Source organism: Callospermophilus lateralis, chromosome X, assembly GCF_048772815.1.
Source record: "Callospermophilus lateralis isolate mCalLat2 chromosome X, mCalLat2.hap1, whole genome shotgun sequence".
In the NCBI taxonomy this organism is placed as follows: Eukaryota; Metazoa; Chordata; class Mammalia; order Rodentia; family Sciuridae; genus Callospermophilus; species Callospermophilus lateralis.
In genome coordinates, this window is record NC_135325.1 from 125,473,344 (window position 1) to 125,612,135 (window position 138,792).

At 50.5% G+C, this 138,792-nt stretch overlaps 6 protein-coding genes and 2 pseudogenes across 15 annotated transcripts; 3 read left to right on the forward strand and 5 right to left on the reverse strand.

The window, feature by feature from the left end:
* Positions 1-204: 204 nt before the first annotated feature.
* L1cam (L1 cell adhesion molecule) lies at positions 205-25,822 on the reverse strand. 2 transcript variants are annotated; one of them, XM_077107683.1, is made up of 27 exons: positions 25,730-25,822; positions 15,104-15,273; positions 11,682-11,787; positions 11,260-11,459; positions 10,113-10,235; positions 9,842-10,012; positions 9,457-9,568; positions 9,136-9,320; positions 8,844-8,975; positions 8,567-8,710; positions 7,943-8,054; positions 7,663-7,829; positions 7,406-7,562; positions 7,065-7,189; positions 6,801-6,911; positions 6,357-6,554; positions 6,015-6,085; positions 5,609-5,831; positions 4,334-4,449; positions 3,926-4,127; positions 3,719-3,841; positions 3,457-3,630; positions 3,189-3,308; positions 2,927-3,082; positions 2,448-2,582; positions 2,135-2,207; positions 205-1,561 (listed from the first exon to the last, which is right to left on the reverse strand). In XM_077107683.1, exons 2-27 carry the CDS (start codon positions 15,177-15,179, stop codon positions 1,330-1,332), a joined length of 3,744 nt encoding a protein of 1,247 aa, XP_076963798.1. In that variant the 5' UTR covers positions 15,180-15,273; positions 25,730-25,822; the 3' UTR covers positions 205-1,329. The 2 variants fall into 2 exon arrangements, with proteins under 2 accessions (XP_076963798.1, XP_076963799.1); XM_077107684.1 differs by lacking the exon at positions 205-1,561 and adding an exon at positions 1,568-2,040.
* LOC143638735 (26S proteasome non-ATPase regulatory subunit 7-like) lies at positions 25,816-34,666 on the forward strand (annotated as a pseudogene).
* Positions 34,667-52,031: 17,365 nt separating this feature from the next.
* Positions 52,032-54,749, forward strand: Avpr2 (arginine vasopressin receptor 2). The gene is made up of 4 exons (XM_077107021.1): positions 52,032-52,111; positions 52,572-52,772; positions 53,168-54,052; positions 54,228-54,749. The coding sequence occupies exons 2-4, from the start codon at positions 52,748-52,750 to the stop codon at positions 54,431-54,433; spliced, it is 1,116 nt and encodes a 371-aa protein (XP_076963136.1). The 5' UTR covers positions 52,032-52,111; positions 52,572-52,747; the 3' UTR covers positions 54,434-54,749.
* Positions 54,750-55,040: 291 nt separating this feature from the next.
* Positions 55,041-71,033, reverse strand: Arhgap4 (Rho GTPase activating protein 4). Its single transcript, XM_077106544.1, has 21 exons — positions 70,928-71,033; positions 67,107-67,314; positions 66,865-67,027; positions 66,576-66,638; positions 66,075-66,263; positions 64,937-65,065; positions 64,615-64,836; positions 60,887-60,988; positions 60,504-60,695; positions 60,328-60,412; positions 60,044-60,071; positions 59,737-59,839; positions 58,771-58,831; positions 58,577-58,654; positions 58,355-58,489; positions 58,151-58,256; positions 57,828-58,061; positions 57,678-57,751; positions 57,388-57,571; positions 56,530-56,629; positions 55,041-55,507 (listed from the first exon to the last, which is right to left on the reverse strand). The coding sequence occupies exons 1-21, from the start codon at positions 70,992-70,994 to the stop codon at positions 55,274-55,276; spliced, it is 2,757 nt and encodes a 918-aa protein (XP_076962659.1). The 5' UTR covers positions 70,995-71,033; the 3' UTR covers positions 55,041-55,273.
* A 4,953-nt stretch (positions 71,034-75,986) lies between these two features.
* Positions 75,987-76,080, forward strand: LOC143639560 (U6 spliceosomal RNA; annotated as a pseudogene).
* Positions 76,081-76,091: 11 nt separating this feature from the next.
* On the reverse strand, positions 76,092-80,807 carry Naa10 (N-alpha-acetyltransferase 10, NatA catalytic subunit). The gene is made up of 8 exons (XM_077106543.1): positions 80,595-80,807; positions 80,057-80,155; positions 79,592-79,650; positions 78,764-78,809; positions 78,551-78,666; positions 78,318-78,362; positions 77,083-77,167; positions 76,092-76,392 (listed from the first exon to the last, which is right to left on the reverse strand). Exons 1-8 carry the CDS (start codon positions 80,613-80,615, stop codon positions 76,156-76,158), a joined length of 708 nt encoding a protein of 235 aa, XP_076962658.1. The 5' UTR covers positions 80,616-80,807; the 3' UTR covers positions 76,092-76,155.
* A 281-nt stretch (positions 80,808-81,088) lies between these two features.
* On the reverse strand, positions 81,089-86,769 carry Renbp (renin binding protein). 2 transcript variants are annotated; one of them, XM_077107391.1, is made up of 12 exons: positions 86,666-86,769; positions 86,315-86,424; positions 86,080-86,155; positions 85,847-85,922; positions 85,524-85,696; positions 84,834-85,058; positions 84,170-84,251; positions 83,658-83,833; positions 83,138-83,269; positions 81,463-81,556; positions 81,289-81,376; positions 81,124-81,207 (listed from the first exon to the last, which is right to left on the reverse strand). In XM_077107391.1, the coding sequence occupies exons 1-11, from the start codon at positions 86,690-86,692 to the stop codon at positions 81,306-81,308; spliced, it is 1,242 nt and encodes a 413-aa protein (XP_076963506.1). In that variant the 5' UTR covers positions 86,693-86,769; the 3' UTR covers positions 81,124-81,207; positions 81,289-81,305. The 2 variants fall into 2 exon arrangements, with proteins under 2 accessions (XP_076963505.1, XP_076963506.1); XM_077107390.1 differs by lacking the exon at positions 81,463-81,556 and having other exon boundaries at positions 81,089-81,207.
* Positions 86,770-89,469: 2,700 nt separating this feature from the next.
* Hcfc1 (host cell factor C1) lies at positions 89,470-116,221 on the reverse strand. 8 transcript variants are annotated; one of them, XM_077107386.1, is made up of 27 exons: positions 115,064-116,221; positions 108,021-108,169; positions 107,631-107,791; positions 106,731-106,939; positions 105,544-105,628; positions 104,914-105,020; positions 103,370-103,549; positions 103,252-103,283; positions 102,924-103,179; positions 102,446-102,606; positions 101,648-101,845; positions 101,061-101,285; positions 100,795-100,899; positions 100,317-100,536; positions 99,843-99,985; positions 99,555-99,693; positions 99,120-99,340; positions 97,005-98,508; positions 96,573-96,736; positions 95,464-96,040; positions 94,767-95,093; positions 94,424-94,542; positions 94,187-94,324; positions 93,472-93,657; positions 92,231-92,531; positions 91,570-91,633; positions 89,470-91,383 (listed from the first exon to the last, which is right to left on the reverse strand). In XM_077107386.1, exons 1-27 carry the CDS (start codon positions 115,254-115,256, stop codon positions 91,344-91,346), a joined length of 6,204 nt encoding a protein of 2,067 aa, XP_076963501.1. In that variant the 5' UTR covers positions 115,257-116,221; the 3' UTR covers positions 89,470-91,343. The 8 variants fall into 8 exon arrangements, with proteins under 8 accessions (XP_076963501.1, XP_076963503.1, XP_076963502.1 ...); XM_077107388.1 differs by having other exon boundaries at positions 94,767-95,090; positions 95,464-95,908; positions 102,924-103,283; XM_077107387.1 differs by having other exon boundaries at positions 95,464-95,908; positions 102,924-103,283.
* Positions 116,222-138,792: the final 22,571 nt, after the last annotated feature.

Genomic DNA, 138,792 nt, shown 5'->3' on the forward strand with positions numbered 1-138,792 from the left:
TAGCAAGGCCTGTCATCCTAGGTGCACTTCCATCTCTGGAAGGTGCAGGGTCACATGCCTGAGCCACATGGGCCAGCTGGCCGGAGATCTGAACTGATTGCTGGGGCCTCCAAAGTGTGGGACGCAGACAGACAAAGTAAAGGAAGTGCTCAGTAAAATGACAAAAGGTTCTCTGCATTTCCAGGTTTTATTTGCCTGTTATAATTCTGATGTTTATGTACATATATATATATACTTTGTTTTTTTGAAGAGGGCTCATCAACAGACCAAGCGAGGCATACAGGGAGGCTGTAGCTGCTGGGCAAGGGCACAGCAGTGGTAGGAGAACCAATCTTTCCTTTTTTTTTCTTTTTTGTCTGTTTTTATTTTTTCTGGGGTGGGATCATCAAAGCTAATTGCTATAAAACCTAGAAACCACCTAGAGACTCAGACATCTGCCTACACACTAGTGGCATATGGGGAGAGGGCAAGGGTTACAAACTTTCAAAGTCACGGTGTATGTACATTCCCAAGGTGGAGGGTGGGAGGAGGCTGAGGAAGAGAACTGGGGGTGGGCAGGGCTGCTAGGGGTAGAAGCTGGGCCGGTGGGCAGTGGGAGGAGGTGTGCCCGCCCCGGCAGTGACAGAGGCCACTTGGATGTTGTCTGGTGGGTACCGAAGGCAGCATGTGTATGGAGCTCCTGAAAGCCGGCCACGGAGGAGGAGGGCATGTGGACCCAGTGTGCTATTGGGGGGCGGGGACTCCGGGCTCTCCAGATGGCCTCCCCTGCACCCATGGCCAGCTTGCCCAGTTCCTGTCCCAGTTGGAGCAAAGATGGCAAAGAAAAGGGAACAGATGGTGGGGACACCGAGTTCTGTCCCCAGTCAAGTGGCCAGGGAATGGCTGGAGGAGGGGGAGGTGCCAACCCTGCTCTTGAGAAGTCCCCACCACACCTGCCCCCAATCAGGGAGCAACAAGGATGGCTTCTCAGAAACCTTTCCAAGGCCACCCCTTCTTCCTCTCCCCAAAACCATGGCCTCTCTGCCCAAACAGGCTGGCAGGGGAGCACCCAAAGGTCCCTGACATGTGGGTGATCTGCCCCCAAGCTGGAGCAAAGCAGCGTGTGTCCAGGAAGGGGTGCAGCTGAATTTTGGCAATAAAGTGGGGACCAGGTGGTAAGAAGGGGATTAGAGGCAGCGAGTTCCTCAACCCCAACTCAAGATTCCCACAGGCCTACAGAAAGGAAGGGGCCTCGATCCCAACGACAGTGGCACAGCACAGGTATTGGGCTGGGTGTCTTGGCCACTGGCTTTCCTGCACCTCTGGCCCACCTTGCCTGGCTGGACCTCACTATTCTAGGGCCACAGCAGGGTTGATGGGGGAGGTGGCCCCTGAGCTGTCATTGCCTCCTGCTGCTTCCTTCTCTTTCTTGCCACTGTACTGGCCAATGAAGGAGCCATCCTCATTGAACTGGACGTCCACACTGCCCCCATAATCAGCCAGGCTGTCGTCACTGCCCAGGGGCTTGATGTCTCCGTTGAGAGAGGGCTGGCTGCTGCCAAAAGCCTTCTCCTCATTGTCACTGCAAGGTAGCGGGGAGGGTGCAAGTGAGAGTGCTGGGGAGGCCTTGACCCGGCAGGCAGCTCCAGGAGCTCATGCTGGACACACTCCTAGGAGGGCACGTTGCATACATGATACCAGGGGCCAGGCTTGGGCACTCCTAGGATCCTGGAGGCTGAAGGAGCACCAGACACAGTCTGGTGGGGAATTCCCAGGGCCTGGTTCCTCGCTTGTATGTGCCCACTGCCAGGGACTCCCTTGCAGAGAGGGGCAGGTGGGAAGGTGACAGCCAGGCCTAGCAGCTGGGATGTTAGCTTGAGGTGGAACACCTGGGCATTCTGGCCTCACCTTGAAATGGGAACTGCTAGGCCAGAGGGCTGGGAAATCAGAAGCTACCAGGGGACAATGGCACTCCTAGGCATGCACTGTCCATGGAAGGGGTTCCCTGTTGTTCCAGTGTGATAGTCCACCCCCACCATCCCACCTTACCTCTCCAGGGACCTGAAGTCACCCAGCAGCACAAAGAGAGAGAGAGAAGATCAGATACGAAAGGAAGATGGAGTTGGTGCCAGCCCCAGTCCTGCCCCTGGCTCACCTGTATTCGCCAAAGGTCTCATCTTTCATCGGCCGGGCCTCAGAGTCCACCTGGGTGTCCTCCTTGTCCTTTACTGAAGACACACAGAGAGGGGCCAGCTTTCTCTCCCACTCCAGACTGACCCTGGACTCTATGCCCCTCTGTGCCAAGTGCCTTCAGGATGATCCTCTCAGCCCCAACCTGTGAGGAAGGTCACCCTGACCTGCTCCCACCATGCCCACGATGACCTGACAGAAGCTGAGGGACACAGGGGCGAGGTGGGCCAAGACTCCTCTCACCGCCCCCACCCTCAGCCTGTGTGGTTCAGGATTACCTGAGTATTTGCCGCCCTTGCTGCGCTTGATGAAACAGAGGATGAGCAAAATGAGGAGCAGGAGGATGATGGCACAGACGAAGCCAATGAACCAGCCCTCCATGGCAAAGTTATTGGAGGAGAATCTCACAGGGCCTGAGACAACAGAGCCCAGGCCTGGGGTGAGTTGGAGGTTCCAGGAAGCCAGTACTGCCCCTGGGCCCAAGACAAGCCTTCAAGCCAGGGCCTTGTGCTCAGGCGCACTGGAGTTTCAGGAGGCCATCTAGGGCCAGGAGATGGGACAGGAAGCAGGCAGGAAGGCAGGAGGGCCCTCACTGAAGAGAGTACTAACAAGGGCATGGACCCAAGGGTACCCGAATTCTGGGAAGAGGGAAGAGGAACCATGGAGTGGGGCCCAGCTGGTGGAGGCTAAATGTAGCCAACTGGGCAGCAGCACCAGTGACTCCCTGGCAGGCAGTGATGGGTCCCCGGTGCCTTACTGGTGCCATTGGTCTTCACAGCCATCTGGCGCAGGAGCACCTCCTCCTTCAGCAGGTGGATCTCATACTTGGTGTCAGGCTGCAAGTCCCACTGAGTGTAGGAGCTCTGGTTGTAGCTGACATATTGCCGTGGGGGGTCAGTGATAGCCTTTCCTTCTGTACAGACAGAGACCGTTCCATCAGGGGAAGCAGCAGAGCTGGGTGGCCCCTCTGGGCCCTGAGCCCTGCCCCCTGCCCCTGCCCCAGGGGTCCCTGTGTTTACCTCTCAATGCTTTGAACTGGATGTGGAATCTGAAGTTGCACTGGCCTTCTTTGGGAACCCAGGAAATGACACTGTAGTTTTCACCTGCTGTGGCCGAGATGTTGCCAAAATCTGGTATCCCTGTGGGATGCAAAAGTGAGAAGAGGGTGGGGAGCCTGCCAGGTAGCCTAAAGATCCACCCTTCTGGGCTCAGCTTCCAGCCAGGGCCTCATCAGACCCCTCTGCTGCCATGAAAACCAGCACCCAGCAGGCCCTGCCTCTGGCTCACCAGACAAGGTCATGGTGCCTCCTTCCCGCTCGATGGCCTCGCCAGGGCCCTCCTTCGTGGTTGCCTGAAGCTGGAAGTGGTACCGCAGGCCGGGGCTGAGGTTGGTCAGGTTGTGTGTCCGAAGCTCAGGGTCCGGAAGGTCAAAGGACAGCTGCTCCTTGCCTCCTGCATTCACTGCAGGGAAAATTAGGGTTGGATCTGGCTGCCAGGTATGCCCCCTCCCATGTCCCCTCAGCCTCCCTGCTGGATACAATGCACATACGGGGGTGGTACGAGAGCACATAGCCAGTGAGCACGCCATTGTGGCTGAGCGGGGGTTGCCAATGCAGCAGCAGGCTGGTATCTGACTGGCACTCCAGGTTCAATGCCTCAGGGTGGCCAGGTACTATAGGGAAGAGAAGAGTGGCAGATCCTCACCCATATCCAGGGAGAAGAGGCAGAGGATGGAAGTCTGAGGAGCCGGACTCACCTCCCTCCGGGGTACTGAAGGTCATCTCACTGGCAGGCCCCAATCCCCTCCCGTTAAAGGCCTGCACCTCTAGATGGTAGGAGCTGTAGGGCCGCAGGCCACTGAGGATGGCACTGGTGGTGTTAGCGGGTACTACCACATGGCCTTTGTGGACATGCCTCTTGCTGTGCTTCCTCTGGCTGCCCTCCCACCAGTATGTCACCTGCACAGGTGGACAGGAGACGTCATAGAGCAGAAGGCACCTGGCAGGCAGGGACTGCCAGTGCATGCCCCCTATCACCTGCATCAGGACCCTCTCCTCCCAACCCAAGGACTTTCAGGAGAGCTGCTGGCAGATGGCAGAACCCCACCCTCAATCCCATCACTTCATCCTGGGGATCTCCCTGTGTCCGTGCCTTGAACCCTTACATTGTATCCCCGGAGGTGACCCTTGACCTGCGCCAAGTCCACAGGCCACCATCTGACCAGCACAGTGCTTGAGTTGAGGATCTTGATGCCTTCCAGCTCAGGGCTTACCTGGGGGTCTGAAAACAGAGACTTGGAGAAGGCCACAGGCCCTCACCCAGGCTCTGAGGCCAGCCTAGAGCCCTTCCCCCACTGGGCAGATGGATTTGGATGCTATGTGAGGGGCAGTTCAATGAGGAGTAGTGTTTGCATGGTCTCAAGGTCGCTCCAAGGAGAAAATAGTTTAGTTACACAGAGAAACTCAAAAAAGCCTTGACCAGGTGATCAAAGTTCAGTTCTGCTCAAGTTCCAGATTCAAGGGAACATAAGAGGCAAGACAACTTGTACAGGTTGAGTATTCCTTATCTGAAATGCTGGGACCAGAAGTGTTGTGCATTTCGTATCCTTTCAGAGTCTGGAGTATCTGTATATAGCTCATGGGATAACTTCGGGATGAGCTCTTGTGGTGCTGGGAAAGGAATCCAAGGTCTTAGTGCATGTTAGATGAGCACTCCACCACTGAGCTGCACCCCAGCCCTTACTTACGTTTCATAAATGCCTTATACACATAGAATGAAGGCAATTTTATACTATGATACTTTTAGTGAGTCTGTGTTTTGAGTAATCCATCACATGAGGTCATTTTTCCTCTTATGCCACTCAAAAAAAATTTTTTTTCCTTGCTTAGGATCAGGCATTGAACCCACGGGTGCTTAGCACTGAGTCATATCCCCAGCCCTTTTTACCTTGAGACACAGTCTCTTTAAGTTGCTTAGGGCCTTGCTAAATTGTTGAGGCTGGCTTTGAACTTGAGATTCTCCTGCCTCAGCCTCCTACATCACTGGAATTATAGGCTTGTGCCACCAAATCCAGTTAAAAACTTTTGAGTGATTTTGAAGCATTTCAGGTTTGGGGCTTTTGAATTTTTGGATTAGGAATGCTCGGCCTAAATTAGATCCCCGTACCAGAGGAAGGAATGCTATAAAATGCTATGACGGTTGATACAATTAGAATACTGACTGCCAACTACAGAAATGTATTGTATCAACATGAAATGTCTGGAATTTTATAACATCACTCTGCTTATGTAAAAGAATGTCCTTATTTGTAGGAATTCTGGACTTGAGAATTGACAGGTAGGGGCTGGCACTGTGGGTGGGGAGTGAGCAGTGTATGTCCACACACTGAGATGCACAGAGGCTTGACCCTGGGTGTTGGTGGGGCCCCACCAATACTCACAGTCCTCCCCGGAATAGCCAATGGTGACCTGGGGTTCAGGGCCCTTGCCCTGGCTGTTGACGGCCTGGACTTTGATCTCATAGGGCACAAAGGTGGATGTGTTGGACACCACCAAGAAGGGGTCGCTCACGGTCTGCTCCTGCCAGATCCCCCGTGTGTCCTGCGGACGCCATTGCACACGGTACTGGACCTGGGGGGCGTTCCAGTCCATCCATCGGAGTGGCTGGAGGGGGCCATCAGAAAAGGAGCTGGTTGGTCAAGAGCTCCTGCCTTCTGGGCCCTGTCCCTTACCCATATAAACCTAGATGTCTCCAATCATGGGCTTCCTCCTTAATACAGTCCAGGGGCAGCAAATGCCTGGGTCCAAGCCTCATGTCCAGGGGTGAGTCAGTCCAGGGACCCTCACCTTCCATGTGATAACCATGTTGTTGGTCTCGTTTCCTTCCCCTTTCACATCCACAGGGTTCTTCTCTGGGGCTGGAAAATATTGTGATACCCTATTAATGCTTCAGCTTCCTGCCGCACATTATGAAGGCCAAGGCTGGGGACCAAGGACAAATGACCCATTCTTGTCCCCGAAGCAATGAACCAGTGGCCTCAAGGTAGCTCTCCCTCACTTCCCCTGGAAATTTGGAACCAGAGGAGCATGGGCATAACACTTGCCCAGGCCCTCCCTTCATAATCTGGGACTGTAGCTCTTGATATCCCTTTTAGGGGGCCCAGAAGAGAGGCTGCTACCTGAGCTCACCTGCCTCAGGTGTGACCACAGTCTCAGAAGTTGGGCTGGGTTCTCCAGGGCCATATTTGTTGATAGCAGTTACCCTAAAGGTGTAGTGGATGTAGGGCGATAGCTTGAGGGTAGTAGAGGTCTGGTTTCCTGGCACCTTACCCAGACTGTACCATTTCTCAGGTGCCATTTCCTTGTCCTCAAATTCAATGTCATACTCTGCAAAGAAGCGAACCAGCAATGATGTGATCAGCATGTCACTTAGCAGAGAGTGTAGCGGAGGGGGTGCTTGGCTCTCTCTGAGCACCTAAGCCAACTGGAACTTCCAGGAAAAAACATGAGCCCTCAGAACACAGTGTGTGTCCCAATAAGGTGAGTAGCCCTGGATGGAGCCACAGCCCTGGGAAGAGGGGGGACCCGAGCAATAGGGAGGGATGGCAGGGGTGAAGGTGGGGGGTCTCTTACTCTCAATGGGGGCATTGTGGTCTTCGGCGGGGCTCCAAGATAGGTGCACCTGACTCTGCTTCAGCAAGTGACGATCAGACAGCTCCAGATGAGGCACAGGCCCAGGGCTCCCTAAAGGCAATAGAGGGTGAATTCTTTGGCCCCCTCAAGAGCCACATACCGCACTTTGAAAGGCCCAGCAACATGAGCCTGAGCCTCCTGGGCCTGGAGGCTGCACCCTCCAGTTCCCCCAGGCAACACACCTAGTACCATCCTAGGACTTACCAACCACCAAGAGCTGTGCCCTGCTCTCCACCTCATCCAGCTCTGTGCTTGCCACACAGCTATAGTTGCCCTGGTCACTGTAGTCCAGGCTGTGGATGATCAGGCGCCTATCATCTATGAAGTACCTGGGGAGGCAGCTGTGTTTGTCCTTGGTGCCCAGCAGTCACATCACTTCCCTGCCATCTGGGCCCCTCTCTTCACCCCTGCCTCCCTTTCCTTCTCCTGCCAGAACCTCTCCTAAGCAGGAGGCTCACTGCACAGAGAAGGCCAGGAGTTCTGGAGTTGCTACTTTTCTCACTCTGCCCCCTTCCACCCAGTCCAGGTTGGGGTTGGACTCTCACTTGTCACTGTCCCCAAGTTCCTGAAGGTCTCGCCCATCCCCTCGCCAGGTGATGCTGGGCTGTAAGGAGGGGTCAAAGGTAGCCTGGCACGTGAATGTCACCCTTGAGCCTTTCTTCTCAATTGCACTCCGGGGCCCTTGCGTGATCTGGGTTGCTTCTGAGGGTGATAAAGTGGAGAGAGGGTCACTCTGATGTCCTTCAGAAACCGTGACCCTCCCTTCCTCTCAGGGTGCTGCCTTATGGGAGCAGCAGCAGACCTTTAACCTGCAGGTTAGCCACAATGGTCACATTGTTTTGGTCATTGGCAGCCTGGCAGAAGTAGCGTCCAGTGTCATTGGCCTGGAGGTCTCGGATGCCCAGGGTCCCATTGGCATAAGGGAAGAAGCGTTCATCCTGAAGCACAGTCGTGCCTTCCTCATCCAGCCTAGAGCAAGCAGGTGGGCCTGGTTTGTACCAACTGGCAGGGGCTCCCTGCCTGCCTCGGCTCCCAGGACAAGATAATGGCTTTAAAGGCTCCCCCTGGGATGAGGCACTTACCACTGGATACTGGGCACAGGAGCTCCAAAGGCCTTGCACAGCAGGTAGGCAGTGCTGCCCTCCACCGCCATGTATGTCTGATTGTCTCCTGTCAGGATCTTGACTGGCAGCTCTGGGGGAGGAATAGCGTCAGGAGGTGGAGTAGGACATGGCCACAGGCGTGATAGAAGCCAATATCTCTCCACCCAGCATCCTCAGGCCCCCAGGAGCCCTGCACATTGGGCTTCCCTGCTCAGGGTTATCTCTCTGTACCTTCAGAAGCATGGTCCCCTCTGCCTCCATGGGCTCCATTCCAGCCATGCAAGTTTTACCAATTATTCGAGGCCCAGCTAGCAGTCTGCCTTTTCCTGAAACCCTTCCCAACCCATCCTTGAGTCTTTCCTCTTCAGACTGGTTGGAGTCACATTTTGCCCTGGGTGAATCTCTGCTTGGTTGCGGGAAGAAACCCTGCCTTGCTATACTTTCCCCACAGCTGTTGCGAGGATGGGGGAGGATGGAGAAGATAAGCCAGGGACACATCAGCTTCGCACCAAGTCATTTTGGTGGGCTGCAGGGACAGACTGGGGGTTACAAGGCAAGGAAGTGAAGGTGGGTGGGTAGACCACATAGTTGGCTGGCACTCACGGACAACATAGATGTAGGCATTGGTTTGAAGGAGCCCATGCCGGTTGCGGGCCTCACACTGGGTCACCATTGTGTCACTGGGCTGCACGTTGCTCAGGATCAGGGCACCCTGCTCGATTCGGTACTTCTGGTCCATGGCCAACTCTGTGTGCAACCGATGGGGCCCCATGGAGCCAGGGTAAAGCACTGAGCTGCGCGGAGGTCCCCTTCCCCTTCCTTTTCCTCCCATCAGTCCCCAGGACTCACCCACCTCTCCCCCTCCCAAGGTCCTGCTCACCTTCTATAGGGATTCCATTGATTCTCCAAGTGACCTCTGGTTGAGGCCTGCCCTGGACTTGGCAGTCTAGGCGGGCGGTCTCTCCTGGCCCGTATAGACGGCTCTGGGGCTTATGCAGCCAGTATGGAGCAGCTTAAGAAGAAGGAGAGAAGTACCCTGAGCCCACAGCCTGCTGTTGTCCCTGGTGCACATCCTGCCTTCCCTAGTGACAGTGCATTGCCTGCCATCCTTGGAGGCCATTCTGGGGAGCCTATGGCAACTTGGGGATAGTATGCCTGGCAGAAGCCCGTACCCTCCACGGTGACATAGTAGGCGTGCCGGGCACTTCCTAGCGAATTCTCAGCCAAGCAGCGATACTCGCCGTCATCTTCCTCGCCCACATTCAGCAGTTGCAGGGTCTTATTGTGGTTCTGGTAGCTGACACGGTCTGCTGGCATGGGGCTACTAGGGCGTAGCCACTTGATGGAGGGTGTGGGGCTGCCCAGGGCCATAGTGCAGGGAGGCCACGGGAGAAGAGAGGGGAGAGAGCACAAGGCCACTCAGCCTAGAGGTCCAAGCCCCTGCTGGGGCTGCCCAATCCCATCCCTCCTCTACCCCAGGTGCCCAGACTCACAAGCCCTCAGCGATGCACTCCAGGACCAAGGGCTGCCCCTGCAAGGCCACCAGGTGGCTGCTGGAGTTGGTGGGAAAAAGGAGGCGTGGCTTCCTATCGATCATGCTGTTGGCTGTCAGGAGAAAGGAAGTAAATGACTTGGAGTCACAAAGCTGGGGGACTCTGGATACCCCAGTGAGCCCCTGGACCTTGATTTCCTCTTCTGTTAAAAAGAGTGTCCCATCTCTGCTCCTGCCACCTGGGAAGGGATCTGGGAAAGGTGGAGGCAGGAGCCAAATTGTCCTTGGGCAAGAATAGGGTTGTCAGATCCATCTATGGTGGAAAATGTCAGGCCTGAAGGAGAGAGAGGAGTGTGTAGGGGGGGGTCAGAGACTTTGAGACTCACTGGCCTTGACCCGGAGGTCAATGGGCTCCTTTTGAATGATGGTTCGGGTACCCGGGAAGTGGGCATTGCAGATGTAGTCTGAGTGGTTGTCTGAGGTTAGCACATTGGCAAAGTAGAGGTTGCCATTCTGGCCCATGGTCACTCGTTCATCCTGTTTGATGTGCAAGATTTCTATGGAGATGGCAAGGAAGTGGAGGTCAGGATTCTTGTCCAGGGGAAGATCCCTGACCAACACTCCAGCCCCAGGTCACAGCCCCTTGCTGGCACCCACTGCTGTTCATCCAGTAGATCCGCAGTGGCGCTGCACTCGGTGGGGGGTTGCAGGGCAGAACAACTGACTCCCCTTCCTCCACCTCCACGGGCTTCACTGTCTCCTTTGGCCACTTGGGGGCACCTAGAAGGGATAGAGAGGCTGGCACTCTCCTCTTGGTCAAGATAATACAGGACAGGAGAAAGGAGGGAGGGTTATCCTGGGGGCAGACATGGGGATGAGAGAGCCAGGCTGGGAGGAAGTTCACATAAAGGGAAGCAGAGACTCTGCGTCCTTTTTGGACTCATGGTGGAGACTGGCACCCCATGGGGAGAAGAAATGAGCAGGAGGCTGGGTGACCATGAAGGGTTAACCCTCCATAATTCCTGGTTCTCCCTGCCCACCCAGAGGAAAGGATGAGGATGAGTGGGGGGAGGCTGAGTGCAATAATGGGGGAGGGGAGCCGTGGATGGATGCAGGAGTCACAGACCCTTCCATCATCCTGACATGGAAACCATGGCAACGGTTCCCAAGGTAACTGAAGGGGAGGAAAGGAGAGTGCTCAGGAGGCAGAAAACTCAGGGAGGATGGAATGTGAAGGAGAAACCTGAAGGAAGGGTGGTGCAGATAAAGGCAGAGCATAGGTCCAGGAAGGAGAGAGAGAGAGAAGCCAAGTCAGGGGTACAACGATGGACTCTAAGAGACCGAAGTGGGAAAGCTGAGAGTAGGCACCAGATAAGTGGCAGAGATGGACAGGGATGACCTGAGAATGGTGGAGGAGGAAATGAGGACAAGTCCCTAAGCTTAAGTCAGGGAGTGACTTGGACAAGGCTGGCCACAGTGGGAAAAGGCAGGCACCAGGGCAATCACACTTCCCAGCCCCCAGCCCACTAGCAGCCCATGCTAGGTTGCACTGAGAAAGACTGAGAGAAGGAAGGGGACACAAGAGGAGCAGAAGATCAGCAGATAAAGAAGGACAGGGTGAGGATGGCAGAGACTGCTAGAGAAAAAAGGAAGAGGCAATGGGACTTTCTGGGGCCACTCCTGCGCTAACCAACCAGCTGAGGGACAGTGACTGGAAGCCCAGAACCCCATACCAGCTTGAAACCTGTCTGAAGATGCCTCTTAGGTACCCTAGCCCCTCCCTGGTCCCCGAAGTGCCTCGCACCCTCAGCCATGAGCTGGATCTCATGGGACATAGCAGTGCCCAGCTTATTGCTGGCAAAGCAGCGATAGACGCCCTGGAATCTCTGGGCAAAGCTGTTGTTGCCCGCGATGGTGAAGGAGCCAGAGTAGGGTGCCTCATGTACAGTCACACCCAGTTCCTCCTTGGGCTTGAAGTGGACTCCATCCTTTGTCCAGCGGAACCTGTGGGCAGAAAAGGGCTCAGAGGCCACAGGTCCTGGCACCAAGGACAGGGTTGGGACAGGCCAGAGGCAAGGGTGTGAATAGCCAAAGGACCCCAAGGGATGGGCATGGGAACAAGGACTCAGGACTGTGGGGGAGGTCTTGGTGGCCCAGGGAGGTGTGAGGGCTGGAGGCGGAGACTGGTAGTCAATAACAGAGGCTCAGAGGGCAGGGACCACTCACTCCACTTCAGGTTTGCCTCTGGCCTCACACTTGAGGCTGATGTCATCTGTGGGGAAGACAACAAGACGCCGTGGAGACTGTTCGGTGATGACAGGAGGCTCCATTACTGGGCACAGAATGATAAAAAAGCTGGTCAACATGATGTCGGGCTGGCATCACAGCCTCTGTACCTGCCATATGGTAAGGGAAGCAGGGTCTGGGACCCTTAGGGAGCCCATGGCCATGGAGGGAGAGAGGGGAAGAACCAAAGAGAAGCTTATGGTAAACAAAAAGAGGGAGACAAGAGACACAAAAATAAATGTAGAAAGAGGAACAGAAAGAAGGTAGCAACAAAAGTTATAAAGAAATACGAGAGAGAGAGAGAGAGAGAGAGAGAGATATGAAAGACAGAGGAAACAAAAAACAAAGGCACAGAAACCAAGAAGGACAACCCCTGTCAGGGAGGAACAGAAACAGCAAGAGGGACAGAAATGTCAGCAGAGGCAGAGACAGCAAACAGCAAGATACCAGTGAGAGGGTGAGGAGGCTGAGAGGAGCCTCTGGATTGAAATAGCAGGAGTGAGGACTGACAAGCCAGAAGAAACCAAGACACCCAGCACAGCACAGGGCACACAGGGAGAGCTGAGCCCGAGGCCCCTCCTCTCTCTGTCCTTGGACACACTCCCAACCCTCCAACTTACCATGGTGTCCTTCATCTAAGAAATCCAAGCAGCAAGGGAGAGAAAGGAGGAGAATGCTGAGAGATAGCTCCAATAGGACCTAAGGCTAAGGAGGTAAGATCCAGCAAACCCCAGGGATGAGGAAGGAGCAGGGAGGAAGCTATGGTGCTGGGATCCAGCAGTGGAAGGGGACAGTCTGAGGCAGAGCAATGCCCAGGGAGAGGCTCCTCTGACAGAGACACAGGTATATCAGTACAGGGGGACAGATATTCTTGCCTTTAAAAAGAATAGTTCTTGAAGCCCCCTGGCAAGGCCTTCTACGGCCTGCAGAGTGGATCCCTACCACACCCAGGATGCCTGGAAAGGCTGAGAGACACACAGCCCATAGCTAGGGCACCCTCCCCTTCTCCAGCCCACTTCCCTCCTAATCCAATTAGCACAGCGCAGTGTTTTCAATTACCCAGACCCAGCCTCCGGAGCCCAGCAGCCACTCCCCCTCCAAACCCTCCCAAAGGCCCTAATGCATCTGAATCTCCATAGCCTGCAGGGCTGGAGCCAACCTCCTTCTCTCTCCTACCATACTCCCAGCTGGCCACTAAATTCCCTGGGGCAGAGGCCAGAGCAAGTGCCCTAGTCCCAGGACTCAGCAAAGCAGAGGCAGGGAGGGAGGGAGGGAATGGGGAGGGCAGTCAGGACAGGGGAGTAGTGGATCAGCTCTGAAAGCTTTGTCTTTGCAGAAGACCTCAGTGTAAGGGGCCCCAAAAGAGAGGAGGGGGCTCCCCAGGGACACTGCAGAGGGCCCTGAGCTAAGGAGAGGCCAGTGTAGGCAACCTGAGAACAAGACAACGATGAGAACCACAAGATGGGGGAAATCAGCTCTTTGGAAAAAGAAGGAAAAGAGACAAAGGGGCTGGCATGGCTGGAAAGACAGGTTCTAATAGGGAGGCACCACAGCTGCCCTCTATATAATATCAGGATCAGTAACAAGCTCTGGTCAGTGCCCAGGGCAGCCTTGGACTTGCTGTGATCTTTGGCCTACTTCTCTCTCCCCACTGCCATCTTTCTGTTAAATTCTCCCGCCCCTGCCACATACAGACACACTCAAGTAAGATGCTCAACCCATCAGGTGGAAGGGCAGGCTAATACCCAGGATAAGGCCCTGGCATTTCAGACCTGGAGGCAGGTCTGAAAAGCAACTGAGAAAAGGCAGGGAAGGAAGGAAAACCAGACATGTGTATGAATGCAAAAGTGGGGTCTGGGCATGTATGTGGATGTCCTGGAATGTGTGTATTGCAGTAGGTTTTTTCCAGCATCCATTTGTGTGTCTGTATACGGCTGGGCCTTGCCTGAATATGTCTTCAGATCTGCCTATGTATGGCTGAATTTCAGGATACAGTGTTGTGTCAATATCCACTGCCATGTCTGTGTGGATGATGTTCCTTTGTGTATAACAAACCTCACTTGTTTGTGGTTTTGTTGATGTGGCCTCTCAGAGTCCTGCCCCTTTTACATGTCTGCCTGATGGGAACAGGTGTCTGGCTCATCTGACTCATGTGTCCCATGAGCCCCTCTTTATCTCCTCCAAACTCTCCCTGGTCCCTGATGCCAGGTGCCTCCCAAGCCCATCTCTCTCAGCCCCTGTCCCATTCCTGGCAGACTTTCTTACCCCTGCTCCCCAGCTGGTCTCTCCATGTCCAGGCTCAGAGACAAAGGTAGCAAAGTGAGGTAGAGAAGGGATTGGAGCCTGGGAACTCAAGATCCACAAGTGCCCTCACACATGACACTGTGAAATACCCTCCAAATGTTTTTTTATTATTATATTTGCTTACACTCAGAAAAAAAAATCACAGTGGTAACACCCTACATAAAAGTATGTACACACATTCAGCTTCACACATTCACACAATCCACTACAATCAAATGTAACAGTCAAATACCTCCAGACCCTCACAAACCTGACCAATAAAATAACAATTATAGTAACTTCCAAACTTACCCACATAGGAAACCAAAATCACATTCACAAATATTCAATTTAGTCACAACTGCACACACAGATATTTGGTATGTCCAACTCATAAGCATGCACAAGTACTCACAACCCTACAACCAACCACACTGCAGTACCCACACTCCTACCTGTGACCTCTCCAAACAAACAGTACAATCATACACACTTGCTCCAGCAGCCCCACCCCATGCCCTCCAAATAACTATAAATAAAAAAGGATCCATAAGGTTGTTGGGCAGGGACCTGTTGTATTCAACGTGTCTTTTCCTGTCTCAGTTCAGAGACAGAGCTATCAATGTCCAAGGAAAGAGCCGGTTGGGAATACCTAGTTTAGAAATAGTAGCAAGACTTGAATGCAGGCCTTGAACAAGCTAGCTGAAAACTCGGGAGTGTCCCATTTTTCTGGCCCCCACACCCTTGGGGTGTGAGGTGGGTTGAAGTAGAAGAGTCAGAGTTGGGTGGGAAGGGGTGGGATAGGCTGAGGGAGAGCGCCAAGGAGGCTGACAGCAGCCCCGTGTCCAGACCGCTGTCCGTGGTGCTGAAACCGCAGAAGGCCACCGTGCCTATCCGCGGTGCTCACACCCTCTGTGCTTTCTGCCCTTCTTTGCAGAGGTACTCAGTGTCTTGGGCACCTCCTGCCTACACGGCGCCCAGGAAAGGAGGGGTGAGGGTCCAGAAGGAAGAGAAGGTAGAGGATAAAGAGGAACCCACCACAGTGGAAAGGAGGGCTGAGGCTCCCTCCAGCTACTCACATTCGTCGGGGATCTGGATGAGCAGGCAGGGGCTACAGAAGAGGAGAGGCCACACGTACCACAGCGCCACGACCATCTTCCCGGCGGCGCTGGCGGCTTGATCAGGCACAGGCTCAGCTCACGCTCCGGCCAGAGGGAAGGGGGGGCTGGTGGGCGGCTTGAGGCGGGAGCTGCGGGTGGAGAAGGAAGGAGGAAAGGGCACGGTGGGAAAGGAGAGATGGACGGATGACTAACATCTGGGCGAGCCCAGGCTCCTGGCCCCGCCCCATCCGTCGGCTTCCCAGTTCTTCTCCCGCACCTTGGAAGGAGAAAGTTGAGACAGCCTTGGCTTGGCCTGCAGGTTGCTTTTCATGCCCTTCTTACTCTGCAGCTTCCCTGCCAGCTGCTTCCCCAGAATCAACTTGTTGCCCCAATCAGCTTCCCTGTGCATACCACCCAGCCATTCTGTGCACACCATCCGTATGTGTCTCTCAATGTGCCTGTGCACAGGTGTCCATGTGAATATGTGTGGATGCAGATCTGCATGTGGGGGAGTAAGACAAATATGCACATCCGTATTTATGTGGCTGCATGTGCACATGCATGAGAACCTGTGTCTTCTCTGGGAGGGGAGTGCACTCATGAATGGCATGTGTTGGCATGTCTGTCTGGGGGAATCAACACACAGGTCTGGTGTGTGTGTTGTGTGCCTTCTTGTGTGTCTTTATGTATCTGTGGGTGATGAATCACCATGTCTGCTACCTCTGTGTGCACATATAAGCACGTGTGCACATGTGTAGAAAAGAGCTCTTCTGTAGTCCCATTCCTGTGGCTTTCAGAGTCAACTGATCCCTGGGTGCTATTTGTACCTAAAATCTGACAGGGGGTTTGGGAATTGGGATAGAGAAGAGAGCAAATGGACCCAAGATGGCTACATTTCACAGAACAGGCTCAGGAAAAGGAAGAAAAAAAATGGAGAAGGAAGTCTACCCCCTGGGGAATCAGTGGGAGAGTGGGGGGAAGAGGAAAGTACTTCCCTGCTGCTTCAGTTCCCTGGGGGGAAACAGGGGTGTCTATAGCCTCTGCACTTCCAGATGTTCCAGGCCAGGGTCAGGGCAGGGGTCAGGGAAAGCTCTGGGACATTTTTACAAGACAGTGTTTCTGACACCTCGCAAGTGTCTGGCAGTTCTAGCTTCTGGGCCTTTTGCTGAGTCTTCAGACCTCAATTGCTAGATGTATCTACCCCAAGTCCAAGAAACACCAGACACAGCCACATTTCACCTGCATGAAATGGGCCCAAAACACTGGGGTCCAGGAGTGGGGGACTCTCTGAAAATGAACAGAAGAGGAAACAGATTCCCAAGAGGACAGGCTATTTTAATTCTACAATAAGAGGAAGGGATATGAAAAGAGACCAGTGTGATTAAAGTGTGGGAGAGGCTGGAGCAAAGAGCTGAGAAGCCAGAGCACTGGTCTGGATGCTGTCACCAAAGCCATATTGTAATCTCCCATGTGCCCAGTCAGGACCTTAACCAAACGAAGAACTGAGCCTCATCTAAAACACCAAGAATAGAATGCCACGCCAAGGTATCTGGACGCTAGCAAGAGGCAACAAGGAGCCACAAATCATTTTTGTGTAACAGGGGGATGACCCAAGAAGAGTGGTGACTGTAGTATATTGCTTGCAGACTGGGCAGGGAAGACGGATGGTAGAGTGGCAGTCAGCTTGAAGCTCTCAGACTTCCCCAGCCAGAGCTGGTAAGTGTGGTGGAAAAGCACCAGGATGGTGTAGAGACCAAGAGAATGACGTGGAGTAGGAAGTGGTGCAGGGGTGGCCAATTCTCCACCTGCAAGAGCTGAGCTGGGGCCGGAAGAGAGGAAAACAGTGGATCTGTTCTAACACCTCCCCCTACAGAGCCCATGCAATCAGGGCCAGCCCCAGGTGGCCTTGGCCTTGACTTCAAGGCCTGTAGGAAGCAGTAGGAGATACAGATCAGAGAGTAGGCGATCAAACAGCAGCCTTGGGAGCTCTGAGCACTGGTCTTACAAGGGGGAGGGGAGGAAAACTGGAGCAAGGGGAAGCTCAAAGAAGGACCCTTTTGCCTGTGAGGAGGCTTTGATGCTGTGTGTGGAACTGACGGTGTTTGCCATTATAGTTCCTCCATTTGTCCTCCAAATCGAGGTTCCCAGAATGATGTTTGGCATGTATACTGGGGTATATGCAGGGCAAGCACAATATCCCCAACCCCATGACCCCTACTCTGCCTCCTCCTGGCCACATCTCAACTCCAGCCTCTTTTCCAGTGTCCTGGTATTTATCACCCCACTTGCTACTGCCCTAGGTACTCCGAGACAGGCAGGAAGGAGCCAGAAGGTTGAGAGGCCCCTGACAGCTGGGAGGGGGCTCCCCCTCCTCCCCTCACACTGCTGCTGGTTCTCTGATCTCTCACCACTGCTCAGGCAATTACAGAGCAAGCTAAGGTTGTTAGCTCAGCAGGGCCCGACTCCCCATCAGCACCACCACCAAGGGCAAAGGAGCAGAGGAGGGGAGTGGCGTATTCCACAGATGGAGCCAAGGCCCCATTTGCCAAGGGTGACAGACAGAGTGAGAAACAGGCAGGAGGGAGCAGGAGAGGCTGGGAAGTGGGGCCAGGAACAGGAGACAAAGACAGCCATTGGAAGACCCTAATTAGCAAGAGATGACCAAGATAGAGATATCCAGCTAGAGGCCCAATTTGTGGGGAAATGGAAAGAAAAGGAAAAAGGAGTACAAAGGTGAGAGACAGCTGCAGAAAGCACTGAGAAAATGAGAAATGGCAGAATGAGAAACCACTGAGAAATGGCAGAATGAGCAAGAAGAGTGAGGGGTGGGCGTGTGCACGCAAGCGCACATAAGCCCACGTCTGCTCTGCTTGAACAGGCGAATGGTGCCTCGGCAGCTTCCTTGTTCCCAGGGGGTGTGCCTGGCAAGGGGCAGGGAATAAGGGAAGATGAGCCTGGATGGGTGGAGAGGGACTTCTCTGGCTTGGAGGTCAGGCTGGAGGGGCAAGCAGGGCGGGATAGACAGAGAGTGGACCAAGCTGTGCGCTGGAGCCAGACAGACAAACAAAGCCCCTCAGCGAAAGAGCAGCAAGTCCCTGCCCACTTGTGGCACTGGGCAAGAGGATAGTTGTTAAGACAAGATGAATGACCCACTGCTTGGACCCGCAAGCACCAGAGAACAGGTGGAGGTTCCTGCAGGGAGGAGGGGTGGAGGAGGGAAAAGCACCCAGAGGATCTCAGTAGATCCTTCCAAGATTGCTGTCTGTGTGTGAAGTAAGCAGCCGCCTGGCTGGGGGAGGTGCACATGCATTCACAAGCACAACAGTGAGTGTGTGAGTCTGTGCGTGCATGCACATGCGCTGACTGTGCACCAACCACTGTGCTGGGGGAGTGCAAAACAAAGGTGCAGCTGCTCCTGAGTGGGTCCAGCCTAAAACCCATCCACCCTGCCTCATGTGGGGTTCCTGTTCAGAGGCAGAACTGGGCAGGCAGGGAGAAAGGGCGTGGCAGGCCAGGAGATGAGGTTCTGGCCCACAAAGCCTAAAGGAAGGAGGTCTGTGGGAAGCCTCACAGGAACCCCACCCCAGCCCCACCCTGGTCTCACTGTACCCTAGGTCCCTAGGGGGTCCTCTCTGCATTGCCAGCCTCAGCCTGAGTTGAAGCCAATTGCCAGGGAGGGACCTGGGAAGTCCTAGAGCCTGGCTGAGACCTGACACAGCTGCTTCCTTCCCTGAATGAGCCAGTGGGTGCTTGTGCACGTGAGCACACACGTGCGCACACACACACCAGGAACCTCCAGGGTGTCTTGTGTGTGCACACAGCACACATGCCTGCTAGCATCCTATTCTTGCTGGGGATCCTTCTCAAAGAAGCAGCAAGAAGGCCATCAAGAGCAGAGCAAAGAATTTCCAGGCTCTCCTGCCTGATGTCTATCAGGAATGGCAGAGCCTGATGACCTACTGGGTCAGAGTAGGGGCAGGAATAGTGGCTCAGAGCCTTGTGTATGTGGGAGGGTCAGAGTGTGGGTGGCAGGTCTCTATGCTCAGGCCAGCCAGCACACAAGGGGAGGGACGTGTGGCAGACTTTGTGCCTGTCAGTGTGGACATAAAGATGTAGGTGTCACCTACACCCCAAGTACTGTGTCCCTTTAAGACTCCCCCTCACTCTCCTCCCCAGGCTGTGACTGGTGGGTTTCTATGGTGATGGAGCTGCTAGCAGAGGTGGGAGCCTTGCTGCAAGTAACCTATTGAGTTGTTTAGATAATAAATGGAGGAGGGTGCTCAAGGGAGCCCCCATAGGTACCTGGGGGCCCAGAAATCTTACACTGCTGCTTGGTCCTCTGTGCTCTGCCTTACCCCTCCCTAAGGAAAGAGAGTGTGTCTCAGCCCAACTCAGCTCATCCCACCCCCCACCTTATCCCCGCCTGAGGCTTCCGTCTCCAAGGCAACTACAGCTCACCTGTAAAGGACCATTCTCCTTAAAGGATGAGGAGGGGGCAGAGGGAGGTTAACTCTTTGTGTCTTTGTGGAGAAGGAAGGAAGGATTCTCAACACAAGCTGACTCCACCCTATACCTCTCCCACCTTGATCTCAGTCAGCTCTATTTTCTTAAATAAACTGAGGGATAGCACTGACCACATATGAGGGGTCCTGAGCCAGTATTTTTATACACATCAACTCATTTCATCCTCATTATCTCCGATTTCCACCCATGGAAACTAGGACCCAGAACTGAACTGTGTCCTAGGTTGCAGAGCCATGACTGGTGCTCACCAGGGGTGGTTGCTCAGAGAGGTTGGAGGCTCCTGAATCTACCCAATCTACTCTGGGGTCAGGTGACCTCCCAGGACTGTGGCATTCTGATATGTGCCTGCTTGGGTCCCAGGGGACCAGGGACCTGGATAAGGAAGGGCTCTAAGCCATCCTGGCCCCTGGGGATGGGCCCATTTGCTAGGCAGATGACAGGCAAATGCCAGGGAAGGGAGTGAAATCTTGGAAGAGAGGCCATGCAGAAGTAGGATGTGACCAACATCACGTCTCAGCACAGAACAGAAACCTGACGCTCAAACAACCTATCCATACCTTGGCTGGGGTCCTCCTCAGCTTGAGGCTCTGTGCGGCTTCACAGGATACCACCCCATTCAAGTATTCAGTCCAAAATAAGGCAAACTCCTTTTCTTATTGGGTTTTTTACAGGCTGGGTTTCTTTCTTTTTTTGTTTTGTTTTATTTTATTTTATTGCAGTAATGGGATTAGATCCAGGGGTGCTCTACCACCAAGCCACATCCCCAGCCATTTTTATTGATTTATTTGTTTATTTATTTTGGTACTAGGAATCAAACTCAGGGATGCTTAACCACTGAGCTACATCCCCAGCCCTTTTAATTTTTATTTTGAGACAGGGTCTCACAAAGTTACTGAGGGCCTTGCTAAGTTGCTGGGGCTGTCTTCAAGCTTATGATCCTCCTGCCTCAGCCTTGCATTGCTGAAATTACAGGCATGCATCACACTTTTGGCCATTTTTATTTCTTATTATGAGACAGGGCCTTGCTAAGTTGCTGAGGCTAACCTTGAACTTGTGATCCTCCTGTGTCAGCTTCCCAAAATGCTGGGATTAAAAGCAATGCACTACTATTCCCAGCCAGGCTGGGTTTCTTGATACCCTCTCCTGCTATCCAGCATCTTGGCCTGCTGTGACCTCTTTCTTGTAACCAAAGGCTCCAGAGCCTCCTCACAAAGAGGTCTCCACTACCTGGAAGACCTCTTTCCAGTCAGAGTTTAGGGACAGCAATGGCTCCATTACTGTGCTGAAGGGGAGACTAAGACCCAGCAGGGGCTAGGGCTTACCCAGCCTCCCAATGAACCAAGGAACAAGGCTACAGCCTTCCAGAGCACTAGAAGGCAGAACCACAAGGCAACAATTGGTATCAGGGTTCCACTCACTCTGGGCCTCTTAACCTACATTAGAGGAGCCTTCCAGGGCCACGCCAGAGGAGACCATGTGTATCCAGCTCCTGGGGCTGTAGGCCTACAGAACAGGTAGGTAGTACAGAGAAGACATCAAGCAAAGGTGGCAAGCAGAGCAGCAGCCAAGCCTGTGTCACCTGGTTTAAGTATGTTGGGGGAAGGGTGCATGGAAATGGCTTAGATTCCGCCAGGCCCCACTGGGCCTCTGGGGGCTCCCTACTCCCAAAGGGTTAAAGGGCAGAAGGAACACAGGAAGCCTGGGGGTGGACAATGGAGCCTCTGTCCTCCCCAAGGCCTTGACATTCCTAAGGCATGAACGCAGATAGCTGAGGAGGGGGCCTAAGAGAACATCTCTCTCCACTGAAGCCATAAGCCCAGGCTGGCCACAGGCTCTGTCCCCATATGATACAGTGCTGCATGTCAGCCATTGCGGCCACCACCCTTGGCCCCACCCCTTCCCAGCACAGGCCTAAGAGGGACTCTGAGGGGAATCCATGTGGGCATATGTGGATGTGTGTGCTCTTTCAACAACAGACACACACACAAATGTGCACATGCAACCCAACATGTGACCCCAACACAGGCAAACAGGAATGATGCAGTCACACTCAGAAACACAGGTGACCAGATACAGGAGCCCCACACATGCAAATAAGAATACTGGAGGGCCTTACACACACACACACATGTACACACACACACACACACACACACACACGGAAGCCCAAAGCCTCCCATGCAAACCTCTGGACTGGGGCTGCCCTCCCCCACCTCTGCCTGGCACTGGAGTCTTTAGACTGGAGTGCTGGGGAGGGGGGGGGGGGCTTCTGGATGCAGTCCCCATGCTTCAAGCTCCATCCTCAGACTGATATTGAGATGGACAGGTCCAGAAGTCTCCCTCGGACAAATGCATAAAGCCCAGGATGATGCCACCCTCCTGCCCCACCCAATCTCTGGCTTATATGTTGCCCCTGCTAGGTTTAGGGGCCAGAAACTGGCTGGCGTAAGCTGCCGAGCAGAGAAACAGTGGCTCTGCAGCTCTCTGACCTAGAAGAGCAAGCTCCTGAGGCCTTGGGTGGGGGGCAGTGGACAAAGAAAAGCTTCCAGAAAGCCCAGCAGACCAGATCCTCCCCCTTGCAAAGGAGCTCCCCGCCCTCCCCGGCTCCTCCCTCTCCCTCCAACCACAGCCTTTAGGAAGCCACAAAGACCCTGTTGATATTTGGGGAGCAGGCAGGCTGGGCTGGCTATTCCCCTCAATCCTTATCTGATTGGTAACTACCAGGTGCCCACATCCACCCTCCAGGTCAGATGAGGCCCCATGGGGGGTTTGGGCCCAACCCAGGGATATGGAGCTGTTGGACATTTGACAGGGCAGCAGAGCAATCAACCCCAGTGCTGGAACTCACAGCTCAATGCCAACCGCAGGGCCATCAAGGGCCCTGAGAGAGGGAGGGGCTTTAGGGGAGGCAGGTAGCAGAACAGAGAGTAGAAGAAAAACAAAAAAGGAATCAGAGAGACAGCAATGGGCTGGGAGGGGAAGGGGTGGGGCAGGTGATGCAGAGGGAGGGGTACAGAGCAAGAAGGGGAAAGGTGAGAGTGTGAGGTGGAACCAAGGGTTCAGGAAAAGCAGAGGAGGGTTCCAAGATGGCCATTAGAACAAGTGGAGATGAAAGTCTGCAGGGCCTGGGGGCTGCTAAGGGCCTGGTCCACATGGCCCCACCCAGACTTCCCAATCACAGGAATAGGGGACAGGGCAGAGACTGCAGCCAGCTTGGGACACTATAGCAGGCAATTAGACCCTCAGCCTTCCCTAATGTCTAAAGCATAGGGTGGGGTCCCCACTCATATCCACAGAGGAAGGCAGACTTCTCCATGGGACCCCACCTCTACTCTACATTCTCCCCAGGAAGATGCTGTCCTAGAGCTAGCCCAGTGCTGCTGGCCATGACTGGCTGGACTTAGCCACTACAAGGCCACATCACCCTCAGTTCTCAGAAGAGCACCCAGCTGCAGCCATTTCAAAGGGTCTAAGAGCTGGGTGTGGTGATGTATACCCATAATCCGGGTAACTAGGGAGGTTGAGGGAGGAAGATGACAAGTTTGAGGCTAGCCGCAGCAACTTAGGGAGACCCTAAGCAACTTAGGGAGACCCCATCTCAAAATTAAAAAACAAAAAGGGCTGGGGACATAGCTCGGTGGTAAAATTCCCCTGGGTTCAATTCCCGGTTGTAAAAATAAATAAATAAAATAAAAATCAAGTGGTAACAGGGACCATTTCCCTTGAAAGAGACCTTGGAGATGAATGAGTCTGCCTCTCATTTGATAGCCAAAAAGCTGAAGCTCAAAGTGGGTAAGGGATGGGTAAGGGGTGGGAAAGGGGTGGGGAATGGCCAATATGGCACATACTGGGCTGTCATTTTAACACTCCCCAGCCAGTGGTGGCCAGGTGCCTGCCATGCAAAGTGCCTGGCCCTTGAGGGAAAGAGTGTGGACTTGGTGGAGCCCAACTGGGGAGCACATCTGGCCACCCCTGTTCCCCAGAATAGCCTTCAGACAAGGCCCTCCCTCACTGTGTCTTTTTCCCTTCAAACAATCATAAAGAAAAAAAGTGAATCAGCATCCCATGTGGACAGGACAGTGTTGGTCCAGCCCATTATTGGCTCTTCTGTGGGCAGCCAGGAACCTGGCCCAAGCAGGCTACTTGGCAGTGAGATACTTCCCAGCAAATGACTGCCCACCCATGATTACTCAGTTCTCAGAAAGGAGGTGTCTGTCACCCTGACAGCAGCCCCACCAGTGGCAACAGGGCATGAGATTCCACCACCTCTGGGTGTTGTATGCCTTCATGATGCTCTGCAGCGGGTTGGGCGCTGGGCATTGGAGGAGGGAGCCCCTTGGGAGTGGATGAGAGCAAACCAGGGAGGCTGGGGAGTGCCAAACGTGTTTCCCTCTTGATGATCAGATCACCAGCAATTCTTAATTTCTTTTGTTCTTTTCTGTATATTTCAAGTGTACTACAATAAGATGAATTACTTTGGGGGTCACCCCACACACATAAACAAACATAAATAAATATGGAGAGAAAGAAACATTGGGATGCAGCAAAGAAAAATGGCCAGGAGCCAGGGAGGTGGGGAGGTTCCAGTCCTAATTCAAGCCCTGGCACCAACTTGCCATGCAGTCATAGACAGGCAAGGGTCCCCAAAGGCTCAGACCCCGTGAGTGAGCACACATAGGCACCCTATGGGTGCTGTGCCAGGAGAGAGGCTGGGCTGGGCCAAGTTCCCCCACCTGCAGCACGGAGCCCATCAGAGGTGAGTAGCCCTGGCTAGGCCCCCTGCCTTAGCCACCCCACAGGGGACCAGAAAAATGGGGCTTGGCAGCAGTTCCCATGGGAAGAAGGGTTGGTAGGGCTTATTCACCATCAGGGCCATGTGAGTCAGCAGAGATAGCACTAGGATGCCAGAAGCCCCTACCCTTAGGGCAATGTTAACCAGGAGCAGGGCATCTACCTGGAGGGAGTGCCAGGCCCCCACTCTTTGGGGCTGACAGATGGTGGGCTTGCCTCCCAAGACAGGCAGTGATGGGTGGGAGCTCCAGATACCCTGCAAAGGGCAGCAGATTGCACTTGGTGTTCTTTGCAATCTCTGTCAACCAAGACACCCTAAAATTCTGATCTAGGAAGGAGGAAATAGGAATTACAGACCCCTCCCATAATGGAAGAGAGGGAAGACTTGGAAAGGAGCAAAAGACCTGCAATAGGCAGGGACGGGGCCCAAGCATCTTGTTTTCCAGAAGTCCCTGGCCCTAAACAGTGAGGCCCTCCCTCCCTCACCCCTACCTGATGGGCCATAATTCTACACCCTGCACATGGAAGGTACATCAGGGAGCGCCCAAACACACCTCACCCAGTGCACCCATTATTGGCCACGGAGACTGTGGAAAAGGCTCCCTACGCGCGCGCGCTGCGCCTCCAGGGAGGAGGCGCCTCCAGGGAGGAGACCCTGGTTGTGCGCAGATTTTGAGGGGAATCCCAGCTAGAATTTAGAGAGAACAAAGCCCCCTCCCCACTTTGGGGCGGGGGAGGGGAACGCTGGCACTGCCTAGCCCTGTTCCCTCTCCTCCTTTGCAAGAGCAGCTTAATCCAATCTCCCCGACCCTATCGTACTGGAGGCTGGATTTTTGGTCAAACAGGTCCCTAGAAAAGGGATGAGGGATAGCCACGCCCAGAACCACACCCCAAGGCGATCGATGGCTGGGCAGTCGACCCTTTTCTCGCTTCCCTTCCCACACACGCACACACCCAAAGGGACATGCCAACTTCAGCCCCACCATCCCATACAGACCTTGCCTGACCACCGCTTCCCCGCGCCCCTCCTCAGGTATACATTTTGGGCGCCGCCCAGGTACCCCTCACCTGTCGGGCTCAAGCACCCGGTGTCCTTCCCCCGCCCCGCTCTCGTCCTCAGTGCCGGGAGCCAGGTGCCCAACATGGGTGGGGCTCCGGCTGCACAGCCGGTTACAGCGGCCAGGGTGGCACTCCCTCCTCTCTCTCCCCGGCAGGGCCGGGGCTAGACGCAGGGGAGCTCAGGGGGTCGCAGTCGTGGCCGAAGCGCTAGGACAGGCCCTTCCGTCTTACCTGCGCCGCTGCCACCCCTCCGGGTGCCGGTCCAGCCTCCGAACACGCCGGCTTCGGACCCGCCGCCCGAGCGGTCTGCGAAGTCGATGCCGACGCTGCAGCGGCGGCGGCGGCGGCGGCGGCGGCGGGCGGGGGTGGGGCGGGGCGGGCGTGCGCGGAGGGGAGGGGGAGGGGAGCGCGGGCGGAGGGGGAGGGGGAGTGAGATCACCTCCCTGGCCGACGGCCCCGCCCCGCCGCGCCCTCGCGCATCTTCCCAGCAGAGTCTGGCCGCAGAGCTAGACGTGGACTGGGGACCCCCTTGGTGGCCCCTTCCGGGAAATCCGTGGCACCTGCGCCCGCAACCCTGAGGTCCCCGATTCAAGAGTGTTTCCAGCCCCACCACCAGGGAGCCCCCGCCGCCGTGGCGTCTCCAAGCGGGAGTCTCCAGGCAGGGATGCGCCCAGGGGCCCGGGCTTGGGTGGTGGAGAGAGGACCCCGACGAGGACCACATTGCCCCCACCCGCATCCTGTCCTCGAGGGCGATGGCCAGAGACCGGCACCCTTACGCAAGGCGGTCTCAGCCGGCCCTGATAGGCATTTGGACGTCCCCCAACACCCAGGGCAGGATTCCAGTGTCCCTCTACCCGCTCTCCTCTGAGTCCCCCGCTATCCTGAGCACCCAGTCCGGGTCCTTCCGGGAGGGGTGCGTGGGCCTCCGTCCCCAGCCTTCCGAGGAGGCATCTGCTCAAGCGCGCCCCTAAGCCCGAGCGGGACCAGAGCCCAGGGGCGAAAGGTCACGCAGAGGGCGCCCCTAGGCCTGACACTCCCAGTCCCAGATCTTCCTCGACTCCCCACCAGGCCCGGTGTCTTATTTCTTTGTCTTCGGAATTGGCCTCATCCCGACCTTTTCGCACGGCCCCATACTCCCTGCAGCCCTGCGCTGCAGCCCAGTGCAGGGTAGGGGGGGAGGGGGGAGAAAGGAGCTCCTCCCCAGCGCCCCCTTCTAGGCTAGTTGCCGTGACCTCCCAAGCGAGGAGAGGTGGAGGGGGCTGGAATTCCGGAGCAAGCTGAGCTGGCCAAAGCCGCAGGGCAAGGAAGGCCTAGGGCCCAGATGGCAGATTGCAGCCCTGGTGGCCAAGGTATTTTTATGGGCATACCTGTTGCCCAGTGAAGCATTGGTGGGGGGGGGGCTCAGCTTAGCCTCCCGACACACCCCAAGTGGTGCAGGGTCTTCCCAAGGGCCCACAGGAAAATGGCTCTGGTATCCTGGACTGGATTCCCCACCCACATTGGACCACTTCCCACCAGCTGCTTTTACCCTGAAAGTGAAGGCTTGGGGTGGTCCCACCGGCCCTCTGAGATGGCCCGGATGCCATGTTTCTAGGGGTCTTTAGGAGGAGAATGGACAAAAACTAGTGAAGGTGCTGGGCTTCCAGGGAGAGGGAGAGCCAAGGGGGCTGCCTGCCCCCCCCCAGAGCTGCCAGTGGCCCACCACTTGGTTCTAGTGGCCCCAGAGTGGAGCTGTGGGCAAAGCTCTTGAAGTGCCACTGGCCCAACATCTTTAGGAAGAGGGAAGGGAGACTGAGCCGGCCTAGGTCACAAGGCCAGGGGGCCAAGAGCTGGGCAGAGAGGGGGTATTTTCCACGAGGCACTGAGCTATGGTCAGCTTCCTGCCTGCACTGATGTGACCTCTGATAGGCCAGGCAGAAGCTGACTGTGGGCCTCTGCTCTCCAGCTGCTCACTCCACTCATCCCAACTCGCCAGGCTTTCCCCAAGCCCCAACTTCTGCAAATCCTTGACCTAATCTGGGGTTTTATGATGATCACTATGATGACATTGACAAGGGTAAAGTAAGAAGGGAAAGGAATAGGACCCATTTAGCATGTACCTGCTAATGCGTAATGATGGGTGCAGCATTCATTTATTTTATAAATATGAATTACGCTTATTACACTGTATTGCATTGGTAAGCAGTACCACAGACCTGCCTTGTTCTAAGCACATTCCATGTATTAGCACATTTATTTTCCACACCAACCTAGTGAGGTCTGACCAAGCATTAGTCCCACATCACAGGTGAAGAGACTGGAACCCAAAGAACTCAAGGGATGCACCCAGGGAGTGCTGCTTAGAAGAGTCTCTTTCTCTCTCTTAGTTCATTGCATTCACACATAGCCCGGTGATGAAGGTCCTATTATTATCCTCATTCTCCAAGTAAGGAACCCAGATCCAGAAAGAGGCAGTTATGCAGTCAAGAGGGGCTGCGTAGAGTGTTCATTCCACCTGCATTCTGCACACCCCTCCTCCTCAGCCCTGCACTGTGAAGTAGATGCAATCAGTGCCCCCATTTCACAGAGGAGGTTTAGAGGATTCAAGGGACTTAATCAAGATTATCCAGAACATAAAAGGCATAACTGGCATTTGAACTCATGTCTATTTTACTGTAAGGTCCATTTTCTTGCTTCCTATGCCAAGGTGGAGAGGCCAATGGGAGTGAGAGCAGGAGAGAGAGAAGATCACAGGCAGAGCAAGTCACAGAAGCAGCCAGAAGGATTGGCCTTGAATATAAGGTGAGCATTCCCTCCACTGCCTCGTACTCACTGTGGAGGTTCATGGGATCACTGGGCAGATGGCTGTGTCTTGCCCACCCATGCACCTTTCAAAGTCAAGTGCACTTCACAGCCTCTGCAGTTTGGTGGTCATGATCTGCCCTCCATGATCCACTCCTCTTAGGCACAGGGGACTGGACTTAGGCAGCCCCCCAGAGTCTGGCCAGATCCCCCAGATGATGGGTCATGTAATAAGGGATGGACATCACAGACAGCAGCCAACAGTGGGGCAGGAAGAGTGGCAGCAGGCAGGCAGAGTGGGCTTGTGAGCTTGCCATAGCTTTCCTTGATCTCCTGGAAGTAGCATTATAGTTGGTTTGGGTTTGATCCAGTCTGACAATTCTTATCTTTTAAAAATCAGCTGTATTAGGGCTGGGGATATAGCTCAGTTGGTAGAATGCCTGTCTCACATGCACAAGACCCTGGGTTCAATCCCCAGCACCACAAAAAAAAAAAAAAAATCAGCTGTATCAAAGTATAATATACATACAGTAAAATTTACCCCTTTGAAATACAGTTTGGTGGATTTTGATAAATGTCATACAGTCACCACCAAAATCAAGCTATAAATCATTTGTGCCACTTCCCCAAATACTCTCCTACTACTTTGCAGTCAACGACTGTCTCCATGCCCTGGCCTCTGTCCCCCACTGATCTGCTTCATTTAGGCAATCTAATTTTTGAGATTCATCCTGTTTTGCGCATGTGTACCAGTAGTCTGTTCCTTTTATTTTTATTTCTTTTTGTGGTTTTGGGGATTAAATCCAGGGCCTTGTGCATGTGAAGCAGGCACTCCATCAACTGAGCTGTATCCCCAGCCCAATGTGTTCATTTTCATTGACAAGTAGTATTCCTCTCTTTGGATGTATCAGATTGTGGTTAGGCATTCACTCATTGAAGGACATCTGGGTTGTTTCCAGTTTTGGAGTATATGAATAGAACTCCTGTAAATATTCATGTGCAGGCTTTTGTGTGAACATGCTTTTTCACTTGTCTAAGGTTAACTAGGTTAGTAGCCAAGAACTGGGTTTCTGGGTCATATGGCCAATTTATGTTTATCCATATTTGCTTTTTTTTTCCAGCACTGGGAATTAAACCCAGGGCCTAGTACATGCTAGGCAAGTGTATCATTGAGCTACATCCCCAGCCCTAAATTGCTGAGGCTGTCCTTGAACTTGGAATTCTCCTGCCTCAGCCTCCTGAGTAGCTGGGATTATAGGCATGTGCCACAATGCCCAGTCCCATCTTTGTCTTTTTAGCAGTAGAGTTTGATTACATTTATGACGATTGCTGTTCTATTTGGATTTATTGGTGTTTATTCTGTGCTTTCTATTTGCCCTGTTTTCCCAGTTCCTCTCCCAGATGCAGAATCCATCGCTGCCACAAGTGCCTCCTAACACCCAAGCCATGGAGGCTGGACACAGGAACCTCCTTGATGCCCAGCAGGAACACAACTGCCTTCCCATAGCATCTCAAATCTCCCTGAGGGCACCAAATTTGTCTCTCAAAGCCCAGCTGTATGGAAGTTGGAGGTGAGAATGAAGACTGAGAGCAGGTGACAGGCCCAGGAACACCCTCTGTTGTAGGTCATCTCTCAGATTGAGTTTGCTTTCTCATTTCATTTCCCGTCTGTTTATTTAAAAGCACTGTATGAATTTTTTAATAGTTACTTTAGCTATTTTAACATGCATTCTTAACAAAGTCTAAAGTTAATCAATATATCCACTCCAGTGGTTATAATGTAGATCCACATATTCTTTGATATCCCTCTCCTCAAGAGGTGATGCCCAATGCCCCTCCCTGTGAGTACTGACTGGACTTGGTGCCTGGCTTCTAATGAATCAGAAAAAGCAGAAGTGACAACTTTGGGGAGCAGGTCATAAAGGCACCACTGCTTCACTTCCTCTCTTGGATTACTTTTTGGGAAAAGCCAGCTACCACACTGTGAGGACACTCACCAGCCCTGCAGAGGCACTCACATGGGATGGAAAGAAAGTGTCCCACCTATAACCATGTTACCATTTTGGAAATGGTTTCCTGGGACTGGGATGTGGCTCAGTGTTAGAACATGTGCTTAGCACATGTGAGGCTCTGGGTTCCATCCCCAGCACCAAAAACAAAAACATCCATGCCTTCCTGTGACTTCAGTGCTGACCAACATCCTGAGTGCAACTGCATCAGACACTTTCAGTTGGAACAATCCAGCTAAGCCATTCCTGAATCCTCACCCACAGAAATTGTGTGATGATAAATAGTTATTGTTTTTTTTAAAAAACCATTACATATTAGAGCCTAGGAGCTCAAGGCCAGCCTGGGCAACATAGTGAGACTCTCAAAAAAAAAATATATATATATATATGGCTTTTCTCCCAGGGATTTGCTTTGCTTATGTATGTAAGGAAGGCAGTACAAGTTTCTTTTTTAATTTTTTTTTCTTTTTTCATTTTATTTCTTATTTTTTGGTACTGGGGATTGAACCCAGAGGCCTATACCACTGATCCACATCTCCAGCCCTTTTTTTGGGGGGGCCGGGGGTACCAGGATTGAACTCAGGGGCACTTGACCCCTGAACCACATCCCCAGCCCTATTTTGTGTTAAATTAGAGACAGGGTCTCACTGAGTTGCTTAGCATCTCGCTCTTGCTGAGGCTGGCTTTGAACTTGCAATCCTTCTGCCTCTGCCTCCTGAGCTGTTGGGATTACAGGCGTGGGACACTGCACCTGGCCCTTTTTGTTCTTTATTTTGAGACAGGGTCTAAGTTGCCTAGGTTGGGTTTGAATTTGCATCCTCCTGCCTCAGCCTCCCCAGTCACTAGGATCACAGATATGCACCACAATGACCAACTAATAAGGAAGTCCAAGTTTCTAATTTGTTATTTGACTACACAACTAGGAGAACATGAAGCCCTGGTTACCACCTCACGTACCCTAGAATTGCCATTTGTACCTCAGAGGTGACAGACTTCTGACCAGTCACTCCTTGGGGTTATCCTTGGTCTTGTCCTCTCCACAGTCTTCTGGGCTTCCTTTCTTTAGGCCTGTCTTCCTGCTGATGCCTTCCACTGGAAGCTCTTCACAAAGTTCTCTGTGCACCTTTGTTCCACAGCTAACAAATTCAACTGCCTCTCTGTCAAGTGAAGTCTGCACCCACTGTCTTCACAGACCCCCCCAGGACCAGGGCTCCTACCCTCTGGGTCAGGAGGTAGAATCAGCATCTTCTATGTGTCACTCAGCCATTTTGTGTCCATCACCAACTCATTTGCCAATGGCCAATGGCTCACTGTCTTCTCTTCCTGGACAACATCCCAACCTTTCAATTTCTTGGCATTTTTATCTCTCAAGACCTTGTTGATCTCACCTCAACATCCTCCTTCATGTTAAATCCCAAATGTTAATCCTCTGGGCACAGCCTCCACTCTGTTCCTTCCAGTTCTCCATCTTCCTCCCTGTTATCACTCCTGTGTTTGGACTAGGTACCAAATATATGAGTTCCCCCTTGGTTTTTCTCTTCTACATCCTACCTTGGCCCCACCATGTATCTCTTCAATTTGCTTCAGTTTATCCATTTAAAGGAGGGCTCTGGTAGGAAAGAAGAAGGCAGTAATCTCAGCTAATCTGCCTGAGCTCCAGGGAACCTAGAATCAGAGGATTTTAAGCAGGTCAAGTGCCTAAATTGTCTAATCCACAATGTGACCTCCACCTCTGAGCTACTGTTATGGGAACTCCTGTTACCTTCAACCAGTTCCTATTCTGTCTCTTCTGAGGCCATCTTTTCCTCATCTCTTTGCTTCTGCTTAATCCTAGCTTTGCTTCTCCTGGCTTTTACTGCTTTATGACAAGCACACATGGCTTTTCTCCATGTGCTCATTAGTTTTTAATCTCACTGCAGTTCAAGTTCCAAGAGAAGAAAGTTGATTGGCTCAAATACTTGGTATCCTTGTTTTGGCAAACCCTTTATGCCAAGTAACTGCATTGGCAACTGGCCAGTCTATAGAGGTGGCAATTTTTGGCCAGGCACTGGCTCCTGATCCAAACAGGTAAATCCAAGGTTAGTCCAGGCCAATGGGATACACACCATATATTCTATATATAGTGCTATGGACTGAATGTTTTGCCCCCCACCTAATTCACATCTTGAGGCTCTAACCCCAAGTGTGGCAGTATTTGAAGATGGAGCCTCAAAAGAACTAAGAAATGAGCTCATAAGTGAAAGGCTCGGATTCCCATAGGGTTGAAAGTGTTCGATCCCCTGACCCACCATAGGAGTACAATGAGCAGGTGGCCATCTGCAAATCAAGAAGAGAGCCCTCACCAGGAACTGACCCTGCTGCACCTTGATCTTTCTTTTTGTTTTCTATTGTGCTGGGGATTGAACCCAGGACTTTGTGCATTCGAAGCAAGCACTTTACCAATTGAGCTATATCCCCAGCCCCTGATCTGGGATTTCTGACCTCCAGAACAATGCGAAAATAAATGTCCATTGTTTGAGTCACCTAATCTGTCTAAGTCATGGGCAGCTGCTGCAGGGAACTATCTATGTCTTGGCTAGCCTGTCTAGGCATGTCAACATCATCCATTCTTTTGGTTTTCCTTTATACTCAGGTGATAAAGCCCCAGGGCTTGAACAGGATTGCTCATGACTCTGTCTGGTTGTTAGATCATGATTATTTGGAAAACATGTATGCAGTGTTTAAGAAGGTTAATGTCAGAGAAAGAATAATTGGCTGGCTAGGGGCTGGGGCTGTAGGTCAGTGGCAGTGTGCTTGCCTATCATGCTAAGGCATTGGGTTCAATCCTCAGCACCACATAAAAATAAACAAATAAAATAAAGGTATTATATCTGACTACAACTACCAAAAAAAAATTTTTTTAAAGAATCATTGTCTGGTAACACCCAGGCCCTAAACAACTATGTAAGAATGACATTGCCATCAATGAACTCATGAAAACATACTGCCCTAACTCAGTATTGGTCATTATCATGCAAAGCAAAAGAACCTGGGGCTGCCCACAGAAACATATTTCAGGCGAAGAAGTTCATGATGATAGAACTCCAACCTTGAAAACATTTGAGCATGTGACTGGGAAAATTGGAGCAGAAGAAGCTAAGAAAGTTGGGGTTGAACATTTATTGTGAAACATCAAAGACGGTACAGTGGGCAGTCTTTCCAAGTGGATCACAAATCAGGGCCATGGTTTGAAGGGACTGGACTCCAAGTTTCTAGATATCAGGAGCTACCTGGAAAAAGTAGCCACAGGCAAGCTGCCCATCAACCACCAGATCATCTACCAGCTGCAGGACATCTTCAACCTGCTGCCTGATGTCAGCCTGCAGGAGTTTGTCAAGGCCTTTTACCTGAAGACTAATGACCAGATGATGATGGTGTACTTGGCCTTGCTGACCCGCTCCGTAGTTGCCCTGAACAACCTCATTAACAACAAGATTGCCAACAGGGATGTAGAGAAGAAAGAAGGGCAGGAAAAAGAAGAGAGCAAAAGGATAGGAAAGATGACAAAGAGAAGAGTGATGTGAAGAAAGAAGAGAAAAGGAGAAAAAATAAAATGTGTAGCTTTTTTAAATTTGTAAATTAAAATCTTATAAACTAAATCAATGTGCCACTAGAGGGTTCTTTTTCACTTTCAGTGCTTATTAAAAGGCTGTCCTGATGAGAGCTCTCTGCCTCCAATCATTCTTGCTGTGGCATTATGTGATGTAAATGAAGTCTCATGACCTGGGGTCCAGCTTCATGTGTTGTTTACCTTCAAAGACACAATTAAATGCTTTTTTATAAAGTGGTGTCTTAATGAGGGAATGCCATGGACAGCTTAGGAGATGCCATACAGAAAGCAGGGAGATTAAATGGAGATTTTTTTTTTACATTTAATCTCATTTTTATTTCTTTTAGGTTTCTGTTTTTCTGGAACTAGACAAAACAGTTCTAAAGTATTCATGGAAAAATAAACAAGCAAGAATTGCCAGGAATATGCAAAGCAACAAGGGGAAACTTAAATGGAGATTTATCTACTAAATGTGGGACACTCTGGGTTTTCTTAGCCCACACTTTTCCTCAAGTGCTGACAGTCAGCCCCAACTATCAGCCTGAAGAGCTTTCTCTGGAGTTGGTTATGGTTTGGATCTGGAATATCTCCCCAAAGAACCATATATTCTTAGTCCTAAAACCAGAGCTTTTGGGAAGTGGTGGAACCTTTAAGACAAGAGCCTAGTAGGAGATCTTCTAGTCATTGAAGGCATGTCTTCAAAATAAATAGTGAGGCTCAACCCCTTCAACTTCCTCCTTTTTTCATCACAGTTATGAGGTGAGAATGGGCCAGGTGATCATGGGCTGAAACTTCGGAAGCCATGAGCCAAAATAAACTTTTCTCTCTGCAAATTGTTCATCTCAGATATTTGTTACAATGACAGAAAGGTGACTAACAGACTTCCCCAATAAAACATCTCAACTAGATCCCCATACAGCTAAGCTCACATCAGTAAGTCATCCTTTCCAAGGAACTCTTTAGTGCCCAATTTGTAATATGAGAAGACAACCATGATCACCAGACATCTGAGAAAAGCCTCTAATGTGACAGCAAGAAAGAGAAAAACAATCGATGAAAAACAACTATGTAGATAAGAAAAAAAAATGTTTTCCTGGATGGGCACAGTGACATACGCTTGTAATCCCAGTGACTTGGGAGGCTGAGATAGAAGTTCTCAAGTTTGAGAGCAGACTCAGCAACTTAGGTAGACCCTATCTCAAAATAAAATAAAATATGGGCATGGTGCACATGCTTGTAATCCCAGAGGCTCAGGAGGCTAAGGCAGGGGGATCATGAGTTCAAAGCAAACCAGCCTCAGCAATTTAGCAAGGCCCTAAGCAACTCAGCAAGACCCTATCTCTAAATAAAATAGAAAAAGGGCTGGGGATGTGACTGAGTGGGAAAGTATCCCTGAGTTCAATCCCCAGTACCAAAAAAATAAAATAAAAAAAAAGGGGGCTGAGGGTATAGCTCAGTAGTAGGGCACCTCTAGGTTCAAGTCCCTCATACCAAAAATAATAATAATTAAAAAAGAAATAAAATGAATACATTTTCAGGGCTGGGGGTGTTGTTCAGAGCTAGAACACTTGCTTATCACATATAGGGCCCTGGGTTCCATCCCCAGCATTACAAATACACATGCATATGTACAGAGATATTTTTTTCTAAAAATCCCTTCAGGAAGATAATAGAATGTAAATATATCTATGAAACAAGAAAAGGATGCTACAAAAAAGTAACATGTAGAGAACAAACAAGTGCTTTCTGTGGGAACACAAATTAAAATTTCAGTAGATGGACATTTTGCTTCTGAAAGGAACTAGAAAGTTAAGGCAACATCACTCCCACCATAGCTACAAGAAGGAGATGGATAACCTACAAAATCCTATAGGGTACCCATCTATTCTGTGGCTCAGGCTAACCTTGAATTACTGGGCTGTAGCCATCTTCCTCCCTCAGCCTTCCAATTAGCTGGAACTACAGATGCCTGGAAACATCTTATTTTAAGCCCACCAGGAAGCTGAAGTTAGGAAGAAAAAAGAATACAAGTCAGAAAAATTCCTTTCTAGGAGAAAAGATGGCTGCTTTTATCCTTGGCAGGACAGCAGCAGCAGAAAGAGACTGCCATAGAATGTGTAAAATTTTTTTAATAAATGTTAAAAGGTTGGGTGTGGGATGACATGATGGGTAGCCAAATCTCCAGGTCCCTACAACTCGACAGTTTTTATTCTCCCACTTACTCCTTTCTATGGGTCTTCATCAAGAAATTCTGGAGGCAGGTGAGCAGAGAGATCTCTCTGAGGTACAGATGTGCTGAGACTGCCAAAGTGTGAATGCAGGTCAGGGTAATGGAGAGAAGCCCCACTGGTACATCAGGCCTTGCAGTTACATGAAGCAGCAGCAACTAGAACTGCAGAAGGGTAGAAGAGCTGAGAAAGACCATTCCCTAGCTGAAGAGTTTGCCAAAGGCTTAAGGCAGGATGGAGAACTAAGAGAAAGCTTAACCCTCTAAATCTCACTCTAAGTACAAAGCAGAAGCCAGTGAAATTGAGACAAAACATGCCTGGAGCCACGATTGTGGGTCTACTAAAGTCTAAGCATGGGGCAGGACAATGAACAAAAATCCTCCAGGCACTTTCATCACAAGTTCTGCTACACAGAGGTTCTGATCCTGCCCTGAAGTAATTTGACATCTGTAGGAAACTGAATCCATCTGAAGCAACAAGAAACCCAGACACAGCTTAACTATAGACAAGACTGACTCAGTACAATTCTATAAGACACAAGGACAGACAAACACACACACACACACACACACACACACACACACACACACACACACCCTAGTCATCTGGAAGAAGAGTCATTCCCCCCTCTTCTTTTTGACAGTGCTGAGATCAAACCCAAGGGCCTCACAAATACTAGGCAAGTACTCTTGCAGTCCTTTTTATAAGATTTGGAGACAGGGCTTCATTAAATTGCTAAGGCTGGCCTCAAACTTGCCATTCTTCTGCCTCATTCTTTTGAGTAGCTAGGATTACACGTATATACCACCATGCCTAGCCAAATCATGTCCTTCTTTGGATGAAAATGTTATTTATTTTTCTCTCTACTCTTCTATTACATATGATATCTGACACTCATTTAAAATTAAGAGGGCTTAGCTGGGTATGGTGGCACACACCTGTAATCCCAATGGTTTAAGAGGCTGAGGCAAGAGGATCACAAGTTCAAGGCCAACCCTGGCAACTTAGTGAGACCCTGTCTCAAAATAAAAAGTAAAAAGGGCTGGGAGTAGTAGTTCAGTGATAGTATACCCTGGGCTCAATCTCCAGGTTCAAAAAAAAAGTACAAATGGGAATGCTAGACATGAAAATTTTGATATCACAGATGAAATATCTAATGAACTTAGTAAAAAACTAGACATGAGGAATGAATCAGTGGACTTGAAGACAGGAAGATGGAAATTATCCAAACTAAAGCACAAAGAGAAACAACAGTGGGAAACCCAATATATCAGAGCATTTGAGATGAATGGAACAAAATCAGAATATTTAATGTAGGCAGAGAACAGGGCAAGGGAAATACATTTGAAGAGATATGACCAAAAACTTTCCAACTTAGATGAAAAACATTCTCAATCCACAGATCCAAAAGTTTTAGTGAACCCTATGCCAGATAAATGTAAATAAATTCTCTTCTAAATACTTTATATTCAACCTGCTGAAAAATGAAAACAAAAATCTTTTTTTTTAATTTTTTTTCTTTGAGAGAGAGAGAGAGAGAGAGAGAGAATTCTTTAATATTTATTTATTTTTTTTTTTTAGTTTTCGGCAGACACAACATCTTTGTCTGTATGTGGTGCTGAGGATCGAACCCGGGCCGCACACATGCCAGGCGAGCGCGCTACTGCTTGAGCCACATCCCCAGCCCCAAAAAACAAAAATCTTAAAAGCAATCAGAGAAAGAAAGAACATGCTACTTTGACAAAAAAAAAAAAAAAGCAAGAATGACAGTCGTCTAACCCTCACCTGAAACAACAGGGGCAGAAGGTAGTGGAACATTCTTAAATACTTAAACAAAAAAAATGTCAGCCTAGATTTCTAGACCAGGTAAAAAAGTCTTACAAAAATTAAGGCAAAATAGTTTTATCCCCATATGAGAATAAAGGACATGCAATGAAATAAAGTGGAAGAGAAATGATCTCCAGATGAAGGCAGGAATGAAAAATACACTCACTCTTTTGTTTTGGGGGGTTACCAGGGATTGAACTCAGGGGCACTTGACTACAAGGCCACATCTCCAGCCCTGTTTTGTATTTTATTTAGAGACAGCGTCTCACTGCTTAGGGCCTCACTAAGTTGCTGAGGCTGGCTTTTGAACTCCTGCCTCAGCCTCCCGAACCTCTGGGATTACAGACATGAGCCACTGCACCTGGCAATACACTGATTCTTTACTGCTTGAAGTTAAAATAATAACAATATAATTTGGAATTGTCCTTTTGTAGCCTAGCATAGTGATGCACAACTGTAATCCCAGTGGCTTGGGAGACTGAGGCAGGAGGATTGCTAGTTCAAAGTCAGCCTCAGCAATAGTGAGCCTCTTAGCAACTCAGGGAGACCCTGTCTCTGAAAATATAAAAAAGGCTGGGGAGGGCTGGGGCTATGGCTCAGTGGTAGAGCACTTGCCTAGCACATGTGAGGTACTGGGTTCAATCCTCAGCACCACATAAAAATAAATAAATAAAATATTGGGGCTGGGGATGTGGCTCAAGCGGTAGTGCGCTCGCCTGGCATGTGTGCGGCCCGGGTTCGATCCTCAGCACCACATACAGACAAAGATGTTGTGTCCACTGAAAACTGAAAAAATAAATAAATATTAAAAATTCTCTCTCTCTCTCTCTCTCTCTCTCTCAAAAAAAAAAAAAAAAAAGGGCTGGGGATGTGGCTCAGTGTTTAAGTGCCCCTAGGCTGAATCCCTGGTGTGTGTGTGTGTGTGTGTGTGTGTGTGTGTGTGTGTGACTATATGAATGAACATTTAGAAATTAAAAGTTTCTGGGCATGGTGACACATGCCTGTAACCCCAGCAATTCAGGACGTTGAGACTGGAAGATCTCAAGTTTCAGGCCAGCCTCAGAAACTTAGAGAGGACCTGTCTAAAAATAAAATATAGAATGGGCTGGGGACGTGGCTCAGAGGTAGAGCACCACTGAGTTCAATCCCAGATACCAAAACAAGGTCAATAAACAAGACAAAATACTTTAAAATTCATTTCCTCCCAATCAAAACAAATAAAAAAGAAAAACAAGAGTAACAAAAATCCAACATCAATATGGTATATGTGGGCTGGGTTGTATCTTTAAAGCACACGCCTAGTATGCATGATACCCTGGGTTCAATCCCTAGCACCACACACACAAAACAGATACTATACATAAACACAAAGATAACAATAAGTATATTAAATATAAATAAACTAAATGGAGTAAAACTCAGTTCCAGCCAGGCATGGTGGCACACGCCTGTAATCCCAGTGGCTGGGAGGCTGAGACAGGAGGATCGTGAGTTAAGCAAATCAGTGAGACCCTGTCTCTAAATAAAATATAAAATAGGGCTGGGGATACGGCTCAGTAGGCAAGGACCCTCAGTTGTTCAGTACCCAGTACCAAAAAAACAAACAAAACACCAAAACAAAAAAAACTCTGTTTCAGCCATTATTATTTTTAAAAATGTTTTTAGTTGTTGATGGACCTTTATTATTTTTTTATTTATATGTGGTGCTGAGAATCGAACCCAGTGCCTCACACATGCTAGGCAGGTGCTCTACCACAGAGCCACAACCCCAGCTCTGTTCCAGCCATTATTGCATAACAAATTGCCCCAAATTTAATGTTGTAAAATAACAACTGCCGGGCTGTGGTTGTGGCTCAGTGGTAGAGCACATGCCAAGCATGTGTAAGGCACTGGGTTCTATTCTCAGCACCGCATATAAAGAAATAAAATAAAGGTCCATTGACAACAAAAAAAAAATATTAAAAAAATAAAAATAAAATAACAACTACCATTTTTTATATTGCTCATAGTTTCTGTGAGCCAAGAATATAGGAAACAAGTTCCCCAAATACTTAAATATGAAATTTTAATATGATCCAGAAGTACCAATCCTATGTATATCCTGAAAACAAACCAAGGAACAAGAATTCAAACTGATGATTTGCCCATGTTTATTACAGCATTATTCATAATCATCAAAATGTGGATTCAGGGGCTGGGGCTGTAGCTCAGTGGTAGAGTGCTTACCCAGCACGTATGAGGCACTGGGTTCGATTCTCAGTACTACATAAAAATAAATAAATAAATAAATGTATTGGTGTCCATTAAAAAAAAAAAAAGTGGAAGCAGTCAGAATGTCCACCAGCAGATGAGTGGCTTAAACAAAACATGTCTATCCAAATAGTAGAATATCACCCACCTCAAAAGGAGGGAAAATGGATACATGTGCCAATAACATGGATGAACCTTGAAAGTACTGTGGTAAGTAAAAGCCAGAGGACAGATATTGTATAACCCCACTTATATGAAAGACCTAGAATAGGCAAATTCATGGAGACAGAACTATTAGAGGCTGCCATGCCAGGGAGGGGCAAATGTAGAGCTTCTGCTTAATGGGTATGGAACTTCTGATTGGGTCGTAAAAATGTTTTGGAAACAGACAGTGATGATAGTCGTTCAATACTTGGAATATAATGAATGACACTCAATTGCACATTTTATATATATAAAATTTCTCTACCTATATCTACATCAGACACTTAAAGTGATAGATTAAATGACTGAGTCATAGATCGATAGATCACAATTGTCTCAAAGGCATTTGGGAAGGGCTCAGTTAGACAGTTCTGGTTCAGGGTCCTTCACATGGTCACTGTTAGACAGACAGGGGCTGAGGCTGAAACAGTGTAACACTAGAGCAATTTATTGCTGATTGGGCCTCTCTCCTTCATGTTGCCTCTGAGCCCTTCTGTGTTTTCTCTCCATGGTGGCTGGTTTGGGCTTTCTCATAGATGATGGGGAAGCTGGACTTCTCTGTGGCCTTGACAGGCCAGTATCTCTGCTAACAAAGCAGAAGCTGCATTCCTTCTTCTGACCCAGCCTCAGAAATCAAGCAGCACTTTTACCATATTCTCTTAATTATAAGCCAAGTCACAAGCCTGCCCAGATTATAGAGGGTTGGGTTAAATTCCACCTCTTGATGGGGAGGTGGCAAGGTTCCAGAAGAGCATGTGGGATGGGAGATAGTGTTGGGGCTACCTTTGAAAAACACAATCTGCCACACACCAGTTAAAAGGCAGAGACTGTCAGGCTAGACAAAATAGCTATATGTTATTTACAAGAAGCACATTTTGAGCATAAAGATACAGACATGTTGAAAGTAAAAGTATGAAAAAGACATACCAAGCAAACAGTAGCATAAGACACAGTAGAATTCAAGACAGAGTATTACCAGAGATGAGCAGCCTTTCATAATGAGAGAGACAAAAAAAATCAAGAAAACATAATCATTTCAAGCATATAAGCACCTCATAACAAATCTCCCAATGAAACAAAAATTGATAACACTAAAGGTTCTAGAAATATATTCAAAGATTTTAACATCACTTTCTCATGTGCATGTACGCATGTGTAACAAACAATCTGAGTTTTTCACTTAAATAATGGAATTTTAAATAGTGACATATATAATGGTCATTGCAGGACTGAATGAATATATATATATATATATATATATTTAATATATATATTCATATATATATAAATATATATATATTTAATTAGAGCATTATAGTTATTCACAGTAACTGGATAGATTTTGACAAAATCATACATGCCTGGAATTTTATTTATTTTTTTAAATTTATTTTTTAGTTTTTAGATGGACACAATATCTTTATTTTATTTATTTTTTTAAATGTTTATTTTTTAGTTGTAGATGGACACAATATCTTCATTTTATTTTTTTATCTTTATGTGCTGCAGAGGATCGAACCCAGGGCCTCACACTTGCTAGGCGAGCGCTCTACCGCTGAGCCACAATTTCAGCCCCTCTTTATTTTATTCTTATATGGTGCTGAGAATTGAACCCAGGGCCTCATGCATGCTAGGCAAGCGCGCTACCAGTTGAGCCACATCCCCAGCCCCCTGGAATTTTATTTCAATGCCCATTCCCTCTTTTCCCCCTCCCCTCCTTCATCCTTCTTTTTTTCTTCCCCTACTCTACCGATCTTTCTTTGTCTCCTTATTTATTTATTTATTTTAAAATAATTTTAGTTGGGGCTGGGGATGTGGCTAAAGTGGTAGCACGCTCGCCTGGCATGCTTGCGGCCCGGGTTCAACCCTCAGCACCACATACAAAGATGTTGTGTCCGCCAAAAACTAAAAAATAAACATTAAAATTCTCTCTCTCTCTCACTCTCTCTCTTTAAAAAAATAATTTTAATTGTCAATGGACGTTTATTTTATTTATTTTTTTATGTGGTGCTGAGATTCAAACCCAGTGCCTCACACATGCTAGGCAAGTGCTCTACCACTGAGCCACAACCCCAGACCCTTATTTATTTATTTATTTATCTATTAATCTATTTATTTATTTATTTATTTTGGTACTGGAGATTGAACTCAGGGGCACTTGACCACTGAACCACATTCCAGCCCTATTTTGTATTTTATTTAGAGATAGAGTCTCAGTTGCTTAGGGCCTTACTTTTGCTGAGGCTGCCTTTGAACTTGCAATTTTTCTGCCTTAGCCTCCTGAGCCACTGGGATAATAGGCATGTGTCACCAGCTATTTATTTGTTTTTGATTGGTATTTTCTACATATACATAAAGATGAAATTCCCTCTATGTATTTATATATGCATATAACATGATTTTGTAAAATTTATTCTAATTCCACCATTAAGTATGATTGTAATGCATCAGGAAAAAAAAATCCTTTTCCCAGTAAGTGATAAAACAAATAGGAAAAAAATCAATCATGTAAGGCCCTAGTTTCCCAGCACTAGGAAAAAAAAAATACAATCATTAGGAATATAAGTTTGTTTTTCAGCACTCCAGATTGAACCCAGGGATGCTCTCCCATTGAATCACATCCCCAGCCCTTTTTTTTAATATTTATATTTTTAGTTGTAGATGAACACAATACCTTTATTTTATTTATTTATTTTTATGTGGTGCTGAGGATGGAACCCAGGTCCTGGCATATGCTAGACAAGTGCTCTACCACTGGGCCACAATCCTAGCCCCATCCCCAGCCCTTTTTTTTGTTTTGTTTTGCTTTGAGAGAGGGCCTCACTGAGTTGCCGAGGCTGGCCTTGAACTTGAAATCCTCTTGCCTCAGCCTCCCAAGTCACTGGGATCACAGGCATGCACTACTGAGCTCAGCCAGGATATAAATTTGAATAACACTACCAAGCAAATTGACTCCACTCCAAAACAGCAGAGTACACATTCTTCTCAAGTACAGATGGAACATTCTCCAATATAGACAACATTCTGGACAACTGAACAAACCTCAATAAATTACAATGAGGCTGGATTAAAAATCAACAATAAAAAGATATCCAGGAAATTTCCAAATATTTGGAAATGAAAAAAAATATGCTTCAAAATAATTCAAATAATTTCTTCACCCCAATAAAATAATAAGTGAAATTAGAAAATATCTTTTACTGGGGCTGGGGATGTGGCTCAAGCGGTAGCGCACTCGCCTGGCATGCGTGCGGCCCGGGTTCGATCCTCAGCACCACATACAAACAGAGATGTTGTGTCCACCGAAAACTAAGAAAAATAATATCAAAATTCTCTCTCTCCCTCTCTCTGTCTCTCTCTCTCTTAAAAAAAAAAAAAAAGAAAATATCTTTTACTGAATAGAAACAAAAATAAAATATCAAGTTTTGGAAATCCAACTAAACAAAATAATAAAGTTAAAGAGCAGAAATCAATAAAATATAAAGCAAAACAACAAGAGTAAAATAAATATATGAAAACAAAAGCTGGTTCTTTTGAAAGATCAATGAAATCAATAAACCTCCAGGCAGACTGATGAGAAGTGAAGATACAAATTACAAATACTGAGAATGAAAGGGGCCATAACTGCAGAGCCAACAATCATTAGAAAGATAAGGTGAGGCTGCCAGGTGTGGTGGCACAGGGCCTCTAATCCCAGAGTCTCAGGAAGCTTAGGCAGGAAGATTGCAAGTTTGAGGCCAGCCTCAGCAACCTAGAAAGGCCCTAAGCAACTTAGTGAGGCCCTGTCTCAAAATAAAAAAAGGGTTGGGGATGTGGTCCAGTGGTTAAGTACCCCTAAGTTTAATCCTTTATATCAAAAAAGGGGGGACTATCAAAGGCCATTCAGGAAGAAATAGATAACCTGAACAGAACAGCCCTATATCTGTGAAAAGACTTTAATTTGTAGCTAAACATTTTCATGAAGAAAACTCCAGACTCATGTGGCTTTACTGATGAATAATATCAATTCTACACAAACTCTTCCAGAAAATAGAAAAGGAGAGAAAACTTTCTAACTCATTTTACAAGGGGTAGCATTCCACTCACTCCAACATCAAAGACATTAAAGAGAAAATTACAGACCAGTTTCCCTCATGAGTTTATACCAAAACCAGATAAGGACACATCAAGGAAAGAAACTACAGACTAATATCCCTGATGAACTTAGATGCAGAAATACTTAATAAAATATTAGCAAATTAGTATTGAACAACATACTAAGAAGATAGTACAACAAGACCAAGTTGGTTAAAGGATGCTTTAACATATGCAAATCAATAAATTTAATTCATTACATAAATAGAATTAAGGACAAAAATCACTTAGTCATCTCAGTAGATGCAGAGAAAGTCTTTGACAAAATTCAGCACCCATTCATGATAAAAAAAAAAAAACACTAAAGAAACTAAAGATAGAAGGAACCTACCTCAACATCATAAAGTTCATATATGAAAAACCCAAAGCCAACCTCATAATAAATGGGGAAAAACTGAAAATATTTCCTTTAAAATCTGAGACAAGACAAAGATGTCCACTCTCACCACTCCTATTTAATATGGTGCTAGAAATTCTATTCAGAGCAATTAGGCAAGAGAAGGAAATAAAAGGGATAAATAGGAAAGGAATAATTCAAATTATCACTGTTTACAAATGATATGAGCCTATACTTAGAAGATCAAAAAAATTCCACAAAAACACTGCTAGAGCTAGTAAACAAATCTGGCAAAGGAGCATCTAACAAAATCAACATACAAAAATCAATATTTTCCTATATACCAACAATGAATCTGCTGAGGAAAAAATCAGGAAAACAATTCCATTCACAATAGCCTCAAAAACAAACCCTAGGACTAAATCTAACCAAGGAGGTGAAAGACCTCTACAATGAAAACAGAACACTGAAGAAAGAAATTGAAGAAGACCTCAGAAGATGAAAAGACCTCCCATGTTCATGGACAGGCAGAATTAATATTGTTAAAATGGCCGTACTACCAAAAGCAATACACAAATTCAACACAAAGCCTATCCAAAGAACAATGACATTCTTCAGATAACTAGCAAAAAGGTCTCCTGAAATTCATTTGGAAGAATAAAAGACCCAGAATAGCCAAAGCAATACTGAGCTAAGACAGCCATGCTGGAGGTATCACAATAACTGACTTTAAGTGATACTACAGAGCTATAGTAAGAACACTGCATGGTACTGCCATAAAAACAGATACATAGACCAGTGGTACAGAACAGAAGACACAGAGACAAACCCACACAGAAACCGTCATCTGATCCTTGACAAAGGTGCCAAAAACATACACTGGAGAAAAGATAGCCTTTTAACAAATGGTGCCGGGAAAACTGGTTAGCCATATGTTGAAGAATGAGACTAGACACTTACCTCTCACCCTGCATAAAAAAATCAACTCAAAGTTGTGGATCACAGACCTAGGAATTAGACCACAAACTATGCAACTCCTTAAAGAAAATGTAGTGTCCACAGTCCAGCACAGGCAATGGCTTTCTCAACAGAACCCCCTATATCTCAGGAAATTATGCCAACAGTTAATAAATGGGCGGCATCAAATTAAAAAGCTTCCGCACAGCAAAGGAAACAATTAGGGAAAAAAGAGAACCTACACAATGGGAGTAAGTGTTTGCTAGCTACTCATCTGACAGCAGATTAATATCCAGAATATATAAAGAACTCAAAAAACTTTATACCAAAAATCAAATAACCTAATTAATAAATGGAACAATGAATTAAACAGACACTTCTTAAAAGACAGAATACAAATGGTCAATAAATATATGAAAAAATGTTCAACATCATTAGAAATTACGGAAATGCAAATTGAAACTACACTGAGATTTCATCTCACACCAGTCAGAATGGCAGCCATCGAGGATACAAACAATAATCAATGCTGGATAGGGGGTGCTGGGGTTGTGGCTCAAGTGGTAGAGCACTCACCTAGCACATGTGAGGCAGTGGGTTCTATCCTCAGCACCACATAAAAACAAAATAAAGATATTTTTAAAATGCTGGAGAGGATGTGGAGAAAAAGGAACACTTTCCACACTATTGGTGCGACTGAAAATTAGTACAACCACTATGGAAATTATGGCATGGAACCCCCATATGACCCAGCTATACTACTTCTCAGTATTTATCCTGAAGAATTTGTCATAATACTATAGTGATACATGCATACCCATGTTTTTATAGGCACAATTCACAATAGTCAAATTATGGTACCAGCTTAGGTGCCCATCACCAGTTAGATGAATAAACAAAATGTGGGGTATATATACACAATGGAGTTTTATTCAGCCATAAAGAAAAATGAAATTATGTCATTTGTAGTAAAATGGATGGAACTAGACACCATTATGTTAAGTGAAATAATTCCAACTCAGAAGGTCAAGGATCTTATTATGTTTTCTCTTATATGCAGAAACTAGAGAGGAAAAAGGAAAAGAAAGGTGGGGATGGATCTCGTGAAAATCAAAGGGAGATCAGTAGAGAAAAGGGACCAAGGGATAGGTAGTAGGGAGGGAGGGGGGAAGTGCTGTGGAGTGATATTGGCCAAATTATATTGTCATATTGTGTGCATGTACAAATATGTACAACAAATCCCGTCATTATGTACAACTATAATGCACCAATAAAATGTGGGAAAAAATAGAAATATGAGAACTAATCAGACAAAAAACTACTCTGAGATTCATCTCACTCCAGTTAGAATGGCAATAATCAAGAATACAAATAACTAGGTTGGGGATGTAGCTCAGTTGGTAGAGTGCTTGCCTTGCATGCACAAGGCCATGGGTTCAATCCCCAGAACCACCAAAAAAAAAAAAAAAAAAAAAAAAGAAGAAGAAGAATACAAATAACAGTCCCATGCAGTGGTGCATGCCTGTAATCCCTTCAACTAATGAGGGTGAGACAGGAGTATTGCAATTTGAGGTTAACCTCAGCAACTTAATGAGGCCTAAGCAACTTACAGAGAACCTGTCTCAAAAAATAAAAAGGGCTGGGAATGTGACTCAGTAGTTAACCACCCCGGCATTCCATCCTTAGTACCCACCCCCACAAAAATAAAATAAAATTGCTGGCGAGTGTGTAGGGGGAAATATTCACTTATATATTGTTGGTAGGGTTGTAAATTAGTACAACCATCTGGAAAGCAGTATGGAGATTCCCCAAAAGACGGGAATGGAGTCACCATATGACCCAGCTATCCCACTCCTCGATATTTATCCAAAAGAACTAAAATCAGCATATATAGCAATACAGCCCACATCAATGTTTATAGCAGCACAATTCACAACAGGCAAGTTATGGAACTAGCTCAGATGCCCATCAACAAATTAAGAGAAAATGTGGTGTATATATATATATACAATGGACCCAGTGGCAAGAAGAACAAAATTATGGCATTTGCTGGTAAATGGATGGAACTGGAGGATATCATATTAAGTAAAATAAGCCAGACTCAGAAAATCAAGGGTTGAATGTTTTCTCTCATATACAGAAGTTAGAGAAAGAGAGAGAAACAGGAATTTTAAAAAAGGATCTCACAAATATAGAAAGGAGACCAATAGATTAGAGGAAGAGGATGGAGAGGGAGGGAGGAAGAAAGGACATGGGGAAGTACAGGGGAATTAAAACTATCAAATTATGCTATGTTCATATAAAAATAGCACATGAATATATATATTCATATATAAATGATAATGCATTAATTAAAATAATAATAATAATAGAAAGGAGATCAATAGAGTATAGCAAGTGGACGGAAGAGAGAGGAGAGGAGGGAGAGAGAAGGTACTGGGAAATTAGATGGATCAAATTGTTATGTGCATATATGAATATGGCATAACAAATCCCATCATAATGTATAATTATAATGCTTCAATGAAAATTTTTTAAAAATAAGGCTCTGGGTGCAGCTCAGTGGTAGAGCACCTGCCTAGCATGTATGAGACTCTGGTTTCACTCCACAGAAAATAGTAAACAAAAACAAAGAAGAGGGGCTGGGGCTGTAGCTCAGTGGTAGAGCCCTTGGCCAGCACATGTGAAGCACTGGGTTCGATCCTCAGCATCACATAGAAATAAATAAATAAAATAAAGATATTGTGTCCACCTACAACTAAATATATATAATATATATTATATATATATATAAAAGAAAAAATTGAAAAAGTAAGAGTTGTCCACAGATTTTTTTGTACTCTATTCTATTTTTTTTAACTGTTTCTAATTTTTTTCTTTTTCTTTCTTTCTTTTTTCTTTTTTTTCTTTTTTTTTTTTTTTTTTTTGGTATACTGGGGATTGAATCCAGGAGTTCTCTCCCACTGAGCTACATCCCCAGCCCTTTTGTTTATTTTTGAGACAGAGTCTCACTAAATTGCTTAGGGTCTCACTAAGTTGCCCAGGTTGGCGTTGAACTTTCAATCTTCCTTCCACAACCTCCCGAGTAGCTGGAATTAGATATATACCCCACCCACCAAGCTATCTTTATTTTTTTAATTTACCATTTTAAATTTAAATTTAAATTGATTGATTGATTGATAGCAGTGCTGGGGATTAAACCCAGGGCCTTGTGCATGCTAGGCAAGTAAAGCTGATTTCAAAACTCATTTCAGAGAAGAAGCTATTGCTGATGTACTTGTAATGAAGAAAAAGGAACATGTGTTGGGAGAAGGCCAAGTGTCCTGACTGAGAAACCCAAAGGGAAGTACTAAAAGAGCTCATTGACAGGAACTGAAATTGGTTGCCTCTGGGTAGGAAAATAGTGAGGGACAGATGGCACTTTTTATTTTTATTTTTTTTACTTGTAAATGGACACAGTGCATTTATTTGTTTTTTATGTGGTGCTGAGAATGAAACCCAGTACCTCCCACATACTAGGCAAGTGCTCTACAACTGAGCCACAACCACAGCCCTGGTGGCACTTTTTAAAAGGAGCCTCACTGAACAATCTGCCTGTTTAAACGACATGTATGTATGAGCAACCAAAAAGGAGACTCCTGCCAGGCTGCCTGAGCCTTAGGTGACCTCAAGACTAGCTAAAGGTGCAGGCCTCTATCTGCTTTCCTTTGCCCCAGTACTATATTCATGCCAGCCCAGGGAGAGGGTGCCCTGCTGGGAACCCTGCCCTCTCCCATGCAGGTGAGATAGAACAGGACAATCATCCTCAGACTGTCATAATTGACTGCAGCCATTCAGCATATGCGCACACCCACTTATTTTTTTAATATATTTTTTAATTGTAGTTGGACACAATACCTTTATTTATTTATTTATTTCTATGTGGTGCTGAGGATGAAACCCCAATGTCTCACGCATGCTAGGCAAGTGTTGTACCACTGAGCCACAACCTAGCCCCACTTGTTTTTATTTGTTTGTGCCCACTTAATCCCATCCTCTGATCCATTGCTCCTTCCCCCATAGGCACCTCTCCCAAGTATTTGAATGACAGTTCTCATCCTGCTCCTCACCAGTCCCTGTAACATCCATTCATCATGGCTATATGCACAACTGGTTCATCCCTTCCACTGCCACATGGGATTGGCTACCTGCAATTGCATAGCCCCTGGGCCCAGTTGGGGTGCTTCTTCCTACTTCAGGATGTAGCCTCTCAGCAGCTTTGTGTTCCTCCTTCCTTTGGGCACCTGGGTCTTGGCCCCAGGCTCTCCTGGCTTCCCTGCCTCCACTCCTCTCTACACGGGCCTCTGTTCCCTGAGCAGGTCTGGGTCTTTCCACCTCCATGTCCACAGTGGGGCCACTTGCAGTTTGGTGAGTGAAGGAAGGGCTCTGATCTTGGGGAAGCAGTGGATAGTGAAGGACAGGCCACACTTCAGTCATTGAATTCGTACTTTGGAGAAGGGGAACTGGGAAGCAGGAAGCTGAGTGGTCACATTGACACAGCTGGGCAGTGGCCTAGCAAGGACTTGCTTTCTGTTATTAGGGGACCAAGGTTCTCAATTTCTCTGCCAGTTAAGAGGTGTCTGTATGATGAGGAGATTGTCTCCTTGATACTTAATCTCCAGAGGCCACCCAAGGCCAGTACATGAGGGTGGGGGTGCTGATGGAGAGGTGCACATGAGGAAAGGAAGGAAGGACTTAGAGGTGGGGTGTCCGCATTCTGCAACTGATTTGCCAAGGGTTCCAAAAAACATAAATATGCATGTGGGATATGTGAGTGTGACTGTCATGTGTGTGATGTGTTCAGTGTATACTGTGTGCCTTGTGTGGTATGTGTGTATGTGGGTGTGTGCACATGTGAGCTGCGTGGCATGTGTACACGTTTTGTGAATGTGTGGTGATTTACGGGTGGGGGTGAGTGCGTGTGCATCTTTGCCTATTTGCAAAGTGCACACCCCCACATGTCCTCTATCCGTTGGGGCTTGGGGGGGGGGAGCTGGAACACCACAACAGTCACCAGGCAGGAAGAGGAGGCCTTGGCTGTTGGCAAGGTCCCTGGACCAGGGCCTGGTCCATGTCCATGAGAGGCCAGTTTTGGTCTCCAGCTTTGCAGGTCATTGGAGAGGACAAACAGGAAAAAAGGAGCCTGCCCTAGGCGGGTGGACAGGCTGTGGCCAGGGCTGGGCTGGGTAGGCTGACATCTGGAAAGAGTGGGAGCCATGAGCAGAGGGGAAGCTGATGAGCTGCAGCGGCCTGTCTACAGAGGAGGGGGGAAGGAGGGAGGATCCAAAGACCTTGGCATGGAAAGTCCCCTCTCAGACCTCTCCACATCAAAACCTGCACTCCAGTGGCTGTGGTGTATGCATGAATGTGCATATGAATTCATGTGTGTATCTGTCAAACACTGTCTGGTAGGTTGTGGATGTCATATATATGATTGTGTGTGTGTGAGTGTACGTGTGGGAGAGAGAAGAGAGAGAGGAAGCAAGAGGAACACAGGTAACAGCATGGAGGTCCCATTGGAAGACCCCTCCTTCTACAGCAGGTAGCTGCAGGAAGTGGGTGGGGTGTCCCTGGCTCCCACAGGCCCCTGGGGAGGAAGCTGGATATTGCAGGGGCACATTAAGCCTGGACTTGGCCCCTACCCCACCCCCTCCCTTCCTGTCCTTCCTCTTGAGCCAGCCCTAATTGACAAGGAGGGGACTGTGTATGCATGGGGGGGGGGGCACCCTGAGTGTAGTGGGAATTCCCTTGGCTTTTACCCCTTCCTCACTGGGGCCAAATAGGAACAGGAGCTGGCTTAGGAAAAAGGAGTAAGGATCTGCCATCTGCGATCTCAGTTTACCCATTCAGGAGATGAGGTGCTACATGGGTGGTCCCTCACAGCACTACCAGACCAGAAGTTCCAGGAAGGGGGGCAGGTGGGATGAATGGAGGTTGCCACTAGGCCAAGTGGGGGACTGGATGAGGCAGCCTCAGGGCCTTGAGGAGTGGGGGAAGGAGCCCTGGGGATGCATCTGGGAAGCCTGAGGGCAGGAAGGGAAACTGGAGGCCAGGAACCTACTTCCTGGTGAATGGGAGGAGGGAAGCGGGAGGCCAGGGGAGGCATGTGGGGGAGGAAAAGGGGGAGGAAGTCCTCTCCTGGGCAGGTCACTCCCAGAGGCTGGGTCTGGGCGGGGCAGGCGATGGAGAACAGATCTGAGCGCTTGGGCCACCTTCACGCTGCTGCCCAGCTGCCCAGGAGCCCGGGAGCCTGGCCAGGTAAGGGGTTGTGAAGGGGCCTGTGGCAGCATACCTAGTCCCTCCTGCCTAGTCTCTAGCCCTCGGATGGTAAACTCTCTAGGCCTCTGCCAGGGCAGGATTTATGAATCTGCTTGGATGCCCACTCCCCAATCCAGGTCTCAGGGGCTGCCTGGGGTGTATCCTGGGCTGTTTGTTCTGTGTGACTGCCTCACATGCACGCTCTCTCTCTCTCCCTCCCTCTTTCTCTGGGGGAAGTGCTGGGTACTGAACTCAGTGGTGCTCTACTACTGAGCTACATCCCCAGTCTCCAGCCTTTTTAACTTTTTTTTTTTTTTTTTTTTTTGACTCAGGGTCTCACTAAGTTTCTGAGGCTGGCCTGGAATTTGCAATCTTCCTGCTTCAGCCTTCAGAGTCACTGGGATGACAGACATGCGTTTCAACACCTAGCTGACTGCCTCTCTCTTATCTTCCTGCCCAGGAGTGAGCACAGGCCAGACCCCTATCCCAGGCACCCACACACTGACAGGCATCGGCTACCCTGACACCTCTCTAAGGACTTCTGTACAGTTAACCTGGGCATCAGGGCTGGCCCCTCAAGTAGAGGCAGAGTTTGCCCCGTCTCCAAAGACTTAGGACACCTGCGGTGGCCCCACCATGCTGCTGGCCTCCACCACCTCCGGTAAGGCTGGGCCCCTGCACACCCCCACAGGAATGAGTTGGGTGGGTTTGATAAAACCAAGAAGCCCCTCTTTCTAAAGAGCTCCTTTGCTCCTCTCTTTGGGGCAGGTGGGAAGAAATGCCTCAGGGGAGGAGGAGAGGGAGAGGAGGGCAGGTCATACATACTCCCTGGGCTGAGGCTGCCCTTCCCTCGGGACCTCATGTGTACAACACCCCACAGATGAGGCTTCCTTGGAGGAGTCCCCTCTGCTGGGAGCCAAAAAGTGGGCAGTAGGGGAGGTCCAGGGTGCTAGCTGCCCAGGCCACCAGCTCTAGCATCTGGTGGAAATTTCCTTGGCCTGAGTTCCCTACATGGCACCGTTTCTAACTTGGCCCTCTCCTCCCACCCTTACCCAGCTGTGCCTGGGCCCCTCTCTCCACTTAGCCCACCAAGCAACGGCAGCCGGGAGGAGTCATTGGACACCAGGGACCCATTGCTAGCCCGGGCAGAACTGGCCCTTCTTTCCACAGTCTTTGTGGCTGTGGCCTTGAGCAATGGCTTGGTACTGGGGGCCCTAGTACGACGTGGCCGGCGCGGCCGCTGGGCACCCATGCACGTCTTCATTGGCCACTTGTGCCTAGCAGACCTGGCTGTGGCTCTATTTCAAGTGCTGCCCCAGCTGGCCTGGGATGCCACCGACCGCTTCCGTGGGCCTGATGCCCTGTGTCGGGCCGTCAAGTACCTGCAGATGGTGGGCATGTATGCTTCCTCTTACATGATCCTGGCCATGACGCTAGACCGCCACCGCGCCATCTGCCGCCCCATGCTGGCATACCGCCATGGAGGTGGGGCTCGCTGGAACCGGCCAGTGCTGGTGGCCTGGGCCTTCTCGCTTCTTCTCAGCCTGCCTCAGCTCTTCATCTTTGCCCAGCGTGATGTGGGAGATGGCAGCGGGGTCTTCGACTGCTGGGCCCGCTTTGCAGAGCCCTGGGGCCTTCGTGCCTATGTCACCTGGATTGCCCTGATGGTGTTTGTGGCACCTGCCCTGGGTATTGCTGCTTGCCAGGTTCTCATCTTCCGGGAGATTCATGCCAGTCTGGTGCCAGGGCCATCGGAAAGGGCTGGGGGGCGCCACAGAAGGCACCGGACAGGCAGTCCCAGAGAGGGAGCCCGGGTGTCAGCAGCCATGGCCAAGACTGTGAGGATGACACTGGTGATTGTGATCGTCTACGTGCTATGCTGGGCACCCTTCTTCCTTGTGCAGCTGTGGGCAGCATGGGATCCAGAGGCACCTCTGGAAGGTAGGTGTAGCTGTGGCTAGGGCTCTGGGGGCTGCTTGAACTTGGTCCTCTACCCATACCTACACCCGACAGTGGGCCACAAGCATGTGCTTGTGTGCACTGGTAGCCTTTAGTGGTACACAGGATCCCACCCCTCCCGGACCCCTGAGCCCCAACCTGGACTCTGCCTCCACAGGGCCCCCCTTCGTGCTGCTCATGTTGCTGGCCAGCCTCAACAGCTGTACCAACCCCTGGATCTATGCCTCCTTCAGCAGCAGCGTCTCCTCAGAGCTGCGCAGCTTGCTCTGCTGTGCTCGGGTGCAGGCCCCACCCAGCCTGGGGCCCCAAGACGAGTCCTGTGCCACTGCCAGCTCCTCCCTGGCCAAGGATACTTTCTCCTGAGGAGCCAGTGGGCACTTTCCTTCCAAAAGCTCCATGAAGCTCAGCTGCCTCTGGGGCTGGCTCCTCTAGGACTTACTGTATACAAAGAGGCTTTCAGGCTCCAAGACTGTGAGAATCCCTTACGTTAGCTCCTTGTTCCAGGCATGGGGAGAGACTAGATAGGGCAGAGGATCCCAGGGCCTGGGGGTGGCAGGTGACCTGTGCCCTAGAAAGTGCCCTCCAGGTAACACAGAGGTCCCAGGGAGCCAAAGAGGAAGGAGCAGGGTGGGGCCAGTGTACCTTCCTGTCTGTACCTCTCTAGTCCTTCCCTAATAAAAGTTGGCTATTTTCCACATGGTGAGGGGGGTCTTCTTGCATTAGGGTAACAGTGGATGTGGAGGCAGAAACAGACATACAAAGACCCTCAACACATGCATGGGTCTGGAACCCACAATGCAAGCAACCAAGCCTTCATAGGTACAGGTCCCCAGGAGATACAGCCCCCTGAATGGACAGCTCCGTGCCAGGGCACCCACAGCAGAAGCTATTCCTTGCCAGTGGAGGTGTTGGGGCTGGCCTTGTACCAACCTGCCCAGCCCCCAGAGACAGAGAGCTGGTTCCATCAAGGTATCAATGCACAGGTCTTTATGAATCACAGCCAACACCTGCCACCCAAAGCCACTGACGAGCCTCCCAGCAAAGCCGCAGAGGGGCTTGCCCCCAGCCTCTTTCCCTGGCTGCCTCCCTAAGGGCCCTTAGCCAGGGATGAAAAAAAAGAAGCAAAGGACCTAGGGACAATAGTGGACTTGCAGGAAGCCACTTGGAGTAAGGCAGGACCTGTGCTGGCTCCACCAGAGCATCTCAGTGTGGCTTGAGGGATGAATCTGGGCCCTGGGGATGGGAGGCAGAGGGTGAAGCTGGGGCCCCAGACCCACGGGAGAAACCCTTGTTCCTGCCGAGGCGGCTACAGGCCAGAGGCTTTGGGCTTCGGGGCCCAGGGCTGGTGGAGGCAGGAGCTGCTGGCCCAAGGCCCTGGCGGACAGCAGCCTTCCCCAAGAGCTCCTTAAACACGGAGTCCATGTTCTGTGCCACAGCCTGGCAGAGAGGAAAGGAAGGGAAAACATCCAGTGAGGGCTCCCCCAGAAAAGGCTCCCCGATTCCCAGCCTCTGCCTGAGCTCCTCCTACCCTGCCACTGGGCCCCTCCCCTCCCAGTGGGGCTCCCTGCCACCCCTCCATCCCTGGCCTCCGCCACTCCACACTGGTTTCCCTTCTACCATTTTGAGTGTCTCTGTCACAGCCTCCTCTGGGGACATAATTCCTTGATCTGGCCCTGTGCTCCCTCATCTTCTCACCCCCACTCTTCCTGGATGAGATCACAGGCCCTGTCCATGGCCTCTGGGGCCACTAACATAATGGAAACTCCCAGCTCAGTGTCCTTCCCTGGGACTTCCTAGCTGCTCTGCCCGAGCCAGCCCCTGTCCCTGCCACCAGGCTCCTTATTCTGCAGATCCACCTAGCCTGTCCTGTGTTCCTAAGGCCTAGGAGCTGGGTCCACACCTGAGATGCCTGCATATTCCTGTACTGTCTCCTCCTTGGGCTCAGTGACTGTCCCCAGGGCTTCCCTGCCCACAGATGTTCACAGGGCCCATTTTTCAGAATAAGTGAACAGGGGTAGGTGTTCCCAAGGTTGTGCTGCTAGCCAGGACCCTTTCTGCCTCTCTATCCCTTTCATCTTCCCTGGTGTGCCAAACACCTTCCATGTCACTGTCACCTAGCCTGGCTCTAGATGCTAGCCTTGAAGCCTGTCCAAGAGCCTCTTGCATATGCCAGCTTAGATAGCTTATCCCTGCTGCATCACTGTTCAAGAATGAGCCCCATGACCCAGTCAGGTCCAGGGTCTTCTGCCCCTCTAGTCCCTGCCTCTGGGCCTTTGTCCTTCCCATTCCCATCTCCATCCCCTTTGCCCTCCTGCCCCTTTCTGGGCTCTGTCTTGGGCTCTTGTCTGGCCAAAGAAAGCAGAGATGGAACCTCACCTCAGGAGGGAGGAGTTGGGTTCCCAAGGGGAGGCAGTGACCTTGCAGGAGAGGGGCTGCCCCACCTGCCACCTAGCTCTCACCTTATCCACCTCCACATGTCGCTCTAGGGAGGTTGGGACCAAGCAGTGTTGTTTGTGTCCAGAGGGGTCCACAGCCTCAGGTGGGGTGCCCATTTCTGACCTGCAGGGTAAAGAGAGTAAGCCTAGTGTAGGGCCTGGGAAGTCCCCAAGCCAAGGTGGCAGTGGCTCCTCCCACCCTGGGCTGTGGCCAAGGAAAGGGGTGGGTCCCAGTGCTCCCCATGCTCCTCTAAAGTCTCTCCCTGTCAAAGCCAGTTGGACTTTATTCTGTGCTTTTTAGTGACCCTCATCTGACAACTCCCCTGCTCCCAGGTAGCCAAAACTTGAGCCCAGCCCCCCTGGCATGGCATGGTGAGGGCAGCCTCTGGCCACCATGTCTGCTGCCTTGGGCAAGCAGGACCCTCAGAAGGGTCTTGCTAAGGGCTGTCTTCTACTTTCTCACCAATGGGTAAACTCCAAGACCAGGAGGCCCTGGACCTACCACCTGCTTCTCAGCCCCGGGCAGGAAAGAGATGGGCCTGTATGAGCGCTCCTTCCTAGCTGGGGTCCCAGCCAAAAGTGGGCACAAATGTTCATGGTTAGGCCCAACCCAGATTTACAAAATTTGGCTCAGAGAAGAGAGAAGGCAGCAATCCAGCCTGTCCTAAGTTTCTGAGGCCTAGGAGCTGGGTCACGCCTGAGATGCCTGTATATTCCTATACTATCTCCTCAAGAACCAGTGTCTACTTCCTGAGAAAGCTGGGTGGAGAAGGTGTGGAAACCCCCAGTTCAGGCCAGGCTGAGAGGGCAACCTTGAGCACCAGGCCCAGGAGGGCCAAGGCTGAGATCATGGGACCCTTCCTGAGGCCGCAGTTCACTCACCCCTCAGGCAGCGTGATGTACTTGTGGGGAATGAGTCCCCTCACACCAGCATGCTCCCCCCGCCACCAGTCACTTGAGGCCCGTGCATGCAGCCGCAGAACATCCCCTCGCTGAAACGTCAGCTCCTGGGCCGTACGGCCTGTGTAGGCGAAGCAGGCCACAGCCTCCACAAACCCCTCCAGGTCTGGGGACAAGAGACAGTATGAGTGGGAATGAAGTAGGCGCCCAGAGTGGGGACAGGGTGGGGCCTCACTTCCTCACAGAGTAGAGAAGTGAGCTTCTCCACTCACCATCCTCTTGAGCTGAGGTCCCAGCTTCCAGCTCTGGCTCGTTCTCCCCCACAAGGATCTCCAGCAAGGCATCCCTGAGGTTCAGAGCAGAGCAAGGCAGATGAGGGGGCTGTCCTCCACTGAACCCCCCAGGCAGCACCAAGAGCATACCCCAGGCAGCTGGCCGAAGGTGGCGCCATGCACTTCTCATAGACGGGGCCTGGCAGTGTGGCCAGGGCTGGGAAAACCTGTGCAGGCTGCAGGATGAGTGTCTGCACCAGCTGGTTCACCCGGCCCTGCAAGGCCACTGGGTCCTGTCCAGCAGGCACGGGCAGCAGTGTCGGCCCAAAGCACACAGCCAGGTTGTAGGGGTCCATCATGTTCTCATCGCTGTACTGGGCCAGGCTGGAAGGGACATGCAGGTCACAGGCAGGGAGCTCCATGTTGATGTCCCCTCCACCCCCACCCCCAGCTTGCTCCCCAGAGGCACTCACTGGTTGAGGAAGGTGAAAAGGTAGCGCAGAACCACCAGCACGGGGCCAGGCAGCCGGGCCAGCAGGCGGCTCACAGGCTCCACCCGCTCAGCCACAGCCTCCAGCTCTGTGGCCAAGGCCACCCCCAAGAGAGAGCTGAGTGAGTGGGGCCGCAGCCACTAGCAGGTGGCCCTCCCATCTGGCCACCCTCAGGCCCGGCCTCACCTGCAGAAGCCAGCAGCTCATTGAACAGGTCTGGGGGGAAGAGTGGGGGCTCCAGGCTCCGGAAGTAGAGCTTCAGCACCCCGGCCACTGAGTCCAGGTCATGGGAAGTGCAGCCTTCTACCAGAGGGTCCTCTCCTGAGGAGGGACAGAAAACAGGGCACGGTGAGGAGGCCACCTGCACCTGCTGAGCCCCCACTACCCCCCTGGCCTGCCTGTCCCCACCTCTCTCGAAGGCATCCCGGATCTCTGAGATCCGGGGCTGGGCACCTGATACTCGGAAGATGCCTTCATGCTGTAGACCTGTGGAGGACAAGGACCTGGTGGGCAGAGTCCCTCCCAGCTTCAGGACTGTCGCCCCGTGTGTGAGGTTCCAGGTGCCAGGTGCCAGGCCGCAGGAGGGGCTGGGGTGTGCTTACCATTGAGGTTAATGAAGCGGATACAGCTCTCTACCACCAGGGGAACAGGCTGGCCTGAGCTCTGGGGATAGAGGGTATTACACTCAGACCCACCTTGGCATTCCACCTTTCTGTCTCTCTCTATTAAGTTTGTTATAGTCACTACTAAGTGTCTGATATTTCTGATGCTATTTTAGGCAGTACTTTGCATTTTATTTGCAAATTATTTGTTGCTGGAATGTCAAAATGCAATCAAAATCTGGACGTTGACCTTGAATCAAGTAACACTGCACAACTCAAACTGGTTCATTTAAATAGTCTGATTCTTTTGAATTCTCTATGTACATAATCACATCATTGCGAATGATAGTGTTCCTTCTCTTTCTTCTTTTGTTTTTTGTTTTTTATTTTTCTTCTGTACTAGGGATTGAACCCAAAGATGCTCTACCACTGAGCTCTAACCCCAACGTTTTTTATTTTTTGACACTGGGTCTCACTAAATTTCCCAGCTGGCCTCAAACTTGCCATCCTCCTGCCTGATCCTCCCAAGTCACTAGGATTCTAGTCATGCCCACAAGACTCAGCATGCTCTGTACCCACAAGCTCTTTCTTCTTTTGGGATCTCTCTTGCTTCCTCTATTTCACTATCAAGGAACCCCCCACCCGTAGCCAAGGGGCCAACAGTGGGACCTGTGGGCATCCTACACTGATACCAGTCATGGGTGGGGGATCTGTCAACATCTCCTCCTTAAAAGTGCCATAGTCCCAGGTTTCTGTATTCCTATGACTGTTGAGGACATTCACATCAAGCAGTAAAGGCCATGGGTGAGCCCAGCAGAGAGGCCTAGAAAAGGCCTACCCAGAAAGGGACAATTGACTTCCCCCAGGGAAGGTGAAGAATGGGTATGCAGGGATCAAGCAGCTGCTTGGCCACAAAGATGATCCAGGCTTCCTTCAATCAGATGGAGTATGGGGCAAAGCAAGTACCTGGATAAACTTCTCCATGTCTCCTCCAAAGAGTCTCTGGTTATACTGGGAGGTAGGACGGGGGTGGCGGTTCTTCTGGAATTTTCTCTGTGTGTATTGACTCCTGTGGTGAATGGGAGTCGAGTAAGGGGTGCAGGCATGGGGAATAGGATGCTGCAGCCCAGCCCAACCAGACCCTGAAACTCCCAAGTTATTCCAGAAATCACTGAGACATTTAGGCCACAGGGGACTGGGCAACAGAGCTAGACCCCAAGGAGAGAGGCGATGGGGAACCTTAGAAGAAGCTAGCATCTCATGAAGGACTCACCAAGACATCTCCCGCTCCTCCTTGTCACCTGAGGAAAAGAAAATGCTGGTCTGCCTCTCAGACCAGGAAGTCTTGAATGAGCTCCAGAGAAAGGAGGCATGGCCTGAAGCTCAGGTGCTCAAAGGGCCAGGGGTAGGAAAGAGGCCAGGACCCTTGTTGGGTTAGCTCCTCTGGGTGGGGAGTAATATGGGCTGGATGGGGGTCCAGACAGGGCAGAGGAGAACAGGGGTGGTTCCTAGCCCAGGGGTAGGGAAGAACGGGCAGGGGCCTGTACCAGAGCCCACCTCGTTGTAAGGCCTCCTGCAGCTTCTCATGCTTGGCCTGAAGCTTGGCAAGGATGCTCCGTCCACTTAGATATTCCTGGAGCTTCTGGAAGCCCCAAGAAGAGCTCAGAGTTTAAGAACTGTCTCCATAACTGTACCCAACCCTGCATGCCTCTCCCCTGCCCACCCAGCCCCACCGTCATATAGAAGGTCTCTGTCTCCTGTTGCTGTCCCCGTCTCCGGCCTGCCTGCCGAGTGCCTGGGTCTGAGCTGGTGGACTTGAGGGACTCGGTGGAAGGACTGGCCTGGAAAGAATCGAGCATGTCCCCATCATCTGATGCTACCACCTCCAGCAGAGCCTGCAGCGTCGCCTTCAATGTCTTGTTCACCTGAGGCGGGGACAGTACCAGGACAGTAAGAAGTCAGGGAGAATAAGCTGAAGGACAGGAAGTCCAAGTTAGCAGGAAGGACAGATGAAAAACACTGCCAGTCGGGAGGTTGGTGGCAGAGCAGCTGACCCCACAAGAGGACTCTAGAGTCTCCAGACCCCTGTACCCACCCAGGACTGAGCCACTCATACCTCCTCTGTCTCAATGGTCTGTCGGTCCAGGCGACTCTGGATATTCTGGGCTCTGGGCAGAATCTCGTCCCGCAGCTCCATCTCAACCCGGATCTCAGCCACCTGCAGACGGCAGTGCCAGAGGCTGAGGGCTGAGCCTGGGGACGAAGCTCAGGAGTAGCAGTAAGAACAGGCAGCAGGTGCCAGGATCTCTAGGGCCTAGGAGAACCAGGCACACTTCTGCTGCCTGGTGGCTGACTATGGGACCAGCAGACCTTGACACTTAAACTGAAGAATGTTGAGGTATCTCCCCCAAGATAAAGGAATGCATCCATCCACACCAAGTCTTGTCTACAAAGGTTTGTGGCAACATTGTAATAGTCCAAAGCTGGAAACAATGCAAGCTTCTATTAACTGGCAAATGAAAAAAAGGGATATCATTCACAATAAAGAATGAAGCTGGGTGCAGTGGTGCATGCCTGTAATGTCAGTGGCTTGGGAGGCTGAGGCAGGAGGATTGTGAGTTCAAAGCCAGCCTCAGCAACTTAGGTGCTAAGCAACTCAGTGAGAGCCTGCCTCTAAATAATTTTTTTAAAAAGTGCTGGGGATGTGGCTCAGTGGTAAAACACCCCTGGGTTCAATCCCCAGTATGAAAAAAAAAGAAAGAATAAAGTATTGATCTATGCTACAACCATTATCTGAGTGAAAGAAGCCAGACAAAAAGGGCCACATATCATATTAATATATTTACCTAGAACGTTTGGGCAGGCAAATCCAGAGACAAGAAGCACATAGGAGGTGCTGGGGGTGGGGCCCAGGTGGGGAGTGACTGTACAGGTAAGATTTGTTGTAGAATTAGATGGTAAAGATAGCTGTGCAGTCTGTGAAGATACACTTTGAATGACTAAATGTTATACCTCAATTAGCTGCTGTTTAAAACTAAGGGTAGTGAGGAGGGCTGGGGCCTGAGACAGAAGGAGAAGACCCAGCCAGATCTCTCCTGGGGAAAAGAGAGGACAGAAAAATCACTCACTGTAATTGGACAGCATAAGAGCAGCCTGCTTCCTGGGCATGTGGGGGGGTAGGAGGAGAAAGCTTTAGGAAGTGAGGAATTCCCTTGAAAGGGAAGTAGAACACATGCTTTGTACACACAAGGCCCTGGGTCCAACCCCCCAAAACCATTTAGAAACACATAAAATAAACATGTAAGCATCCAGAAAAGTCTGGCGGGAGGAGAACTGGAACTTGTTTAATGGCACCAAAGTTTCAGTGTGTGAAGATGAGCAGGTCTGGAAATGGATGGTGGTGATGATGGTTACACTACACTGTGGACATGCTCGATGCCACTGTCCTGTGTACTTAAAGAATTGTTGACATGGTGGTGGAATGAGATGGACATCATTACCCTAAGTACATGTCATATGAAGACATGAATGGTGTGACTCTACTTTGTGTACAACCAGAGACATGAAAAGTTGTGCTCTATATGTATAATATGAATTGTAATACATTCTGTTGTTATATTATATATAACTGTTGTTATATTATATATAACAGATTAGAATGAAAAATAAAATAAGATAAAGGTAAAATAAAAGGGGCTGGGCTTGTCGCTCAGTGGTAGAGCAGTTGCCTTGCATATGTGAGGCACTGGTTTTGATTCTCAGCCCCACGTAAATAAATAAATAAATTAATTAATTTAAAAAATTTTTTTACAAAAGGTTAAAAAAAATGGTTGATATGGTAAAATTTGATCTTGTGGATATTTTACCACAACTTTTTTGTGGTACTAGGGATTGAAACCACGGGTGCCCTACCACTAAGTTGTACCTTTTACTTTTATTCTCCTAGTACTATGGATTGAACCCAGAGGTGCTTTACCACTGAACTACATCCCCAACACCACCCCTCTTGTTTTTGAGACAGGATCTCACTAAGTTGCCCAGGCTGGCTTCCAACTTGTGATCCTCCTGCCTTAGCCTCCTGAGTTTCTGACTGTACAGGTGTGCACCACCACACCCAGCAGCCACAATTTAAAAAAAAAGTCTACTTAGGTCCTAGGAAACATTGACATTGGCTCCTTCCCCAAACCCACACAATTAGCAGAAAACTAGACATTTCCTCTCTGGACTCAGGGACCCTAATCACAGCTGATGAGGAAGGATGAAACTGCACCCTGATGACATAGTGAAGACATAAATAAGCCCACCCTGGAATTCCATGTGGCAAACAAGACAAAAGCAAGGACTTTGTCCATGCCAGAAAATCTCCCTCAGTGCTTGCCGACATAAGTGACTGCTGCTTCCTCACAATAGCAGCCATATCCTCCTTTTACTGCCTCCTTCCTGATAAAATTTATCAAGTCACTAGATCACGTAGTTAGCCCTGCTCTCTGACAACATGCAATGCACAGCCAAGTGCTGCTTCCTCAGAGGCTTCCCAAGTCCCTTAACGCAATGCCCCAATGCCACTGGTCCTTTCCACACCTCTCCCTGAGATGCCTACCCCCTGATTTTCCATGGAGTAAGTCTCCTCACAGAAAGAAGCAAAAAGCCCAAAGTGGCCACTACAGGGGTGTTCCTGGTGGGCTTTGGCTGGGAGCATGCAGCTACATCTGGGTTCCTTCACGTGAGGTCCCCAGAGCACAGTGGCCAGAAAAGCTCCTGCTCAGGGGAATTGGCCTGTCCAGGAAGAAAAGTCCACAGATCTCCACTACTTGGGGATTTCCCACAACAAAATGAGTCCTTATCCAGTCACCAGAGGGGAACAATCACTATTGACCAGCTCTGCTCACACATGTGAAATATGGGCTCTAGCCCTCAGTGCCTCCTCTTACTATGAACTGACAGTTAAGAATGGCCGGGTATCTGTAGGAAGCTGTAAAATGGAAGACAAAGACCAAAGCAAGCTTTTTAAAAAACTTCAAGAAAATAGAGGAAATCCAGGGAACAGAGAATAATGTCGAGAAAACATGAATAACCAGTTTACAGACATTTAAGAAGATAACATATTTACAAAACAAAAATAAAGCATTATTTTACACTGAGTGCAATGACAAATGCCTGTAATCCCAGTGACTCTGGAGGCTGAGGTAGGAGGATCAAACGTTCAAGGTCAGCCTCAATAACTTAGCAAGACTATGTCTCAAAATAAAAATAAATAGGGTTGGGGATGTGGCTCAAGCGGTAGCACGCTCACTTGGCATGCGCAGGGAGCTGGGTTCGATGCTCAGCACCACATAAAAATAAAATAAAGATGTTGTGTCCACCATAAACTAAAAAATAAATATTAAAAAAATTCAAAATAAAACTAAAAATAAAAAGGGCTGGGAATGTTGCTGGGTTCAATCCCTAGTATCCCCAAAAAATTTTTTATGAAAATTTTTCTACATACAGAGTACATGGAAAGCTACCTAGCACCCAGTGGCAAAGTTAACATGCCTTCGCCCAAGGGGTGTGCATTGGTTTGTGGGTGCCCCCTGAGTAAGGTGCTAAATGTACCCTGAGGCCATGGAACAAGGAATTGAGCCATCAGGACCAGGTGGTGCTGGGGATTGAACCCAGGGCCTTGTGCATGCAAGGCAAGCACTCTACCAACTGACTTATATCCCCAGCCCAAGCTTCCATTCTTTGGCAAAGTGCAAATCCTGCAAATCCTGCAACTGGCCTCTGTTAAAATGAAGACCAGAGAACACAAAGCCCTTTGCAACCATACTTGGGGCATTAATGGCAGGGCCACATGAGCCTCACCTCATCACCCTCATGTGGCTGGTAGTCAAAACGCAGTGGGAGACAGAAAGCCATTGAGTGCACCTCAAGCACCTTGGCTTTGTCCCCTGAAGGATCCAGGGCCTCCAGAGCTTCTTCCAGGCTGCCCAGGCCCTGCATCTGGGAGGCTTGGGTGCGGCTCTCTGCGGCTGTGTAGCTCCGGAGCACCTGTCCCAGGGCCAAGTGGAAGCCTGTATCACAGCACTGTGGAGAAGCAAGCGATCACTCAGGTGGGCCTAGAGCCATGGCCCTTGAGCCCCAGTGTATGGGACTCCTCCCACCCATGCACCTGCCCAGGACTCACATCCATGAGGTCCAAGACATCATGCAAGTAGTAGTTGCTGACGGCGGCATTGACACTGGCCAGGCTGAGCAGGTACTCATTGCGTGCCTTGGTGCACTTGAGTTTGTGTTCCAAGAACTTGGCCTGACGCTGCTCAAGACAATGGGTTACACAGGGGTGATGCATTCCCCAGCCCACCCCCATCTCCAGTCTTCCATATAGCCCCCTTGACTCCCCTCCTATTGTGTCCCACAGGCAAGTCCCTTAGCAAGTTGTCTTTCCCTCCTTACCTTACAACACCTTAACCCTCAGGGATCAGTGCTTGGACCCACCAACCCTGGGGTGCCCAGCTGAGCCTGACTTGACTTCCCAGTTCTTTACCAGCTACTTCTAGTCCATCCCACTAGCCCTCTGTGAATCTTCCTGTCACCTCTATTTAGGCCCTGACCTGCTTCACTGTCATTTCTCACAGCCAAGGGGGAGGACAACACACCAGATATCTAATAAATAAAAGGCCCAAACATCCACCCTCCATAATGGAGGTGGGAGGACCTGGAGGATACACAGGAAATTCCACTTGGACCCAACAGGGGGACTGAAAAGAGGAAAAGGCACACACTGTGTAGAAGGGACTAGACCAGTACACTCAGTCCCAGCCAGCATGGGGCCTCCTTCCTGGCATTTCACACCCTCCCCATTCTCTCTTTGAGATCACCTCGAATGTCCTTTCTCCTTGCACGTCACTTTATCACTCATCCTGAGTCTTTTTACCCCTCTGACATCTCATGGGATGGCTGGGAGGAGATTCCCAGGCCTGGCAACACCAAAGCTCTCTGTACTCTGGCAGGGATGTGGAGGCGGGGGCAGCTTGGAGCATGGGGGAACTGCATTGGGCTGTCCTGGATCCTGTGACTGTCTTTCCCCCTCTGTGTCTCAGGCCCATGGAGCTTTCTGTGTGTGATCCCTATGGCTTTGTCCTGCCACTTCTGCCCCTAGCTTGGGGAACCCTTCAGAACCAGGGACAGGTGACTGGGCCAGAATCCATCCTTTACAGGAGGTAAGAGTCTTGCTGGAGGCCTGCAGCTCCCCCTCCCCCCAGCAAATCCCAGGAAGAGCCAAAGGCTTGCAGGGATGAAGGCCAGGAACCCTCCAGGCCCACCTTCTCCACCAGCTTTCCCCCCTTCTTGAGGGAACTCTTCCGGAGTGGCCCTGTCTCAGAGGTGGTGCTGGTGGTGGTGGCAGCAGGGGCACTCCGGCCTGCCCGCTTCTCCTCTTGCCGCTCAGCTTCCCGGAGCTTCGCCTCGGCATTCATGCTGTCTACATGATACACCTGGTACGTCTTCTTGGCCTGCAGGGAGGCCCCAGGCAAGGCAGCCCTGTTGAAGGGCCTGGCCACAGCCAGCTCCTTCCCCATCCCAGCCCATCTGGGACTTGGACCTGGGATCTGGGCAGTTCCACATGAGCACTTAGTCTAACCACCCTATCCCCAGAGCTGAGAAGGGGCCTTGCCCATAGTCCTCCAAATTCAAGTCTCCCCTGGGCACCACATTCTCCTTTAGCCTGATTTGGGGAGATGTGACAGCTTGGGGGTGTTCTCGCCTCCAACTGGTGTCTCTCCCTGGGCCACTAGGGTGGGCCTTGCCCCTGCCCCATCCTTTACCGTCTGCAGCTCTGAGACCACTTCCAGCAGCTCATCCTGCAGCTGTTGCACCAAGTCCTTGCTCTATAGGTGGAGGGGGGAATAACCATAGCACCCACCACAGTCCTGGATGAACCACCCCAGCTCAGCTGGGCACAAGCCTGGCTTGAGACACAGGTCCCCTCTGCCCAGTACCCACCAGGCCTCCTGTGCTTCCAGCCACAGTGCCACCAGATCAAGCCCCCACAGGCTGCCCCTGCTAGATCCTGATGGCCCCCATACCTCACATAGCCCAGGGCATGAACCCTACCTTCCTGACAATGCGCCCCACATCCTCTGCAATGTGACTCAGACGCTGAGCCAGAGACCCGGCCAGCACCTCGCTGAGGGCCGCACTGTCCCGGCTCTGCTGCCGTGTTTGCTGCAGCAACACAGCCCAGCAATGCAAGGAGGACAGTAGGGATGGCTCCTTCCTGGGGGTAGAGAAGCACTCAGACCAGGGTGCCTGGCCCCAGGGTCCTGTTATGGCATCTCGTCCAGTGCAGCACCTACCGGAAGCTTTGCTGCTCCCGGCTGTTGCCCCCCAGGCGGCCTCCACGGCTGGCAAAGCGTTCGGCCAGTTTGTCCAGGCCTCGGGAGTACTCCAGCTCCACCTCAGCGCGCCGTCGCATGAACTCGGCCAGCTCCTGCAGCAGCTCTCTCCGCAGCTCGCCCTGCAGCTCCAGGCAGCGCAGCTGCTCGCTCAGCTGCCAGCGCATCTCTGCAGGGAACCATGGCTCAGGCCTGGCCAGCAAGTGTGGCCACCTCATCTGCCCAGAAGCTCCTGTATGCCCGGGCTAGGCTAAGACTAAAGCTGAGAGGAGGGAAGGGGTAGCTCTGCAGAAAGAAGCTGGGCTCAAGGAAGCCTCCCGTGGGTAAGGAGCTCTGTGCTAATGTGTGTCCTAGCAAGAGGGGAGAGCCATGCAAAGGCCCAGGGGTGAAGGCAAGCCTGGCAGCTCCGGGAAGGTTGAAGCCATCTATGACTGGCAGAATACAGGGCCACTTCAGCTCCGTCTTGCCCCATTGCCAGCCAGGCGCCTTTCAACTTGGCTTCTTATCCCTGTTTGGTTGCTGGAAAGCCCCCAATGGTTTCCCCTGCCACTTCCTTCCCCTCAGGCACCCAGGATTCCTGTGCTACAGCTTCTCTTGAACAGATACACACAGATACATGGAGCTGCTCAGGGGTGAGACCGCTGTGGCACTCTGCCAAGCCTCCAATGAACTCATGGCCTCAGTGGCCAGGGAGCCCTGTCCTTGAGCCCCAGGGGAAAAGGCAGTCTCATAGCGAATGGTTAGCTGATCCAGGCTGATAAGTGATGGGACAGATCCTACTCTGGATCACCCACCCCAGGGCTTCTCCCCGCCCCGGGGCCCCCTTGCTGGCCTCCTGACAGCTTATCGCTGGCTCAATTGGGCAATGCAGCTTCCCCCACACAGACAGAAAGCTTAAGCAACTCACTGGCTGCACTTCTGCCCCCACGGAATGTACAGGTGGACACTAGAAATCCTGAGCAAAAAAAGTCACTGTCTTAGCTGCCATTGCACCAGTGTCTGTTCGTGCTCCCAGGGGCAGGACACTAATTCATCTCTTCACTCAGCAGAATGTGATTTCCCACCCATTCTGTGGCAGACACATCTTAGATACAATGGTGAGGAGGACTGACTGAGTGCCAGCCCTCCTGGAGCTGGGATTAGAGCAGGAGGGACAGAGAGCAAAAGGACACATTCATCCTAGAATGTCCAGGAACAACAGGTGATGAGAAGAAAAACACGCAAGGCAAGGTCAGAGGGCAAGTCTGAGAAGCAGGAGTGGGGGTGGGGTGGGCAGATTCCCAGAGCCCATGGTCCAGGGAGGATTTCCAGCTGGACCTGAGGGAGAGGGGAGTTTCATTTTTAGGGCCCTCTCTGGCCACCATGTGGAGCCTAGCTGGTAGCTACTGCACTAGCCCAGGCAAAAAACAGCAGGCCTCAAGTGGCTGTCCAACAAGACTCCACTATTAACAGGTTGGTACAGGTGGGCTTCTGTGCTTCTATTGACTTCCCAGGGCCTGTGGAGCAAGTGGCCCAGGCATCTTTATCTCCTCCAATTTCCTCTTGCAGAAAGTCCCATCCCAGTCCTCAGCCCCCAGGCTTGGGCAGGATCAACCTCTCTCTCCCTGGAGCCCCAGAATCAACTGCATGTGTCACTACCCCTCAGTCCTTCACACCACTCCCACTGGCCTGGCTTGGGGAAGGGCCCAGGGTTCATAACCCTGACCATTTATTTCACTGAAATTACTGAGCAGGAGCACTCTCTACCAAGTGGTCAAGCTAGGCAAGTGGAAGCCTAGAGTGGGGAGGAGTTCCCAACAGTGAAGCCAGTACAGAATAGGCCAGAACTCACAGCCTGATGCCATGTAATTTAGTGGCAATGGTTAAGGAACCTCCTGCTTAACCATCTCAGCCAACCTCCATGGCTGATGTGCGCTATGTAGGCACTAATGCCATGAGCTCAACTAGGAGAGTTTTCATTTAATCAGGATAACATTTTTGAATAGAAGTAAATTTAATTGCATTCCAAGCAAGGTTTTCAAGGACCCAGCTGGCCTCGCCTTCCCTCTAGCACCTGTCCTGCCCTCTGGGAGGACTATGTCCCCTGGGGACCTATCACAACTGAACAGCGTTGAATGGACCAGGCGACCACAGCACTGCACTTATTCTTTGCTGCCACCAGCGAAAACTGATCGGAAAATCGCACCCCATCAGGATCCAGACATGCACACTGGCTGGTGTCAAGTAGCCACAAATGGCAAGCCAACTGCATCTGAAGTCCACAAGAGTACAAGGAGCTGCTGCCTAGCCCCCAGCCTCTAGGCTGTGCTATCACAGCCTGCAGCTTGCAGCTCAGAGGACCTTGTCCTGACCTTCCCACAAGCAAGGTCTGGCCCCATCCCATCCCCTTTTGCTATAGTTATTATCATACTTGAAAATAATTGTGCACTGGCTTGTTTACTATTTGTCTCCTCTACTGGACCCATGAAACATGTGCAGGCAGGGACTGGTTCTTTCTTGTACAGCATCATATTCCTAGTGTCTGACTCAAAACAGATGTATACAAAACATCTGGCAAAAGGAGGGACTGAATCCAGAATCACATATGTTTGAAATACAAAGCTGAGCCTGGGCCCCATCAGCACTTCCTGTAAGCAAGGCCTTCACTCTCACTTCTGCTGACAGAGAAGTAGAAGAAAAGATGGCCTCCCAAACCACGGTTATGCTGACCTTTCAGAATTTAGGGTGTCAAGACAGGGACCCTGTTTGTCTACCATGGTTGGAAGGACTTTGGGGGAGAGTCTGGCTCAAAAGTCCACTTTCTCAGTGTGAATAACTGACCCATATTGAAGAGTTTTCAAAGTTCTTCAGTTTCATGTCATTTTGAGGGAGTAGGATGAGGATTACTGAGAGGTGGTGAAGGCTCACCCACTCAGAAATCACCTGGAGCTGATGCTAGACACCAGGTGGCCTCTCCCAGAGTGGAAGGACTAGGGCACACATTGGTATATATTGCTTGCATTGAATAATTATACTGGAACCACCACAATCAGGTTGGAAGACACTTCAAGGGTCATTCAATCTACCTCTTGAGAGCTATTGTGCTGTGTGCCCATGGAAAGTCACAGTACCTCTCAGGGCTGTTACCACAATAGGTAAACTGGGGTGACAAAGAGTGATATGAGGATCAGGCACTGGAAAGCAGCAGGGAACTGCTGGCCCTTACACGCTGCCTTCTTTCCTTTGCAAGAACTACCATGCCCTGAATTAATAGAAACTGTCGCTGAGAGTTTGCAAAGCTGATTTGCATGTGATTTGCACAGAGTGTTTATCAGAAGAGATTTCATTTGTAAAACCAGCCCTGTTGACTCTCCCAAGCCAAGATTCACAGCACCAGCCTGACCCAGAGGCAGCCGCCCCCACCTGGGCTCACTCGATGCCAAAGGGAGGCAAAAGTGTTGGGACCTGGGATGGTGTTAGGGAGACTTGACCACCAATCCAACCAAGGTACTCACGCGACGCTCTTACCCGCAGCACCCTCCAGCAGTCAAGGTGGCCAGAAACACTCTAGCGGGGATGCCACCTTTCCAGTCTACCCTCCTTCGGGCCACCAGGGTTTTCACTGCTCCCTGAGGTGAGGCGCAGGGAGACCCATTTCGGGCAGACAGACTGAAGGCAGGACACTGGCGGGCGCTCGGGGCGAAGGGACCCACTACGCCGGCAGGAGCTCGGGCTCCCTCCGCCTCTCTCCTGAGGACGCTTCGGGCTCCACCACGAACTGGGGGGGTCTCCGCCCCTCTCACCTTTCACTTGCGCCTCGTACTCGGCCTGCAGCCCCCGCTCCCGCCGAAGCTTCCCGTGCGCCGCCATGGCGGCTGGGCGGCCGCGCCGTCGAGCCCGCTGCTCCCACGCGGCGGCAAGCGGCCGGGCGCTGGGACCTGGGGCGCCACCACCAGCACCCTGCGCCAGCCCCGCCCCGCCCCGCCCCCTGCGCGGTCCCCGGCGGGGCGGGGCGCTCCTGGCAGGACTTTGCGCCTGAGGCTCCCTCCCTCTGAGCTCGCGCCCCCGCCGCCGCCAAGCAGCTACCAGATGCCAAGCAAACTGGCACCCCCTGCCGTCTCCGCCCCCCAAAGGCAGTCTTTGGTCGCCACTGACCCTCAACAGCAGTGGACAGTACACCATAGCTGCTCTGGGCTGGGTCTCCCCCTGAGTTGCCTGTTCCCCCAGCCTCCCTGGACATCCCTTGAAGTCCTTCCCCTTCTAAGTCCCAACCCAGAGAGAGGCTTAAGGAGCTTGGAAAACTGGAGTGGGAAGTTCTGCAGCCAGCCTTAGGCCTTCCTTCCCTCCAGGCAGGTCCCTTGCTGGGGGAGGGAGCAGGGTTCAACTATGGTTCCCCTTCTGCTCAACCCCATAGGGAGGGACAACCCTCATTTCCCCATAGGTAGTTACCACTTCCTGCTGCCGGAAGACACTCTCTTGCCTCCTTTCCCCAGCAGCTTGCACCTGCCCTGACCAAGGCCTGCCTGGCGGGTAACCCCCTCAGAGCTAGGTTTTAGCCAGCCTAGAGACAAGTCCTGAGGGCTCCATCATCCAGGGATGATGGGGTTTCCCTCCATTCCTCTGTAACAACTCTGTGCCATAGGGCAGCAGCTTTTCTCCAGTAAATGGGGAAGGCAGGTGGCAGGTAGTGACAAGCCAGACTAGACTACCCTCTCTCTTTAGTGGGAGATAAATCCCTGGGGTATAGGCCATGGGAGAGAGGCAAAGCAGTTAGGCAGTGATTGTCTCCAGACAGGAAGGCCTGCAGGCATTAGAGCAAGGGGTCCAGACATGTGTTCATGGATGTCAAAATGCAGATATGGGTCTGGTACAGTGATACATCTGCAATCTCAGCTATTGAGGAGGCTGAGGCAAAAAGGACTGCAAATTCAAGCCCAGTCTAGACAAGCAAGACCCTGCCTCACGTTTTCTAAAAAAAATGACTGCGGGTATAGCTCAGTGGTAGAGTGCTTCTCTTGCACAAGGCCCTGGCTTCACTCCCAGTACTAGGGGAAAAAATGTACTTGTGGATACATATAACCTTGACCTGCAGATCTGAGGGAAGGAGAGGCCATTCAGGTACTGTCTTTCAGCTTTAAGAAATAAATTCTCTTGCCCAGAGGGGAAAAAATACATCCCCTCAGCTGTGTCCCCCCAACACACACACCCCTAGTACCAAAGCCTTTCTCTAAGATGCTGCCATGTGGCCCACAGGACCTTGAAGAAAGACATGGGAGCTAGCCAGACTCTGGTAGGTCCAGGACCTGAACTTCTAGTAGCTGGTTTCTTTTGTTGTTGTTGTTGTTTGTTTGTTTGTTTGTAGTTGTTGACAGGACCTTTATTTATTTATTTAGGTTTATGTGGTGCTGAGGATCTAAACCAGTGCCTCACACATGCTAGGCAAGTGCTCTACCACTGAGCTACAACTCCAGCCCCAGCTGTTCTCTTAAGTGTGAATGTTGGAGTCTTCCAGCAAAGCTGGTGAGCTTGAATCCCTTCCCACCACACACACACATGCACATGCACACCTGAACCTTCTCCTGTGTTAGGAGAGACCCACACACCCCACCATTGCCTCATGCTGAAGGAACCAGGCACCCATTCCCCTCATTAGCTACCCAACACATCCTGCCTGGTTTCTATGCCTCTGGGCCCTGATTGGTCCCTAAAGGTCCCTCATCCATTCAGCAGAGCCAGGCACAGAACTCAACCACATGACTGCTAAACTGGCCTCAGCCCTTGCTTTCAAATGCTCTCCTTAGTCCTTTTCGGACTCCAGAAATATCACATTGATGCCCCTTTCAGTCCCTGCTTCCTCTACCCTTCTTTCTCTCTCTTTCATTGGAGATTGAACCCAGGGACACTTTACTACCGAGGTATAACCCCAGCCTTTTTTATTATTATTTCTTTTAATTTTGAGACAGGATCTTGCTAAGTTGCTGAGGCTGGTCTCCAACTTTTTAAAAATTCTTTTTAGTTATACATGACAGTAGAATCCATTTTGATATAATTATACAAACATAGCATATATCTTATTCTAGTTAGGATCCCATTCTTATGGATGTACATGATGGATGGTGGGATTGACTATGATATATTTACATATTTACACAAGAAAATTATTTCAGACTGGCCCCGACCTTGCAATCCTCCTATTTCAGCCTTCTGAGTTCTTGGGATTACAGAGGGGCATTACCACTCCTGGCTTCAGCCCCTGCTCTGAATCCTTGAGTTGAAAGCAAAAACCAACCAGCCAACCCCTTGAGTCCTGGCTTTTAAAACACTTGTTTGGCATTTAAAGCCCTGAATGAAACTGCACCCTAATGATGGCTCTATCTTTTTTTTTTTTTTTTAAAGAGAGAGTGAGAGAGGAGAGAGAGAGAGAAATTTTTAATATTTATTTTTTAGAGCCACATTCCCAACCCATGGCTCTATCTTTAACTGTACTGTTCCTCTACAAAGAATCCAAAAGCCAAATTATATCACATAAGGTGAGGGCCAGGACTGCAGGACCTTTCTAAGCCCGTTGCATGTACATTTGGTACTGAGGGGTGATTGCAGAGCTGATGTAGTTAGGTAAGATGTGAAGGTGGACCAGAGGGAGATTAAACCAATGGTGAAATTGTCACCATATATCCACATGGAAATGAGAGCATGAATTAGGCAATGAGCCCCCGCTTCCCATTCCTCTGTGTCGGTTTTCCAAAAGTTTAATAATGGGGATTCAGAGGTCAAGGTTGTGCATCTTGAATGTGTATGGGTTCATCTCCTGGAGAAGCTTCCCTGGAGTCCACCCCTAGCCACACAGTGAGGAGGCAGGGGACCTGCTTTCCCACCCTGTCTTCCAGCCTCTACTCATCGGCTTAGAAGCGGCCGCTCCCAGGAGGCAGATACTGCAGAGGCAGAAGTACCCGGCCTCTAGGGCCAAGCGGGCCTGTGGTTTCCGTCCTCTCTTTTTCTCCCCCGCTCTGCAGGTCCCACCTCCGCCCAGGAAACCTAACAGCCTGGGGGCGGAGGGGACAGCCGCGCGTCTCTGGGCCGCTAAAGACGCAGAGCACCAAGGGGTAAGGCGTAGTGAAAGGAGAGTTCCGCACGGCGCCGAAGGAGCTACTAGCAGCTCCCTCCCTCTAGCACTGGGGCGCGGCCTAGACAACGCGCATGCTCGCCCTCTAGTTCGTAATTGGGCCGGCGCCGCCGGACCAATCAGAGCCTGGGAACTTAGCCCACCGCCTGCTTGCTAAGAGACTGACTCAGGCACGGCGGGCGGGACCAGGCGCCACTTCGACCCATACAAAGAGAAGCCTTGAAACTTCAGCCAATTAACGCAGCCTCACCCGAGCCAGCGAGCTAGGGAGAGGCGACCGCGCGCAGGCGCCCTTCCTGCCTAGGCCCTGCCCAGCTGCGCTCTAGTCACGGTTTCTGCAGTTGGTCACGCGCCAGGCGCTAGCCAAAGAGGAAGTTCTGGTCTGGGTGGTAAATTGTTCAACCTGACGGGGAAGCAGCGTGACACCCGCAATAGCGGGACCATTAAGCATAGTGACAGCTCAGGAGTGCGGAGCTCCGCTGGGATGCTGGTGGCCCAGGCAGAGCCGGCTCAGGGACTAGGAGCATCAAAAGCTGGCTTTGCAGCCAGGAGGGGCAGTGAGGAAAGATGCGGGAGCTAAAATTAAGGTTAGAGTGAGGCCATGAATTGGCTCATGACTTCTAACAAATATGCCACCTACTAGAAAATCTTAATAGGGAAACAGGGGGAAAGGGGATAGGTACTATCTGATCAGTTTTTCTGTAAAGAACTACAGTGGCGCCTGCCTGTAATCCCAGCAGCTCCAGCTGAGGAGGCTGGGGCAGGAAGATCCAGAGTTCAAAGCCAGCCTTAGGAACTTGACCCTCTCTCTAATAAAATTAATTTTTTGGGGGGGTACTGGGGATTGAACCCAGGGCCTTGTGTATGTGAGGCAAGCACTCTACCAACTGAACTATATCCCCAACCCCTCTAATAAAATATATTTTTTAAATTTGCTGAGGATGTGGCTCAGTGGTTAAGCACCCCTAAATTCAATCTCCAATACCCACCCCCCCAAAAAAAAACCTATACTGAGGTCTCTTAATTGTTTTCAAATGTAAGCTCATGTTAGGGAGTAGATTCAAGAGGTATCATGGTGGTTGAATACACAGGGCTTGCTATACTTTCACATGGCAGGGGAAGAAGTAATTGAAATAGTTGACAAGGCTTGAAACAACTGGATGGCAGGTTGGGACATGACTCAGATAGGATAGGTGTAGATAAGCCCAATGATCAGTTGGACACGGTCAACTGGCATCTACCAGGTATGAATTGGAGCTAAGCTGCAGTAGCTGGAAGGAAATGTGACTCGGGAGAGAAAGGGGTGGCAGAAGTAGTACTGCATACTAAGAATGAGGGGGAGATGCCTTTGAAGCTTAAGGTTGGCTAGCCTAGGCTTGTCCCTCCAAACATTGAATGTGGGAAAACTAGAAAGGCCCTGACAGATCATCTACCTCAGCCCTGGAATGTTAATGAGGACACAGAGGGCTAGCATGGCAGCAGCAGAGCAGGGCTCCAAAGGCAGAGTGTCTGCTTCCTCACTGGGGATCCTCCTCCCCTGACCCAAAGCTGCTGAAAGCCATGGATCTTGGGAGTCCCATCTCCACACCCCTGAAGAAACCCTTCCCTTTTACTTGGGCTTGGCAGGTTGCTCTAGGTTCAAAGGTTGTAAAGTTTTTATCCCCTGGGCAGAAGCTGGAGAGGCACCCTCCACCAAACTCTGCAAAACATACCACACACACACACACACACTTCCCAAGGCTTCAGCAGCATATACACAAACTGGAACAATAGAGTATTAGCATGGGCCTGTGCAAGGATGACACGCAAACTTGTGAAGTATGCCACACTCAAGAAACAAATCCTCAAGGACCACGGGCTGAGGTTTATTGTGAAAACCTGTGGGTGGAGGATGGGCTAGGGCAGGCTCTAGGAGGCTGAGTCAGAGGCCTCTGAGCTGTCCTTGACATCCGTGCTCTCTGTGGTCTCGCTGACCTCGCTGAGGTCTTTGCTGTCCCCGCCACTATCCTCAGCAGCCAGGCCTTTCTCCTCACGACAGACCTCTCCTGAACTGGGAAGCGAATTGCCTTTGCTCTCCACCTTGTTCTCAATGGCACCCAGGACCACGTGCCTGCCCTTTTCTTTCAGCTCCAGATGTCGCCTCAGCTGCCACCAGGAGCCCAGGGAGAAGCAGGTAGAAAGAGAAAAGACATAAGTCTGTAGTCAACAGGGCAAGGGAAGCCAGGTTCAGTCACTATGGGAGGGGCATAATGAGAAGCCAGAGCAGGGCCAGAGCAGGAAGCCCAACCGGTGGGGAAGACCTTGCTTGAGTTCTGACTCTGCCCTTCTCTAGGCCTGTTTTCTCACCCGTAAAATGAGAGTGACTGTGCCTCCCTCAAACCAGCCACTGGGAAACCCCCAAGATAACAGTGCCCTTTGAAGAGCCCTGTCCTCTAAGGAGGCATGGCCAGGACCCCAACTTTCTCCACAGCCCAGTTTGGTTTTACCTCTGAGCAGGCAAGTCACAGGTATTCCCTGGTCATCCCATTCCCCCTCTGGAAAGTCTCCCTCTGCACTTCATATCCCTCCTACAGGCGTGTTTCCCAGAAAACAGAATCTTGGATGGATGGCCTCTTCTAGAGCCAGCCAAGGCCAAGGTCCCCACTTGACCACTTAGAAAATGAAGGTAAAAGAGGGGCTCCAACCCCCAGCAGTACAGCTGCAAGGACTGGCAACAAAAGTTGGTCTTGCTTCCAGCCTCCTCTGTCTCAGGTGTCCTGATAAGCCACCTTCCCCCAGCAGGACCCACCCCCCTTCACCTCCAGGACTGCTGCTGTGGCCAAGGTGGACTCTTACCTCATCAGCCATCTGGGTGAGGTCCCGCTTCATCGCATATGCATCTTCCCCATCTGCATAGTATTTGGGCTCCACTTCGCTGATCCTGGAGATAGTAAGAAAACCCAAACCTGGGGGCAAATTATCTTGGTCTCCTGGTATCATAGGCTAATGGATAGGTGTCATTTCCCCCTGAAGAATCCTTTTTGAGGCAGAAATCCCAGCAGAAAGGAACTCTTTTTCAGTAGCCCCATTTCCAACATGGCCTTCCTTGTGCTGTCTCCAGCAAAGCCCAGCAGCAGGCAGCACCCACTGCCTTGACATCATTCACTACAGTCCTGCCACTGCCGAGCCCAGTCCATCTACCAAGGTCTGTCTGTGGTTCCTCGTGAGGTTAAACCTGGGTTAGCCCTGTCCTTCCCTACCTGCTCTGCTCCCTGTCACTTACTGAGCACATAGCCAGTTCCTCTGCCTAGCAAGAACAATGGGAACTGGGGGCGAGGGGTGCTGTGGCCTCTGTGAGTACTCTTCCCGCACATTGTGGTCCCTGCCCAAGCAGCTTAGGGGTAGTGCCTACAATGGGAGGTGTGTATGCACACTCTGGTGGCCCTACCACTGGAAAGAAAGCTGCACGCATTGGCCTGACCCCAGTCTCACTTTCAAGTACTTTTTGCCACTGTCTACTGAACACGTCCAGGTTCTCTTGCCCATGTTGGGCACATGAAGATTCCCTCATCCTGAGCCAACCTGCCCTCATCCACCAGGATGCTCACAGTTCTAGGTCTCTTGTTGCTCTAGCTGGTGGCCCTTCCTTCCTGTGTCATCCTTCCTTCTCCTCTCAAAGATGGTTCCTAGTCACATGGAGTCCTGCTTCTTTGTCTCTGTTCACGCCTGGGGACCATATCTATCTACTCCCAAACTTGAACAAAGAAGCCTCACATGTTCTTTGCCACAGTGACCTTCACCAACCTTGGCCAGTAGTAAGCTATCCTTCCTCCATCAGCAAGACATGCCAGATCACCCCCCCCATCACAACATGCAGTAAACAGATATGAACAGGCAGGTGCTGTCTCCATGTCAGCAGCACAGAGTATGGAGAAGGACTCCTAGCAATGTCTGGAGTCCATAGCTGCCTGCCTCCCCCTCTTGGTCCCTCCCACATTGTGCCTGAAAGGCAGCTCAGTCCACTTCAACCAACTGGATGGGCTAGACCTGGGACCAGCCCCAGCCCCATAGAAAAATCTAGATCTACTTACTGAAAGTTGAGGGTGTTGGAATAGAGGTGCAGGGCGGCCCGGTTACTGCAGGGGAATAAGGCACTGCTGAACTTGGCCAGACAGGCCATGTCCAGGTCCTACCCCTCCCCCTGGCTCCCCCTTCCCACTGATCCTACTTCCCAGATTTCCTCCAAAAGGCAGAGCACCCTAGAACCTGCATCAAAATGTCGTCTCTTCTTCCCCCTCCCCCCATCCCTCAGCTTAGCTTCCACCTCTTCCTGACATGAAGGGAGACATATTTGGCATTGAAGTTCTCTATCATGGCTCGAGAGGCCTGATCCATCAGCTTCTGAGCCAGGCCAAGACGCCTGTGGGAACGTTTCACAGCCTGGTGAGAAGAGGGTGGGTGGGGGAGGGATCTTAGTAAGATCTTAATGTAAGGGCTACCCCAACTACCCCCTGCTTCCTTGGTGGGCCCCACTCACCAGTGAGGTGATATGTCCATGAGGCACATCATCTGGGTCCTCTTCCCTAGAGGAGAAAGGAAAGAGCTAGAAAGGAGCCTGGTGCAGGCACAGCCACCCCCAAGCACCTGTGCACAGTGGGTGTTCAAACTACTTGAGGCTGGTCTTCTAGCACTCCAAGATCCAGGCTGGTGAAGAGCAGCCAGTAGTGTTCCCTCTACCCCATATTGACTAGATATGTGCAGTGTCAACACAATATTGTACCATGATAAAAATATATAAATAAAGGGCTGACAAGCCACAAAAAAAGACAGGAAGGAACCTTAACTGCATATCACTAAGTGATAAAAACCCAGTCTGAAGAGTCTACAGACTGTATGATTTCAACTACATGACATTCTGGAAATGGCAAAACTGTGGAGCTGGTAAAAAGATTAGTGGCTGTCAGGAGTTAGTGGGGGGGGCGGGCAGGGGAGCGTTGCAGAGCACAGTAAAACAAGTCCTAGCCATATGTATAAGGCTGGGAGCTCAATGCACAGAAAAAACGGCAAGAATGTAAACTTTGGGCACTTAGTTAACAAAGTATCATTGTTGGTTCCTTATTTACAACAAATGTACCTAATGTAACATGTTAATAATAGAGGAAATGGAGAGTAAGGGATTTTATGGAAAATCTGTACTGATCTGCTAAATCTTCTCTAAATTTACTGACCTAAAAAGCAGCCTATTTTCTTTTTTAAAACCTACACACATGAGCATCCATGAGACATAGGGACTGTTGGCCTTCCCCTCCAAAGTTTGTCTCTCACAGTCCCAGCACTAGACTTCTCTTCCTCCTTGGTGACTCACATTTTGGCCAGGACATACCCCACAATCTTCCCATTCTCATCCTCAGCAATGTAAGAGAGCTGGTGACAGACAGGAAAAGGAAGTCAGTACACAACTTCATGTAGGAGCCCAAAGAACCCACAGCCCACCTCCTGCTATGTGCCTGACAGCTGGAAGTTGCTCATGTAGTTAGTTCTGTGACAGCTTTTGACCTTTGGGCCAAGTCGGACAGTTTTCACCACACCACAGAGTGTCCTGTCTTTGACCCACAAGAGAAGAGACAGAAGGTAGGAATCCTGTCCCCACCCTGTCCCTATTCTACGCTCCCTTCAGGCACCTCCTTTTCGTCTGCCCCTGCCCCCTCCAGCTGAGAACACCCCTACCTCAGCCGACCACAAAGCCCTCGGGGCTCTTATGGCCTTGCCCACTGGGGCTGCAATTTCCTCGGCCTAGGGTGTCCTACTCCCAAATTCAAACTCTTCCCACCTGGGGCCAGGAGAGGCCATGGTAGAAGTAGTATTTCATCTGGTAGTTCTCAGGCAGGCAGAGGAGGTTGCAGTGCTGCATATTCATCAGGTCCTCAGGCTGCAGGGGAGGACAGCGGGACGCGATCAGTTTAGGGCTGGGGTGACTAAGTAGGCCTCCGTCAGGTAAGAATCCAGCTCCCTGTCGGTGTTCTCGGCCTCCCCTCCACCGGGGCTGGGCAAGGCTGTGAATATCTGACTGTACAGGGCCTGGTCCACAGCCGCTGGTGCAAAACGCGTCAGTCTCAGGAAAGAGTGAGAGCCTGGAGGTTCCAGGAGCCCACCCTACCGGGTCCTGACATCACGCAAACAGGGGATTCACAGCCCTAAGCCCTGCGTCCCTGACCACCACTGCAGGCTGGTCCACCTTCACGGTTCCCACGGTTCCCGCGGCTGCCGGCGCGCAGGGCCACAGGGCCAGGTCCCTCGGGAGCATGCGCACGCGGCCACCCGGTCCAGCGCCCACGCGGCGCGGACAGACGCCCGCCTCGGCTCCTCACCCTCGCATTGCGGATGTTCATAACGGCGGCAGGGCTCGCGGGTCCCAGCGGGTCGTGAACGCGCAGTCAGCTGCCACCGCGCTCCGAAGCGATGCAGGGGAGGATGAGATGGGGCCGGGACCGGGACCGGGGCTGGGGCTGGAGCTGGGGAAGGGCTCGCGGGGGCGGCGGCGGAAGAGGCGGTGCGCTCCCGACCGGCCACCGGCCGGAAGTGCGCGGCTGCCGAACCCGCCCTCCTGGCCGCTAGGCCAATGTGTGGGGTGGTCCAGCGCGCAGGGTGGGCCAGTCCTCGGGGCGGGCTAGTGCGCGCACAAGCCAATGAACTGAACAGACCAAAGCGCAGGGCGGGAGTGTGGGTGGGGCGAGGCGCCGGCCCGGCGAGGCGGTACCTGCGGGATGCTGGATGCTGGCTAGACGCAGTGGCCGCCCCCTCCCGCGCACCCATAGACTCGCGCACACCGGCAGGTAGAACAGGCTCAGCTTTATTCCGCGCCTCAGCGGGCGGGGACAGCGGGCGGGGAGCAGGTGGGGGCGAAGGCCGAGGCAGGGCGGCTCAGCAGAGCGCCCAGCATCTCCTCGCACATGGCTAGGCACCGCGGCACGTGGAAGCAGCCTGTGGGGAAAGGCGGGTGGGTTAGGAGGGCAGGGGGAGTCGAGTCCACGAGCCCCAGCGGCCCCGCTGTCCCACACTCACCTTTGAAAGGACCCCCCTTAATGGTGAGGGCGACCTTTCCCTCTCGATTTAGATAGCCAAACCACTCCCCATACTCGGGATCTCGAAACTGGAATAACAATGAGACAATGACAGCTAGAGCCGGCAGAACCTGCCTGGATGCCACGGTCTGAGTGCTCGGAATGCTCATCGTACCCGCTGCACCGCTGCGGTGGGGTGGGTCGGAGCCCCGGTAGACCCCAGGTATCATGCCTCCAGAATTAGTGGTTTTAACCGCTACAAAGGCGTCCTGGACAAAGATGAAAGCCGGGGAGTGAAAGGCAGCAGGCCCCCTGTAACTGGCTAAAGAAGGGTCTGCAGGCGAGGCGCTGAAACTATGAGATGGAATAAAAAGAACCCTACTCTGGAACTACAGTCTACACTCCATAGCTTGATTGCAGTAGTAGTTACACAGGTTTATTATATTGTTATAACTCCTTGAACTGAATCCTTAAAGTTGATACATTTTAGTGTATGTGAATCGTACTTCTGGTCAACCCACTTAAAGAAACTTGAGCCCGTTGTGGTGATGCACACCCGTCATCCCAATGGCAGGCTGAGACAGGAGGATCCCGAGTTCAAACGCAGCCTCAGCAGTGGCGAGGCCCTAAGCAATTCAGGGAAACCCTGTGTCTAAATGAAATACAAAACAGGGCTGGGGATGTGGCTCAGTGGTTAAGTGCCCCTGAGTTCAATCCCCAGTACCAAAAAGGGAAAGAAACTTCATGGAGGCTTGACCTGACAGGAAACTGGTTAACAAGTAATTCCCTTGTTCCCTGATTCACAGGTCTGTGGTCCAGTAGATGACTATGCAATCCTACACAGAGATCAGACTCCTGTCCTTGTATGATGGGTTCCAAATGCATCTCATCCTTTTTCTTCCTCTGCCCCTGCCCAGTACTCCACTACTTTCCATACAGGAAACAGCATCTCAGCTAGCTAAGCTGACCCATTCCCCCACTCCTGTCCTGCCTGCACTTCATCCAGCATCTGTCTCAAGGAGGTTTGTCAGTTCCTTACATACTCTCCAGGATAGATATACTACAAGGCCCTAGCCTAGGTCCATTTCTTTTTCCTGATAAGTGGAGGCCCTTCTCAGAGGATCATAGAGCAAAACAATGACATTAAACTCTACTATCAAAATGTCCCTTTAGGAATTAGAGGGTATAGCTCAGTGCTTGAAGCACTTGACTGGTATGCAGAAGGCTCTGGGTTTGATTTCCATAACTGCAAGAGAAAAGTCCATTTAAATTGTGATCTATGAGTTCATGGCAGCTGGTCAACATGGTGCACACCTGCAATCCCAGCAACTCAGGACAGTGAGGCAAGAGGATCTCAAGTTCAAGGCCAGCCTCAACAACTTGGGAAGACCCTGTCTCAAAAAGAAAAGGCACTGGGGTTGTGGCTCAGCAAGAGAGCACTTGCCTAGAACACGCGAGGCCCTGGGTTCGATCCTCTGGGGGACCCCTGACTTGGTTTCCTTACTACTTCATGACTGACTTTTGTTTCTTTGTTTTGTTGCCTCACAGCTCTCAGTATTAAATATCTGTAGCTAGCCCAGACCTCTCCCTCTGAATTACAGACTCAGAAATCCAAACGCAGCTCCACCAGCCTCCTTGTCTCAAGGCTGAGCAGGTCGTTCATGGTCCTGCCAGGCTTCTTATCCAGGTTGAGCCCTGCCTAGACCCTCTTTCCTCATACACACCCTGCCCTGCTCTATCCTCCATAGTATCAGATCCCTGCCCCTGGAAACTTAGACACTCCCCATTCTGCTACCTGCCATCTCTGCCACCTACCAGGGGCTTTCAAGGGACAAAGGGGCAGCACTCACCTGGCGGAAGGTGTACTCAGCCACCTGATAGAAGAGGTGTAGCAAGGCAGGGTCCCCACTGTCACTATAACCCATGAGGAAGGCAATCATGGCCTCACTGTGTGGCCACCAGAGCTTCATATCCCACTCCAGCTAAAAGTAGAGCAGAGGCAGGTGGCTGAGAGCCCTGGTCACCTGCATCCCTCTCAGTAGGGCACTCATCACTCATCCTCTGGTCCCAGCTCAGTTTCCATCTGACACTTGGAGTTTAATTGTGAGATATCTCTGGGAGGTTCAGAATGGCCCCTCTGACAGGGACATACCCCAAGAGACCCCTTAAAAGGACAAGTGGAAGGACAGGCTCCCTTTTAGCCCTTGAATCAAAACCCTGTCCCTCTTGTCTAGGTGTCTTTAAGCCCCTTGGACACTGTTCCCACCCATGGTCAGCAAGCCACCCTCAGCAGTCAGAAGGCCACAGCACCAGGGAGCAATTCAAGAAAGCCTTAGAAAGGAGGCTAATCGTGTCCCTGGGAGCGCCAACCTGGGTAGGGCAGAGGTTGTCAGCATCCTGGAAGTAGAAGAGGCCTCCATGCTCAGGGTCCCACCCAGAGTGGAAAGACAACAACAGGAACTTCTCTATGACAAGAGCACGAAGTTCAGGATTGCCTTTCCTGAGGGCATGACGAAGCAGGAACCAGCCAGCTTCCAATGCGTGACCTGGGGAGGGGTGGAGTAAAGCAGCACCAGACCCTCCTCAGGCTTGGGGGGAGGTCAAGCCCCCCCTGGCACTTCCCTTCCTCCCTCCCTAACCCTTAGAGCCTTGTGTTCTGCCCCCAAGGGATAGTCTGCTTTTCAGCCTTTCAGGCCTGCCTAAACCCTGCAACCTGGCAACAAGCTCCCCTGACTTATGCTCCTGCTGTCGCCAATGTCCCAGCACCAGAAGACCAGTTCTCTCTCTGCTCCTCTGTAGAGGGTGGCAGAAGGCAACTCCCCTTACCTGAAGCCTCAAGCCTGAGGTCCCTTCCTCAGGCTCAGTCTATTCTTCCCCCTCACCTGGGTTCTGGTGTCTCCCCAAACAACCAGAGAGTTCTTTGCCATCCTCTGACACGTTCTCCAGCACAGCTTGTCCATCCCTCTGCAGGGGAAGGGGCAGGAGAACCAACTCTATCATCTAGCTCCCAGCCCCAAGTAACCCCTCCCTCCCACCAGCCTAGTCACCCACTTGATTCACCCCCATAGGCCTCCAGGTTCTAATCCTGGCCACAGGCCTGGGCCTCTTGAAGGGGAAGTGTAAAACATTGAAGGGGACTGACAGGGCAGGCATGGATGCCAGCAGAGGATGGGGTGGGACAAGGGTTAAGTCTGGGTTTCCATCTCAGGGGCTCTGGCTCCCTCCCTTCAGCCCTTGGCCACACCCAGTTCTCTGCCAAGTGACATGCTTGGGGTCTACCTTCCCAAGGACTCTGGGCTGCACTTCCCCTAATAAGCCTCCCCAGGCCTGACATTTGGAGTTTAATTGAGATATCTCTGGGAGGCTCAGAATGCCCCTCTAACTGGGATATACCCCACGAAACCCCTTAAAAGGACAAGTGGAAGGACAGGCTCCCTTTTAGCCCTTGAATCAAAACCCTGTCCCTCTTGTCTAGCTGTCTTTAAGGCAGAAGAATCGCCCCAAGTAGTGGGAGAGAGTGTGTCATACTGCCCCTCACACACACACCTGGACATGCTGCAGAATCCTCTGGGCACACCAGTCTCCCAGCTCTGCATATTTGCCTGCCAGCTCCTCATCTGCCTCCCCAAGCTGCTCTACCAGGTTGAGTAGCATCATGGGCACTGCCATGGACTCTGCAGCCGGAGTCCCTGGCAACTGGGGCCGACCAAGCCCCGATGAGTCCTCTCGAACCCAGTGGATGATCTGATCCATCATTTCCACTGCTTCATTCTGCAGAAAATGGAGGTGAGAAAAGGGAAGCCCAGGTGAAGACTGTATTGCCTCTGAGTCAGCTGTCCTGTCCCCCAGGAACCTGCAGGGTCCTGAGGATTCAGCCCCTTGGTGGGAAGGTTGTGTTCTCTTCTGCACTCCAAGGACACCTTCTACAGTTCTGCTTTAGTACTAGCCTAGGGGCCTGGGGAGGAGGTGAAGGACCCCTCCCAGCTGCACCCAGGGTGTGGATCAAGCCCTCTCTGCCCCAGGGCCCTGTGGTGATACAGGAGGTGGGGCTCGGAGGTGGGGCTCAGAGGTGAAGAAGACTTGGGCGGAGGGAAAAACCCTTAGATATGATGAAAATACATGCAACAATACAGGGCTGGGGCAGGCCCAGGGCAGGATAGGATTGCATGGGACACATATAGCAGAGTTCTAGGGCACCTCTTCAAGGTGCACCCTTAGATCCATCCTCCCACAGACCTGGTAACGCTCTTCCCCTGTCACCCTCCACAGTTCATTCATGGCCATGGTATAGAAACACTCGCTGAAGATGGTCCTCTGCACCTTGACAGGGAGGCCACTCTGAGTCAGCACAAAGGCACACTTCTTGTCAGGAGGTGCCACCCGGGCATAACGCAGCAAAAACTCGCCACCTGGTGGTTAGGGAGTTGGCAGGGGAGGACTCAGATGAGGACCTTCCCTAGATCCTTTACTGCTTGTAGAAGGCTCTAGTAATGCCCCCATGAGCCTTATTGAGTAAACATGGATGAGGCCCCTGGGGAGATGGGGATAAGAGGAGGCACCTGCTTTGGCTGAGTCCAGAAGTTCAGAACGGCGAAAGCGCTGGAACTTGCGGTACAAACGACAATACATCCATACCTGTGGGGGAACAGGGCAAGTAGGGAGTGGCTTGGGTGAGGGGGAGGCCAAGATTTTCCGATTGTGGGAAGAAGACTGTTGAAATGACAGGCCTGTGTGGACTATCAGGAGGGGCCCAGGGGCACAGTGTGAGCCATAAGGCTGGGAACACCCCTACCTGTCTCCCCTGCAGCCAGACATATTTGAGGTTGTCATACACCTGCCCATCTCGGCCCAGGCACGTGAAGAAGCCCCTGTGGGACACAAAGGGTTAGCGAGTGGGGAGGAATCTCACACCTCTACACACAGATGCAGGCCAGGCTGGGGCCAATGAATCTGTGAGTCGCATTTGAATGAGGTAGAGGCTTGGGAAGGGCAAACACCCTGCTGAGGACACCGGGAGGGCCACGCACCCATGCTCCTGGTCATGGGAATGCTCCATCCAGAAAGCCACTACTCGGTCCAGCTCCTGCCCCATACGCTCCTTCCAGGCTCGCAGAGTCTCCCTCTCCTTTTCCATGTCCTGAAGGGGCACTCAGGGGTTGAAGGCACAGCGACCCAGGAGGATTTCCCAATCCCCCTGGGTCTCAGTTTCCTCAGAGGACTTCAGTGGACCCCAGAGCTCCCTGACCCTTCCCCCCATAGAAGGGGAAGCTCAGACACAGCCTCAGGGCTTCCTCACCACTACCTCTGTGCTGAACTTCTGACCCCACCTCCGCTGGGGCCCTCTAGGACAGCACCTCCCCATCAGACCCATCACTAGCCTGTTGCACTCGGAGACCCCCGCTCATCACCCTCTCCTCCAGGAAGCCAGACGGAGCTGGTAGCGGTCCCGTGACTGTCACTCAGCTGACCGAGCTGCGCCCCACTCTCCCGCCCCTTCTCCAGGTTCCGCTGGGCCAGGGGGCGGGGCCTGAGGCGGGGGGGGGGCGGGGAGTAGCTCCGCCCCCGTGCTCAGCCCTGACCGACCCTTGGGCCTGCGATGGCTTCTGCTGGGCACCCTCTGCTGGAGATCTTCCTGGTGGGAAATGCTGCATGAGTTGGCAGGCCAGTCTGGGACAATGGAGAGGGAAGGAGTGGGGTGGTGGGACTGGGTCTGAATGGAGTGGTGGTCTTGGCAGGTGTGCGTGGCTAGGGTGCAGAAAGGAGAGGGGAAAACTGGAAATGCCCGAATCCAGAGGCCCTTCTGACCTGTGACCCCACAAGGTAGACAAGTCCTCTATTGAGTTAGTTCTCTAGCCTTCAGCAGTCAGCAATAGGCAACTATTGGTGCTTATTTCCCTCAAGAAATGCTGCTGGCAGGCTGGACGGTAACTGTGGAACAGAGCAGGCATCCGTCCAGCTTCCTGGGCCTGTCTTTCAGCCTGTTTGCATTGTTCAGTGACCTACCCCATCAGGTGCTCCAAGGAAAGCTGACTAAACTGTTCTTCACTCTCCCTGCCAATTGGCCAGCCTCATTGCTCAGTAGAATTATGTGGGGAGTGTGTGTGTGTGTGTGTTGGGGGAAGGGGGTTCCAGGAGCCAGAATGTCTGGGTTCCCTGGGCCCCTAGTGTGGTTGAGGGAGCTTAGACATTTTCTGGAAGGATGGATTGCAGTCCAGGAGCATACGTAGGTCTCTTTGCCTCATTGATGCAGCTCTGGGAGATGGCCAGCATGGAGAGAGGTTGCAGTCCTTGAGCATGACGCCGTACTGGGGCTCCTACTGCTCTGTGCTGGCCTTTGGTGTCATGGTGGTTGTTTCCTTCCAGGCTATAGCTACTTAGCTCCTGCCACAGGTTGATTCTCCCAACATCAGTTTCTCTTTGTGGTGCTTGGGAGTAAGCTTGGCCTTGTGGCCAGCAGGTGGCTATCTACTGCAGCTGTTCTATGTTCACATCTCAGCTTTAGATCATGCTTGGGGAACCCTGACTTTCTACCCAGGGTCTTGTGTCCACTTGTATCATATCAGTTCATGTCTTGCCTTTCTGTACATACTCTCTTCCTGCTCAGCCAAGGGCAGGCCTTGATATATGGAGGGTTCTAGATTTCTATGGGTGGTCTATGCCTTGACCGCTCCAGAGGTGGAGAACTGGAAGAACTTCTGTCCACAGCCCGGGAGCAGGGCAAGATGGGGCCGTGCTGCCTGTCCCTGCTGTCTCTTCCACAAAGCTGAAGAGTGGTGTGCTCAGACTCAATCCCAGTTTAAGACCAGCACCAAAGACACAATAGGTGTGGTCCTTGCCTTCTGGAGTGCAATGCAGGGCAGGGAAGGTGGAGGATGGGTGACCCCACATGTATGGGCTACAGGAGTGGGGTAAGAACCCTTGCAACCCTCCCAAGCTAAGCATTCACAAGTCCAACAATTACATAGGCCCCTCCCCTTCTGAGGCCAGCTCCACATAGATCCTTCACCCCAGCTAGCTGGTGCTGTCCCATCCCTGGGCATGGGTCCCACAGTTCTCCATCTGAATTGCTTTCCCACCCCTCTCCTGGGCCTCTGCCTGATGAAGCTGCTCTTCTGAGCTCCTCAAGGTGCACATGCTGGGCTCCAGATTCCACCTAAGGTAAGGAAGACAACCATGGCCTAGTGTCAAGACCAACAGGTTAGGTGGGTAGACATGATGTCCCATAATAGGAGATACTTTAGAACCCAATGGTATGAGCACCAGGGACAGAGCTTCCTGGTGGAGGTCCATTGCATTAGGCCTTCATTTTGTCACCAGCATGCACCAAATGCACATACCTGTGCACACAGGAGTGCCACAAGCCAAGAGATAGAGGCAAGTTTTGGTGCCCACCCAAGGATCTTTTGGTACCAGAGTGGGTGAGAGGAAAGTTGGCAGCAGAGGTGTCAGAGAGAAAGTAGAGAATGCTGAGGAATCATATCCTCCACAGCTCCTTTCCCAAGCACAAGCCCCAGGACCCGGGCCTGCAGCAGGGGCCTGCCCTACCACAGGCTTTGTCTCCTATTCGATTAACATTAAGCATCTATTTAGTCCATCTAATGCTAGATGTACTGCCAAACCCAGATGCCAGACTGTCACTTCTATAGTTTTTCCTCTTCCCCTTTGGGGATCTCACTTGTAAGAGGAAGCTGAAGAGGATTCATTCCTGCTTCATAGAGTGCCCACCATGTGCCAGACACATCTGTCCTGTCAGGGCTGACACTCTAGGAGGCCTTCTGGTGGTCCTGGCCTTCAGTGGGATGCACATAGGAGCTGCAGCTCAGCTCCTGCCCTGCGTCCCATCCAAGGGAGTTGGCTGCTGGTATCATGTTCTGGTGTCATCTTGTTAGGGAGAGAAGGTGATTTGGCCCCCAGACAAAAGGCATGGGTAGCAGTTGCCTATGGGCCCCTCAGACCTCACCCTGTATGGCAGCTATTATGCAACCTGCTGGTTACACCAACCTAGGATTGTTGTAAAAGGCAGCTCAGGACACAGTGGGGGGTCCTTGCTCTGCAACCTTCCAGTTTGGGAGAACTGAGGGAACAAGAGGCCCCCAGGTGGCTCAAGTGAGCCTTCGGGAGGCCCCAACTTCCCCCTCTTCCACAGGACATGGGAAACCTGGACACAGTGAAACACCAGATGGTTATTTCAAAAAAAGTCTTTTAATTGTTCAAAATAGCACAAAACGACATCGCACTATGGTAATATTGAGTCACAGGGGTTACTCTACAATAGATGAACGGGTGGTACTGTTCTCAGAAACAAGAGAAATCAAAGGGCGTTTGGGAGAAGGAACAGGGGTAAAACAGTGGGACCAAGCGAGTGGGCTCCAAGGTGACTAAACGTGACATTTTCCACAGCGAAATATACTATAATACAACAAACCAGAGGCCCCAGAGGGTGCAGGCCAGAGGTGGGAGGGGCTACCCTTTCCCCTCCCACATCTCCAGAGATGGCAGGACTGAAGATTGGCTGCTCATTTTAAATCCTTCCATGACCTGTTTGCAACCTTTGCTCATCACCTAAAGCCTGGGTGTGGGGCAGAAAAATCCAAACAGAGCTCTAACTCCCCAAGTCTGGCCCTTTGCAGGGAGGATCGACCTAGTCTGGGGATAAGGCTGCAAAATTCATGGAGCTGATGGCCAGTGTTGTTAGCTTCAGGCTTCCTCTGGGTGACAATGCACTCTCCTGCACTGGAGAAAGGCCTCTGAGGACACCTCATTCCCATTCTTTCCCTTCAGTTCAGGGTGTCAGTCTCTCAGACAGTAATGCTGGAGGTGGGCCCACTCTCAAGCTCCCTCAAGCCTGACCCTCTAGGTGTGAAGTGCTCACCCATGGGGAGTAAGGTTTGACAGCTCACCCTTCCTTTGACCTAGAGGCTTGGGGACAGGCAAAGAGGCAGAGGGCCGGGGCTAGCAATTGGAAAGTTGGGCTGGGTATTGAACACCAGTCCCATGTGGGAGATTCCACACCTATCCTGCCCCAACTGCCCCCAACTTTTCCTCCGGAAAGATCCCTGCCAAGGATTAGCCAAGGAGAAAAAAAGTTGAAAAAAAAAAAAAAAAAAAAAAGATAAACATTCTGTACACAGCTAACAACAAAAAGGGACAAAACCCCACACGCTAAGGCTAAAATTACAATAAAAATGTTAACTTCATCAATTTCAACTTAAAAAAAAAAAATACAACAAATGCAGCAGTTGGTGATGTGGCCCAAGCCTTAAGCCAGGCAGGGCCAAAGCCAGGCTTGCCAGGGACCACTCCATGCCCCATTGGGAGATTTCAGGATTTCACAGCCGCTGCTCAGGCTACCCAGGGGGTCCTCCTTTCCCCTCCTTCTATTTCCTTATTTTCTCTTTATAAAGGGGAAGGGGAGAAGTGGGAGCATGAAGGCCTCAGGGAAGATCTGTAAGCTTCTTGTGGGCTCGCTGGGCGAGATAGGGCTGGCTAAGCCTGAGGAAGGGATGGGAGGTGACTGGAAACACAAGGGTAACAAAATAAAATAGAACCAGACAGATAACCCAATTTGGGATGCCCAGGAAAGTCTCTCTGAGGAGGGACCCAGGGGGTACCTTTCCTTGGTTCCTCTACCCAACCACTACCCAGAACTTGGCTGCCCCCTCAGGCCAAGGGTAAAGAACCACACACGTGCAGGCTTTGAAGCGAGGGTGATGTCTACCTCCTTTTGAGTTTCAATTTCTTTCCCTCAAAGGCCTCTACAGCCTGGGGGCAGGTGCTGGAGGGAGGGGGGAAAGGAGGAGCGCTACTCTTCTGCTCCTGGCTCACTTATCACTTGCTGCTCTTTCAATCTGCCTTCTGCTTCCTCCCAACAGCAATGATAAAATGTGCTTTCTTTATTGTAAAAACAGACAGAAAGAGGGAGCATGAATGGTGACCAGTGGCTGGTGAGGGTGAAGTGCGAATGCCGGGCAGGCGGGCAGGTAGGGCAGCCCCTGATGGGTGGTTCCTGAAGCAGAGGGGGTCTGGAGAAGAATCCAGGTGCTGGTCAGCTTACTTTCACTGACCATCTGCCTTAGATTTCTTTGGAGCAGATTTCCTTGGAAAATGGAGTGGGGTGGGGGGAGAGAGACAGAGAGAGTGTTAGGCTCCAAGTTAGAGTCAGCAAGACCAGCAATATTGGACACCTGGTGGATCCAGTCCCAAGCCAACTGATGAGAGGCTGAATCTTACTATTTCCGCCCCCCCCACCTCAGAGTGTTCCTGAAAGGGACCTTCTGCTTACATTTCCGGAGAGGACATAGGCCGCTTGCTGGCCGGCTTGGTGCCTGAGCTGTCTTTACTGGTTTCTAAAAGGAACATGAGATGGTGAGCAGCCTGGCAAAGAGCACGGAATGCATTTGTGATTCACCCCTGAACAGCCCTGGCCACCTCTCTGCTGCCCCTCAGGGCCCAGAACTGCGTACACTCCCCTCAGATCTCCCTAAGACACAAGTCAGAGGCCCACTGGGCTTCAATCTTGCCTCTCTTGCTGCTTTCCCTGCCCTCAGAGGAGCAGAAATACTGCCCTCTGATGGCTGCCCACCCCACCCCACCCTTGCCCCCCACCCACAGGGCTCCAGACTCAGCTTGGGCTCTCTACTTTTGGGAGCATGCTGTTCTTGGACCTAGAAATCTTTGTCCCTCCCTACCATCCTACACCATTGTGCTCCCATGTTACAGAACTCCCAAGTCTAGCTTGAAGCTGGGGCCCCCTGCCCTACTCACTGCCTACCCCCACGGGAGCACTGTACACAGCATTAGCAGGAACAACTAGGGGAGGGCAGGACACACAGGATGAAGAGGGGACAACATCTGAGAAGAATCCTATAGTAGGTCAGTACCAACCTCCTGCTGTACCCAGCTTCCCCATAAGCTACCCCAAGAGCTCCACAAATGATACTTACCTTGCAACCACCTCACTTGTGTGGCTGGGCCATACCCCTTCTCATTGCGGGCAGCGATGCGGAAGATGATGGCGGGCTTGGTGGTGTAGTCAATGTGGGCATTGGAGAGGCTGGAGGACTGCACAAGGCAAGAGGGGCTGGGCCCGCAGTATACTCGCATAAAGGCCAGCTGGGCTGGGGTTGAGCTCTTGGGCTCGCCACCAGCCTGTGAGCTCTGGATGGCCAGGTACACAGAGTACTCGATGATCTTGCCGGAGGTCACAGAGGGCGGCTCCCAGGTGAGGTGAGCACCATCTGGACTCTAGAAGCCAGGACAGAAGGTCAAGCTTTGCCTTCTTCAGTCACTGAGGTCTCAGCCCACCCGGTCTGTCCCCAGAACAGGGGGCAAAGAAGCCTGCAGTACTGATTTCTCCTACCCCAAGAGCTTTTTTTCCTCCTAACACAATAGAGATATTCCACATCAGAGATCAAAGAACTTTAAAAAGAGATCTGCCCCAAAGTGGAAAGAATAAAAGGAACTGGGACTCAAAACAGCCTTCCTGAATCTACTACGTAATGTGTGACCTGTCACTTTGCCTCTTGATGTGTCAGTTTCTGCATCTAAGAAACAGAGCTACAGTAGCAAGAAGAGCCACACCTCCTGGGGATGTTTTTAGGATAAAAGACATATTGAAGAGCAGGCCTGGTGGCACATGCCTGTAATGCCAGCTACTCAGGAGGCTGAAGCAGCACAAGTTGTAGGCCAGCCTGGGCAACTTAGAGAGACCCTGTCTCAAAAATAAAAAAGGGCTAGGGATGTAGCTTAATGGTAGAGCCCTTGCACAGCATGCACAAGGCCTCAGGTTCAATCCCCAGTACTACAGGAAAAAAATAAAACATGGAGCAGTACAGAGAGCTTGACACAGAGTGCCTGCTCAAGGACACTAGCTGCCAGGCTACAGAGAAAGAAACTGAGGCTAGGGAATAGAAAGGAACTTTACCTTGTCACTCTGGCAATTGATGACACAGGACCAGAAGCCAGAGTCTTAGCATTCATTACCCACCAGGCAGCAGTCTCTGTCCACCAAGGGTGGGCCTGGCTACCATGCTCACATCTGTGTGCACCCCCACCCCCACCCCCACCACCTGGGTCCTCTGCATGGATGGGGAGCTCTGTGCCTGTGCACTCAGCCGAAATTTGCTCTGCTCCCAGCAGGCAAGGGACCAATGGTGGGGACAGGCCACCCCACAGGGAGACTCACTTTGCTGATTTTAATGGCACAAGGGGCCCCTGGGAAACCAGGCAGACATGTCTTAAAGGCTGAGATCTCGCTGAAGGGCCCCCGGCCACAAGCGTTGATACCAGCAACACGGAACTTATAGGCTGTGCCTGGCTGTAGCTCCTGCTTCTTCAGTTGGTTATAGTCAGGGACAGTGCCTGAGTCATCCTGGGGAAAGAAAATGTTAAAATCAGATGAAGAAAAGAAGAAAGTGGCATGAAGCTTGTTGTTAAGAAGTTGGCCCTGTGGGCTGTGGGTTAAGCTCAACGGCAGAGCATCTGCCTAGTATTCAAGGCCCTGGGTTCCATCCCAGCACCACAAAAATTAAAAAGGCAGCTAGGGGGTCAGCAGAGCAGATGTCCATCTTGGGAACACTATAGATGCATGAGAACTATGTGGTGAAGAGGAATGAGGTCACCAATGGCTGCCGCTATGTGGCAAGGAGGGATATGATGAGGTTGACTGAGGTCACGCACCATCAGGAAAGGACCAAAAGTTTTCACTTTCTTACTGCCTCAGGGGGAAGGGTCTCCACCTGGCCATCCTCAATGTTTACTGATCACTCAAGTAAACTCAATGTTTACTGATCACTCTTGTGAGCCTCAACTCAGGGCAGCAGAGCCAAATCTGCTTCTAAATACTTGCTTCACGGCCAGGATCCACTCACCCAAGGGTGCCAGCTCTTGGGGACACTTACATCTGATGGGACAGCATCATCAGGTGGCAGGAAATAGTGAGTCACCATCACATTGGTGCCCTTAATGACCCCCACATCAAACCACTGGTTCTCCTTCTTCACAGGGGCTTTGCTGGGTGGTGGTGGCAGGTCTGGCTTCTGGAAAACAAAAAGGGAGATGAAATCAGGTCCTCAGCCCTCAGGTTCTGAAGGCAGTGCTGATCCCTGTCCCCCAGGGTCCCATCACACCCAACTCACCACACCCAGGGACTCTATGCCATTGGCCACTTCAGTTAGGGTAGCTGCAGCCTGTAGCTTCGCTGGGCTAGCTACCACAACTGGCTGGGGGGCCACAAAGGTGTTGGACGGAGCCAGGCCTGGGAATAAAGAAGGTATCAACAGCAAAGGTTCTGGAAACCTGACTTCTCTGCAGGACCTGGACCTCCTGAAATGGCACCCTTATGCTACCCTCACCTCCCTGTCTCCCCCTGGCCACCTTCTACCCACGTACTCTAGCACCAACTTACCCCCCAAATTTCTTTCCCAATATAACTAAGCTCCCCAGGGGTAGGGCTCAAAGCCAAGGCAGGACCCTGCTTACTCTCAGTGGCTGTTGAAGGCAGCAGAGCCACAGTACTGGGGACAGCACCAGCCAGCTCATTGAGGCAGTTGCTTTCGATGGTTGGGTCATTGAGGCTGTCGGCTGGGGCTAGGGCCTCGGTAGGGAGGTGGTGCTGCTGCTGGGCCTGGGCCTGGGCCTCCTGCAGCTGCTGCTGCTGCTGCACCAAGGCAGCCAATTCCTGCTGTGTCAGCACAATAGGGATGGTGGTGGCCTGGCCCTCCTGGCCCTCGGCTGAAAGGTGACCCAGCTCTGCCTGTGTCACAGCTGCTGCCGCCTCGGATGTGTCCATGGGCTCCCCGGTGCCTGCTCCAAGGCCAAGAAAAATACTACTCAAAAGGAACGCCAACATGCTTGGCCCTATGGACAGGGATGCTGTCCCTAAGGTAAGAGCTCAAAGACCTGTTTCTCTGATGGCTTTTATCCCACCCATACCCCACTGTGGGTTGTACTCTGGCCACTGGACCCTGCCTCCTTCTCAGTTGTCAGCTCCAGCCTGCCTGGCCAACACAGGTCTCCCCACCACTGGCCTGCCCAGGGTCCACTATACCACTCTTGCAGAAAGTCAGCCTTCTCTCCTCAGCTGACCTACCACCACCTGTCACCTCAGCCCTCTATTCAGGGCTATCATTCCTCACGAGAAGTCTATTTTCTCTTGGGACTCCTGGTTAGCACCTACCCATGACAGCTTGCTGTGCGGCCTGGAGCACTGCCTGGATGGCCAGGGCCTGGGCCTCCTCGGTGGCTGCAGCCTGGGCAGCTGCTTCTGCAGCAGCAGTCACTGCAAGCTCCTCAGGGGTGAGCCCTGTTACCATGAGGGTGGTGGTGCCCGCCTGGGCCTCAGCCATCAGCTCTTGGGGAAGTGTTAACTGGTCTACTTCAGACTGTGTGGGCTGGGGTGGCTGGACCACCACAGTGGCCACTACCGCTGAGCTGGCAGGCTCCTGGCCTGAAGATGGGTCCCCTGTGCTGCTCAGATCCACGGCAGTCTGAAGCTCAGGGGTCTGGGAGGCTGACAGGACCTCGGTGGACTCCCCCATCAGGGGTGTGGAGGAAGACTGCAGGAGTTGCCGTGGCGGCAGCTGCTGGCGAGGTCCTGGTGAGACCTGGAGTTCCTCTGGGGGCTGCAGGATGTCAACAGCAGAGAAGGGCATGTCAGAAGTTTCTGTGTTGGCTATGGTCACTGTTATCGTGGCTGGGATGGGGACTTCGGAAGTCAGAGCCCCTGGGGTAGTCTCAGTCAGTGATGAAATCTTCTAGAAAGGGAGAGAAGCTCCCGTCAGAGGTGGGGAGGGAAGCCAGGACCCAGCAGTGAGGCTAAAAAGCAGGATAGCCTTCATCTTTCCCTTTGGGCCTATAGGGTCACTTGTGATGGGCCATCTTGACCCCATGCTAAATAGGAATGGGGACAGTGGGTCATCAACCAGCACAAAGGGTACAGTGAAAAGGGTAGACCCTTGAGACCCCCAGGTCAGATTGAATTAGTCTTCAGAGAGGCTTCCCAGTATATAGGCAAAAAAGCACTCAAATCCCCACCATCTCACTTTTATAGGCTACAGTGAAACCACAAGCGACTGGAAACAGCTACGGAGACAAAGCGCCCTGGAATGGCTGAGAACTGCCGGACAGCTGCCTCCTGCCCATCAAGTATGGAGGCTGCCCTTTTACGGTCTGGAAAAGGAACCAGGAACAGCACTGTGCCTGGTACAAGAGCGACATCTGGTGTCTGACTCTGGAACAGCACGGGTCAAAGGGTACAGTGGATAAGGGATCCCTTCTGGCTCTTACCGGCACGGAAGGGCCTGGAACAGGTGTGGACTGTGTCACGGTGGTCACTGCCCGTGGCAGCGTGGAGGACACGGTTGTTGTGATGGCACTGGAGCTGGCGATGTTCACACTGTCACCCTGGGCGCTCTCCACCTCTCCCTGATCACTGGCAGCTGGTGGGGGATCTGTGAAGGCACAGGCAGAATGGTTGGCTTCTGCTTGGCTTTACCATCACAGGCTTCTGCTGTCCTCAAGGGAGGACCAGAGAATGAGACAGTATCCTGGAGACCCCCCTATGTGTAACTTGACACATCAAAGATCTCTCTACCTCACCCCATTTGAAGATTGATTGCCACAGCATATTGGTCTCTGGACATAATTTTGTAACCTTTTTTCTCCTCTGAGCCTTGGGGTCTGGGGGATATGAACACAAGGACAAATGCCTTCACTCACCTTGATTTGAGCTCATGTTGGAGGTGACAGTGGTGGCTGTGTGTGTGGTGCCCGTCTCATGGGTCTCACAGGGGGGGTTGGAGCACACCCTCTGTGTTGGGAAAGGAGCCAGCAATGCAGCACCAGCCTGGGAGGTGATGGTGGGCACTGCTGCTGCCTCCAAGCTGGACTCCAGGGTCCTGTGGGATGGGGCAGCATCAGGGAGGAGAGCACCCACGCTGACTGACATAGTGGTGCCTGTGGAAGTGGTCTGGTGCGTCTCACAGGGTCGGCCAGCAGGGGGCTGCTGCCCACCCTCGGGCTGGCCTGCCCCTCCATTTGAGGTGGCAGTGGTGGCTGTGTGTGTGGTACCCGTCTCATGGGTCTCACAAGGCGGGTTGGAGCACACCCGCTGGGCGCTGCCTGCATTGGAGGTAGTGGCGGTGTTGGTGGTGCCTGTCTCGTGGGTCTCGCATGGCGGGTTGGAGCAGACTTGGGTCACTGTGGTTGAGGGGCACAGCAGAGCCTCCAGGGCCGTCACAGTTACAGTGGTGCTGGGTGAACTGGTTTGGAGGCTCTCGTATGCAGGTGTGGGGACCACACGAGCTGCACTGGGCTCCCCAGTACCTATGATGGAGCGTGCCATGGTGGGGGTGTTGGTTGTGTGTGTGTGATGCGTCTCCAACTGGCGCCCCAGGAGCACGTCCTTGTTGCTGGGGCCACTTGGCCCGACTTTACCACTCAGAGGGGCCAACTGCACAAAAGCAGGGTTGTGGACCCCAGCCTCCAGGGCCATGCTTGGCCTCAGCAGGGAGCCAGTTGAGCATGGGGCCCCAGTGGCCATCACAGTCATGGTGGTGCTGGTCGCACTGGTCTGGCGGGTTTGGCACTGGGGCTTGACAGAACCTTGGGCTCCCTCCAATGCCCCAGGAACCACACTGATCCGGACCACAGTGGGGGTGGTGGAGGCACGACGGGTATCTCGTTGCTGGCCAGCGCCAATGCTGGACATGGCCGTCGTGGCGGTGCTGGTGGTGCCCGTCTCATGGGTCTCACAGGGTGGGTTTGAGCAGCCATGCTGCCCAGCCATGTTGGAGGTGGCTGTGGTGGCAGTGTTGGTGGTTCCTGTCTCATGGGTCTCACAGGGTGGGTTCGAGCAGACGCGGACCACACTACCATTCTGCTGCCCCACAGCTGAGGTCACAAGAGAAGCAGCTGCCTCTTGCCTATCACAGACAAACTGCACTTGGGTGGGCTGGGGGTGTCCCCCAAGGTTGGCCACAACAGTGGTGGTGGCCGTGTTGGTAGTGCCCGTCTCGTGGGTCTCACAGGGTGGGTTGGAGCACACCAGTGTCACAGTGCCAGGCTGAACATCACCCTGGCCAGAGTCGGCAATGGTGACTGTGGCTGTGGGCTGCTCTGTAGTAGGTGAGGCCAGAATGGACACAGGGAGGTCGTGCACAGGCTGGGCCTCGACCCCACTAGGGGCTGTAATCAGAGTCACCTGGGTAGGCTGAGAGACAGGCTGGGGGAGATACAAAACCAAAAGAGTTAGTACCATGAGTTACATGACTTCCCATCTGTCTGTCTCTCCCATCATCCTACACTATCACCCATGCCAAATGGGACCACAAACTCTGCTCCTAACCAGCCCTTGCAAATCTGTCTCTCCTCTGATCCCAAGACGCTGACTTGATGAAATACCAGGGAAGAGTCACTGCTTTGCCTCAAGGGCAATTCAAACTAAGGAAGGGGTTGTGAGACAGGACCAGGACAGGAGAGGAGGCTAGAATAGAGTCCTTCTCAGGGAATGTAATCCCTTGATGATGTACAAAGGCCATCGAGAGATTCCTCACTACTTTTAGAAATCCAGCTTAAGAAAACGTATGGAGAGAAGACCAATACTACAGGCACATGAAGATGAACTCTATAACATTATAAGAGAGTAAGTATTGGCTCAAACAGGAGGCCTCACCACAACAGACTATGAACAGGACTACACATCAATAAGGAAATCACCCCACATGCTGGAAAAGCGCCAGGGCTGCACAACTTCTGGAAAAGGGCCTAGTCCTCCCATACTTTTCACCTGGGTCACTGCTGTGTGTGATGGCACATCCTTGGGCCCCACCCTACCTGCATGGTGATGGTGGGTGTGGTGAGCCCGCCAGCGGCCGTCAGTGTGGTCTGCGCAGCTGACACAGTAATGGCGGTGGGGTTAATCACCTGGCTCGAGAGGGTGGCGATGGTACCCAATGTGGTGATGGGCGTGGCCAGGGAGGCGCTGGTGCTGTGGCCCCCAGCTCCAGCAAGGCTTGTGGAAACAGTACCCGTCACCGTGCCTAGGGTTGTGACACCTAAAGGAAGGGAAGCAGAGATAAAGTGTAGCCTGCTGCTACCACTGCCTTTACAGTAGCATCTCTCCATGGATGGGGCTAAGGGACCAGGAGCTCTGTGCAGCTACTGAAGACCTGCCATCCTCCCCCAGCCGGACTATGGGGAGGTGGCCACAGGAAGCCTGTAGGGATGGAGCCCAGCCATTGTTGAGGCCCTAGCCTGTGGGCTACACACCTGTGGTACCCTTCACAACCAATGTGGTGACGGCTGGCTTGACGGCAGAGACGGTGACAGGGGTGACCAGGCGAACGCCCCCCATGGGCACGGTGCGGAGGATGGTGCCTGGCTGTCCAGGGGCCCCCTTTAGCACCACCTAGAACACCAGAGCAAAGCGCCACCAACATCACTCCCAGGCTGGCTGGATTGTGTTGCCCTTCCCAGACCTGTCAGGAGGACATGTGTGCCCTGCTGGGGTGGACTACACTAGAGACCAGGGTGAAGAGAGGGTCTTGTGTACCTTACCTGTGTCACTCCTTGCTGCCCATGGCCAGTGGCAATCTTGGGGACAGCAGTGATGATTTTAGCAGGTGCTCCAGTTCCTGAAGTCATAACCTTGGTGGTAATAATGGTGATGGGGGACTTGATGCCAGGACTACTAGTCACACCTGCATAGGAGACACGGGGATGGGGGTGGACACGACATGCACATGACTGAGTTCTGTGAAGACATCCCATATCCCATCTTCCTTGCGACCCCTTTTAATGCAGTCCCCTCTGCAGCCCCAGAGATAAAAGAACAACCAATCAGAATCAGATGCCTGCCAGCTCTCTACAAATCTCAAAAACCAAAAAAGCAAAAGGATGCAGGAAAGGGGAAACCAAAATCAGGGTCCACAGTGTAACTGCACCCTCCCCACCTTCTTCTTCCTGCTTCTGCCTCATGACAGGTACTTGTCAGCAAGGACCTTCAGGAACCTGTGTCAGGGATGCCCCTACCTGTTGCGCCTGCCTGGGTAATGATGGCGGACATGGGGATGGTCTTGATAATGGTGGTCGTGCCAGGTTTGGTAGTGCTGGGGGAGACACTGCTGATGCCCAGGATGGTGGGCTTGGTCCCTGCTCCACTGGCCTGCGTGGTGGTGATGATGGTGGTAGGTTTTCCATCTGCTGAGGTCACCAACTTCAGGATTGTCCCTGCTGGCAGGGGTCCTTTGGTCTGAAATGGGAAGCAAGTATGAATGGGTACCACTATAGGGAAAGAACGTTTGCTTTGGCTATTCTCCAACGGCAGTCCAAGTAGACCAGGAAATGTTCTGCAGGTGATAGGACTGAACAGCAGGACTCTATAAGCAACACATGCTCCTGAAATCTTCCATGATCAGAGACACTTGAGTTATCCTCATGGCACAGCACCTGTTCTTGCCTATGAGGCTCTGAGTCTAGGGATCATTTTCAGTAAACACTAAGAGCTCACCTGGATGATCTGAGTTACAGGACCCGTAGATGCCTGGCCTGTGACTGCTGAAGTCTGAACTGGTTTGGTCTGGACCACTGACATCACTTTGCCCAGATTGGAAATCTAAAAAGGAAAGGATGGAGCAGGGAGTGATCCAGAAACCAAATAAGGGCATGACCTGGACTGGGATTCTATTGGAAGTGGACCAGGGGCAACAAGTCACCCCTGGCAGCCACCTTAGCCTGGCAGCTGTCACATGCAGCCAGGTGGTGCCCGTCACTCACCAAAGCACTGCCTCCTGGGACGGAGATGGGGCTCTTCACAAGGGTGATGGTCTTGGTGACCCCACCTACAACTGTGGTCACCACCTGGGCTTGCTGGGCCACGGTCACGGTCCCTGACTTGTGCACCGTGATAATAGGGCGGGTAGATGTGTTAGCGGCAGAGGAGACAGATGTCCCCACTTGGGCAGCTGCAGTCTTCAGCATACGAGTAGCAGGATTGCTCACCTTGAGGGACAAAGATGTCTGTTGAGCAGGGTAGAGACTGAGCTGCCATTTGGAATGCCCATGGCTCTACCTCTGATGCTCACCACACTTCATCCCCAGAACAAAATAGAGAGGTTTACTTTTCCTTTTAATGATGCTAGGGAGCAGCCTGAATGACCACATGTCTAATCCTAAGGCTGCAATACCCCAAAAAGTAACTGCTTATGCTACAGCCCACACCAGTACCAATTATGGACCAATGGCCTCAAGGGTTGGTCAAAAGCCCAGAAGAAGTGACTGCTATTTTATAAGATGACAGTGACCAGAAACGCCTGGCCCTGTGGTTGCTGGCTTATAACCAAGTCCAGAAGACAGATGCTCACCATGACAGGAGAGGAGGCCACCTTCACAGTGGCTGGGAGGGTGGTCGTGCCAGGTGTCACAGCCACAGTCTTGACGATGGTGGTGCCCGCTGGGACACTCAGCACTGTAGGCGCTGAAGAAGGAGGGATTTTCTGGGTGGCGGCAGCAGCAGCTGCCAATGCGGCCATTCCACTCATCTGCGGACTGCTACCAATCACCTGTGGCAGGCACAGGGCACGTAAGCCATGTGGCACCACCTGCCTCCCTGGAACCTGCCAAGGGACTCAGCAGCATCCCTTAGCTTTTCCTACTGCTGGCCCCTCTCTCCTAGCCCCAAATAAGAAAGAGCGCCACCAAAAAGCAAGCACAGAAACCCCTGTGGCAGGAATTTGCAAGGCACTCTGGATCCTTAAAAAAAAAAAAAAAAAAAGACAACAGAGTCAGTGCTACTGCACATGCTAACATGCACAAGGCCCCGGCCGGGTTCAATTGCCTACAGAGTCAGATACACCTCACTTCTTATGGGCCTGGGTCAGACCCAGCTGGCCACATTCTCCCTCAAGCTACAGGACAAGGAAGTCCACGTTTAAAATGCCCTGAGGATCACAAAGCAAGTTAGGTTCTTTTGAAGCATTAACTTATTAATTCTCAATCCTGCCAGAAATCTCACCACCAGCATTTTACATACAAGAAAGGCATATGATATATGGTACAGGAGCCAGCTGGGATCCAAACCCATCAGAGCTCTATTTATTCTACTTGGTCACCAGAAAGTCCCGCTCCCATTCCCTTAGCCCTGCCCAGTGACAACTCCTCACCGTCCCCTGGGCACTCTGTGTGGGCACAACCATTCGCACACCGGCAGGCAAGGAGGTCACAGTGACAGGGGCTTTCCCAGCCTGGCTGGCAGGCCGCATTGTGACCAATGGGGTTCCTGTTGTAGCCTGAGGACCAGTCACTTTGAGAACAGCAGGGACACCTGATGAGAGAAGGTGTTGGCCATCAGCAAGTCACCTTCCACACAATGTCCCAGGCCCTCTGTATTTCAGTACATAGACCTGAACTACTCCTAGACCGGTCTGTGGTCTGCGGTTTGCTTTGTGTGTGGATCTTCTATGCCTTCTGGCAAGTTCTCTGCAAGCAGGATGGAGCTTTCTCCTCCCCCTCATCCTCTTGCAATAAACCCAAAGTCAATGGCTACTGGGCTGTTATTTAACAACCCTCATAAATCAGGGCAGTGGCTCCTACTTAGGCACTGAATGTCCCTAGGGATATGCCCCTGACCCCGCAGCTTACCTTGAGTCCTGGCTGCAGTGGGCACAGAAATAGAGCTGCCTGGCACTGTCGGCAAGACCTGGATGGTGGTGGTGGTCGGGGGCGCGGCGGCAGTCTGGGGCAGGAGCGTGATGCCTACTTGGGTCAGCGGCTGCACAGCAGGTGCGGCTGCTGCTGGGGCAGGGCTCTTGGGAGGGTTGGCAGGCACAGATGGGACTGGATTGGGTGTGGGGGAGGTGGCAGTAGCAGCCGTGGCAGGAATGTCATATTTCTGGAGCTGCAGAAGGTAACTGTCGGCTGTTGCCACTGCCCCCCAGCTCACCTCCAGGGAGTTGGTGTTGGCTCGTACCAGTTGTACTCGGGCCGGGGGTGGTGGCTTTTCTGTAAGAGAACACAGCTTCTAAGATGAGAGGAGCGGGAAGCTTTAGGAGTGGGATTGGTGCCGACCCGGAAGAATGGTGCCTTACCTGTCTCCAAGTACCAGAGGTCCTTGCAGCAGACCTGGTTGTTCCAGGCCTTCCGGTAGCCATCACGCCCACTCCAAATATACAGGCGGGTGTTGATGGCAACTGCACAGTGACCAGCTCGAGCACGAGGAATGTTGTCCTCCAGTGTGTCCATCAGGATGGTCTCCCAGGCCATGGTATCTAGGGGTTGGCAGGTGCCGGAGGTTAACAGGGAGGGTAGAGGAAACCCACCCTTTCCCAATTCCCAGCTGCCCCTTGTCTTTTTATTGTTAGAGATGGGGAATAAAAACCAGAAAATTGTCAATGCACTAAATTAAGAGCAAGCAAACTCCATACACCAAAAGCACCATTAAAAAAATATGATGCTGGGTGCAGTGGTGCACACCTATAATCCTAGTTATTCAGGAGGCCAAGACAAGAAGACATTCCAAGTTCAAGGCCAGCCTGGGCAACATAGCAAGACCCTGTCTCAAAAAAATAAAAAGGGCTAGGAATATAACTCAATGGCAGAGAATACCTGGGTTCAATCCCCAGTAGAGAAAGAGAGAAAGAGAGAATTGCTAGAAAACTATAAGTGAAGGTTTTGAACATCAAATAACACGTGTGCCAGAGAGAGACAGAGACAAGGGAGATCACGGTTTATAAGAAAAATTAAATAGAAAGGCCTTAAAACAAAAATGTACCCTTCAGTCAACATAAACCACACAGTACCTGGCAGTTTGAGTTCTGTGCCCACTGCAACTGGGGCTCAGGGTGAACTGATGCCTAGGGGTGGCCAGTGGGGAATTCCTGCCACCCAGCAGGCTGGCAGAGTCTGTATGCTGACGGCCAGGTTCCAGGAACTTGAGCACCACTGGGGTTATCTATACTGATATAGCCAGAGTGGTGTGGCAACATCTGATGGCAACTTTACCTCTAGACATTTTTTTTTTTCCTTTGAGATGGGGTCTCACTATGTTGCCCAGGCTCAAGCCACTCTCCTGCCTCAGCTCTGGAGTAGCTGGGACTACAGGCACCACATACGCCTGGCTACCTACCTCTAGGTGTTAATTACTCTTTGAGTGCACTTGCATTTGGGTGAAAATGGTGAAAGGATACTCATAGGAGCAGCATCACAAGTTTTGGCGTTATAATAACAATTCAGAAGAATGAAGCTGCTTACTGTGAGGGGACGTAGAATGATCTCCAAAATGAAAAGTGCCAGTGCAGCCCTGTGTACAGCAGGCTACAGACCTACAGTTACTGCCTTTGTGTGTAGAAGAGTCCCTGTAGCGGGGGCACAAGAAACCACCCATGTGGCTGCCTGAGATGTGGGGAGGCTCTGCACCAAATACACTTTCAGATGTCAGACGATGTATGTGATGAGACTATTGAAATAATAAGAGAGAAGAGCACTGCTTTGGAGCACTCCACCCAGTGCGTACTTCTGGTGGTTTCTAAAAGGAGCCATGGGCCCAGCCTCACTCCCCGCACACCCCACACAGCTCTCAGGGCTGAGGAGGGTTAGCCTCTCCCAGGCCACTCCGAGCCCGAGGAGGCCATACCCAGGTTGAGACAAGCCAGCGTGTTGGTACACTTCCACTCCTTCTCGTGTGTGGCCACTTTGACATCATCCATGACGAGAGGCACCCAGCCACCAAACACATACATTCTGAGAGGAGGGAGGGAAAAGCAGGAGAGGATTGTAGAGGAGGTGCCAAGCTAGAGGCCACCTCTTCTACTCTGGAAGTTCCAAACATACTCAGTCTTCTAGATCTCCCCAGGAGTCTCCCAGGGCGCACAAAGCCTTTAGATAGCCCTCTCCTACCTGGTGGCTCAGTTCTCACAAGAACTGCGTCACCTCTCCAGCAAGAAACCACTGTTTTGCTCATCTAAGACTCACCTTAATTTCCATCGTCCCTAGATTCCCCTTAGGACCTTGGCATTCAAAAAGATAGCTACTTGTGGGGAGGATCGGCACCTTTGATGGGATAGAGCCTCACAGGCCCAAGAAGGGTCTCAGGCTGCGTTTTGTGGGCAGGACCCTCCATACTGAATTTATCTTCTCTGGATCCCCCAGGGTTGTAAGGGAAAAACGGGGCTACTCAATGCCAACCCAGCCAAGAAGCAGCCTCCTTGGGCCTTAGGGACTGTCACAACAAAACTGACCAGGAAAGAGGAAAGTAGCCACTCACTTGTTTCCTATGGTAGTTGCAGAGTGAAGACTGCGAGGAAGGGGTGCCACCCCACTGAGACTGGGCTTATTCCATGTTAGCGTCTCTGCAAAGATGAAAGAGAGAGGATTATCTATACTGGACCAGACACAGAGGATATTCCCTGGACTTGGGCATGGCAGGTGTGACCTAGTACAAGAACTGCATCCCTGACCTTACTATATATAGCTCACAGAAGGCCCTCTGATTGTTACCCTAACAACCAGATTCTAGTATTGTCAAAGTGATTCTGATGACCCCTGCAAGATAGTTTCTTTCAAAAAGTATTGAGCATCTCCCACGAGGAAGCAATGCTTCTAGAGCTGGGAAAGGAAGGCTGAACTCCCCCTTCAGCCACTCTCACTTCCTACCCTTCATGGAACACGCCATCATACCACCTTAATGCTCTACAGACCGTGTTTTGGTCTATGCTGATGTTTCTCTCACACTGAACCGTTTGAGTGCTGAATCTGATCTATGGGGCAACACAACCAATACCTACTCTCCCATTGGCAGACCTTCCAGAAATCTGTATTTGGCAATCTTTTCCTAAACACCCCTGATGCCACCACCTGGCTACCAGACTAAGTATCCCCCAAAAAGCTTAACAGTCTGTGGACATCCAATTTTACCACAACAGCCAGACTAGGCTGCATTAGTCACATATAGACTAACGACTCCTAAGTCAACAAGCACTAATGCTACCCAAATCAAGAGTAATTCCAATAGAGAAAAACCTCAATCTCCTTTCTTATTCTCCTATAAGCTAGCTAACAAACTCATCAGACTAAGCCTTACCTTCTTAAAAACAATATCACCAACACAGGACAAAGATACCGGCTCACAAACCTAGGGACTATCAAGTGTCCTTATGACAGGGTGAAGGTAAAGAGCTAAAGAGCACACCACCTCCCTGTGAGCCCCACCTCCCTGTATGATGATGGCAGCCCAGACCAAGTCTATTACAGCAGCAAGGGCTTCTTTTTTTTTTTTTTTGAGAGAGAGAGAGAGAGAGAGAATCTTTTAACATTTATTTTTCGGTGGGCACAACATCTTTATTTATTTATTTTTTAATGTGGTACTGAGGATCGAACCCAGCGCGCCCCGTGCATGCCAGGCGAGCGTGTTACCGCTTGAGCCACATCCCCAGCCCAGCAAGGGCTTCTTACCAATATCCAGGGTCCAGAGATCTCCTAGCCTGCAGCCACTCATCCCTCCATAGATCACCAATTTGGATTTCTTATTGTCTTTTTCTGTGTAGACCACAGCAGTATGTGACTCTCGAGGTGGAGGCAAGACTCCGTAAGTGATGGGGATATCCCAGGCTACCACTCCAGAGCCTGGCCGTAATTCCAGGATATATAAGTCATTCAGGTACCTGATGAAGAAAGATCAGTTAGTGAGCCTCAATTCCACATGCTAGAGGCCTCACTGGGTACGTATCAGTGAGCAGCAGACTCTTGGGAACATAAAGGGGGCAAAGTCTGTGTGAACTCCAAGTTGTTCTTTTACCCTTGCCCTTGAGGAAGGTGCTGTCAAAAGCTTCTGAAGGTAAGCCTAATTGGAATAGCAGGACAGGGTGTGAGGCCATGTGGCCTAATCGAGTTCAGACCCAGCAGCAGGCCCCTCCAGGCTGCTGAGCTCACAAAGCTGAGCATTATACAAGGGCCTCCTAGAGCAAGAAGGGGGTGTTGGCCTGGGACTACCTCCAGACAGAAAGGCCCTTGGCCACAGGCCTTGGAAAATTCCCATCAGGAAACTTGTAGGCAGTGAAGGATGAGAGGGAAAGCACCAATTCTAAACCGAGTCTGAGGTACAGGGACCGGCCCAAGGCAAAGCAGGCTTCCACCTCCTCCCATGAGGCCTACTCATAGTTTCAGATTTCAGAGTAGCAGAGTTCCTCAGAGAACATTCAGTGCCAATCTCTCATTTGACAACCCAGCGCAGAAAAGGCACAATACTGCAGTGGGCTTAGCCGGCCTATCTGACTTTAGGATTCCAGAGAGCCCTCTATCTAGGCAAGCAGACCCACCCTGGTGGAGTTCTATAGAAAAAACAAGTGTTTTTACCTTGGAATGTTGTTCTTGGGGTCCTCGCTATCGTTGGCCAGACCCCCAAATAGGTAGCATTTGTTGCCCACAAGGGAGAAGCTGTGCCCAAGCCGAGGACATGGAGGGGGCCCGTTTTTGGGCGTTTTTGCTTTGAGTCTCTTCCACTCCCACCGGCTTGCCTGCAAAAACAAGACTTGGAGAATAACTCCTGGGATAAGAGGCCTCAAGTAGGGAATCTGGGGCAATTTATGGTGTAAAGAAGAAAAGATCTCTTCCACCATCTCGCTCATCATAAGCCCCCAAGCCACCAATGTAAAGGAGCATATAAGAGGTCATATGGAGACTAGAAGGCAGTGTGAAAACGCAGGTCTGTGAAGAAGGAAGGTCCCAGGGGCTCTATACCATTACCTGGAGCTCGTAGAGATCGTTGCTATATTTCCCGTACTCTACCATCCCACCAAACACCAGCAGGCGAGTACCATCACATACGAAGCCATAGGCAGCGCACCCCGGAGGGATGTCCCCTCTCACAGCCGGGATGAACCACTGGTTGGTTGCTGAAGAACAAAAGAAGTAGAAGTCAAAACACCCAGAAGCTTCTAGAATCTGAGCCCTATTCCTCATATCCCCCAAGTCCCCCAACCTTCACGTATAGTCAGAGAAAGGAGAGGCTGAGCCAGGATGCTATCCCTTGGGAGCCCTATCACCCTGCACCTCCAGTCACTCTGGCCAGGCCATCTGCCAGAGCCTGGGACTTTAGATTACTACACAACTGCCTGTGACCATCCTGCTTCTCATCAAGGTCATCTTGGCAAGCAGGAAGTCACTGCCCAAGACAATCCATCAGCTTCTGGGAATCTGGGCACTGACTTTTCCCCATCACTAGCAGGATCATCACAATAAACTTCTCTACTCAAATGTCCTCTCTAAGCCCCACGCTTCTCCCAGAAGCCTACATTTCTCTCCCTGCACCACAGGGTCAAGACAGCCAGAACCCATGGCTGTCTCTTTGCAATAAAACAGCAACTGCTGCAGGCCTATGCCTCCCGTCTGTGCAGGCAGGCGAGGGAGGCCACAAACCAGCCTCAGCTAGCCGGCAGGGGAGAGATGGGGGCAAGAATTGGTCTCTGCTGACCTCCAGGGCCTTGCTGTCTGCTCTGACTTCCCTGCTGTTCTCGTCTCCTAGGTGATGGTCCACAGGCTCAGTGGCAGCGCCAGTACCCCTCCCCCACAACCACGCCTACGCCTATGCTGCTCCAGAACATTCTCAAGCCAGAGGTGGCAACCGCAGCAGAGCTTCTATGACAGAAGCTTCTCAAAAGCCCTTCACACTTCTAGCTGGGGGTGGGGTGGGGAGGCTACCAAGAAAGAGGGCAAATCAAATCCCATGCACTGCTTGGATCTCCAGCGCATAACAGAGTCTTGAGTGGAAATGTGCTTTTTCCTAGACTGCCTGGTTTGTCTGGCTCCTCAATTCAGGCTCCCATGTCCCCTACATCTGTGGTGTTAGGACTTCTGAGAAAGTGCTGGGGAGCCAGGCACAGTGGCACATGCCTGTAATCCCAATGACTCAGGAGGCTAGGGCAGGAGGATCACAAATTTGAAGCCAGCCTCAACAATTTAGTAAGACCCTTCTTCAAAATAAAACAAAAGAGCTGGGGATATAGCTCAGACATTAAGTACCCCTGGGATCAATCCCCAATACTGGGGGCAGGGAGAGAGCAATGGGGGAAATATCCTTCTACTATGACTTATTAACCAAAAGAGGCTGTCCCTCAGAGAATATATCAATCTCTCTCAAACGCCAAACTGAGGAATAGTTGTAAATCTGATTATGCGCCCCAGTCAGTCAGATCTCAGTTCCAGGGAATCATCTGGACAAAGGCTGAGTAAAGACTGTTCCCTAGGCAGAGTGTGGTGGTTCAGGCCTATGCCTCCCCTCCGTGCAGGTGGTGGTGGTGCATGCCCGTAATCCCAGTGAGTTGGGAAGCTGGGGCAGAAGGATCACAAGTTCAAAGCCAGCCTCAACAATTTAGTGAGACCCTGTCTGAAAAAAATTAAATTTAAAAAGGCTGGGGATGTGGCTCAGTGGTAAAGAACCCCTGGATTCAATTCCCAGTACCAAAAAATAAAATAAAAAAGGACAGAAAAAAAGAAAAATGGTGTGGTCTCCGTTAAGAGCTGACTTGGCGGGGGTCGGGTGGGGAGTTGGTCAGGATATTCCTGTGGGGAAAAGTGAGAGGCTTCTGAGGTCCAGTCCAGGCTGCTCATTGCTTCTCAGCCTGACCGTTCATATTGGGATACCATAACAGAATAACAAATATACATTTAATGGGGATGAAAAGTGTTGTGAGATTAGGGAAGAGGAGGAACAGTAGTTTTTTTCTTTACTCAAATATATTTAAGGAAAGGGGGCTGGTCATGGTCATTTATACAACTGCCACTACATCCTGGATAACCCACAATGTGCCCCAAGACTCCACAGGCAGCACACCGTTGTGCCCTGGGACACGCCTGAGGGAGCAGGGCCTCCCCAGACCCCACAAATGCCACAGGTGGATTGGAACAGCTTCCAGCTCCTCGGCTGTTCAGCTGAGTCACTGGGACTCCAGGCTGCTAGCACTATGGTCTCTGTCATCTTCCTGTAAGACAGGTGCAATGTTTTATCAGCTCTCTGCCTCCTTCTCATTTCCAGTACAAATGCAAACCAAGAAAAGCAGGAGCTTTCAACGCCCAGGCAAATCAATGCTGCACAAATCGAGAGAGACAGCCTCCCAAATCCAGGCAAGAAGTTCCTTCCATCCAAGTTATCAGGGTAAAAGTCAACAGAAGCCTCTGAGGCCACCTCAGACCATCCACCTCTCTCGGTTGATAAAGGGACAAGGCCCAGAAGAAGTGACTCACCTGAGGTCACAGAGTAAACAAAGAGACAAGAACCTGTCTGACTGAATCTGATCTATTTGTGTCTACCTGAGGATCTCATGTAGAGGCAGCCACTGGCTACCCCCCTCACCAGAGCACCCTTGTGCAGAAACAAGTAGCTACAGAAGCATGGACCAAGGTTTGGGATGAAAGCTAATGGCTAAAAGGACCAGCCCACAGCTTTCCCATCACACTCTGGTCAGACACAATTGACCAAGTGAGAAGGGCTCTGTGATGCCCCAGGGTCTCTGGATCACCAGCTCCTTCTAAGTGACCCAAGATGTGATCTTGTTCTAGAACATTCCAGGCAAGGCAGGACCCCTCCCCAACTCCCTCGGAGAGAGTATGTCAGGGAGTGCAGTTCCTGGTAGAGACAGAACGCAGGCTTTCTTCATTTAACCCATAAGTCCCATTCCACCCACTGAAAGAACACAAGCAAGTAAGCTCTTCTCTCCATCTTTTAAACCAGACAGCTGCTCTCGGCCATCCCTCAATCACCTGGGGGTATCATGTAACCCAATCCTTTGGCCCTTTGGTTTGGATATGCCCTGGCATGTCATTGCCCTCCAGGCTCGCTCTCACCAGACAGGGGAATTTGGGGAAAGGAGGCCACCCTCCTGCAGGATCTGATGTGATATGAAACACTCTCCCCTCTTCTCAGCTAAGACTGAAGCCCAGCTTCTATTTGCTCTCCCATCCCTCTTGGTGAGTTTGCCAACTCCATCTGTAGTTGTTGATGCCACCATCTAGAGACTGACACCCATGCATCAGGGCAGAAAGTGAAGTTAAAGGAATCGTCTTCCTTTTTGTTCAATCTGTCACATCAGAGCATTTCCGTTGTGGCAGGCCCTGTGCTAGGAGGCAGAGAGGAACCACATCCTCTATTTCCCATCTTATAGGAAGGCTGTGCACCCTCTTCCAGCAATGGGAAGAGTTGAGAAGCAAGCCCAACTCTTAAGAGCAAAGCAAGGGTGATGGAGGGCACAAATGGAAACGAGGGGACATCTGAGTCAGACCTTGAAGGGTGAACAGGATTTCCTGGCAAATGAAAGTAGCAAGGCCAATCAGGAAGTGACTGCAAGAGCCTGGTAACAAGTGAGGAGGGTCTGGAATGGAAGGGCAACAGATGTGTTACCAGCTGGAATAAGTGACCAATTAGGTACAGGGACAAAAGAAAAGGGGGGCATTCCTAAGATGGTGGCCCACAGCCCATTGAAAGGTGGCAGAACAGTCAAGAGTGAAGGTCGTGCTCCTGCCCAATTCCACCACTAGCTAGGGGGGTGACCCTGGACTTGTCACTTCCCCTCTTGGACCCCAATTTCCTCATCTACAGAAACAAGGAAGTCTCATTAGATATTTTTTTTAATATTTTATTTTTAGTTATAGATGGACACAACATCTTTATTTTTTACTTTTGTCTGGTGCTGAGGATCGAACCCAGTGCCTCATGCATGGTAGGCGAACGCTCTACTTCTGAGCCACAACCCCAGCCCCTCATTAGATATTTTCTAAAGTTTCTTCAGCTGTACTATGTCACTAAAGCACTACTGAGGTAAAAGTAGCCTGTGCAAGCACTTGCTATCATATCTCTCCTCATCAGGGCACCCCCAACCTGGCAGACTCTAAATCCTTTGGCTCAGAGCCTCTGGGTAATCTGCTTTGCCTCATGAAAATAAAATCCCCTGAGGAGTACTCCTGTAATCCCAGCAGCTTAGGAGGCTGAGGCAGGAGGATCTGAAGTTCAAGGCCAGCCTTAGCAATTCAGGGAGACCTTGTCTCAAAATGAAATTAAAAAATAAAAAGGGCTGGGGATGTGGCTCAGTGGTTAAGCACTCTAGGTTCAATTCCTGGTACCAGTCAAAACAAAACCAAACAAAATCCCAAAGACAAGGACGATAGCTACTTTAAGACCTCCCAAAGGCCAGTCAGGTGTCCCTCAGCCACTGTGGTTAACTGCCACCAAAGAACCAAAGAGGAAAGCCACGCACTTTCTCTCACATGTACACAGATACCTACCTTCAAGTGCACACACTCCACCCCATGCCCGTCACCCCAGGTCACTGAGCTGACCAAGACACTGGAAACTGACCAAGGCAGTGAAAAGCCCATACACACACCATGAAATGACAAGGATTGATTCCAGTCTGGCCTGCTCTCCACAGGAGCAAGTCTGTTTGAGGGCTGATCCTGTGCAAGGAAAAGTGCAGAGGCAGAGACATGTGAATGTGCCTTGACCTCAACTGAAACAAAAGGAAACAAAACCAAGGTAAGCAGGAAAGGGAGTTGTGGGGGCTGATGGGTAGCCAGAACTCTGGGGCACCAAGTGCTAGGTACTGCCCTGGGCCATAAGAATAATGGATACACCGGGCTGAGGAAGAGCGCTGGGCCTGCTAGTTGCTCTTGAGAAGTTGCCTATCCAATTGACCCTGAAAGTTTCCAAATTGCTTCCCGGGAGGATTCCAGGACTCTGCTCTAAGCAGCCCTTTGGAAGGCTGACTACATTCTAACAGCCTACCTATTCGTGCAGCTTGATAAGGAATTAATGCCAAAGTGGTCAATTCATTTTAATAAATTAAGGAACTTGCAGAGGCCCCAAGGAAGCCAAGGCAGAGGCCTGCAGTGGACTTTGGAGCTGACTGTAATTAGGCCCCTGCCCTACTTTCTAAAATTGCATTTCCCTGCCAGGGAGCCTACTCCAGGCCTCAGAAGAAAGTCAGTCCGAGGAGTCAAGAAGGTGCTGTTCATGGCGAGGACATCTCTAAAAACAGCTCTTCCACCTGAGAAGTTGTATCCCTGCCCTTGGCCTTAGCTTACTGGGCTAATTCCTGCCACCACAGCTGCCCAGACTGGCATAAGCACCACAGACCCCCCCTTCTGCAGAGCCCAAGAGAAAGGCCCTGCTCTCTGGAGGCAACAGGTGCTGAGAAACAAGGAATGCAAAGGATCACCAGCAACCCACCAGCCTTTCAAAGTCAAGCTGGTAGGGGCCAATAATGTTAGAGGTGTTGAGGCCTGTCTGTGTTCTTAGTAATGGTGGCCACAGAGGTGGATAGGGGGATCCCAGCCCCCAGTCAGAAGCCCCGTGCCAAGCCTCACTCCCCACGTCACTCCTTCTACACACTGCCAGCTTCCTACCCTCAGAGCAAGGAGGTGATGGGGGCCAACCAAAGAAACAGCACACTGGCTGTGCCTTGTAGCCCATCCTTGAAGTTGACAGGAAGTTCTGGGATCACCAGAGCCTGGGGAGTATGGACCCCAGTGAAGGGGAGGAGTGGGCAGACTCAGCACTGCAAGATGCACCTCCCGCTGCTGTTGGAGGCACTTCCTGAAGGCCACTGCAGCTGCAGGGGCTCTCTCCTCCAGCTCTCATCTGGGACTGCATCCACAAACCTGCAAGACGGCTCACCTTTCCTTCAGGGCAAGACGATGGCTAGGAGCAGTCAGTGGGCAAGTTGGGCCCACCCTTGTGCTAGGTGTGCATAAACGGGCCAAGAGGCTTCCACAGGGGAAGGATGCGACAAAGCTGTGGTGGAAAGCAGCAGGCTTTCCGCCCCAGAGACCAGGCAAGGAAGGCTTCCAGGCAAGGGACAACATGTGGCTCCCACGAGGGAGGGGGCAGAGGCCACGGGTGCATCAGTCATGCCTGCAGATAAAGGCGCCTCTCAACTAACAAGGTTTTGGGGGAGACAGAGGGAGGGGCATAATCACTGCCTCGATCTCACAGAAGAGGGGAGGCACAGGGCTACCTAGTGAGGGAAAATGGATCCACCTCATCAACTGCAGGGCACCAGTTTAGGAAAAGAGGCTATTTGCGGAGAATAAAATACTGCAGAACTAAAAGCCAAAAAGGGGAGGTGACACAGCCACGGTTCTATTGGTCCCCAAGGCCCCAGCGGCATTACCCAGGAGGCGGTGTCCAGCACAGCTCGCAACCCCCCCCCCCCACCGCTGGATTAGGCTCCTGAAACTCTGCCCCTCAAGAGCGCTTCCATCCAGCTCTCCAGAGACAGAACGGATCCATAATCCAAAAATTGTCATTTCTCCTGAATGGGTATAGACATTAGGGATGAGGAAGAGCGGAGCGACCAAGAGACGGGGGAGGACTCTGGCTGCGCCAAGGGGACACCTCCGCCCGCCATCCAGCCGGCGGGGGTAAGGGCGTACGTCTGAAGTCACCATCGGTGGCGACACCATCTCCCCCTCACCAGTTGACTACAGGGTTTCTCCCAAGTAACGAAAAAGCAACCCTCAAACGCAGGAAAGTCCGGGGGTGTAAGAACAGGGGGAAGACGAGGGAAACGAAGAGAAGGCAGGTAGTGCAAAAGAGAGAAGAAAGCACATCAGCGAAGGAGACGGAAAGATGGGACGAATAGAAGAGATAAGAGGGAAAGGAAGACGGAGGAGGGAAGGGAGGAGGGGAAAAAATGGGGAGGGAGGGAAGAGGATGGTGAGGGAGGAGATGAGGGAGGAAAGAGGAGGGAGAGGAGATGGAGGGAAAGATTCGAAGACCCAGCGGGCTTTGCACTCACCCGTGTTGTACACGTGCAGTTCGTCCACTATCCCTTCGTTGCCGCCACCAAACACCACGATGAGCTCCTTGATGGCCACGGCGCGGTGGCCGTGGCGGGGTCGGGGCACCGGACCCGACCAGCCCACCACTCGCTTCCAGCGGGGTTGCAGAAGCACCGCTGGCGAGTTGGCGGGCGACACGGCCGAAGCCATAGTTCCAAGAAAGGGTGCGGTGGGAAGAAATCACCAAGCGGGAAGGGAACCCCTCAATTCCTCTCACACACCCCCCCTTTCGCCTAAGGCAGCTCTCACGGAGAAGCGGTTCCTCACACAGCGGTGGACGACTCCATGGAGGCCGCCATCTTAACTACCCTCCTTCCCTTTGGCTCTTCCCCTTCTTCTCGCTCGCCCCGTCTCCCCAAGAGCTTCCCGAAACTGTCAACTACCTAAGCCCGAGAAGCTGGTGGCCGTCGAGTTCCGCCGCCCTGACTATTTGTTCGGGTGCTCCCGGTTACAAGCTCGGGCGGGAGGCCCTGGGAGCCGCCATCTTGAGCCGCCTCTCTCTCCTCCCTTCCTCAGTCGTAGCCCTCCCCCGCCGGAAATGGCGGAGCCCCGGCCCGGTTCCCACACCCCCAAGTCCCCAACACTGGCCGGCTTCCGGGGCGGGTGGAAAGGAGCCACAAGCGCCGCGGTCGTCTCAGCCCCGCCGGCGCTCAGACCACAATTGTGGGAGCCGCCATCTTGAGACTGTCCCGCTTCCCCGCCTAGCACTTAGTACAGCTGCCGCTCCCGAAACACCCCCGAATCTCCTAAGGAATGGAGTCACGCCGGAGGCCAGTGGAACCAGCTCGAACTCTCCGGGACGGCTCCGAGGCCCGCACCGTACGGCTCGTGAGGTCTCGCACCTCTCTGTTGAGTCCGCCTCCGCTGCTCAGGCTGCGCCCGCCGCCCTGGGAGCCGCCATCTTGAGACTAGCTCCCCCTTCCCCCCTATTCTCTTCCTCCTTGGTCAGTTCTTCTACTGCAGACCAAACGCAAAGCAGCGTCCAATCCTCGCTTCCCTCCTTATGACTCCTTCCCACAGGAGCCGCTTCAAAGAGCCAGAGTTAGGCCCCGAAGTGGCAACTGTACGGCAGGAGGAGCGGTAACGGCAGGGCGCTCATGCCTCCTCCCTGGGAGCCGCCATCTTGTGTAAAGAAGTAACAACTAAACATGGCGGCGGCGGTCGGGCGAGGGGGTGGAGTCTGGCGACGTCACCATTCCCCCGCCCTCACACGGCTTCGCCTCTGGGCTCAAGCCTCTTAAAGGATCCCTGCGCTGCCCTGCGGCGGGAAGTGGGGATTGGTGCCGCTGTGCATTCGGCTAGGGCTCTAGCCTCGCTTGGGTTAGGTGCAGACTCATCCCACCCCACGGCTCCCCGTGAGCACGCCTCCACGCCTCCGCCCTGGGAGCCGCCATCTTGCCACTTCCCCTAGCCCGGCTGTCCCCGGGCATCAATAGCGACTCTCAGCACAAAACAAAGATGGCGGAGGCATCTGGAGATGCCCGGATGAGAATGGTAACTCCCTCAGACTCGCTGGGCCCCGCCCCTCTTGGGAACTGTCTCCCGGGTCGCAGAAGGGACAAGTGCCCGAGGAGTTGCCTTAGACATGCAGGGGGAGGGTCGTGAAGAGAAACCAGCGCAGTGGTGCCTCTAACCGAGGAACAACCATTTTCCCGCCCCGCACTGTCGTAGGAGGCGGCTCGAGACCGGCCACCGCGGGAGCCGACGGGGCGGGGCAAGAGTGGGCGGTTACACGGCTGAGAGCCCGGCGCCCAGGGGCGGAGCCGCCGCCAGCTCCCAGGCTCCCAGGCCCGTCAGCTCCGCCCCCGGGCGCCACCACCTCCTCCCGCGCCCAAGCGAAGAGCCGAGCAGCGCGCCCGGGGGCGCCGTGCGTCGGGCCGCCCCCACCGTTCCTCCTTTGCCCCGCCAGCCACAGGGTGGGCAAACGGGCTGGCTGCGTCCGAACCAGGCGGGCGTGAATTGCCTGCGTCATTCGCGTCACCTCACGTCACCCCGCCCCGCCTGCTTCCCAGGGCTCTGAGCCCCGCCCTTTGCGCAGGCGCGCGGCAGCTTTCGGGTCCGCCCTTTTTCGAGATTTGAATTTCCCCCAGCGAAGCGAGGGACGCAAAATACCCGGATGGTGTTTGCTGGTCTTTTCGCGCCAATACCGTAAACTCTCACAACAACTTTGAGAGCTGGGTACCGACATCGCCCGCCCGCTCCAGATTTCCCAGGAGGCTCCCTGGGGGCTTCAGCGTCATCATACTCATTGCCTCTTGCAGGCTCTAACGCAAGGGTCCTGAACCCTGGTGTCCTAAACTTTGGAGCCAGACACATGATTTCTTCACTTTAGCATATCGTCATTTTATCTTCTTTTTAATATTCTTTTTAAATTTATTTTAGTTGTTCATAGACCTTTATTTCATTCATATATTCATATATGGTGCTGAGGATTGAACTCAGTGCCCCACATATGCTAGGCAAGTGCTCTACCACTGAGCCACAACCCCAGCCCCTTCATTTTCTTATTTTCACTAACCTGTAGTAGAAATTTGACATTTTCCGAAATTACAGATACAGGCAGCAGTGCAGAGTAGCAGCCTTATCTGTGACTTGAAGGAAATTGCGCATCATTTCAGATCCTATAGCCGTTTTGTAGAGGTCCAGAAGTTAAGTAATTTCAAGATTTATCAACAGACTAACTCTGAAGTTACTATATTAGCTTCTGGTAGATCTTGTAATTTAATGTGCTAGTAAAGAAGCACCTATATTACCATATCACACTTTTTCCAAAATATTGTAATGATCCTCTTTTGACAAATAATTTGGCAGTTATATTATAGTTTATGCAGTTGAAAGCACTCATTTAAGAAACTCCAAGGTATAATCCATTTATATGATGTGTCAATATGCATTCTATTGTCATGTATAACTAATTAGAACAAATTATATATATGAATGAAAGTCCAAAGATGCCAGGCACAGTGACTCACACCTGTAATCCCAGCAACTCAGGAGACTGAGGCAGGAGGATTGCAAGTTTAAAACCAGCCTCAGCAATTTAGCGAGGCCCTAAGGAACTCAGCAAGACCGTATCCCAAAATAAAATGCTTTTTTTTTTTTTTAAAAAAAAAAAAAAAAGGGCTGGGACTGTGGCATGACAGTAACCAAAGGAAAAAAAAAGTTCAAAGAGCCAGAGCTGTACCCCTTGTTATGCTCGAATTCGGGACTCCCCAAAAGACCACCAGAGACCCAGATCGATGTAAGCAGCAAAGAGGTGCACGCACACAGCAACTGGTGACGCTGAGAGGCCCCAAACCCAGGGTTTGCAGCAGTTTTATACATTCTTTGGAGAGAGCAGGGACTTCACATACATCATAGGCTCTTTTAGCAAATCATCACACACTGCGGGAAAATCAAATAACAACTCTAAAACATGATTAGCACATTCACTGGCGGGAACAAGTTGGGTAGGGGTGATTGGTCAGTACAAAGGGGGTATTCGTTTGAACTGATTGGTTTAAGCCAAGAGGGGTGTACGTGCTGAACTACATGGTTTCCCAACACCATAAACTACTGGGAGGGTCATCTGGCATCCCAGGTATTTCCCTGTCTCATGCTGATTGGTGGCTGCTAGGGGGCTGCTATGGGTCCCCACCTAGCCTGACTGAGTCAGGGACCTGGTGCTGCAGACCTCTCCTGTTATTTGTAGATAAACCACTTAGCAGGGTGGGAATGTGCCTAGGAGTGCTCTGTGGGTCTTTCCAAGGACAAAGGCCATGTCCCTTCCTTGGGCAGGCTTTGCTCTGAGGTAGAGGCTGGTTTCTCACCCTGTAATCCCAGCAACTCTGGAAGCTGAAGAAGGAGGACCACAAGTTTGAGGCCAGCCTCAGCAATTTAGTAAGACCCTGACTCAAAACAAAAAATAACAAAAGGACTGGGGATGTAGCTCAGTGGTAGTCTATCCTTGGGTTTAATCCCCAGTTCTCACCCCCTAACCGCCCCCCCCCCTGAAAAAAAGAGAAAGTCTAAAGAAGCCTATGGCACAGCAAAAGAGAAAAGCCCACACTTAAGTGACTTTGTTACCAACTGTTCTCTATGACATTGGGCAATTTGCCTCACCTCTCTGGTTTCAATCCCTTCCCTAGTAAAATAAAGAAGTTTGAGCTGTTGAACCAAGGGCCTTCCCTAAATTCAGCATGTTTCTCTTCCAAATTCAGGAACCACTATAGTTGTTCTGTGCTGCTTAGGCTTCTCAAGTTGTCCTGCAGGGTGTTTTAGATTATATCCCCTTATCTGCAGAAAGATAGCAAGCAGTGTCTTGGGAGCACAACAAATAGTTTTTGGAAATGCAAGCAATGAAACAGTAGTGGCTTCTTTATCTTGTTTTCTTTGCTTGGAGATGGCATCAGCTGCTGCTTAAGTGCATACAGCCACAGAAGCAGGAGGGTCTATGGATCACATGTTTTATGGAAGAAAACCTTTGGCTGGGAGGTTGTCACACTTTGCAGGTATTTCCAAAAGACCCCTGGCCCAGGGCCAGGGATGTAGTTCAGTAGTAGAGTGCTTGCCTGGAATGCATGAGGCCCTGGGTTCAAACCCCAGCACCATACACACAAAAGAAAGATACCAAAAACCTAAGGTCCGAATGCTGTTGAGCCTTCAGCCTTCTTCTGCCAGTTGCCAGGGGAAACTATGATGAGCTGTGTATGGTAGAACAAGGCCATGCACTTCAGGGTTATACCATAAAGTAACCAGCCTGGTTTTCCTGCAGAGCTTGGGCAGTTGGTGTGATTACATGTCACTTTCGGCTTGGACTCAGGTGGACTCCACCCGTATACGAAGAAAGAAGAGTTGCTTTCCACACCCTTCCTGGATTTCCTTCGTTATTAAATTGACAGTATTCTACTCCTGTCCCCAGCCTGCCACCTGGCTTGTTGAAAGACAGGAAAATCTAACTAGTTCATGCATCATGGGGCCCCAGATGGGTGCAGGGAGGGACCCAGAGACACCAGGCAGCTCCTCTGCTAGTGTCCCAAGAGTGGAATGGGGGAAGTGCCAAGGAGGAAATTGGCCAGGTGCAGAGGGCACAGGGCTTCCAGACCTAAAAAGTCTTGTTCTGGCTGGAAGACAGAGCTGACCCTGAGGGACTTGCAGGACTAGATGCAGATGGCACTTTAAGTCTGGCCTAGAGGTTGGGACATGATTGTGGGGAGCCAGTCACTGAAGGGTATTAAGCAGGGACAGACATGATCCAATCCAGGAGTACTTGAGGATGATGTGTACAGGCCACTGTGTACAGATCATGTTAGCAGTGGCTTGGGGGTCAGAAGTCCAGAATAGGTGGCCTTCAGACCTGGAGTCTCCTAGGCTGGAGAGGAGGGAGCAGGATGAGTCTGGGATACCCCACACTGAGATGGGAAGCTTGTGTGATGAAAGAGGCAGATTCAAGCTAATGGCTTCAGTTCCCTGGTGGGAGTTTGAAAGGGCAGTGGGACATGGGACACCCCATGCCGGACCTGGTAGTCCTCCTTAGCATCAGATTCCCAAGGGAAGAAAGCTCAGCATCCGCATGGGCCCCCAGGTCCTATTGTAGAAATGAAAGAGCAAATAGGGCTAGTAAGAAAGAGCAAAGCTTTGTACTTTAATATAACTGAATAAAACTGAGCAGGTTTGGGACAGAAGCACCAGAGGAAGAGCAAAGTGTTTGAGCCTTGCTTCACTATTTTGGGTATCTTTGCCTCAACTGCAGGGAGGAAGATGGATATTGTACCTCAAAAATATATGCTACTGCTGGGTGGTGCACACCTGTAATCTCAGCAACTTGGGAGGCTGAGGCAGGAGTATTGCAAATTCAAGGCCATACTCAGCAACTTAGACTCTAATCAACTTAGCAAGACGCTATCTCAAAATAAATAACAACAACAACAACAACTGGGGATGTACCTCAGTGGTAAAGTGCCCCTGAGTTCAATCCCCAGTACCAAGCCCTCCCCAAATACATTGTACTAAGTGATCTACAAATACAAGAACTCATTTTGGCACTGGAAGTGTAGCCCAATGACAGAGTGCTTACCTAGCATGCATGAGGCCCCAGGTTCCATCCCCAGCACAAAAACAACACAAAACAAAAACTCACTTCATCTACACAACCACCATGCAGGGAAGGTACTTTCCCACTTGTCCACTTCACAGGTGAGCAAACTGAGACTCAGAATGCTTCTGACCCAAGGTCACATGGCTAGTGTGTGAAGGTGCCAGGGCTAGAAGGCAGACAGTCTGGCATAGGTACCAGGAACTTGAGGCCCTGTCTTGTCTCTCCTTTGTGTCTGCTTTCTTGGCTCTGAGTCATGCTCAGAGCATTGGGACCTCTTCTCCCTACAATATTAGTCCATTTCTTTTGACTAGGCTAACTCACACTACAGCTGCTCCAAAGCACTTGTCAGCCAGTGACAGTTAAGTTTTTCCTGGCTCCATCACTGCAAGGAATTGGAAGATTTTGTCATAGGTGAAGGAAACAAGGTGATTTGCAGTGTAGCATTTCAGTAGGGGCAGGAGGGAAACCCCTCGTCTTCCTCTAGCTCTGTGCCCTAGAATTTAGAACTTGGACAGCATCTGATGGTCTCTAATTCATCTAGGTGTTTGGTTAACAAGGCTTTTGGGCTGACCTGGAAACTTCCACATTTATAACCCTACTGAGCGGGGAAAGCCTGTCCTGAGTTGTAACAGCAGATATAGGAAAGGAAGTCTCCAAATGGGGTGGCTTTAAGGGAACTAGGACATGAGCGGGGATTTTTATAGTATGCAGATGAAAGAAGAGCAGCATAGGAACCAGGAGAGAGAGGCACAAAGCCCTGGGCAATAGAGGCTTCTAGAGGCTGAGGGCAAGGTGAATATAGCATGAGTACTGTTTCACTTTTATTTATTTATTTCTGATGAAAACCATTGGTGGCTCCCGAGGCTGAGAATTGGGAAGATGGAGGCTCTTTTTTTTTTTTTTTGGAATTTTTTTCTACCTACACTCTTTTTGTAACCACAAGGAAAAAAGGCAAAACAGTCCTCTGCTTTGTGCCAACCAATCAGCAGGACTCCTGCCCTCCTCCAGCCTGCTCCTGCCACTCTGGGGCAAGGTAGCAGCATCAGCATCAGAAATCAGGGGGACTTTTTCCTGCTGGCTCAGCTGGGAAGCCAAGTAGTAAACAAGGCTGTTTACTTAGATTTTGAAATGAAGGTGAAAACTGCAGCGTAGGTCACGTTGAAAGTTCTAGAGGAAGCCAGAGTTGAGGCAGGCCCTGTTCCATGAGGCTGTGGCCAGCCACCTGTGCATGGCCACCCACCTGCAGGTGTTTCATATGTGTCTCTTCATGCTGGTGGGCTACAAACACTATGCTAAAGCAGCACCGGGAGCACTTAGTTGTCTTTGCCAGCTTGGCCCTGGTCTACAGCTCTGTTCAGTGGCTGCAGCTCTGGATGCAGACACATCCCATCACAGTCTTGAACAGTGGCTCCCTTCGCCCATTTTTGCATGCATGGGGGCTTGGGGCCTTTTCCTAGATAGGGCCTAGAAACTGGTTATTGTTCTGTTCAGTTATGGCCTTGCCCTACTGTGCCTATTGGGGCTTGAGGTGGCACTGCATGCTCACATGGTGGCTGCGGTGGGTCAGGCCCTGCACGCCCACAGGTGTTATGGTAGTGCTTCCTCAGCCACCTGTCAGGGCTTTATGGTCCTCAAGCTGTGTGACCATCAGTTTGTGTAGTTGGCGTCCCTTCCAAGCTCATAGGCCACATTTTTTGTGTGTACTGGGGAGTGAATCCAGGGGTGCTTAACCCCTGAAACACATCCCCAGCCCTATTTTGTATTTTATTTAGAGACAGGGTCTCACTGAGTTGCTTAGAGCCTTGCTTTTGCTGAGGCTGGTTTTGAACTCTCGATCCTCCTGCCTCAGCCTCCCAAGCCACTGGGATTACAGGCTTGTGCCACCACAGCTGGCTCAAGGTGTGTGATAATCCAAGGTCCATGATGTGCACCAGTTCCACTTCGCATTTTGTTTCTGACAAGTTTAAACTCTGGCTCAGGGAGTGCCCTGAGGAAAAGCTGACTAAAACCAATGAGCTCCCAGCACTGAAATAGACTATTTGATGACATTCTCTTATCAGTGTGAGATATCCTGGGTGTGGCAACATGTGAAGGTTTCATAGAAGACTGTCCTTCCCTGAAAAGCTTTGGGCTTCAATAATTAGGAGTGAAGCCAGGCCTGCTAGTGCCATCTGTAATCCCAGCAATTCAGGAGGCTGAGGGAGGAGTATGGCAAGTTTGAGGCCAGCGTGGGAAACTTAGTGAGACCCTGTCTCAAAATAAAAAGTTGAAAAGAAAAACAATGACTGGGGACCTAGCTCAGTGGTAAAGTGTTATGAGTTCAATTCCTAGAGCCAACTGAACAAACAAACAATTTAGGAGTAGCATGTTATGCTTTCTGCAATTTAAAGAGAAAGTGGAGTTCTATGTGCATGAAATGTAGGGATTCATCAGACTGTTCTTGTAACTTTTTTGTAGTTTGGAAAATGTCAGGGAGGAAATGACCAAAGAGTTCCACGATGTTGGAGGTTGGAGAGAATGGTTGTCTGTAGCATCTTTGGGGTGTTGGCTATAGATGCAGGCTGGCAACAGCTGAGCCAGCCAATGAGTAGGGCAACCAGCAAGTGTCTCTACACATGACTCGGCTTACACATACCCTACACATACCCAACAGATTCATGAGAAATCATGTAATTCCCCAAGATTCTTGACTTGGGCCAGGTGCTGTGGCACACACTTGTAATCCCGGTGGCTCAAGAGGCTGAGGCAGAAGGATTATACGTTCAAAGCCAGGGCTGGGGATGTGGCTCAAGCGGTAGCATGCTTGCCTGGCATGCATGCGGCCCGGGTTCGATCCTCAACACCACAAACAAACAAAAGATGTTGTGTCCGCCGAAAACTAAAAAAAATAAATATTAAAAAAAAATAAGTTCAAAGCCAGCCTCCGCAATTTAGTGAGGCCCTGTTTCTAAATAAAATTAAAATAATAGCTGGGTATGGTGGGCATGCCTGTAACCCCAGCAGCTCAGGAGGCTGAGGTAGGAGGATGGGGAGTTTAAAGCCAGTCTCAACAACTTAGTGGGGCGCTAAGCAACTCAGTGAGACCTTGTCTCTAAATAAAATACAAAACTGGGCTGGGGATGTGACTTAGTGCATGACTGCTCCTGAGTTCAATCCCAAGTACCCCCCCCAAATTATATTAAATTGAAAGAATAAAAAGGGCTGGGAATATGGCTCAGTGGATAAGTGCCCCCTTGGTTCAAGGGGTATGAAAAAAAATGACTGGTATGAAAAAAAAATGCCTGACTTGATGTTCATGTTAGTTGTTGGCAGGTCATGTGAAAGCCATGTCACCTCAGATCCTTTGTGGAATAAGGCAGTGCATGCTTAGGTGAAGAAACAGAAGTGTCAAAAGTTGAATTCTCCATAGAGAGGTTTGTCCACAGTGTGTCTTAGTTGTCTTTAGAGAGTAGGGTTACCAAAGATTCATGGGTCTGTCATCATTGGGGAGACTCAGAGTGTACTGATGATGACAGTTTTTGAACCCAAAGCCAAGGAATCAGATCCTCTGGTTTATAGGCCTAAATCTTGTAGTTTAAGATTTTCTTGTTCACAGGTAGACAATAATGTAGGCTCATCTGAGTGGCCATCCACAAATTAAATAGATTAGTGGTCAGCTACAAAGGCAAGACCAAAGGAGAGATGACACCTTGTTCTCGTCCAATGACCTCTGAGGACAGGCTGCCCCAGTACCTTTCAGTGTCCTCAAGGCCCTCTCACCAGAGCCTTGTATGCTTATTGTCCTGTGACTATTGCTTTGATTACTGAGATGCTTTTGAAACCTCTCAAGTAGGTGGCAGGCTGATGCGTGTCAATTAAACCTTGTAAAACCCTATGGAAATTCCAGTGCCTCAGGCAACCTTTGTCCCTCTCTCAATGTCTAGGGTAGGTGGTGGGCCCTGGTCCAAGGGTTGTGGCCTAGAGGCAAGATACACCAGTGGTGGATACCAGGGGTAGCATCTGCTTGGGAAACAGCTTTGTTCTATTTGAAGTTAGGTCTCAAAAGCTCCATCTGCCCTGGAAGAGGAAGAAGTCCCGGTTATCTCCAGAGAGCTGCCCTTACCTCAGTAACTGGTGGGACAGGTGAGAAGTGAGAACCTGGCTCTTAATCAGGGATCCCAGCCACCCCCATCCACCCCTTCCTTTTGTTGTTTCTTTGCCAATGGTCCATGAATACCATTAAGGTATTCATTCCATACCTTTGAGCTAAAAGCACCAGTAACTATTTTAGTTTTTCTTTTTACCAATACCTATGCAATAACCCTGAGAGACTTCTGGTTTTCATTTTGCTCCTGTGTCAGGCACGGTCCCCACAGGAAACAGGTGTCACACTCAAGATTTGGGTGATTCACAATGGTTTCATGGAGAAATACTTTGAGGGGGAAATCCCAGGGGGGCCTTTACTCCTCTGGAACCCTAGGGCAGTGGACTCCATACAAAGTAGGGATGGGCAATGGGAAGCTCAACTCTTCTCTTGTTGAGTCTCCCATTCAGGGTTGTCGGGTTACACCCAGGCTCCATGAATAATGTTTTAGCACAAATGCATCCCAAATGTTGCCCCAGGACCTGTGTAAGGTTGAGCAGAGGGTGAAGAAGGCCTGGAACCTTCTCTTTCCACCCCATTTTCTGATCAGTGTTTCTCAAAGTGGGGGCAGGTTTAGCCATGCAGTTTCTTGTGTCCCTTCCTGCCCAGATAAACCCCACTTCTGGGCCTGAGACCTCAGTGTCTCATTCCTGGACTGCAGCTATCAGATGCTCATTACCCCTGAGATGCTACAGGAAGGGGACTCCTGGCTGCATTCCCTCAGCCTCTGCTCTTCAGTCCTTTGGTATGCAGCACCTCCATGGGGGTTCAGTCTTGTTGCTGGATCTGTTGTTTTTACTGTTTTGTTTTGTTTTTTTGGGGGGGAGATACCTCGGATTGAACTCAGGAGCTCTTGACCACTGAGCCTCATCCGTAGCCCTATTTTGTATTTTATTTAGAGACAGGGTCTCACTGAATTCCTTAGGGCCTCACCATTGCTGAGGCTGGCTTTGAACTCATGATCCTCCTGTCTCAGCCTCCCGAGTCACTGGGATTACAGGTGTGTACCACTGCACCCAGCATTGGTAGATTTTTCTGGTGGTCATTTTGGGGGAATATATAGTCAACAACCCCAATTTGGAACATGGGGCTCCCTTCTCCTTTTTTTGGGGGGGGGTACCAGGGATTGAACTCAGGGGCACTCGACCACTGAGCCACATCCCAGCCCTATTTTGTATTTTATTTAGAGACAGGGTGTCACTGAGTTGCTTAGCACCTCACCATTCTGAGGCTGGCTTTGAACTCGTAGTCCTTCTGCCTCAGTCTCCTGGGCTGCTGGGATTACAGGAGTGCACCACCATGCATAGCCCATGTATACTTCTATAGCTTTCTGCATCCCAGTTTTCCCTTTGCTCTGTTCTTCATCTTGGTCTTGGTGCTTCATGAGACCCCTGCACAGCTGGTGAGCCAATGGTTGCCAGATGGGGCCTCCCCCAACCTTTGACCTAACGGTTTAGAGCTTCCTAAGCCAGGAGGGATCTCAGAAACCATCTGTGTGGGGCCCCTCACTTCACAGAATAAGAAACTGAAACCAGAGAGGTTCCACTTGGCTGAAAGTCACAACCCTGAGGATCAGAAGCCCAGGCAGCCTGCCTCTAGTGTCAAAGCTCTCTCCTTGAAGAAGTGCTTTCTGGTACCATGACTGGGCATTTTCTCCACAGAAAAAAATGTTTGTTTTCGCTGTAATTGTGTTGATAATAAAAGCTCATTGGAAGGAAAAGAAATAAACAACATACAGAAGAATGTAAACATCACCCACAACAACCTAAGAAGTCTGTCAGGATTGTGGTGGCCCTGACTTCACAAGTGTCTCTTCACACGCAGCCATAGTGGGTTCAGTAGTACACACGTATACTGCTTGATCTAGCCACATTTACTGTTGTCACTTTCCCTCTTCCCCAACCTGGGTCTTACGTGTACCCTCATGCCCTTCAGTTCATATGGAACATACAGAGGTCAATTATCACCAACCCATAAAACCCACAGACACCCATGCAGTTGCTCGCAGCCCTGCTCTGCCTTAATGACAGGCTGTGGTCCTTGCTTAATGCTGGAGGCTGCATGCTTCTGCCTCTGTGTCCTGAAGCACAGCTTCCTCGATTCAGTTTGGCAGTTTGGGGAGGAGGGATTGCAAAGCTGAAGAGCACTTGTAGTTAGCTGTGTACAGTGGCGCACACCTGTCATCCCAGCAGCTCAGGACACTGAGGCAGGAGGATTGAAAGTTGGAGAACAGCCTAAGCAACTTAGCAATGTCCTGTGGTTAAGCACCCTGAGTTCAGTCCCCAGAACCAAAATAATAATAATAATAATAAATGAGAAGAGCTGGTAATACAGCTCAGTGGTAGTGCACTTGCCTAGAATGTACAAGGACCTGGGTTCCATCCTCAATACCAAAGGAAAAAAAAAAGAGTTTGTATTTTTAATCCATGGATTACTTTTCCCACTGACAGTCATGATTCACATTTCTACCAGCAACTTAAGAATCTTCCCCAAAGCTAAAGGTTGGCACTCATTTTCATGCTGTGCCAATGTGGCACGGGGAAATCTCATTGTGACTTTAATTCAGCACCTTTCTCTTTTCTCACTCTCACACATTCACATGACTAATGCATGTGCATGTGTCTGTTGCAAGTTTGAGTTTGTTCTGTAAATTGCTTGTTTATATCCTTTTCCCATTTGGGGGCTGTCTTTCTCATCAATTTGCAGGAGCTTCTTTTATATTATAGGTATTAAGTCATCATCTGTCATATGGATGACAAACGTATTTTCTTAATGTATTGTTTGTCATTTGACTTTGTGGGCATCTGAGAACAAAATGGCTGAACATTTATATATTCATATATGTTTGTCTTTTTGTTTACAGGTTTTGGACTTCTGGTCTTGCTTGAAAACAGTTTTCTGGGTGGCTAGATGATACCTGTGTACACATGAGCTGGGTTTGTTAAATCAACATATCCCATAGCTGCTTCAGATTTTTCACTACAAAATTTTCATTATGAAATTATTCTAAGGGCCACGAGAGTAACTCAGTGGTACAGCATGTGCTTAGTATGCACAAGGCCCTGGGTTTGATGCCGAGTACCACCAAAAAAGTAATCTAAAATAATAATTATTCCAAAATTATTATCAAAGGTCAAATTTGTATTTCTAAAAAAGGCAAGTGCCACTCTCATCTCATGATCATGTTTCATGGAGGAAAGGAAATGCCAGCACTGTATATGAGATATTTCAATGTAGCCTGGGAGAACAAAGGAGAGGTTGTCTTGGCTTTTAAAATGAGGCAACTCCAGGCAAACAGGATGGCACACGCCTTCAATCTCAGCAACTTAGGAGGCTGAGACAGGAGGACTGCAAGTTGTAGGCTAGCCTCAGCAACTGAGTGAACCCTATCTCAAAATAAAAAGTAAAAAACCGGGGATGAAGCTCAGTGGTATAGCAACCCTGGGTTCAATCCCCATGACCACAAAACACACACAAAGAGGCATATCCAACAGGTAAAGCATTTCTTTCCCCCCTTGAAGACGTGGGGAGCACATCTACACTTTCAGAATGGAAGTTTGGGGTCCTAGGTGTTGTCAGCCTTGTTTTATTTTCGTGCTGACAGAATGCTGTACTTTGCTAACTGACCAGGTGGCCAGTGAGTACCTTTGTCCAGTGTGTGGCCATCTTATCCCCAGAGCTGGGTTTCTTTGACACTGGTGGCAGGCCAGGTCCTTTTAACCTTTCTCATGTTTTTCTGGTCCTTTCTTCCGTTGCCACCTTTCACTTTGATCTTTGCTCTGCTTCTCTTCAGAACACTTGCTCACTGATTTCTGGCAGATTTACTTCTTCCTCTTTTTTCTCTGCCTCGTCTGACTTCTACTGACTGGGGCCTCAGCCAGGGTGTCTGTACTGCTACCATGGCAGCTAGCTCAGGTCTCTTTCCTTGAAAGACAGGAAACTTAACAGATTCAGCTGGGGTCCAGCCCTGCCCTCCTGCCCCAGAGGCAAACCACCATCCAGCATGTGTGGCTCCTTTCCTTCCTGTGGTATATGCACAAGTAGTGTTGTCACCTTCTCTACATGCAACACACTGTCCAGAGTCTTGTCAAACCCATTAAAGGACTGGATCAATAGCAGATTTTCCCAGTGTCCCAGGGCTGTGGGGTAGTTTCCCATCTGCTATTGCTCACAACAGCTCCGCTTGGGCACATTCCCATGCATGCCTCTTGGTACTTACATGCTTCCCAATGTGCTGAAATTAGTGCCCCTGAGTTCCTGCTGCACCATAGCCTCACCAGCCTTGGTGTGGTCACAGGGTTTACTATGTGCTGATCTGCTCAGGATAACCTACATTTCCCTTTTGATCTTGTTTGCCTTTCCCAACTTAAAATTGAGGTTGCCTCAGAAAACTAAAAATACTCAGATGCATTGGTCATGCCTGTAATTCCAATGACTCTGGAGGCTGAGGCAGGAGGATTGAAAGTTCAAGGTTAGACTGGGCAACTTAGTGAGTCCCTGTCTCAAAATAGAAAATAAAAAGAGCTGGGAATGTGATAAAGTGAACCTGGGTTCAATGCTCAGTACAACACACAAAAAAATTATTTTTAAATTAAAATTAGACTTACCATTTGATCCAATATTCCTACTTCTGGATACATCCACAAAAGACTTGGGAGCAGCTACCACCACAGCAGCATCATTCACTATAGCCAAGAGATAGTCACGGCCCAATGTCTATCAATAGAAAATGCAAAAATGCAGCCTCGCCACATGATGGAATGTTATTCAACCTTAAAAAGGAATAAAATTCAGGCTGCGAATGTAGGTCAGTGGTAAAGTGCTTGTCTAGCATGTACAGAATCCTGGGTTCCATCCCTAGCAATGCGCACGCACACACACGCACGCACACACACACACACACACAGAGGAAATTCTGACACACAACATGAATGAGCCTTGAGGACATGATGTTTAGAGAAAGAAGCCAGGTGCCAAAGGACAATTACTGCATGGTTCCACTCATAGGAGGTTCCTAGAGTAATGACATCCATAGAGACAGAGACTAGAATGCTGGGTGACAGGGGCTAGAAGGAGGAAAGCAAGGACTTAGCATTTAATGGGCACAAAGTTTCATTCAGATTTGCAAGATGAAAAGCTTCTACAGATGGATGGTGGTGACAGTTGCACAACACTGTACATAGCCGCTGAACTGTACACTTAAAAATGGTTAAGATGGGGCTGGGGATACAGCTCAATTAGTAGAGCTTGTCTCGCATGCATAAGGTCCTGGATTCAATCCCCAGCACCACATACATAAAAAAATGGTTAAGATGGCCAGCTGCAGTGGCACACACCTGTAATGCCAGCAGCTTGGGAGGCTGAGGCAGGAGGATTACAAATTCAAAGCCAGCCTCAGTGACCACGAGGCGCTAAGCAACTCAGTGAGATCCTGTCTCTAAATAAAATACAAAATAGGGCTGGGGATGTAGCTCAGTGGTTGAGTGCCCCTGAATTCACACCCCAGTACCAAAAAAAGAAAAGAAAAAAAAAGGTTAAGATGACTTATGCCAGCCAAGAGCTGTGGTGCACACGTATAATCCCAGCAGTGCTGGGAGCCATTAGCCAAGTAGGTATGACAATTTCCTTGCCAGCGTACCCCCATGTTGCTTAGTGGAAGGTGACCTTGCTCAAGGACCAGGACGGATCCATGTTTAGGGTGTTCCCGAGTTTAGGGTGTTCCCGGTTTAAGGTTATTCCTGCTGGGAATAGGGCGTATCCTGCTGCCTGAGTTCCCCTTGAGTTCTCACGGGATTCAGAATATATTTGGGAGACAGAAGCCCAGTGGAGGTGTGGATTTGGGCAGAGAACGTGGATTTCCCCAGAACGTGTTTGTAGAAGGCCGGTGTGAGATCGGGAATAAAGAATTGCTGTTTGAATCTACAAAGCTGTGAGTGGCTTTGTGAGTGATTTGTGAGTGATTTGTGCCCAGTCAGACTGCAGCACAGCAGCTCAGGAGGATGAGGCAGGAGGATCATGAGTTCAAAGCCAGCCTCAACAACTTAGTGAGGTCCTAAGCAAGTCAGTGAGACCCTGTCTCTAAATAAAATATTAAAAAGGGTTAGGGATCTGGCTCAGTGGTTAAAGATGCCTGGGTTGAATCCCAGGTATCCATTAAAAAAAAAAAAAGACACATGCCTAAAATTCCATCCACTTGGGAGGTTGAGGGATGCCTATTGCAAATTTGAGGCTGGCCTCAGTTACTTAGCGAAACCCTCAGCAATTTAGCAAGATTCTGTCTCAAAATAAAACATTGAAAAGGCTGGGATATGGCTCAGTGGTTGAGTACCCCTGGGTTCAATCTCCACCACTGCAACTGATTAATCATCAATAGGTTAAGATGGTGAATTTTCTGTTATGTGTATGTAAGCGCAATATTTGTCAGTGCTGCGGATGGAAGTCAGGATCTTGTGCATAATAAGCACATGTTCTACCTCTGAACTATACCCCCAGCCCCATTAACTACAAGATTTTTTTTAAAAATTGAGGTTGGTCCCAGCTGTTCACTGTGAGGTCTTGGGTGTCTATATTTCCTCTCTCATAAGGTGTAGGCTGGTAGTGAGGCCTGGGTAACAGGCTGAGGCTGGGCAATACTAAGTTTGCCACAGATTCATCCTGCAAGGAAGAGCCATTGCAGTCTCACAGCTGTATTACAGATAAGGGGACATGAGTCCCACTGACATTAGCTGACAGTTACTGAAGACTTATATATAAGAGGAAAATGAGTTTAGAGAAGCTGAATAACCTTCAAGTTCATGGACATAGGAAGTGGCCAAAGTGGAGCTTGGGATTTCCTTTGTTCACTCTTGTCTGTAACTGTATTCCAGGGAGCCCTCGCTGTGAGAACTTTGGATCCAAATTTCATTTAAAAAATGTGTGTGTGTGTGTGTGTGTGTGTGTGTGTGTGTGTTTTAATAGGATTGAACCCAGGGTTATTCTCCTGCTGAGCCACATCCTCAGTCCTTATTTTATTTTGAGAGATGGTTTTGTTAAGTTGCCCAGGCTGGCCTACAACTTGGGATCATCCTGCTTCAGCTTCCTGAGTAGCTGGGATTCCAGGTGTGCATGATCATGTCTGGCTCTAGCATCACAATAAAACAAACAAACAAGCAAACAGTCAATAATGTCTGATCTTCCTCACTCTTATCACCAGAACTCCTTTCTTCTTGTAAAACTGAAACTGCATCCACATTAAACCCTAAGTTCTCAGTTCCCACTCCCTCGAGCCCCTAAATTACTTTAAGATGTATCACAGGTCGAGCATGGATACAGGGACCTGTGGACGTGACTTAGCAATAGCATGTCTGCCCAGCATGTGTGAGGTCCTGGGTTCCATCTCCAGCACCAATAAATAAACAAATATAAAAATACCTAAGAGTGGGGACACAGGGAAGACTCAGTATCCTTGCATTTCAGCTTTAGCAGGGAATTCCCTACCCTTGACTGGCATGCTGTGCGGAAAAAATATTTGCCAATTGAAACACTTCACCTTGGAAATTCAGATGGGCTTCTTTCCAGATTGTTCCAAACAGTTAGAGGAGCTGATTCTGTGGCACTCCTAATGAACTGGAACATGTGGGGATCCTGAGTTGGCTCCACTGGGGGGCTTCTGCCAGGACAGACACAACAAATGACAGCAGTAGCTCCTTGAGGAGGTCTGATGGGGAACTGTCAGAGATTAGAGGTTGTCAGATTGGATCAAAAGCAACAATCTTCAAGCAAATGCTGTGGAATAGAGACACACCTAAGACATATGCCCTTGGAAAGATTCCATGAGAAAGAATGAGAAAAAAGATCCAACAGTCACCTAGTTACCATAGAAGGCTAGCACAGCTATATTGACACCAGTTAGAACAGAGTATGGTATAAAACAAATCATTTTAGGAATAATGTTAAAATAGATCCCAAATAGTTCAAGCAAAAGTTGACAGACCTTTAGGGAGAAACAGAAAAATCTAGCACCGTAGAGGGAGGTTTCTGTCTACAGGGTTCCCTCCAAGGTAACTGCTCCATGAAGAAACAGAAAATGTGAGCACCACATAACTAAAGGCACACTCCCTGCTTGGGTACAAAACACATTCCTCCACATCCATCACCAAAATCTGAGCAGTAAGGTGAGACAGACGATATAGCAGACAGAGCACAAAGCAAGTCAGCACACTCTCCAAGTGCTATGAATGAAAATGAAAACATATTGAGAATTTAAAAAGACTCAGAAGTACATTGATACATTAATAGTACATTAAGAATCAAAATAAGTACATGATACAGGTAACTCTATTGTTTTAAAGAGAGTAAAGAAAACTTTCCAGATGTGTTTTATGAAGCTGGAATGACCTTTCCCCAAAAGAATGTTAAAGCCACAAAGACAGTCTCCTTTATACCGTGTTGGGGGCAGAACCCAGGGCCTCACACTTGCCAAGCCAAGTGCACTACTGATGTGCCAAACCCCTAGCCGCAAGACAGTCTTGCTCCAGGAGTCCAGAACTGTGTCTGGCACACAGTCAGCAGTCTTAGGTAACTTATAGGATGAATGAATAAATCTGCTTTCCAAACTCAACAAGCATAATACAAACGTGCACAAAAACAAAAAGCTACGGAGGACCAGTATCACTTATACACACTGGTGCACACTTTTGAAATCAAAACATCAGCTAATGTAATGTAAAGGGGATTAAGAATTGAATATACCGCCATGAAATGGAGGACAGTTCAAGAATGCAGATATGTTAGCTGGGTGTGGTGGTGCACACCTGTAATCCCAGCAGCTCAGGAGACTGAGGCAGGAGGATCGTGAGTTTCAAAGCCAACCTTGGCAAAAGTGAAATGCTAAGCAATTCAGTAAGACCCTATCTCTAAAAAAAATACAAAATAATGTTGAGCTGGTTTCATGTGAACAATGGAAATGGGGTTCCCCTAGGTGGAATAGGTTGGCTGAGAAATAAATTCTAGGAAAAATAGAACGACAAAAAAACTACAGGACACAGAAAGTAATCTCACAAGCAGGGGTGGATGGGCAAGCCAATCAGACGGATAGAACTTCTAGACTCTGGCAAAATGGAGCCTGCTCTTGCTTTATTTATATTGGGGATCATGAAAGGCTTTCCATAGAATGTCGTTCACCAAGAAAGGTTAAAGGTGAGCTGTCCAGTTCCTAATGGATTACACCCATCTCCAGAGCTACTATGAGGGATCTTCCTAGCAGAGCAGAGATAAAGATCATGTGCACTGGGCAATATGTTGCCGCAGGAGAGCCACAGATAGTTCACAATGCCAAACCTAAATTTCCCTGGCTTCCATACCGACAGAAGCTCCTCATGTAATTCACAGCTGGCTTTCTGCAGGCTGGGGATGTGGCTCAGTGATGGAGTGCCCCTGAGTTCAATCCCTGGTACCAAAAAAAAAAGAATGCAGATATGTTGCCATTAGAAAATCACAATAGTAATGTCTCAAAGGAGGAAAACATAACATAAGTAGACATCAAAAAGTATTTCAAGCTGGGCAAGGTGGCCCATGCCAGTGATCCAAATCATTCGGGAGGCTGAGACAGGAGGATGGTAAGTTATAAGGTCACTCTCACCAATTTAGTGAGGCCCTATCTCAAAAAAAATAAATAAATAAATAAAAATGGGGGGCTGGGGTTGTGGCTCAGTGGTAGAATGCTCACATAGCATGTGGGTGGCTCTGGGTTCAATCTTCACCACAACATAAAAATAAGTAAATAAAGGTATTGTGCCCAACTACAACTAGAAAATAAACATTAAAAAACAACAACAACAAAAAAGAGCTGAGTATAGTGGCACAAGCCGGTAATCCCAGTGGCTCAAGAGGCTAAGGCAGGAGGATCAAAGCCAGCCTCAGCAACAGTGAGGCCCTAAGCAACTCAGTGAGACCCTGTCTCTAAATAAAATACAAAATAGGGCTGAGGATGTGGCTCAGTGGTCGAGTGCCCCTGAGTTCAATCCCCAGTACCAAAAAATAAACAAACAAACAAATAAATAAAATGGCTGGGAATGAAATTCTATCACAGAGCATTCTTCCCCTTGCTGTACAGAAGCTTTTAAGTGTGTAAAATGGTAAATTTTACATGTATATTTTAGCACAAAAAATAAGATAAAGAAGAAAAAAAAGGCGTTTGATCAATTTTAATTCTCGGGCTGGGGATGTGGCTCAAGCGGTAGCACGCTCACCTGGCATGCGTGCGGCCCGGGTTCGATCCTCAGCACCACATACAAACAAAGATGTTGTGTCCGCCAAAAATTAAAAAATAAATATTGAAATAAAAACCTGCTTTAAAAAACAAACAAACAAATAAATAAATAAATAAATGGAAATTTGTAATATATATATAAAAAAATCTCTCTCTCTCTCTCTCTCTCTCTCTCTGGTACCGGGGATTGAACCCAGGGACACTTAAACACTGAGCCACATCCTCAGCCTTTCTTTTTTTCAATGTTCATTTTTCAGTTGTAGTTGGACACAGTATCTTTTATTTATTTATTTATTTTTATGTGGTGCTGAGGTTCGAACCCAGGGCATTGCACATGGTAGGCAAGCACTCTACCACTGAGCCACAACCCCAGTCTCCCAGCCCTTTTTTATAGTTTAAAAAAATTTTTTTTGTAGTTGCAGATGGACAGAATACCTTTATTTTTTATATGTGGTGCCAAGGATTGAACCCAGTACCTCATGCATGCTAGGCAAGTGTTCTGCCACTGAGCTACAACCCCAGCCCTCAAAAGAATTCTTTTTTTTTTTTTTTTTTTTTGTGGTGCTGGGGATTGAACCCAGGGCTTTGTGCATGTGAGACAAGCAGTCTCCCAACTGAGCTACATCCCCAGCCCTTCTTTATAGTTTTTATTTAGAGATGGGGCCTCAGTAAGTTGCTGAGGCTGGCTTTGAACTTAGGATCCTCTCGCCTCAGCCTCCTGAGCCACAGGGATTACAGGCATGCACCACCATCCCTGGCTAAACTTCAATTCTTTTTTCATGAGGGTGGGTACCAGGGATTGAACTCAGGGTCACTCAACCACTAAGCCTCATCCCCAGCCATATTTTGCATTTTATTTATTTATTTATTTATTTTTAAATTTTGAGACAAGGTCTCATTAAGTTGCCCAGGCTGGTCTCAAACTTGCCATCCTTCTGCCTCAGCCTCCTGCGTACCTGGGATTGAGACTCAATCCCCCTATATCATCGAGCCTGACTCCATCACATTTCAGGTCACCTGTATTTACTCAGTCTCTTGCTGGTTTCTAAACCCGATGGCATATGTTTTCATATGTTTACCTGGTGTCTCATGCAAAGCACTCCTGCCTGGAAGTCTACCTTCCTCGGGCTCCACTTCTCCCTGGCCCCGCACTCCACCCCAGCTCCTGTTACCTGGGCATCTTAGGCAGAGATTCTATGACTCTCAGCAAGACCTCTAAAGCTCAGCCACCTTAAGGACAAACAGTAGACAGAAGAACCCAAAGCTCAGCAGCTTTCAGATGAGGCAGGAACAGAAGATTCCAGCTTGTCACCTGGGCAGCAGCATGGGAGCTGGTGCTGTTGGTAGAGTCAGGTCTGCTTGATCGCACCTCTGAGCAGTTCCCAAAGAGAGGTAGCTGTCCCCCAGAGTTTTTTTCTTTCATTATTGGGCATTCCCAAGGCCTCGTGCATGCTAGGAAAGTGCTCTTCCTCTGAGCCACATCCCAGCCCAAAACAGGGAAGTTTTTGACTTAGAATGTGAGCTACTGGACTCAGAACTGACTTCTACTAATCAACTCATTGTATTAACATGACTACTATTCCAGGAAATTCTTGTCTAGGAAGAGGAAGTTGCAAATATCTATTGTTTATTTTGGGAACTTCCTGACAATCTATTCATCTAAGCATTATTCCACTAGCCCTCATCAGGGTAACAGCTTCCTGCTCCAAACAACAGATTGCTCAGCTGGGCCTTTCAAGTTTACCTGCAAAGGGGCTGGGGATGTGGCTCAAGTGGTAACACGCTTGCCTGGCATGCGCAGGGCACTGGGTTCAATCCTCAGCACCACATAAAAATAAAATAAAGATGCTGTGTCCACCGAAAACTGAAAAACAAATATTTAAAAAAATTATTTCTCTCTCTCTCTCTCTTCTCTAAAAAAAAAAAAAAAAGAAAAAAAAAAGTTTACCTGCAAAGCACTCACTATGCTGTATCCATTTTTCTTTGGGAAGTTTCCCTTAATCCCATTCAGATCCACTCACTGAAAGACCCTAAAACCTTATTTAAGTCATGCACTGTTAACCTCACCCTCTCAGAAGCTTCTAAGGCTCTTGCCAGGTAAAGGTCTCCCTAACTGCAGGTGACCAAGACCTTGACTTTGCTGGATCAACAGGTGACCTTGGTGGGAGTCAAAGGTATTCTATTGTTCTCCTCTAGGGATCTTAGTTGTGAAATAGGAATCCAGTATCATTTCCTAGTTCAACAATGCTGGGATCTAACATGATTTCCTGTCCCCATGATAAACAATTCTGGAACCGGGGACACTTTCCCCTTCCTATGACAAACAATACTGGGAACTAGCAAAGGTGAATTCACTTGTGGCGCCAGGAAATCCTTGCTCCTGGAAGATGAAACTGTGACCAACCATAACAGATCTTGCTTTGCAGTCTAGCCACAGTGTCTGCCAATCTAGAGCGATTGTGTCATAAACTCCACCTGACCACACGCTCCCTCCCACCTACAACCCCACCCCATCCCTAAGGCTTTGGGCATTTCTTTGCCTAGGTTCTTCAGTGGCAACAGTGCAGGGAGTATAATAAACTCAGTTTTGCCTCCTCGGTAGATTTTTTTTTTTTTTGGTACCAGGGATTGAACTCGGGAGCACTTGACCTCTGAGCCACATCCCCAGCCCTATTTTGTATTTTATTTAGAGACAGGGTCTCACTGAGTTGCTTAGCACTTTCTGGTTACTGAGGCTGGCTTTGAACTCCAGATCCTCCTGTCTCAGCCTCCCAAGCCCTGGGATTGCAGGCATGTGTCTCCAAGCCGGGCATCGGTAGATTTTTCTATTTGGGTAATCTACAGTCAACAATCACTATTTGGAAAATGGGACTCCCTTCTCCTTTTTGGGGGGTAGGGTACCTAGAGTCAGGGTCTCACTGAATTGTTTACCACTTCACTAAGTTGCTGAGGCTGGCTTTGAACTCACAATCTTCCTGCCTTAGCCTCCCAAACTGCTGGGATTATATGTGTGTGCCACCATGCCTGGCTCTTCTTGGTAGCTTCAAACCTCTGTGCCCAAGTGACCTTCCTGTATCAGCTTACTAAGTACCTGGGATTACAGGCATGCATTGATGTTGTTTTGCAGAAAATATTTATATTTTTGTGCTGCAGTGCATGCTAAACACATGCTCTACTACTAAGATGTAGCACAGTAGAAAATATTTAAACAGTGAAAGATGAACTCATACTAGAAGAA

What these genes read in the sequence shown, in the direction of transcription:
- L1cam (XM_077107683.1), bottom strand. Translation starts at nt 15,179, where the DNA reads ATGGTCGTGGCGCTGTGGTACGTGTGGCCTCTCCTCTTCTGTAGCCCC. An exon ending in GAGTGCATCGCTGAGGGCTT is followed by an intron (nt 9,321 to 9,456) that starts GTGAGTCTGGGC and finishes GGCCCTGGGCAG; the next exon opens with CCCCACACCCTCCATCAAGT. An exon ending in TGTGAAGACCAATGGCACCA is followed by an intron (nt 2,583 to 2,926) that starts GTAAGGCACCGG and finishes CTGTTGTCTCAG; the next exon opens with GCCCTGTGAGATTCTCCTCC.
- Avpr2 (XM_077107021.1), top strand. Translation starts at nt 52,748, where the DNA reads ATGCTGCTGGCCTCCACCACCTCCG. An exon ending in GCTGGCCTCCACCACCTCCG is followed by an intron (nt 52,773 to 53,167) that starts GTAAGGCTGGGC and finishes ACCCTTACCCAG; the next exon opens with CTGTGCCTGGGCCCCTCTCT. An exon ending in TCCAGAGGCACCTCTGGAAG is followed by an intron (nt 54,053 to 54,227) that starts GTAGGTGTAGCT and finishes CTGCCTCCACAG; the next exon opens with GGCCCCCCTTCGTGCTGCTC.
- Arhgap4 (XM_077106544.1), bottom strand. Translation starts at nt 70,994, where the DNA reads ATGGCGGCGCACGGGAAGCTTCGGCGGGAGCGGGGGCTGCAGGCCGAG. An exon ending in GAGGAGCGGGAGATGTCTTG is followed by an intron (nt 59,840 to 60,043) that starts GTGAGTCCTTCA and finishes CATTCACCACAG; the next exon opens with GAGTCAATACACACAGAGAA. An exon ending in CTTTTCACCTTCCTCAACCA is followed by an intron (nt 58,062 to 58,150) that starts GTGAGTGCCTCT and finishes TGTCCCTTCCAG; the next exon opens with CCTGGCCCAGTACAGCGATG.
- Naa10 (XM_077106543.1), bottom strand. Translation starts at nt 80,615, where the DNA reads ATGAACATCCGCAATGCGAGG. An exon ending in TGAACATCCGCAATGCGAGG is followed by an intron (nt 80,156 to 80,594) that starts GTGAGGAGCCGA and finishes CCTCCCCTGCAG; the next exon opens with CCTGAGGACCTGATGAATAT. An exon ending in ATGGCCTCTCCTGGCCCCAG is followed by an intron (nt 79,651 to 80,056) that starts GTGGGAAGAGTT and finishes GTCTGTCACCAG; the next exon opens with CTCTCTTACATTGCTGAGGA.
- Renbp (XM_077107390.1), bottom strand. Translation starts at nt 86,692, where the DNA reads ATGAGCGGGGGTCTCCGAGTGCAACAG. An exon ending in TCTGGACTCAGCCAAAGCAG is followed by an intron (nt 85,697 to 85,846) that starts GTGCCTCCTCTT and finishes CCTAACCACCAG; the next exon opens with GTGGCGAGTTTTTGCTGCGT. An exon ending in GGATTCTGCAGCATGTCCAG is followed by an intron (nt 84,252 to 84,833) that starts GTGTGTGTGTGA and finishes CTTCCCCTGCAG; the next exon opens with AGGGATGGACAAGCTGTGCT.
- Hcfc1 (XM_077107382.1), bottom strand. Translation starts at nt 115,256, where the DNA reads ATGGCTTCGGCCGTGTCGCCCGCCAACTCGCCAGCGGTGCTTCTGCAA. An exon ending in CAACATGAGCTCAAATCAAG is followed by an intron (nt 96,737 to 97,004) that starts GTGAGTGAAGGC and finishes GTGCCTTCACAG; the next exon opens with ATCCCCCACCAGCTGCCAGT. An exon ending in CCTATGTCCTCTCCGGAAAT is followed by an intron (nt 91,384 to 91,569) that starts GTAAGCAGAAGG and finishes CCATTTTCCAAG; the next exon opens with GAAATCTGCTCCAAAGAAAT.